This window comes from Vipera ursinii (assembly GCF_947247035.1).
Source record: "Vipera ursinii genome assembly, chromosome: 6".
In the NCBI taxonomy this organism is placed as follows: Eukaryota; Metazoa; Chordata; class Lepidosauria; order Squamata; family Viperidae; genus Vipera; species Vipera ursinii.
The window spans coordinates 77,013,692-77,157,870 of NC_139515.1; the positions used below are offsets into that span (position 1 = coordinate 77,013,692).

The 144,179-nt window shown below is 40.9% G+C and overlaps 5 protein-coding genes across 17 annotated transcripts; 4 read left to right on the plus strand and 1 right to left on the minus strand.

Moving 5' to 3' along the window:
- The first annotated feature begins 249 nt into the window (after nucleotides 1-249).
- PEX26 (peroxisomal biogenesis factor 26) lies at nucleotides 250-12,616 on the plus strand. 4 transcript variants are annotated; one of them, XM_083365806.1, is made up of 7 exons: nucleotides 481-612; nucleotides 695-723; nucleotides 1,050-1,306; nucleotides 2,296-2,442; nucleotides 7,671-7,984; nucleotides 9,448-9,594; nucleotides 12,165-12,616. In XM_083365806.1, exons 3-7 carry the CDS (start codon nucleotides 1,086-1,088, stop codon nucleotides 12,266-12,268), a joined length of 933 nt encoding a protein of 310 aa, XP_083221932.1. In that variant the 5' UTR covers nucleotides 481-612; nucleotides 695-723; nucleotides 1,050-1,085; the 3' UTR covers nucleotides 12,269-12,616. The 4 variants fall into 4 exon arrangements, with proteins under 4 accessions (XP_083221934.1, XP_083221931.1, XP_083221933.1 ...); XM_083365808.1 differs by lacking the exons at nucleotides 481-612; nucleotides 695-723 and adding an exon at nucleotides 250-361; XM_083365805.1 differs by having other exon boundaries at nucleotides 480-849.
- A 6,396-nt stretch (nucleotides 12,617-19,012) lies between these two features.
- TUBA8 (tubulin alpha 8) lies at nucleotides 19,013-45,257 on the plus strand (the record flags this gene model as incomplete). 2 transcript variants are annotated; one of them, XM_083365311.1, is made up of 5 exons in its annotated part: nucleotides 19,013-19,238; nucleotides 20,452-20,600; nucleotides 21,336-22,016; nucleotides 22,495-22,740; nucleotides 43,373-45,257. In XM_083365311.1, 5 exons carry the CDS (start codon nucleotides 19,013-19,015, stop codon nucleotides 43,421-43,423), a joined length of 1,353 nt encoding a protein of 450 aa, XP_083221437.1. In that variant the 3' UTR covers nucleotides 43,424-45,257. The 2 variants fall into 2 exon arrangements, with proteins under 2 accessions (XP_083221437.1, XP_083221436.1); XM_083365310.1 differs by lacking the exons at nucleotides 19,013-19,238; nucleotides 20,452-20,600; nucleotides 21,336-22,016; nucleotides 22,495-22,740 and adding exons at nucleotides 30,741-30,895; nucleotides 33,666-33,888; nucleotides 36,351-36,499; nucleotides 39,402-40,082 and having other exon boundaries at nucleotides 43,130-45,257.
- Nucleotides 45,258-49,525: 4,268 nt separating this feature from the next.
- Nucleotides 49,526-79,524, plus strand: USP18 (ubiquitin specific peptidase 18; the record flags this gene model as incomplete). Its single annotated transcript, XM_083365392.1, has 14 exons — nucleotides 49,526-49,530; nucleotides 54,098-54,381; nucleotides 61,638-61,826; nucleotides 63,998-64,094; nucleotides 65,968-66,113; nucleotides 66,738-66,817; nucleotides 68,152-68,298; nucleotides 69,337-69,432; nucleotides 69,930-70,100; nucleotides 71,922-72,053; nucleotides 73,295-73,344; nucleotides 74,061-75,923; nucleotides 78,771-78,877; nucleotides 79,338-79,524. 12 exons carry the CDS (start codon nucleotides 49,526-49,528, stop codon nucleotides 74,113-74,115), a joined length of 1,452 nt encoding a protein of 483 aa, XP_083221518.1. The 3' UTR covers nucleotides 74,116-75,923; nucleotides 78,771-78,877; nucleotides 79,338-79,524.
- Nucleotides 79,525-88,718: 9,194 nt separating this feature from the next.
- On the minus strand, nucleotides 88,719-109,910 carry AKR1B1 (aldo-keto reductase family 1 member B). Of its 3 annotated transcripts, none has more exons than XM_083365320.1 (10): nucleotides 109,691-109,910; nucleotides 103,935-104,102; nucleotides 102,943-103,059; nucleotides 100,152-100,229; nucleotides 98,433-98,555; nucleotides 96,384-96,490; nucleotides 94,367-94,448; nucleotides 92,868-92,951; nucleotides 90,127-90,209; nucleotides 88,719-89,210 (listed from the first exon to the last, which is right to left on the minus strand). In XM_083365320.1, exons 1-10 carry the CDS (start codon nucleotides 109,754-109,756, stop codon nucleotides 89,168-89,170), a joined length of 951 nt encoding a protein of 316 aa, XP_083221446.1. In that variant the 5' UTR covers nucleotides 109,757-109,910; the 3' UTR covers nucleotides 88,719-89,167. The 3 variants fall into 3 exon arrangements, with proteins under 3 accessions (XP_083221446.1, XP_083221448.1, XP_083221447.1); XM_083365322.1 differs by lacking the exon at nucleotides 109,691-109,910 and adding an exon at nucleotides 105,932-106,169; XM_083365321.1 differs by lacking the exon at nucleotides 109,691-109,910 and adding an exon at nucleotides 104,745-105,013.
- A 9,028-nt stretch (nucleotides 109,911-118,938) lies between these two features.
- Nucleotides 118,939-142,415, plus strand: BPGM (bisphosphoglycerate mutase). 7 transcript variants are annotated; one of them, XM_083365324.1, is made up of 4 exons: nucleotides 118,939-119,037; nucleotides 121,252-121,404; nucleotides 127,854-128,500; nucleotides 141,676-142,415. In XM_083365324.1, exons 3-4 carry the CDS (start codon nucleotides 127,900-127,902, stop codon nucleotides 141,855-141,857), a joined length of 783 nt encoding a protein of 260 aa, XP_083221450.1. In that variant the 5' UTR covers nucleotides 118,939-119,037; nucleotides 121,252-121,404; nucleotides 127,854-127,899; the 3' UTR covers nucleotides 141,858-142,415. The 7 variants fall into 7 exon arrangements, 5 of the variants coding, with proteins under 5 accessions (XP_083221450.1, XP_083221452.1, XP_083221451.1 ...); XM_083365326.1 differs by lacking the exon at nucleotides 121,252-121,404 and having other exon boundaries at nucleotides 118,945-119,037; XM_083365325.1 differs by lacking the exon at nucleotides 118,939-119,037 and having other exon boundaries at nucleotides 121,249-121,404.
- Nucleotides 142,416-144,179: the final 1,764 nt, after the last annotated feature.

Consider the following 144,179-nt stretch of genomic DNA (forward strand, 5'->3'; position numbering starts at 1 on the left):
TAAAGTAGTATTAATACTTCACGTGATCTTTATTCTCTTCCCTGTTAATGCAGCCTAGCACTGTTGTTGGCTTGTTTGGCAGCTGCAGCACACTGAATACCAATCAGCTTACCTCGCATTAGAAAAAAAAAAGGTAACCTAGCCCAGACTGACTTTGAGACAGTTGCTAATTAGAAATTTGGGCGGGAGGGGCTGGAATTGAAATATATCAATATTGGAGCATGCAGGAAAAACCCTTAAAAATCCAGGAAGGTCATTTGAGAAACCTTTAGAAGGCGGAGCTGCTGAATCCTCCGTCCCGTTGTATTTGCAAAACGCAACGAGAGCGCAAAACAAACACAAACTAAGGTTTGGCGTTACGGTAAGAAGCCCCGCCCCGCCTCCTGCTCCTCCTGTTTTAAACTACTTCCTGTAAAAGGAGGCTTCTGGTCGTTGTAGTCCGGAATTCCTCAACCAGCTTTTTCTCCTTCGGGGTCCTATAATTTTTGCAGTGAAAGCAAAAGGCATCTGGGCTTTGTTGCAGCAAATGCACTTCGTGCGTCCCAGGGAAACAGAGACGGGCGGGGGATCTCTTTTGCAGCCAGTGGTGAAGAAAGCGCGTTTTGGTTGTTTTTGCAAGGATTAGAGAGACGAAAAAAAAAAGGTTTGGAACAAGGATCTACGGAGCCAATAAACCATCCTAGCTTAGTTACACTTGCAAGGATTAGAGAGACGGAAAAAAAGGTTTGGAACAAGGATCTACGGAGCCAATAAACCATCCTAGCTTAGTTACCCTTGGAGCTGGTCTTTCGCTTTGCCCAGATCGTTATCGCTACTCGGACTTTTCTCTTGGGTACTGAGGAACGCAAGGTGAAATCTCTTAGTGGGATACAGTACTAGCTGTTGCAATCCCCTCGATCCTCTTCTGCTTCTTTTTGTTAGCAACTGATTGCATGGACTGGAGGAGGGGTGGTGGTGGTTAGGCGTGGAAGTGTATTAGAGAGAACCCAATAACCATCAGATCAAATTCCAAAACTCATCCACGCCCTTTTGTCTTAAATTTTCCTCAGGCTTCCACCAGAGCTGAGTTTGAGGATCATGCCATAATGAGGAACGATTCGTCGGTGACGATGTCTGCCATCGCTAGGGCCAGGGGCCTATTAAGAAGCAGCGAGCCCAGCCTTCTCTCTCCAGCGGCCCCCCAAGCAGCTTCCTTATTAGAAGAAGCGGCTGAATTCCTGGTTTTGGACAGGGACTTTGCTGCAGCTGTGGACAGATGTGAGAAAGGCTGCCAGAGCCTTTTGGAACAGGAGGGCGATTCTGATGGGTAGGTGCCAACTGGAAGAAAATTCAGAACCGGCTTGGAGAAGGCGTTCTTTAAACGTGGTTGGTTGGACTCCTTTACCCATCCGTTTTGTTAGCTGTGGTTGTTTGGGCTGATCAAAATTGGAGTTGCACAAAACCTACTTTCTTATCACTGCTTTAAAGGGAATGATTTATAGCTATTTATTTTTATTTCTCTGGTATTTATTAGCATGAGTAGCTAAGGAATGAAGGGGAGGTATATGGGGACACTAAAAGAATGAATGGTAGACACATTATTTAATTTTTGGGTGGTGTGTGTGTGTGTGTGTGTGTGTGTGTGTCCAAGTCTTTTGACCTGTATAAAATGTAACTGAAGGAAAACAGTGAAACAGCAATGATACAGGTAGTCCTCGACTTATGACTGTAATGGAGCCTGCCCATTATGGTCCTAAGTCATGACAGTCATAAAATGGGCCAGTCATGTGGAGTCGTAAAGTGAAGTTAGTTATGGAGCATTTTTGTCAAAACCAGAAATATATGCTGGTTTTTGGCAAAAAGTCACAAAACAGTCATGTGACTACAGGATCGTTGCAAACAGTTGTAAATGCAGGCTGGCTGCTGAGTCCCTGACAAGTAATCATATAATTGCAAGATATGAAGCTGTTTGAATTTCAGAACCAGGTGGTAAGTACCCTTTTGGGAGGTCACTGTTAATAGTGGTTGCTAAGCAACTGTTCATAAGTCAAGGACTACTTGTATAACCAAATCTAAACCAAGCACACTCACACTAAAGAAGTCAAGCTTTTTGTTAGCAGATTTGCAAACTGGAAAATGGATCTTAATGATTGATTTATGCCATAAGCCCTAATATGCTTAGGTACACAAACTGATGTGAATCTGGTCCATCCTTAGAATTGGAGCAGAGATTGCAATTGGATTGCTTATAGGACTGCAGTTTTTCTGCTTTTTTGCACACTAATGTACACATACACAATGTTATCTGACTTGTAGATCCAGCTCTGAAGATCTGAAATGCTCCTTGTGCATTGTTGGCATCCAAGCATTGGCAGAGATGGATCGATGGAGAGAGATCCTCCCATGGATTCTTCAGTATTACTCCAAACCTGAATGTTTGCCCCCCAAAATTCTGGAGCTCTGGTGAGTTCCCTTTTCCTGTGTCTGAATGGCAAACCAGCTACTGCTCCACCCCAAGGAGAAATAATAGAATGTGTAAAGAGCTCCCACCTAAAATAAGTTAAATATCAAGAACATTTGTAATTTAATCTTACTCTAGAGCAGGGGTAGGCAACCTTGGCTCTTTTATGACTCATGGACTCATGGACAGCTATGCTGGCTCAGGAATTCTGGGAGTTGAAGTCCATGAGTCATAAAAGAACCAAGGTTGCCTACCCCTGCTCTAGAATTATGGGTACTTCCAGGCATGTTGCTCCTGATGTTCTAATACCAGGCAACTATTCTGTCAAGTTTTTAGATGAATGTTGCTTAAATCAGTGTCAGTCAAAACTAGATATTTTTGTGCTCTACTGACACATTTCTATTCTTCAGTGGGGATGCAATTCCATTTTTAAAAAAAACTCAAATCATTGTGGTACTAGATGTTAACTCTCCAAAGTGAAAGCAAGTACTAAAATTGTTTTAGCAGGTGAAGTTAAATTGTACAGCCTTAAATTATCTTGTAGTTGCATTCTTTCCTAAATGCACTGGGGGTGGGGGGGCTTTTGATTATTATTTTTTAAAGAATAGATGCTTTTTGCAAGAATTTCAGTAGCTAGTAGGTGATATATAGTTTTCTAAAACTGATCAACAGATTAAAGATCAAACATCTTATATTTGATCCTTCTTTGGCTGAAGCCATCCAATTATGATAGCGGTGTTTATACTAACAAATTCAGGAAGATCCCTTAGACAGGATCATATTAATCCATTATTCTTTGTTCCAAATAACAATTGTTTTCCAGAGTTTCTGGCAGAGGATTTTGTTGTCTCCTGTCAACAGTTAAACATGGAAGTTACTGTAAAGCAGGTATTCTTCCAATGAGCTATTGATTGATTAGGCTCTATCAACTTGGAATCCCCCCCAGGACTAATGAACTATAGTTTCTCACCAAAAGGAAAGTGTCTGGCTTTGAAAAAATAGTTTGTGTGACCAGTTATTTTGACTGTTTGGATAAATTGTCTTTTATCCAACATCTGGGTGACAGGAGAGGAAGAAGACGGCAAACTTCCAGCTGAAAATTTAAAACGTCCTTGTCAAATGAGTCTTTAAATGGTGATAAGTGTTTGAATTAAATACTCTCTGCCATCCTTAGGCCCATTAAGATAATTAGTGTGTGTCTATTTTATCATCTCTTCCATCTCTAGTCATCTTTGTCTTTTCTCGAAGCAGCTCAGGATAGTTTATACCAGGCTAGCTCATTTCCATGGTCATAATGAGCCTGTGAGGTGGGTGAAGCTGAAAAGATAGGATTTGCTCATGCCTAGCCACTGCAGCCCATGATCCAGGCAAATTGTTGAAACCTAACCTCTCTCTTGAGCACTCAAGTCTATTATATTAGTGGGTACCCTCACTCTATGGCAGTGAAAGTTGGACCATAAGAAAGGCTGAGCGCCAAAGAATTGAGGCCTATGAACCATGGTGCTGGAGAAGACTCCTGCGAATCCCTTGGACTGCAAGGCGATCAAACCGGTCAGTCCTAGAGGAGATCAACCCTGACTGCTCTTTAGAAGGCCAGATCCTGAAGCTAAAACTCAAATACTTTGGCCACCTAATGATAAGGAAGGACTCACTGGAGAAGAGCCTCGTGCTGGGAAAGGTGGAGGGCAAGAGAAGAAGGGGACGACAGAGAATGAGGTGGCTGGATGGAGTCACTGAAGCAGTAGGCGTGAGCTTCAATGGACTCCAGAAGGTGGTGGAGGACAGGAAGGCCTGGAGGAACGTTGTCCATGGGGTCGCGATGGGTCGGACACGACTTCGCAGCTAACAACAACCACCCTCACTCCAATCAGGCAGGTTGAGGAAGAAAAGACAATAAGATGGAGCTTTGGCAATAAGAGGTGGGAAACTTCAGATCTCAGTTAAGAGCAGATCTCCAACATCCTGTGGGATAGGGAGAAAGAGAAAACTTAACTCGTTAGCTTGTGCCAAATTATCTTGGCTAGAACACAGCTCATGGCAGGAAAAGATTGCCAGCGGGTAACACCTAGGGGGAGGGCCTTCTCAGTGGGTGCGCCTGCCCTCTGGAACCAGCTGCCCGTGGAGCTTAGGACTGCCCCTGACCTCCATTCCGCCGGGACCTGAAGACCTGGCTCTTCGAGCTCTCTGGCCCAGGCTGAGAATTTTAATTTTAATTTTAATTGGGGTTTTTTACTTTTTCAGGGACTGTTGTAATTTTTTTTAAAATTGTTTTTAACTTTTGTATTTCTTGTTTTAAATACCCTGTAAACCGTCCTGAGTCCTTCGGGAAAGGGCGGTATATAAATCCAAATAAATAAATAAATCTTTATGTTGCTACATAGGATGAGTGGGATCCTTTAACTCTACTGTTGGTTTTACTTGTAAACTATGCCTTTTTTATTAAAGAGTTTTACAAAAACAAAATTTTACAATATATCCCCAAATCCCTCCCACCCCAAACCCCCCCACTTTCCCCCCCCCCACTTCCCCGAGCTAAATACAGGATTATAGTTACAATAATCATATTCTAAATAAAAATTATGCATAATATACAATTAACCAAATTCATAATTCGCTTTAACTCTCTTTTAACATAACTACAAACAACGTACCAATAATAATATCCCACTAAAATCTACTCATAAGCTAAATGATACTTTTTAGTCCCATATTTGTTTTGAATATACGGTAATTTATCCATCTCCTCCAAACTGAAATATATCTTTCCTGTGAATGATCCTTTAGATAAGCAGAAATCTTAGACATTTCTGCAAGATTCGAAACTTTAAACACCCATTCTTCTACAGTGGGCAAACTATCCTCCTTCCAATATTGTCCCACCAGTAACCTTGCTGCTGTTATCATGTTCAACATCAAGTTAGTTTCTTTAACATCACAATCTACAACAATGCCCAATAAAAACAATTGCGGGGAAAACTTTATCTTTCTCTTAAAAATCTTTTGAATGTTCCACCAAATTTTAATCCAAAAAGCTTTTATATTTCTACAAGTCCACCACATGTGAAAATAAGTAGCTTCTAAACTACCACACCTCCAACATTTAGACTGTAGATTAGGATACATGTTGGACAGCTTCTTGGGATCCAGATGCCATCTATAAAACATTTTATAAAAATTTTCTCTTAAATTTTGAGCCTGGGTGAATTTAACATTTCTGACCCAAATTATCTCCCAGGTGTCCAATGAAATTGGTTCCTGAATATTTTGTGCCCACTTTATCATGCAGTCTTTAACCAGTTCCGTTTCCGAATCCAATTCAATTAAAGCATTATATATCCTCTTTATATGTGCACAATTTGAATCTCTAATTTGCTTTACTAAATTTTGATCTGTAGTTGTGATGCCAACCTTTTGATCTGACTTCCACCTAGCTTTCAATTGGGTATATTGAAACCAAGAGTAACTTATGTTTTCTTTTCTTAACTCCTCTACTGGTTTAAGTTGCCAATCATTCCCTTGCAATCTACGTAGTTCCTTATAAGAAACCATATCCATACTCACTCCCATAGATACGCCCTCTATCACGTGTCCAGGAATTCCCCAAATCGGTATTTTATAATTTAACTTATAATAATACTTTTTCCAGACACGCAATAAAGCACTTCTAAGAATATGAGATTTAAAAGCCCTGTCTACCTTCTTATCATAAAGCAAGTATGCATGCCATCCATATACCAAATCTCATCCCTCAAGATGCAGTATTCTCTTGTTAGTTAGATTAAGCCAATCACTAACCCAGGTCAAGGCAACCGCATCATAGTACAATTTCAAGTTCGGCGCCTTGACTATGCCTTTTTAAAAATATAAAGTAGATAGATGTCAGGTCAAATGGGTTGGGTAAACAGAGTTGTAGAAGTTCGTAAGCTGGGTTTCACGAAGGGGGAAACTTATTATTCTTGAAATATATTGATCAGTGTTCAACTAGGGGGAACAATTTATGTGTATGTTTTTATGCATGTTTGTTTTCCTTTATTTCGGTCTTGTTTAGTTTTGCTTTGTTTTTGTATTTTGTTTTCTTCTTTGGAGTGTGTATTTTAACCTTCTGAATAAAAATGTATTGAAAAAGGAGGATTTGGGGGACCCAATGATCACATCTGGGATGTTGAGAAGAGCTTTGGATACTCAGAAAATAAGCCATCACACAATATATAAGTCAAAAATAATTTTTAGAATTTTTTTTTAAATCGCTTAACAGGTGAAGGTAACACAACAATAATAATCCCAACTGTCTAGCTAGAGGTGGGGAATGATGGCCCCTTTATGACTTGTTGACTTCAGTTCCCAGAATTCCTGAGCCAGCATGACTGGCTCAGGAATTCTGGGTGTTGAAGTCCACAAGTCATAAAAGGGCCATCATTCCCCATACCTGATCTAGATCATAATTATAATAATGAACTGAAAGCAGGCTTGCGCAGCTTGTAGAGGGGAAGAAGCCACACTGATAAATGAAAAATTGCAGCATGTGAAGGAACACCTGGCATGCTGGAGGTGGCAGGAATAGCGAGGCATTGGAGGCACTGCGCCTTTTGGGCAGTGGTGAATTGATTGACTTTTGGAAAAAAGAAAAAAAAATCTATATAATACTAAAATGCACCTGGTTCAGTTCTTTAATGGAAATATTAAGCATATGTCACAGAGACCTATTACTCTTTTCATTTCTACCATATTATTTTGTTTCCCCTAGACTTAAAGAATGTGTTGGGCCTCTTTGCCTAGGTAACGAGTCTTCCAAAATTTTGTCAAAGTTATCTCCCATTAGATACTACACCTATATAGAATAATTCTTTTTGCTGAACCCTATTCTCCTCTTGCTTCTTTGGATGAATACAACCATCTCGCTAGGTCTTTTTTTCTAATAGGTGCATGGCCAGACTAAGCCTTTTCATTAATTTCAATCTTCTGAGAATTCTCATAAAACCCTAAGAATTGCTGGAAATATAGATTCGGCTGGAGGCACACCCTTCACTTTGCTAACTTTCCCATTCTTTTTTTTTTTTAAAAAAAGCTAGGAGGTCTAATTACGGCTATCTGTTGCAATCCATTAGGCCCATGGATGTTACATCTTACTGGTACTTTGTATGTGGCACTTTTGAATGTCTTAAGACGGGTCCAACTGAAATATGAATGTGTTAAATATGACTTAGAGTGTTATTCATATGTTCTCTTTCAGCATCCTCCTCCATAGCAAAGTGGAAGAACCTCATGTGATATTAGAGGTTGGTGGGGACTGGTTATACTGCCCATCCAATCAGAACTTGTCAAGTTATGGCCTGTTGGCTCAGCTTTATCTCTCTCATGTGCTCTTGCCACTCGGACACTTTTCAGCGGCAGAGGGGCTGATCCAAGGTTGCAAAGCTTTGAGCCAGGAGCAGCAGGAAGATATGCACAAAATGCTTCAAGAGAAGAAGCATCAGTGGCTACAGAAAGAAGCAGCATCTCCAATCCCTGAGGAGCACCCAGAGATGTCATGGAAGCTGCAATTGGGTAGGATTCTTGTAGATGGAACTCTGGGTGTCTTGTGAAATCATTTGCAGCTCTGCCTGCAATGAACATTGGACTTCCGATAAAGCAATGGTACCAGCTTGGTCAAAGCATCACCACTCAGTGCTAAAATTTGGCTGCTCTGTTCTGGTAATCCTATACAGAGCACAGAATCATATTTCTGGAAGGGACTCCAGCAGTCTTCTAGTCCGACCCCTTGCTCAAGACAGGAGACTTCTACACCTGAATAATTGATTGCACGAGCAGAGTTCTCTTGATAGACATGTTGAACAGGTCCAAGGAGAGAAAAGATTCACAGCTTTCTTTGTCCCTTTGCATCACACAGATTGGCTCTTTGTATTTCACAACATCTAGGTGTGCTAATCATAATAGATTTAATTTATATGCCACTCCATTCCCTGCAACATTCCCCTTGAGGCAGATGGAAACTACAACAATTTCAGTCAGAAGCAAAAACAGGTCTAGATTCCATTTAGGGGAGAACCTTAGCTTAGAGGCACATAGTTGGCTCATGGAAAATTGTATGCTGAATCCTTTACAATTTTAGTTAAAGGGAAAAGAGTGGAATCATAGAGTATCACTGTCACTAAGACGAGCTGGTACTAAGCTAGGTGAACAGGTAATCTAACAGTTATTAATAATCTTGAAAAATACAGTGAGACATAAAGTGACCGATCATTTTAAAGTGTCGCATGTTATCCGAACTCCAAACAAATTTGCTGCAATTTATATTTTACAGGGTTAGTATAAATAAGGAGCAATAAAGTCCTATCACAGCAGATTAATTAATGGAATAGACAGCTTACGCCTTATTTCAGAATAAGAAAACCAGCTTCTTAATTTGATTAACTGATTATTTGTGTCTGACAAACTCGTCAAGAAATGTTTGAGACACCTGGAAGAAATTAACTTTGTGTGCCTGTTAAAGCAGGATTGTGCAGTTGTTTTAAAACAGCAAGATAAATGTAGATCCAATCTTATTTTATTTTTTATTTATTTTAGAAATAATTGATTAAAGCAAATGTAGGTTGTATAATTAACACACTAAACAGTCTATGGAGATTCTCAATCATCCAGGTCTTGGTTGTCCCCAAGTTGCTTTTCAAAAGACAACTGGACTTTCTTAGTTTCTTGAAAACATTTCGCTTCTCATCCAAGAAGCTTCTTCAGTTCTGAGCTGTTCAGAACTATTAAACCGTAGAAGCTTCTTGGATGAGAAGCAAAATGTTTTTAAGGAAAAAAAAACTTAAGAAAGTCCAGTTGCCTTTTGAAAAGCGCTTTGGGGACACCAAATCACAATTAATTATTTTTTAAATATCTGAATTAAATTTACAAAAGATATAAAGTCGTACATCTTTTAAAAAAATGAAATGAGAAAGCTCACTTTTTGGTGTTCTTGCTTCTGGTCATTCTCCCTTGTGAAGTTTCTTTCCCTTGTGCTGCAGGCGCAGCGTCTCGAAGGATGCTGAACATCTTGGTCCAGCTGAGAAGAGTGCTGGAGTCTTTGGCAAGCCAGTTCAGTTCCCTCCCCTTCAAAAAGACACTTCTGGCGGCCTTCCTGTTGTTTCTCATTGTAGTGAGACTTGACCCAGGTAGGGGATGGGGATGGGGCGGGGCGGGGAGTGCGAGGGAAACATCTGGAGAAATAGTTTCTTATCTGAAGACAACTAGGAACATGGGGCAGAAAGTGGAGAAAATGGGTAATGGGAATAATATGGGACATAGAATGCTTGGCATGATGTGTGGACCCAGAGGGTGTCTGGGAGAGGAAATTTTGATTTGGAAAGCTCCCACTCTGATGATGCCCAGGAAACTATTGAAAAAACCATCTGATCTCCCAGATGTTGGAGTTGATTGAGGATGGAACCCCAGTTGGATTTCTTTCTTTCTTTCTTTCTTTCTTTCTTTCTTTCTTTCTTTCTTTCTTTCTTTCTTTCTTTCTTTCTTTTCTTTTCTTTCTTTCTCTCTCTCTCTCTCTCTCTTTCTTTCTTTCTTTCTTTCCTTCCTTCCTTCCTTCCTTCCTTCCTTCCTTCCTTCCTTCCTTCTTTCCTTCTTTCCTTCCTTCCCTTGCATATACATCTGTCTCTAGGCTGCTTATGAATTCCTCTCTTTTTTATGGTATTTTACTTGCTTTTTTTAAACTCTAAGCCAGAGTTCCCCAACCTTTTGGGCACCAGGGATCGGTTCCGTGGGGAGAGGCTTTTCCGCGGACCAGAAGGTGTGTGGTTTTGTGTGCTGTCTGCATCTTGCAGATGGGGGTTTGCTTGTTTGTGTAGCCCAGTTGCTGGCATGCCCCGGCCTGGTATTGGTCCACAGACCCAGGGTTGGGGACCCCTGTTCTAAGTTGTCTAGAGTCATTAGGTAGACTCTAGCTAGTTTAAGTAAGGGACGTGGTGGCTCAGTGGGTTAGGACGCTGAGCTTGTCAATCAGAAGGTCGGCAGTTTGGCGGGTCAAATCCCGAGTGCCGCGTAACAGAGTGAGCGCCTGTTACTCGTCCCAGCTTCTGCCAACCTAGCAGTTCGAAAGCACGTAAAAATGCAAGTAGAAAAATAGGGACCACTACGGTGGGAAGGTAACAGCCTTCCGTGCGCCTTTGGCGTCTAGTCATGCCGGCCACATGACCACGGAGACGTCCTCGGACAAGCGCTGGCTCTTCGGCTTTGAAACGGAGATGAGCACCGGCCCCTAGAGTTGGAAACGACTAGCACGCATGTGCAGGGGAACCTTTACCTTTACCTTTACCTTAGCTAGTTTAAACAAAATAAATCATGGCTTTACCTTCTGGTCTTGGGGTACTTGTTTGGAAGATACTGCTGCCACCACCTGTCTTTAGACAGATGACTGTACAGGTAGTCCTAAACTTACAACAGTTCATTTAGTGACTGTTTGGTTACCAAAGTTACAAAGTCACTGAAAAAAGTGACTTATGATCACTTTTTGATCCTTGCAGCATCCCATGGTTACTTGATTAAAATTCAGATGCTTGACAACTGACTCATATTTATGATGGTTACAGTGCCCTGGGGTCATGCAACCACCTTTTGCCAATTTCTGAAGAGCAAACTCAATGGGGAAGCCAGATTCACTTAACAGCCACGTTACTAACTTAACAACTGCAGTGATTCACTTAATAACTGTGGCAAGAAAGGTCATAAAATGGGACAAAATTCCCTTTAAAAGTTCATTTTTACTAGGCAATAGAAATTTTGGGCTGAATTGTGGCCATAAGTCAAGGACTTACCTATACTTAGCATCCTTTATGAGATAGAGATGCTATATAACTCATGCACCTCACTGTGTGTAAAAGAAAAATGAGTTGATAAAAAGGAAAATCCTATAGTACTACTTCCTGAAACAGTCTTTCTAGGTATGTGGGTATCAGTTATAGCTCTTCGGAGATAGATCTATCTCACAAGAGATAAATCAAATTGAACATGATTGCTATCACAATTACTGAGCTGACCCAAATTACCAATACAGTAGAGTAGTTGGCAAATGGGTTACAGTGAAAAATCCATTGCTATCTTCCAAAGAGCTTTTAATGAGAAAACTAGCTTTTTGGAAAGTGCCTGCTGATTAAGAATTTCATAACAATACCTATAGATCTCTGTACAGAGATCATAAATGTCAGAGACAAAAAAGTAGACACACATAGTTAAAATAATTCATTTTATATTTCTAGTTAAATATGTCACCTCTTCCTTAGGATGATTTGATGTCGGATGCTGAAGTTTCCTCCTTGTTTTCTTACATTTTCCCCCCCTACTTATTTTGTTGATGTTTTTCTTATATCACAGGCTTTGGAAGGCAATGTTGCATCTTTCCTTTTTTCTGATCTCTTACGTTGTTCTCAAGTTATCCGCTTTCTGTTAGAGAAATGCAGCCAGTTTCAAAAGACTGAAGGTTTCTTCTAAATAGTAGGAAAGGGTGAGACGACAAAGTCCATGTCTCTCAGAGTGAGCATTGATTAATTGATTGATTGAAAACTGAAACGATGCCTATCTGTGACTGGCCAGCAGTCAAGTCAAGCTTGAAGGCTGCTTTGCAAAACATTAATATCACAAAGGGATGCTAATTTGGTTGGAGGTGTATTGTAGCCAGATGGAAATTAGCATATAGCATTAATTTTATTTTTGTTTTTCTATTCTCTTTCCTTCCTAGCATCTCCTGCTTCTCTACCCTTCCTCTACAGGCTGACCCAACTTTTCCATCAAGCCCATTTGGCTTTATTTCCTTCAAGCAGAAGACCTCCTGTTCAAGACTAAGCTAGCTGTGTTGTTATCTCTGGATACAGTGAAATGCTCCCAAGCCAGCACTGCAGGTTTGGGGACAATGCTGAGCATAAAGTTACAGGAATTTCCTCAGAGACCCAAGAATATCTTCTGAAGTGCATGTGGCTGGTTGAAATACAAGAGTCCATGTGAAGTGGTGTCTCTTGTATTGAAATGTGCCGTTGTGCTCATTCCTGTTTAGAAGCATGTTCTGTTTAAGTGAGTGACATTTGCTTCCAAGTAAACATTGAGATAAAGGTGTGACAGACTATTTCAGGTGTTTTTTAAATCTTTGCTTTGCCAAGGAGACATTAAACATTTTTCTATCTGGGACAGACTGTGCCTGCATCTCCTCGTATACATTTGTCATACAGAACGTCTTCCTCCATTAATCAACTTTCTGTACTTGACTGTGAGGCCCGCAAACCAAGAAAGACACATGGTGATCCTTCCAAGTAGATTTTTTTATTATTCCATACCTGTAGACAGAATCTTGCCAGACTAAAGCTGTCTACTATATACTCTAGCATTAGGGAGGTGGTTTCTTCGCTTTCTTTCTCTTACACAAACTATCTGAATTGAGCTGCCTCTTACTCCTCTGGAATACACCCCTCTTTCGTGGCAATCCAGTCCACAATGTTCCATCACACTGGTTGCTTCCAGATGGGATGGACAGGTCATATCTGGAGAGCAAATGGTTGGTGCAGACTCCATTTAAAAATCACGAGTGTTTTTGCTTAAAGAAGAGGAAGTGATTCCAGAGAAAGCAGAGAAGCCATATCAGGTTAAGCGGTTTTCTCTTTAACTTTTAGGTGCTGCAAGCAAGATATGAAATGATTAATCATCTTAATCCCAACCTTCCTTTCATCCCTTTACCCATCAGAGCCTCTAGGCCTTCTTGTGTGTGTGTGTGTGGGGGGGCGGTTTTGACACTGCTTTTCCTGACTAGGTAGTGAAGCCCAGAATCGCCTTATCAGGGAGATGGGTAGCATATAATTTTAGCATTTTTTTTAAAAAAAAAATCCTTGCTAATGAGCGATAGCAGATTCTTGGGATCTTCTTTGCAGGTCTTTAAGGAGGAGCTGTAATGCTTTTAGCAACTTTGCTCATTATTTTGTAAGGGTTTGGCTGGATAAACATGAATTATTTTCAGGGGTGGAAGAAATTTGCAAATGATATTACATGATGTTTAGACCAGTTATCCCCATTTAATGTCTCTTTAAGATTTTCAATTTTTTTTTGGTTTTATTTGTTTGGCATCTTTTGTCATCTCTGCCAAAGAAAAATTAGACAAAGAAGAATGGAGTGCTACCAAGGCAAGATACCCACTTATAATGGTGGTTTTTTTTGTTTTGTTTTTGCCTTAAATCAGTCTTGATTCTTGACAGCTACATGAACAAATGCCAGGGGTTTTCCAGGCAATATTTTCAGAAGGACTTTGACCTTGTCTCTCTGCTTCCTAGGGCTGCAAGGGTGTGACTGGCTGAAGGTCAACCAGCTGGCTTCCATGTGTAAGGCAGGATTAGAGCTCAAAATTCTCTGCTCTTAGTCCAGTGCCTTAACCACTAAACCAGGGGTAGGCAACCTTGGCTCTTTTATGACTCATGGACTTCAACTCCCAGAATTCCTGCGGTTGCCTACCCCTGCACCAAACCAAACTGGATTGTATCTGTATTGATTGCAAAAGTATTTCCATACGTTAGGAACCTACATTTTTATTTTACTCTGGATACAAAACATCTCTTCACAAAGAATGCTGATGTATACTTTTACACTTCAGCTGTTTTTATCTGTTTTGAATGTTGAATAATATTCTGCCCAGTCAGAGTGAGTGCGGCAGTTGGACAGCCTTAGAAATCTAATAACTGAAATAAAATATTTATTTCCTTCTTCTGCAATGCTGATCTGTGCGCCAGTTTTTGTTTTGACTTTGTGTAATTGCAATAGAGAAACTATTATATTTTGACCACCACGCTGTCTCCTGTAGGCAGCACATAGTCTATAGTTTACAAGCTAAAGATAATACTAGCTGGAACTCCAAGGATGAAATGCTGACCAAACAATGTTAGCTAAAGTGGAACTTACAAAACAGAACAAAAATAAAAGCTGAAAAACCTGCAAAATTGAAAAGGTCTGAAGTCTTCAGTGGGCAGTGGAATTCCAGAGAGACATATTCCAGCTAGCTGAAATGTTTGGAAATAAATTTTCATACTTATGTGTACATTTTATTCAAAAGGTTATGCACTACTAAAAAGAGATTAGCTAACACAGCTTGACACAGAACGATGAATAACTGTGTTTATGTGTGCTTGAAATTAGTCCTAATTTTTTTGCCATCACAACTCTTAATATACACACCTCCCTTAAAAAACAAATATCAAAATGAACACATGAACAATTAAAACACTACAATGAGATTTTGGGGAAGATGTATTTATCTACTACAAAAATTGTGTCTGTAATTTAATTGGACAAAATGGTGTAACATAGAGCATCAGTTTTTGAATCAACATATTTCAAATAGGCTAACACATCCAAAATCCAGGACCCAAGACTGCTGTGGGATTGAAATTTGGCAGACTTGTGACCATTTCAGTGCTTCTGCACTGTCTCGCCACCATGCAGCCATGCTCAGTTATGTGAATGTCATTTCCAATGCTCCCTGCCAGCTTCCTATAAGGAAAGTCAGTGGGGAAGCCAGCAGGAAGTCAGGAGTTACTCCCACTTTCATTGCTTTTTTGCCTGCCTGCCTGTGGTCATTCTGTTTCTCTGTTTAGAAAGGAAATATCTCTGAAATGACCAAATGGGTCACAGGTTGTCTAGTTATAACTAAAAGGTTCTTCACACTTCCTCCGCACACCTCACAATTTTGAAAATTGCTGTCAAGCTCCAGGGAAATCAGAAGATCCAGACAGCTCAAATGTATAAAGACTTATTGCGAGCTTAAGCTTTCTACAAGAATCTGAACTACTAACAGCCAAAGCAAATTGGCAGTAGATAAGAGTCAAAGGAATTCAAGGTGGGCAGGACTTAGAACTATTCTGAGTGCGAAGGGACTCATGACTGATGATGCTTTTGTCCCCTCCCTCGGGCTCAACCTGGTCACCTACAATTGTGCTTTAACTCATCTATGGAGACTTCTGTTTCATTAGAATTCTGTCACAGCAGACAAAGTTCTTCAAAAGAAGACTGCTTCAGTGCTGTCTGATCAGTGATTCTTAAAGGTTTACAAGCTTTAGTAATTGATTGAGCAATATCTCTCAGAAGTAGTTTGCCATTACTTTGTTCTTCTAGGGCTGAGAGAGTGTCTGGCCCAAGGTCCTCCAGCTGCCTTTGTGCCTCAGGTGGGACTACAACACCCAATTTCTTGGTGGCTAGCTTGGTGTTTTCATCACTATAACTCTTTTATACATTCTGCTTTAAAGCAACACAGGCAATAACATTTGAACAACGTGGTCTGTGTATTCTGGAAAGTGAGCCACAAGCATTCGCATTTTGTTTCTGAAGCATAGGCCTGAAAAACTGCCATGTAGTCCTGTCCTAAAAAAAATTACCATAATTCATATTGCTGAAAGCTGTACAGTTTTGTAAAATTGACACAGGTACAGTCTTCTACATCTAAATGATGAAAGGTGTTGGAGTCCAAATTGGGCCCAATAATGGATTGAAAAGAAAGCTTGGAGTTTGTCTTCCGCTATCTGCTTGACTACCCTACCTGCAAACTAATCAATTTTATTTGCCTCCCATCTCACTATCCAAAATTATGCATCTGAAACTGGTCTATTTAGAATAGATTTCAAAGAGGACTCAGTGAGTAGTTCAGATAGTCCTTCACCTTTATTTACACATCTACTAGTCAGATCAGTCCATGGTCTCCTAGCAACTGTAATCAGGAAGGTCAAATCTCAAGAGGCATTCAAACCTTCTAAGCCCGTGGTGGCGAACCTGTGGCATGCGTGCCACAGGCGGCACGCAGAGCCCTCTTTGTGGGCACGCATGTTGTCGCCCCAGTCCTAGGCCTTCAGCTGGGTTTTATAAAATCTTTTTGCTTTAGGCCTCCGCCATGTGCAAAAAAAAAAAAAGTTAAATCAACCATTCAATTTCAACTTCTCACGGAAAAAAAAGAACTTGCAAAGTTGGAATTGATTGATTGAACTTTTTAATCCCATCTAGTCTGCCATTACCACCACAGCCACACCCACCCAATGGGCCATCCTAACCAATTGGCCACACCCATCTAATGGGCCTCGCCCACCTGGCACCTGACAATACATAAGTGGGTTTTGGGTTGCAGTTTGGGCACTCGGTCTCTAAAAGGTTCGCCATCACTGTTCTAAACTTTCCCCCCACTTCTTCAGATTAAACATCTACAGTAGGATGAAACAACTATTAACATAAACAAGAACAAAATCCTGCTCTAATTCGCTTTGGGATCTAAAACTGGGTTTATTCATCATAATAAGTCATGGTTTATTTAACAGCACGCTGAGCTAAAATCAAACAAATCGTGGTACAGCATATATATAGATGTATTTTGTTGTGAGCAGGGATGTCCCCATTCCCACATGACATCCCAGCTCATTTTATGTCACAGACCAGAGAATGCTTTACCAAATAGTTCACCTCGGAGAATAATAAAGCTAGTTCAGATGGAATTATGACTGAATGTTCCGCAGTGACTTCTTAATTCAAATTGCCTGAGCAAAGCAATGGTCAAACTCATTAATTTTCCTATTTGGCTGATTCTCTGATTGATGTGCCTATCAAACAAGAGCTACCCCATCTTGGATACAGTCACTGGTGGATCCCAGAGCTCAGGGTCTTTGTCCTAGAATGCACTGTGGATGAAAATTAAACCAATGTTCAGTGATAGTGAGAAAAATCTTAATGTTCTGTTCAAATAAGCAAACCCACCAGAAATGGCCTTTTTTTTAACCGTGGGATTCTCAGTATGTTTTTATTGGGAATCCATGGTATGTGGAGAGAGGATGGAATTGCTTTTGCATTTTTGTCTAGGTGTATCAGTGCTTGGGTGGTTTCATAAAACAAGTAGAAAGGGAGAAGATACAATTACACTGCATACAGTACAGAAGGATCCTACGAAACCCATCTCCAAAGGTTGGGTGACTGTCCATTGATGTCAATGGGCAGGAAGACAGGAGAGCAGGGGAGGTTGCCTGAGGTGATTGTGACCTCCTCCTGCACTATGATGCTCAAGGACATTTCCTGGAGGTACCATGTATGGAGTTAGCTTCTTGTTGCCAAGCTGCTTAGAAGGAAGACAGCAGTGGGAGCATCAACATCTATAGCTGCTGTGCTGATCTGGAAGGGACGTGAGCACCACTGAATGCGCCATGGTAAGCATGAAAGTGCCCAAGTGCCCAGGAAGCTGGGTCAGGAAAAAAGCAGCTTTCTTCCATTTGCATTTTGCCCTTGTCTGTGCCTAAAGAGATGGAATAGATAGGCCAGCGATGGCGAACCTTTTAGAGACCGAGTGCCCAAACTGTAACCCAAAACCCACTTATGTATTGTCGGGTGCTGGCTGGGTGTGGCCCATTGAGTGAGTGTGGCCCATTGTGTGGGTGTGGTCAATTGGGTGGGCGTGGCCACGGTGGTAACGGCAGACTGGGTGGGACTAAAAAGTTCAATAAATCAATTCCAACTTTGTGAGATCTTTTTTTCCCACGAGAAGTTGAAATTGATTGATTCAACTTTTTTTTTTGCACACAGCGGCAGAGGCCTAAAGCGAAAAGGTTTTATGAAACCCAGCTGAAGGCCTAGGACTGGGGCGACGGTGCGCGTGCCCACAGAGAGGGCTCTGCGTGCCACCTGTGGCACCCGTGCCATAGGTTCGCCACCACGGAGATAGGCTGTTAGAGTATCTGTCCAGGTGAAGAATGGAATACAGAGAGGTTCCTAGAGAACTAGAATGCTCATTGGATAAACACTTCCACAACTGGTTTGCATTGCCCTTGTTCCCAGCTTCAGAGAAACTGATCCAGCATGTTAGGTAGGGATGATGGGAGACCAAGATATCAGGAAGGATACTATGTTGGACATGATGGGGGAATTCACTTACTTTGGTTGACATTTAGCCTCTGCTTGATATGGAGGTATACAAAAGAAAAGAAGGTGGTCAAACAGCAGGTTTACATAGCCAAAATAAGGATTTCAGTTCAACACAAGGAACAATTTCTGAACATTTTTAATCAGGGCTCAGACTTAGCTATGTCCAAACAGCAGATGTTCTACACTGACAACATAATTCTTGTTATTGTGTGGTGGCACAAGACTCATGACTTGGTGTTGATTTTTACTGGAAGCCTATCAGTGCATTAGTTGTCATAAACTCAGACATAAACCATGATTTCCAAATCCCAGGGACTGAATTTTACTGAAAATCCAAAAAGCAAAACACCTCCCCCGTTGCATGCATTATAATTCAATATGATGTTTGAATTCAGCCTATTATGACTTATTTAACTAAGAGAATGCAATTGAGCAAACCAAAGATAAATATGATGTGTAAATATACTTATTTATGTTTTCAGGTCCCAACACAATATGATCATTTCCAGCAGTCATATGCATTCACTTGTAAATTTGTTCAGATTCTGTGGCTGAATTTGGACATTAAATCTTCAACTAGCAATGTGTACAACTTAATTTAAGCTGTACGCATAGGAAGGGCACAAAAGAATGTCTTGTGTATCATCTAAATGCTATACTTTTTGTGTTATGCAGCGTGAATGCATCTCTGTTCACGTTGGCCAGGCTGGAGTTCAGATTGGCAATGCATGCTGGGAACTCTTCTGCCTGGAGCATGGGATCCAGCCAGATGGCACCTTTGCTGAGAATAACAGATTTAATAATGATGACTCCTTTGCTACGTTCTTCAGAGAGACAGGCACCGGAAAGCACGTGCCACGGGCTGTCATGGTGGACTTGGAGCAAACAGTAGTTGGTGAGTTAATCATTATGGAACATGCCTTGCATCAAATTCCATGACTTTCTGTGGACCAATATTATTGGGTTTCCCCCCCCTGTGCTTCAATGATGTGGCTTAGTTTGATTTAGGAAATGGGATTATGTGTAATGTTAAGACATAGCGTGGTTTGTTTGTATGAAGCTCATTGTACTATATAATCCCAGCCACTTTTGGTAAATTATGGTTTTAGGCAAAGTGATGTGGGAACCCAACCAATTGGGGCTTCTTCAGGTTAAATTATTGGGATATTGTTTTAGTGCAATGTCTGAACCCTGTCAAAGAATCAAGTACAACATATAGAGTTACTTCTGAGTAGTTTGTTATACACCTAGAATCTTGCCAGACTAAAGCAATTATCTGTAATAACTATAGATATACATGAATTGCTTTCTCTCTTGCATACGAGGCTTTCCAAACTCCACTCTCTCTTTGCCTTCTGAGAAAGAGCCCTTCCTTCCTGCTACCTCTGATTACATTCTACCACATCCCATTTCTTATCAATAGAAATACTAACTTACAGTCCAGCTTCAGACTATATGGTCATCATCTTTAAAACCCTAAATCCATAGGATGTAAAAGCACAGAACTACCACATCTGTCATGTTACAGAAAGTCAATTTATGACCACAATGAAGCCTGCAATTTTCATTGTAAGCCATGAAAATCAAAAGTCAAGGCACTCACAAATTGCCAAGATGGTGGGCAGCACCCTAACCTAAATGGGACAGGGCTTACATCTCACAGTTCTGCCTGCCATTTTGATAATGTTGACCCTACTTGTGGATGGTGCTGGCAGTATTTGTGTTCTCACAAGGTTTGCAGCAATTCTTCCAAATAATTTTTGAAACACACATAGTACTATTGTTCAGTTCTGGTAGTCAATGTATATTTAACCTTACAGTAGAGTACATTGTTAAAAATACGTTATATTTTTGTAGCTGGAAATGTATGTTGGACCTTGGGAATCCCATAGAAAATTCTCCTCTCGCTCTTATGCTCACAACCAAAAGACTGCTATATTGTATTCATTCATAGCTTATAGTCCTTGGGAAGTTAGTATTGCTGTTTATGTTGAAATACATTTCTGGCTCCTAGATATGAATTTTCCAAATGTATGCCTCTGATCTTCCAAGTAATTTTTTTTACGACACCAATTTTTTTAAAAAAATCTGTCTCTTAAAATTTACAGATGAAGTGCGAGCTGGCACCTACCGCCAGCTTTTCCATCCAGAACAGCTGATCACTGGCAAAGAAGATGCGGCTAATAACTATGCCCGTGGTCACTATACTATTGGTAAAGATAGGATTGAGTTGACACTGGATCGCATTCGAAAACTGGTAAGGGTGAAAGAACTGGAAAATGACCCAAGGAAAGTGTTTGATTTCCTTAGAAGACAGTCATCAGAAACCAATGGCATTTCTGTTAGGGCAGGGGTCTTCAAACCTGGCCCCTCTTGGGACTTGTGGACTTCAACTCCCAGAATTCCTCAGCCAGGCGTGCTGGCTGAGGAATTCTGGGAGTTGAAGTCCCCAAGTCATAAAAGGGCTAAGTTTGAAGATCTTTGTGTTAGGGTAACCAAATATGGCTGCAAAAATCCAGACAGCCATAATAGCAACAAAGAGGTCCCCTTTTTTGCCTTTTTTGTGCTCGTCAGAGACTGTCCAAAATTTCATAGCCCTGTCCAGATATGGTACCCTATACAAGATTTACTGACTTACAGATATTTGATTCCACTCTACCTCAGTGGATGGATGAAGCCTCTTTCCATCTAGCAACATTTGCTAGATTGCCTTGTTTTCATCTCAGTCCTAGTAAACAGAATGCAGCTGAATTAAAATGAGATTGTCAGACCTCTAGTTTGAAAAAGAGGAGAGCTTCTTATTGTCATATCTGGCAAGTGAATAGAAACATACCTCCAGGATTTCCACTGACGTAGGCTTATTACAATTAGTCAATATATAGTACACATCCAGTTCTTCCAGAGCACTGCTTTAGAATTCATTTGGGGAATCCAACAATATAAAAAAAATGGATGGAGAAAATAAGTATCTAAATTGTGATGTTCTTTTTAGGCTGACACCTGCTCAGGGCTGCAGGGATTCCTGATTTTCCACAGTTTTGGAGGAGGCACGGGCTCAGGTTTCACCTCTTTATTGATGGAACACTTGTCCATGGATTACGGCAAAAAGTCCAAACTGGAGTTTGCTATCTATCCAGCCCCTCAAGTGTCCACAGCGGTGGTGGAGCCCTACAATTCTATCCTGACCACCCACACCACCTTGGAACACTCCGACTGTGCCTTCATGGTGGACAATGAGGCCATCTATGACATCTGCCGTCGTAATCTGGACATTGAGCGGCCCACGTACACCAACCTGAACCGTCTCATCAGCCAGATTGTCTCCTCCATCACTGCCTCCCTGCGCTTCGATGGGGCCCTCAATGTGGACCTGACTGAATTCCAGACCAACCTGGTGCCCTACCCTCGCATCCACTTCCCCTTGGTGACCTACGCACCCATCATCTCCTCTGAGAAGGCCTACCACGAGCAGCTCTCCGTGGCCGAGATCACCAGCTCCTGTTTTGAGACCAACAATCAGATGGTCAAATGTGACCCCCGTCATGGCAAGTACATGGCTTGCTGCATGCTCTACCGTGGAGATGTGGTGCCCAAAGACGTCAATGTTGCAATTGCTGCTATCAAGACCAAAAGAACAATCCAGTTTGTGGACTGGTGTCCAACTGGCTTCAAGGTGAGGAGCAATAAATAAAAGCTGCCAGGATTTCTTAGTTCTACTGCTACTGTTATCTACTAGTAGTTCCTAGCTACTATGGATAGCAGTAGCAATAGAATGAAGAGTAGATAAGCGCTAAGAACTAATGGCTCTAATTGATGGGCCAGAGCATTTATTCATTTATTAAATTTATGTGCTGCCCATTTCACCATCAAGAGTGACTCTGGGCAGCTATCAGACTCCTTATGGATGCTTCTCATCTAAGATGAGACTGTTCTTCCATTCTTACCTCCCAGTGCAGCACACATATTTTTAACTCTAGAGATGTAGTGGATTCCAAAAGGAGACAGATAGGCATAGCTAATTTGGACCAATGACAGACTTCAATCTTAGTTGAAAAATCAGGCAATGCACCCCTTTTGCCTCCCCCCTCCCCCATGTTTCAAAGAGACTGTTTTGTTTTGTTTTGCTTTTTTCTTCTCTCCCTTCCTACCAGGTTGGCATCAATTACCAGCCCCCTACCGTGACTCCTGGAGGAGATCTTGCCCAGGTAGAACGTGCTGTTTGCATGCTGAGCAACACCACCGCTATTGCTGAAGCCTGGGCACGGCTGAACCACAAATTTGACCTCATGTTTGCAAAGAGAGCATTTGTACATTGGTATGTTGGCGAAGGCATGGAAGAAGGAGAGTTTGTAGAAGCGCGAGAGGATTTGTCCGCACTGGAGAAAGATTATGAGGAAGTGGCAACTGATTCCTTTGATTCGGTTCTTGGCAGCGAGGAAATTTAACACTTTGCTCCTCTCTTTGCACTAACGCGTCTCCGCCGTAATTTTCTTTAAAGAAGAAACACTTGTAGAGCCCTAAGAAGATGATTTGTTATGTGGGTGGCATGATTCATGCCTACAAAGATTTACTGGCTGGTTCATCTTATGTGATATCAACCAGATCTGGCCAAATAAGAACTAAGTGAAAATTAACTAAGAAGCCTTCCTGTTACAACAAGCTAGAGCAAGTCAGATTATTTTCAGAAGTGTTTCACCATGATTATTTGAGCTGTGTTTTGAGTTAGTTAATATACAAGTAGTCCTCAAGTAATGACCATAATGGAGCCTGACCATTAACTCATGACGGTTGTAAAGTGATTCAGTCACAACCTTTTTTGCTGAGGTTGTTAAGCAAACACTAAGATTAAGTGAACCCAGTGCTTTTTTTGTAAAAGAAAAAGGTGCCAGAACTCACACGTCATACAACCCGCCTTGCCTACCTTACCCTTCCACGTTCCATCCAAAAAAGGTGCTGGAACTCCATTCTGAGCGTTCTATGAGAAAAAAAGTCCTGAGTGAACCAATGTTTTTTAGGCATGGATTTGCTAAAAACACAAGGGAATACCAATTTTCAGCAAAACCTTCATTAAACATGGTCATCTGACCACAGGATGCTGCAAATGGCTGTAAATGAAGCCCAGTTGCCAAGCACTTGAAATGTGGTCCTATGAATATAGAGCAGGGGTGCCAAACTCAATTTCATTGAGGGCCGCAGCAACACTGCGGTTGCCCTCAAGGGGCCTGGTGGGTGTGGCGTGGGTGGGCGTGGCGTGGGTGGGCGTGGTGTGGGTGGGCGTGGCTAGAGTGTGTATGGCCTACTGGGTGGGCATGGCCAGCTCTACATCGTTCGCATCAAGGGGGCCTATGGGGGCCTGGGCAGGAGTGGGACAGATCTGAGGGTCTCTGGCAGGAAGAGGGTCTCTGGGCCAGGGCCAAGGCAGTGGGGGCCGTTCCCTCACTGTTTCCAGGATGGCTTCGCAGGCCACATGAAACCACTTCGCGGGCCGGATCTGGCCCCCGGGCCTTGTGTTTGACATGTCTGATGTACAGGGTCCCTGACCATTGGAACGTTGAATCTGGGTCATAAATACCCCTTAGGAAGGTCCATTGGAACTTCAAACAATTGCTAAGTGACTGGTCATAAATAAGAGGACTACCTGGGTAATGCTAAATCATGATGGATGGGGTCCCATATCATCTGAGGCCTCAAGCAAACATGATTTAGTTCAATGCCTGACTCCAACTTGGGGCTCTTGAGGAAGCTTTTCTAGTCAGTTTCTTCACTGCTTTGGGGAGCAAGGGCATCTGCTCTTGCTGACTACTAAGACCCAGCAACTGGATCTGACTGATGGGTCTTCCTGGGAAATAAAAAAGCTTCCACAATGAATGATAGCTATTCAGTCATCGAGCACATAACACAAAACCATTAACAATTTCATGAGGACTATTCAAAGGCAACTAAGACATCGAGCCTTAATTCCTGTGATTGATTAATATGGGGGTGGGGTGGGGCGAGCGATTCACAACACGCTAGGATCAACATGCTGGCTGAGGAATTCTGGGAGTTGAAGTTACACATATTAAAGTTGCTGAGGTTGAGAAATCCTGTACTAGATGTTGCTAAACTTCAACTGCCAGCAGCCCCAGTCCACAAGTCTAACAATAAGAGGAAATAATATACTGCTACTTCGCTAATAGCTATTGCAAAGCAATGGAATATTTCCTTCACATTGCATTTAGCATAGTACATATAGCAAGGTTTAGCCAAGAGAACATCTTTATACATTAGCCAAACATAAGCAAACTTAGTTATGTAAGACCTGTTCAGAGTAAAGGCTGTGAGTTAAGAGTTGGGGAAACCTGAGTTTCCTGGTGTTGCTTCATTACACTTTTCACTTCCCTCCACATGAGACATAGTAACTAATGTTGCTCGGAATTGTACAAGTAGTCCTCAGTTTCTGACAGTTCATTTAGAGACCATACAACGTTACAACGGGACTGAAAAAGTGACTTATGACTGTTTTTATGACCACTGAAGCTTCCCCATGGTCACCTGATCAAAATTCAGATGTTTGGCAACTGGTTCATATTTATGACAGTCAGGAGTGTCCCAGGATCATGTGATCACCTTTTGTGACCTTCTGACAAGCAAAGTCAATGGGGAAGCCAGATCCATTTAACAACCATGTTACTAACTTAACAATTGCAGTGATTCACTTAACAACTGTGACAAGAAAGGTTATAACATAGGGCAAAACTCACAACTGTCTCACTTAGCAACAGAAATTTTGGGCTCAGTTGTGGTCGTAAGTCAAGAACTACCTGTAGTTCAGAGGCACCATAAAGTCACAGATTTTCTCCACCTTGATGCACAGTCTTTAATGGGTCTTACATAAGAAAGCCTCGTGTTGGGCTGATCTTTATAGATCAATGTTTCTCAATCTTGGCCACTTTTAACATGTGTGGACTTCAACTTCTAGAATTCTATATACCTTAAAATCACCAAGGTTGAGAAACTCTGGTTCGTCTGCCTAAACTCTTTTACACATTACTTCTTGTGAAATAGAAACAAATACTAGAAATGTATGCCTGTGTTAGTCATGGAAGGAACAGAGCAGCCGACGTGCAATCTCAAAATTTGTAAATAAATTGTGTGATTGTGAAGAGATACCGCAGCTGTTAAAATGAGAGCAAATGGGTTGGCTGACTGGGGAATTCTTAAGTTTGCCAAGTTGGAAAAACTAAGTTACAGATACAATGCAAGAGACATACTGACTGGCTTTGTACATCAATTTCTACACCATGGGCTGTTTAAATATGATTCTTTGAATAAACTATAATTGAATAGGTTTATGAGGAGCATTAAACAATTTTCAAACCATGAAGTTTAGAGTCACATATATGCTCAGTTCTATCAAACATTTTTGTTTAGTGTGGGCATGTTTGCACAAACCTAAGCAGACTTTCCCGTTTAATAGAAGTCTGCCCCCCTCTTGATCGCCCTCATCGAAAATACTTCTGATTTGTTAGCATATGTGACCAGTTAATTAGGATAGCTTACTTTTCCAAAACATCCAAGAGTCTTATAAAAGATTAGTAGATCATACCAAACTCCTTATGACAACTCTGAATTCTACTCATGTTCTTCCAGATGATGGAGGATAATTTTAATTGTAAACTGCACTGTATACAAGTACAATTTCCAACAGCTTTCATAACTGGTCATGAACCTGATCTAAGCTCCAGATTGATGGTATTACTTGAATTTAACTAGTTATGCATTTCTTTTCAGAGGTGGTTGAATGTACGGATCTTACTTGTATGGCTTGTGTACTGAAACATCAATGGACCAACCCAAACACAGTATACAGAGAAGCATTAGGCTTAAAATCCTTAGATCAGGCTGTTATACTTCACATTCCAAAGATAAGCTCACTTAAATGTTTTTCACATAAAAAATATGCAAGTTCTTTGATTCAGAATAAAAGAAGGCTCTGTTTATAAAACCATCTGCTAGACTTCCGGTGGCTCCGCGGCGACGGAGGGAGCCTTCCCGGGCTGCCCGCGGCTCAGCTGGTGTTTTTTCGCCCGAAACAGCGCCGATCAGCTGTTCGGGCGAATCTGAAGCCCCCTCCTCGGGAGAAGAGGAGGAGGTGAGCCCCCAGGTGGGGGTTGAGTTCTCCGGGGCCGCCTGAGCTTGGAGCTTGGGCGGCTGAAGGATTGAACTCCCCCGTAGCCTGGGCTGCTCCCAGCTGGCTAGCGTCTCTGCTCCGGACTTCATGGAGCAGAGCCAGGCGTCTGCGACCATCCCTGCTTGAAGGAGAGACTATGAAAGGGAAAGAGCAGGCAGAGCAGTACAAGAGGGAAAGATGAAGAGATGAAGAAGATTTTATTTTACTCTCAAGCTTGATGGACTTTGCTTAAAACTTAAAGTGAAAGTGCGTCACAATTGTAAGTAAAAGATGGCGGCTAAACCTCCCCCTAGAACTTTTCGGAGTGCTGGAAATTCTCCGGTGCAACAACAATCATTGCTGCAGGCGTTGCATTCTCCTGATGTATTGACATCGAAGGATCTTGAAAAACATACCCAGTTAATTTTGGAGTCAATGGGTGTTAAATTTCTACAGATGGAGGAGAAATTGGAGAAATTGGAGCAGAGAATGGAAGAAAGGATGGAACAGAAACTTAGAGAAATGAAGGTAGACATTTTGTCCTCAGTGCAAAAAGTTGCTAAATGTGTGGAGGTGCTGGATGATCAAGTGCAAGATTTGATTCAAAAGAATGCTTTATTAGAAGCAAAAGTATTGGAAATTGAAGATTTAAAAGACAAAATCGACAGTGAACAGAGCTTGGCTCAATTTTACCAGATGCAGTTTGCTGTGAGAATTAGAGGCCTAAAAGAGAATATTAAGGAAGATTTAAAGCAGCTGGTTTCTGAGGCTTTTGAGGGAGTATTGAACCATCCAGCATCTGAATTAAAACAAGGTATGGACAAAGTGTTTCGTGTGAATTCGTGGATTGCTAAACAGAGAAAGTTGCCTAGAGATGTGGTGGTTTATTTTGTAAAAAGGGAAATTAGAGATGAAGTTATACAAGCTGCCTACGATACCAAAGTTGTGATTGCTGGTCAACAAGTTTTGGTTCTAAAAGAAATTCCTCCAAAGATTTTAAAGAGAAGGAAGGATTTTATATTTCTTGTGCAAGAGCTCAAGCAAAGAGATATAAGGTTCAGATGGGAGATCCCAGCTGGGTTGAGCTTCATGTATGATGGCAAAAGGTACTGTTTGAGTAATGTGAAGCAAGCGCATGATTTTTATAATAATGTCTTGAAAGTAACCCCATCAACACTTCTGGAAGCTGCAGAGGGATCTGGAGAAGGAGAACATCAAGAGGATGAAGATGCACAGATAGACGAGAAGGGTACAGGAGGAGTTCAAGCTGCAACTCTTTTGGATGATCTTAGAGAACAGAGGGTGACGCGTGCTGCCTTAAAACGCTCAAAAAAGGAAAAAAAATAAGATCAGTAGAAATCTATGGAACTTCCACAAAATATTTATAGTTAAGTGGTAGTTGTGTTTTTTTTTAAAAAAAAAAAAAGTTTTGGGATGCTATGTATGGTAATAGATTTTTTTTTTTAATTTGGAATTAATGGACAACTTACTACAGAGGAAGAGGAAGAAAGTTTTGTGGGTTAATGTGGGTTAATTTGTGTAAGAACTATTTATTAATGTGCAAATGAGAATATGTTAAGGTAATAGTGAATTGTGGAAGAATATAGATGGGAATGATGCTAGTTTTCTTTTATTTTAGTTTTTTATATATATTTAGTATTATTAAGGATTGGTTTACTATATACAAGCTAGAGAGTGATGGATTTTAGAGTTTATAATTGTTAGTATATGATTGTTTATGATTGCCTTTTAGATATATACCTTGTATTTTGCTCTGGGAAGTCGGGGGGGGGGGGAGGGGGGAGGAGGGGAAGTGGAGGGGGGGAGGTAGGGGAGGGAGGAGGGGGAGGGGGAGGGGGGGAGATAGGGGGGAGGTAGGGAGGGGAGGAGGGAGGGGGAAGGTGGGTTTTTTTAAAGGAAAATTGTATTTTATAAAACTTTTCAATAAAAAAAAAAAAAAAAAGAAATAAAAAAAGAAAAAAAGAAAAAAAAAAAAATAAATAATAAAAAAATAAAAAAAAAAAGAAAAGAAATAAATAAAAGAGAAAAAAAAAAAGAAACAAAAAAAAAAAAAAATAATAAGTAAAAAAAAAAAGGAAAAAAAAAATAAAAAAAAAAAAAATAAAAAAAAAAAAAACAAAATTAAATAAAAAAAAACCATCTGCTAAATCTAGGGGTCAATTGGAAGTAGTTTTCAAGCCAGCCCCATAATGCTGGAAAAAGCTGTAGTTGCTTTTAACCATTTGGCTACCTGACTCAAACCAAAAGTAATTTCCTCTTCCAAGTAAATCTCTCTCACAGGGTCTTGATCAAGATTTTATTAGGAAGAAAGAAACAGGTTACTAGACTTCCAGCAACTGAGCTATTTCCCATCAACAACCAATATACCGCCAACATGCATTTAAGTACATTGTTACTAGGTTTTTTTGTGTGCCTTTCTATAAACCAGGGAATTGATGGGTCTTTCCATCAATAACAGAGCTTGCCAATGTTTACTGACATCTGATCAATCCTTATTAGTCTAGGTGCCAGCCATCGTAGCAGCTCTAGCTTATTAAAAAGAGGAATGAAGAAAATGACCTTGTTTAATTTCTCAATACCATGGAAGATTTTATAATTCCTGATCATGCCTCTCCTTGGCTTCTCTACTAAACTAAAAAGTTCCCGGTCATTTCTTGAGTCCAGTAATCACTTTGGTTGTCTTCTTCTTCACTTTTTTCCAACTCCATTATTTTTCCACCTCTATTATTTTTCAGGTGCAGCAACCAGGACTATATCTATTACAGGTAGACTTTGACTTATCTAAGCAAGACTGTATCTTTTCCCCATTATTTTTCAAATGCAGCAGCCAGGACTATATCTATTACAAGTAATCTTTGACTTATAACCGTTCCAAGTTACAATGGCACTAAGAAAACTGACTTATGCCTAGTCTTCACACTTGTGACTCTTGCAGCATCCCCATAGTCACATGATCGAAATGTGGACGCTTGGCAACTGGCATGTATTTATCACAGTTGCACTGTCCCTGAGTCATGTGATCACAATCTGTAACCTTTCCAGCCGGCTTCTGACAAGCAAAGTCAACGGAGGAAGCCAGATTTGCTTAACAGCCACATGATCCACTTAATACCTGCAGTAATTTGCTTAACAACTGTAGCAAAAGGTCGTAGAGTGGGACAAAACTCACTTAACAACTACCTTGCTTAGCAATAATAATTTTGGGCTCAGTTGGGTTTGTTAAGTCGAAGACTACCTGTACTCCATATGTCAGTATACCAGATTCCCCTAAAAGCATTATAATGTTGATTCTTCTGTTTTCTGTCATTTCCCCATTGACCTGGTATGAAATTTGCCTTTTCATAACTGCTGCATTCAAGGTGAGAGATTACACTTTTTTTTTAAAAGAAATAAATAAAACCCTGGAGAAGGTGAAAACAATAGTAAAAGAGAAAATCAGGGAGATTAATTATCAAAGTGACACCACCAGGGCCTTTAATTGCCGTATGTTAGGTAGATGCAAATCCTCTATGGTGGGCTATCTATACAATCTAACCCAAGGGTAGGGAACCTTGGCTCTTTTATGATTTGTGGACTTCAACTCCCAGAATTCCTGAGCCAGCCATGCTGTCTCAGGAATTCTGGGAGTTGAAGTCCACGAGTCATAAAAGAGCCAAGGTTGCCTACCCCTGATCTAACCCTATGCAAATATAGCTGGGCCTTTCCTCAGCTCTACTGGTGGGAAAATTTCATGGGACTCCTTATTTGCAGACTTTGCCCCTATGGACCCAGGGTGGTAGAATTCATGTCCTCATAATGGTGTCCTTCTTATGTTGCCCCAAGACATGGTCCGATTACCCTAATCATTTCCATTTTAAGGACTGCTAACCCCACACTTACATATCATATAGTGAAATATCTTCACAGAGTTACAAATGTGCAAAACCTTTATTTAGGCATTTTGCTTTTATTGTTCTATTATTTTCCTTCAATTTGCTATGACAAATTGTTGTGTCAAGCTCTCTTTTTTACTTTAAAGGCTGGTCAAAGGCCATAATAAAGACATCAAATCTAAACTTAAATTTATCTAACTACTGTTTCTCACAGCTGGGCAGATTAGACCCATCATTGGATAATGTAGAACTTTTAGGATGTGTGCTGCAATGGTGAGTCTCAGAGGCTGGTGATGTAAGTGGTTCAGAGGGTGTATGTGTTGGGAATTATGACCTCTTCCCTCCCCTGCTCTATGACACTGAGAGGCAACAACAGGTGTTTGGTGGCAGTCTCCTCCTTCATTACAGCTCAACGGGTGGCAGAAGGAATTGGGGAAAGACAGGGAAAAGAGAAACAAAGCCTTCTAGCTCCTGACCAAGAAAAGAAGCCAGAATCAGAGCATTATGGTAAGCCAAAAGAAACAGAGGGGAAACAAGGATGAAGAAATTCACAGCCACTTGCTCTAAAAACTTGTAAGGTTTATTCAAAAATAAAGTTAGGCATTACTTCTTAGCCAGATTGTAGTGTTTTCTAGCATAGACCCCCATAGTAAGCTGGAGTGGTTAACAGTGCAGTCCTAAGCATGCTTACCTGGGAATAAACAGGAGATAGCAGAAGTCAGCAGGAAACATGGTGGCTCAGTGGGTTAGGACGCTGAGCTTGTCGATCAGAAAGTCAGCAGTTTGGCGGGTCGAATCCTGAGTGCCGCGTAACAGAGTGAGCGCCTGTTACTCGTCCCAGCTTCTGCCAACCTAGCAGTTCGAAAGCACGTAAAAATGCAAGTAGAAAAATAGGGACCGCTACGGTGGGAAGGGAACAGCGTTCTGTGCGCCTTTGGCGTCTAGTCATGCCAGCCACATGACCACGGAGACGTCCTTGGACAAGTGCTGGCTCTTCGGCTTTGAAATGTAGATGAGCACCGGCCCCTAGAGTTGGAAACGACTAGCACGCATGTGTGTGGGGAACCTTTACCTTTACCTTTGGCAGAAGTCAGCAGGAAACCTGAGTTAAAAAATACCTCTAGGATGAATCGCAACAAAAGAAATGGCATGCTACCCTGAGAATAAGTGGGAAACTCAAAATTCATAACCTGCCCAGATGAAGTTAGCTGGGATCACCCATTCCATTAAGCCCAAGGTAGGACAACATCTAAATAATTACAGGTTTCAAGTCCGTCTTTTTAGCTTCTGGAAAGCTGTCAGAAGTTGTCCAGTTTTGTGCTGCCACAACTGGAAGATACTCGCCCATGTTTCTTGTATATTCTTTTAGCTTTTATGGTGGTATTATGTTTGGGGATGACAGCAAGCCACTACATTTCCACCCTTTCAACCCTTCAAATATCTAAAATTGGCACCAAAATTCAGCAGCAGAACCTCAAGTATCGTAAGGTGTCAGAAAGAAGTTCGATAATATGAGAACACGATTTTAGCATGTGTGATTTGGACCACTGTGGCTTAGCAAGCAACCTATACTTAAAAATGACAGCTTTAAAGCAATACATTCCCTTTTGCTAAAAAAGATTTAGTACTCACTAACCATCAGACAGACTGTATGTGACTGTATATCCCAGAACTTGAACTAAAATCATTAACTAATTTGTCCTTTGTTAGGTAACTTTGACAGTTCAATCTATTTTCAGGCTTTCTGTCCCTTTCTCCCCTCCAAATTTGATGACTCCAAATTGCTAAACTGGAGGTTTTGCAAGAAACAAAAGAGAAAGTTAATTTTTTTAACAGTAACCAACTTCATTTCTCATTGTTTAACCTTATCTTTATAGCCAGTAAAACTGTGATGACTATCAACAGTATTAATGTCTTAAATTAAACATGTGAGATAGAAACAACCACAGAAATTATGGGGGGGGCAAGGGGGGGGAAGGAAAACATTGCCACCACTCCTACCAATCACATGGGTTAAGGAATCAAAAGGCAACAGAGCTTTCTTAAGTTACAGCCTATGCACAAATATCATTTAGCTGAGTTAAAGCCCAGGCAGAAATAAAAATAAACCCATTACGCATATGGGATTGAGATTATCACAGTCTGTACGATATTAAGGCTGCTCTTTGCATACAGTTTCAACTTGAGAATGCTTAACAAATCCTGAAAAATGCTCATTTTTTCATTAACTTGGCTGCAAACTTGTATGCTGGTTGTGGTCAGATTTTGAAAGTGGTTTGCCATTGCTTACTTCCTAGGGTTGAGATATTGTGACTGGCCAGGGTTTCCCAGCTGTCCTTATGCCTAAGGTGGGACAAGAACTCAGTTTCTGGCCCAGTGCCTTAACCACTGGCTCTATTACTGAAATAGCATCTGTAATATACCTATTTACAGACTCATCGCTGTAATAAAAACATTGGGCCAGTGTAGCAATATTCCTGCAAGGCGATCAAACTGGTCAGTCCTACAGGAGATCAACCCTGACTGCTCTTTAAAAGGCCAGATCCTGAAGTTGAAACTCAAATACTTTGGCCACCTAATGAGAAGGAAGGACTCACTGGAGAAGAGCCTAATGCTGGGGAAGATTGAAGGCAATAGAAGAACAGGACGACAGAGAATGAGGTGGCTGGATGGAGTCACTGAAGCAGTAGGCGTGAGCTTAAATGGACTCCAGAAGATGGTAGAGGACAGGAAGGCCTGGAGGAACATTGTCCATGGGGTTGTGATGGGTCAGACACGACTTTGCAGCTAACAACAACCACAGCAATATTCCATTTTCCTCTTCACTGCTGTTATCCTCCAATAGACTAACAGCATTTTCTGGCCCAGAATTAATCTTGGCCCTCATTGGATTTTGCAAGTGATGGTTATTCTTGTCAATATTGTTTCTACGTCTTCAGAACAGGGGTTTTCCCAGGATTGCTAGCATTGGCCAAGTATATAAGGGGGTACAGGTAACCCCTTTGTTCGTTCGGTACTGCTTCCAATAAAGATCTGCCATGCTGAATCCTTTGTCTGTTGTCTGACCATGCGGCCAAGAACCCACTACACAATAATGGGACATTCATCCAAATTCTCTGAAGTGTTCCAAGTTGGACCAAACAACTGAAAATAAGAAGTCCTCTATCCCTGAAGGTCCAACGATCATTTTCTCTGGAAGAGTGGGAGGGGAGATAAATAGGCATTGCGTGTCTCCTGTTCTTCTGATCTTTTCTTTCTTTCTTTTTTCCCCTCACAGCGTGAATGCATCTCTGTTCATGTTGGACAAGCCGGAGTTCAAATTGGTAATGCATGCTGGGAGCTGTTCTGTCTGGAACACAGCATCCAGCCAGATGGCACCTTCCAGGCTGAACCCAACAAGTTTAATGATGATGACTCCTTTACCACATTCTTCAGTGAAACTCGCACAGGGAAGCACGTGCCACGAGCTGTTATGGTGGACTTAGAACCCACAGTAGTAGGTCAGTGAAATCATGAGTGATGCCAAATAGAATGGGAATTATTGAGCATTTGCAATGCTGGGGATGGAGTGGAGAAATCAAGTATTCTAGTATTTTACCATTATGGAAGGGGGACTGCAATTTGCTGTTTAAGGATGAAAAAAAAACATTTGACAGGATGTCTTCAGCCATCCATAAGATCTCTCCCTAGTCTGCATCAGGTAACCCTTATGCAAAATTCTATACCAGAAACATCTGAGGGAGTCAAGGTGCTAAGAACATAATCTACAATCAAAGCACTTCTGAGCGTATGCTTAGGGAACGAATTTATGATTAATAATAAAACCAATCCTACAAGTTTATTTATGCTGAAATCTGTTCTTATGTTCTTTTAAAGCAGACATGTCAAACACAAGGCCCAGGGTGGTTTCATGTGGCCCGCGAAGCCATCCTGGAAATAGTGAGGGAACGGCCCCTGCTGCCTTGGCCCTGGCCCAGAGACCCTCCTCCTGCCAGAGACCCCCAGATCTATCCCACTCCTGCCCAGGCCCCCATAGGCACCCTTGAGGCGAACAATGTAGAGCTGGCCACACCCACCCAGGCCATACGCACTCTAGCCACACCCACCCAGCAGGCCACGCCCACCCTGGCCATACCCACCCGGCCCCCTGAGGGCAACCACAATGCTGATGCGGCCCTCAATGAAATTGAGTTTGACACCCCTGTTTTAAAGCAATTTAATTTGTTCAGGGGGAACTTCTCACTTGCTGGTATTCTTACAGAGCTAACCTAAGATATATATTTTTTCTTAACTGGTGAGGAGAGGATAAATATCATGGTTTTAACTACCAAAGTCTTGACTGAATTATGTTTGAATGATTAACTGAAGGAACAAATGAATCACATCAAGCAATAAATTAAACAATAATATCCAATCAATAATTTGGATAACTGACGCAAAAAAACCATACGTGTATGCATCCCCTCCCCCTTCTTGGCAGAAAAAAATAGACCAATGACTTTGCTGTCCTTTCTTGTTACTAAAATTAGTTGACTGACTTAACTCTGACTAATTATACTGTAGAGTTAAAGATTAGAAGAACACAATCTGTAGTCCCAGTCCCACATATACAAACTAGTATGTGTAAATGCAAATTAGTGCCTCTAATTTTTAATCCCATACAGTTGAAATTGTTTAGATAAATGTGCTCTGGTTCACTTTAATTACATATTCTTCATTACATGAATATATTGAAATAAATTCAGTTATGTAACTTTTTTTGTTAATGTGCTTCTTTGTATGTTCCTAATTTAACAAATTAGGGTTCCATTTTAGCTCTTCAGTCATAACTTCATTATTCTATATATTATACGATACCCTAACACCAATATTATTAGCAGAGGTTTGATACAGGCTTTGGAACACCAGTTTATACAACAAGGTCCTAAACAGGTTATATTTTTTTATTATTATTGTAGGGTGCTTCTAGCTCTGCTCTGGCTGTTATATATTTCTTAGCTTTTAAAACATGAGAAAATTTATTTCTCCTGAATTTTGAAAGAGTAAGCAAAAAAAAAATGGTTATCCTGCTGGCTACCTTGTGTGAATATTTCATTATATCCATTTGGGACAGGATTTACTTGGTGGAGCTCTTTAATATGTTGGATTTCTAAATATCTGGTTTAAATAATTTGTGTGGGTTTGTTTATGTGTATTGCGGGGGGGGGGGGACAGAAAGAGATGTTGTAAGGGGAAAAAAGTTTTAAAAAATCAAGACTTTATTCTGAGGTAACAATATATCACTGTGTCACCAGTACAAGTAGCCCTTGATTTACAACAGTTCATTTAGTGACCATTCAGTTACAATGACACTGAAAAAAGTGACTTATTGTCATTTTTCACACTTATAAGCGTCGCAGGATCCCCACGGTCACATGATCAAAATTCAGCTGCTTGGCAACTGGTTCATATTTATGACGGTTGCAGTGTTCTGAGGTCACGTGATCCCCTTTTGCGACCGTCTGACAAGCAAAGTCAATGGGGAAGCCAGATTCACTTAACCGCTGTTACTAACTTAAAAATTGCAACGATTCACTTAAAAACAAGTTGTAAAATGGGGCAAACCTCACTTCACAAATGTTTCACTTAGCAACGTATGTTTTGGGCTCCATTGGGGCCACAAGTTGAGGACTACCTGTATTAATAATTCTATCCTCTGTTGTGCAAAGTAGAAAGAGCATCGAGGATCAGACCCAGCAATGCCATAGTTCCTACTTGGTTTCTAAGTATCCAGGCAAGACCGTATTTGATGTTAATAATCTGTGCCTTGAATCCTTTCAAAAGAAGCTAAAGCCAAAATAACATGCAAACCTTCTGTCATTTAGCAAACAAAGATGGTGTCAGAAGCCAATTAGGAAGGAACACATCTATATTATTGAAAATAGTCTAATATTTATTACAATATATGGACCTTTCTTAACAGATGAAGTACGGGCTGGTACCTACCGCCAGCTTTTCCACCCAGAGCAGCTGATTGCTGGCAAGGAAGATGCGGCTAATAACTATGCCCGGGGTCACTACACCATTGGAAAGGAGAGCATCGATATGGTGCTGGATCGTATTCGCAAGCTGGTAAGCACATGCGTGATAATTAAATGTGAAGTGACTTTGAGGCAGAAATCCAGTGCAAATCTTGTGCTAGAAGTAGAAATCTAATGCCAGAAAGTTCAATTACAGTCATGCCAGTTGGATGTGCCAAGAGCCGTGTTAATACAGGTAGTCCTCAACTTACAACAGTTCGTTTAGTCACCGTCTAAAGTTACAACAGCATCGAAAAAAGTGATTTATGACCATTTTCCACACTTACAACTATTGCAGCATCCTCGTGGTCATGTGATCAAAATTCAGATGCTTGGCAACTGACTCATACTTATGAGGGTTGCAGTGTCCCGGGGTCATGTGATCCCCTTGTGTGACTTTCTGACAAGCGAAATCAATGGGGAAGCCGGTTTCACTTAACAACTGTGTTACTAACTTAAGAACTGCAGTGATTCACTTAACAATTGTGGCAAGAAAGGGTTGTAAAAGGGGGGGGCAAACTCACGTAACAAATATCTCACTTAGCAACAAACGTTTTGGGCTCAATTGTGGTCATAAATCGAGGACTACCTGTATATGGTTTGAGATAGGTAAATAACAATGTAAAAACTCATGAATTTCATACTTTCAATGCTAGGAAAACTTCTCTGGGCCATCTTGTTTGCCAAGTAATTTTTATGCCCACTAAATAATAAATAAATAAACCTTTATTGTCAAAGTACAACATGTGTACATTGAGATTAGCTGAGCCTCCCCCTGTGCTCTCTCCCCCCAATACACAGTGACAACAAACCCTCCATCCTACCACACCATGTGAACCAACTACACCACACACCGGCCTCCCAAGTCAATTCTGCATAAATTCACAGAGATTATATCCCATTTAAAAGCCTAACAGCCCACGGATAAAAGCTATTTTTCAGCCTGTTGGTACGGCTGGCTATACTCGTATATCTCCTACCGGATGGTAGGAGAATAAAGAGATACCGTCCAGGGTGTGAGTCATCCCTGAGAATCTTCCTCACTCTTCCAAGGCAATGAGCCCTGGCGATGTCATCCAGTGGTGTCAGGGGACAGCCCACAATGTCTTGTGCTGTGCTCACTACCCTCTGTAATACTTTTCTGTCCGTGGCTGTCAGACCAGCATACCAAACCACAATACCATACGAGAGGACGCTCTCTATAGTAGACCGGTAAAAGAGGGTCATTAGCCATTGTTCTACCCTGTTCTTCCGCAAGACCCTAAGAAAGTGAAGCCTCTGTTGGGCCTTTCTAGCCACCTGGGTTGTGTTAACTTTCCAGGTCAGATCTTCACAGAGGTAGACTCCCAGAAATTTAAAGGAGGAAACTCTCTCCACACAGTCCTCCCCGATGTAAAGTGGGGCAGGTTCCTCCTTTTTTCTCCGGAACTCTAACACCATCTCTTTCATCTTGCCAATGTTTAGGTGCAAGTTGTTGTTACCACACCATATGGATAGTTTTTGTACCTCCGCCCTATATGCTGTCTCATCCCCACCTGTAATAAGACCCACCACAGTTGTATCATCTGCGAACTTGATTATCGCAGTGGATGGGTCAGATGATACACAATCGTAAGTGTATAAAGAGTACAGGTAGGGGCTAAGCACACAGCCCTGTGGCGTGCTGTGCAAAGCTTCAGGGGGATGGACAAAGCAGACCCGACCCTCACTGTTTGTAACTGATCCCTAAGAAAGTCTTGAATCCAATAACAGATGGCGGGGGAGAATTTCAAGTCAGTCAGCTTCTCGATGAGAATGCTCAGCAAAATGGTGTTGAAAGCCGAGCTGTAGTCAACAAAAAGCATCCTGACATAACTTCCAGGTCTCTCGAGATGACTTGCTACAGAGTGTAAAGCAGTAGCTATGGCATCGTCTGTCGACCTATTTCCCCTGTAGGCAAATTGATGTTTATCAAAGTCCACTGGGAGGCATGTCCTAAGATGTTAGAGAACCAATCTTTCGAAGCATTTCATGACTACAGACGTTAATGCAATAGGTCTGTAGTCATTTAGGCACTCAACTGCAGTTTTCTTGGGGACTGGGACAATGGTAGCTGCTTTCAAGCACGATGGTACACATGCCGTTTGCAAGGAGATGTTAAAAATCCTTGTCAGGACCCCTGCTAATTGATCGGCACAATTCGTGACCACTATCCCCAGCACCCCATCTGGGCCTGCGGCTTTACTGGGATTCACAGCCTTCAATACAGCTCTCACTTGGTGTTCACACAGGGTGAGTGGCTGAGAGTCAGAAGTCCGGCCAGCAATTAATCATGCTATAGTCAAAGATTAATTGTTATACTGTTATTTTATACTCCTTGTATTATGTGGCAGTTACAATATCACATAGCTAGGAGTAAAGGAGTAGTGGTTAAGGACAGCTGTAATCTATTCTAGAAAGATGCGATGCACAAAAAAATGCTACTAATAAATAAGTTTTCATTCAAAAAGGTTTGCTCGCCACAGTGTAGGTTCTTAATGAAAACTCATAGTACCACTGGATTTCAGGTTTCCATAATATCTCATTGAAACTACTACTTTTTGTAAAGAACTAAGTGGGTTGCATTAAATGAGGAAATCAGTAGGGTCCCATGGAGACATCCTTACTAACTTGTAAATTCATAAAATATTTGTGTTATGTGTTTTAATTAAGTATTAAAAATAGAAGAGAATTTACTTTTAAGATTCCCCAATTGGTCCAAGAACATCCGCAGCATATAGTAAGGTAATTATGTAGATCAGATCTGTTTTGATACATGTGCCTAGATCTGTTTTGGTACAAAGCCATAGCAACAAACAAGATTTCGAATTAGATTTTGAATTGTAGAAATGGTCTTTGGATGGAACAAATACTGAGTGGGCTAAAAGGAATTGCTGAGATACACATAGCTCACCTTGGATTGTACTTCTTTGTAGACAGATTCCTGCTCAGGGCTGCAGGGATTCCTGATTTTCCACAGTTTTGGAGGAGGCACGGGCTCAGGTTTCACCTCTTTATTGATGGAACGCTTGTCCGTAGATTATGGCAAAAAGTCCAAACTGGAGTTTGCTATCTATCCAGCTCCTCAAGTGTCCACAGCGGTGGTGGAGCCCTACAATTCTATCCTGACCACCCACACCACCTTGGAACACTCCGACTGTGCCTTCATGGTGGACAATGAGGCCATCTATGACATCTGCCGTCGTAATCTGGACATTGAGCGGCCCACGTACACCAACCTGAACCGTCTCATCAGCCAGATTGTCTCCTCCATCACTGCCTCCCTGCGCTTCGATGGGGCCCTCAATGTGGACCTGACTGAATTCCAGACCAACCTGGTTCCCTACCCTCGCATCCACTTCCCCTTGGTGACCTACGCACCCATCATCTCCTCTGAGAAGGCCTACCACGAGCAGCTCTCCGTGGCTGAGATTACCAGCTCCTGTTTTGAAGCCAACAATCAGATGGTCAAATGTGACCCCCGTCATGGCAAGTACATGGCTTGCTGCATGCTCTACCGTGGAGATGTGGTGCCCAAAGACGTCAATGTCGCAATCGCTGCTATCAAGACCAAGAGAACAATTCAGTTTGTGGACTGGTGTCCAACTGGCTTCAAGGTGAGGAGCAATCATTAAATATCTTTCTTCTGTCTTAAAAAGATGCACATTGACATACCGGGTGTAATCCATGTCCCAATGTAAGTATTAAATTTAAGTAACATCAATGTATTTATCATGCTAGTTTAACACATTTCATGATAATTGGGGGAAGCCTCCAGAAGACCTTCAAAGTGAAGAGTATACATTTACCTGCTTGAACTATAACAGAAATTACTTTTTAAATGAAACTATGCAAGTCAGTTAAGAAGCCTTTTTCATTCTGGACATCGAGATGGGTTCACCATAAATAAATAAGCAAACTTTTTTTATATATTCAGAAAATAATTTAGCCTTCAAATAGCTTTTTTATTTGCTGATCTATCTTTATGAAAATGCCCTATAGTTCATCATGTCCTTTGAGTGGACATGTTTAGCTTTTTTTGTTTTACAATGAGCATCATTCATTTTATGCCCTAAGCTTCTCTAACTCCTGAAGCAGCAAAATTCAAAACAAAACATCTCCATTCCAAACAAAAGGGATGAATGTTCCTACACAAACATTTCCAATTCTAGATATGCAATCTGGTTGTTTGCATAATCTGAACAGGAAACCTAAAAGCAACTTTTAATATAAACACATTGAACAGATTATTTGTCTTCATTTATGCTCATTTATTTTGCCTGTTTCTCATTCATCCCTGTGCTTTCTGAAAAATGCTTATACTGTATATCTGAATAACAATAGCAAGTAGAATAATGTATTTTATAGAAAAATGTACAATTGTTTTGTGAGTAGTGGTGGAAAGTAGAATAAATCAAACTCAGAGCTACACAAATACTGATTAATATTGTGTAGATTATCTCTCATTTTGAGCAATACAGAAAGTCCTCGACTTACGATCACAACTGAGCCCAAACTTTCCATTGCTAAGAAAGACAGGTTAAGTGAGTTTTGCCCCATTTTACGACCTTTTTGGCCACAGTTGTTAAGTGAATCACTGCAGGTGTTAATGTAGGAGATGACCAGACTGAGGGCGGGGTCAAAGGCATCATCAATCTGGAGTCCTCAAAAGAGACCTAAGTAGACTCTTGACTCCTATTTGGCATCAAATTGCATTGACCGATCGTAGATTCTTCTGTATAAATAGCATGGAGTAAATTGACTTTGCTTGTCAGAAGGTTGCAAAAGAGATCACATGACCCCAGGACATTGTAACCAGTGGTGGGATTCAAATATGTGAACAACCGGTTCTCTGTGTGGATGCCGCTTCTGGAAATCCATTTTGGGCCTGGGCAATAAAAAATTAGCTACCGGTTCTGCCAAAGTGGTGCGAACTGGCTGAATCCCACCACTGACTGCAACCGTCATACACTTAAATACATGCCAGTTGCCAAGTGTCTGAATTTTGATCATGTGACTATGGGGGATGCTGCAATGGTTGCACATTTGTAAAATGATCATGCCACTTTTTTTGGTACCACTGTAACTTCAAATGGTCGCTACATGAATGGCTGTAAGTCGAGGACTATCCGTACCATACTGAGTCCATATAAGACCATCTTTTCTGGGACATCTTGTGACTTCTTGGATTCGTAGAAGTTTGGGGCTGATTTTGAACTGTTGTATGTGAGAAGTTCCTTCACTCAGGCTCAATAGGAGAGCTGATTATATCAGAGATTTATTAGTCAAAGTTTTATGCATCTCCCAGAAAGCTCCATTCCTGGGGAAAAGAGGAAGAGGGAAGGATGGCTGTCAAGCACAGGAAATTAGGAGTCCAGGCAATTCAAATAAATATATATGTTTTTTGTATGCTAAAGCTCTCTACAAGAATGTGAACTACTAATGATCAAAGCAAATTTGCAGTAGATAAGAGTCAACAGAATTCATGGTGGGCTGGACTTAGTTCTCTTGTGAGTGTGAAGGAACTCAAGACTGATGATGAGTTTGACTCCTTCTTCAGGCTTAGCCTGGTCACCTCCTACAATGTGTAGATGAATTCCCAATGTACTTGATGAAAGATGGAGTGCTTTGAGAGGAAACAAACTTGGTGAAGACAGTAGTCATCTTCTATTCCAGTAGTTCTCAACCGTGGCAACTTTAAGCTGTGTGGGTATCAGCTCCCAGAATTTCTCAGCCATTTGAAATCCACCCAGCTGAAAGTTGTCAAGGTTGAGAAATACTGTTGTGTCTTAAAGCCAACGGAAATCAAGTGGTGATGAAAGACTTAATATCACTGTAGTTTAAAAGAATATTATCAGAATGCTTTAGCTTTTTATCACATGAATATACTTATACAATCCAATACTTTCTCCCCAAACTTAGCAAGTGTAAAGTGTTGTAAAAACATGTGTTTTAAAGAAGCATTATTATGATCTCTATGTTGACCTTCTTGGGGATTGTCAAAAACAGCATTTTGTTGAAGAGTTCATATTCTTAACCCTTAGCAATCAATTTAGGAGAGATGCAAATATTCTCTTTTAACTTTTAACATCACAGGCTTTTGCACACCAAAAATACCCTGAAGTTATTTTTTTCTATAAAAAAGGGAGTGCCTGTGGATTTTATTCCGCTAGTTGTTGCCGGCTATGGGAGGGGGGGTGTTGCTCATCTCTGTTTCAAGGCCATTGAGTCAGGGCTGTTCCAAGACATTTCTGTGGTCATGTGGCCAGCATGACGTTGTGGAGCGCTGTTACCTTCTCACCTAAGTGGTACCTATTTATCTACTCACATTTGCATGCTTTTGAAACGCTAGGTTGGCAGGAGCTAGGGTGAAGACAGGAGCTCATCCTGTCATGTGGCATTCAAACCTGGGCTACCAGCTTTCCAGGCGACAAGCCCAGCATCTTAACTGCTGAGCCACCGTGCCATTATTTTTTACTATAAATAATTTGAAATATGGCATCACTTAGCTTAACTTTTAGAGGAAACCATGGGAATAAATTCATTACGGTGTCAATCAAAATCTCCCGCCATAAAATTAACTAAAATTTCTCATAGGTTTTTTTCCTCTCTACACTCCTTATCAAGGCTATTTTGAGTTATCTTATCTCCTTCTGTTTTCCAGGTTGGCATCAATTATCAGCCCCCAACCACTGTGCCGGGAGGTGACCTTGCTCAAGTGCAACGAGCCGTCTGCATGCTGAGCAACACCACAGCCATTGCTGAAGCCTGGGCAAGGTTGGACCATAAGTTTGATCTGATGTATGCCAAGCGAGCCTTTGTGCACTGGTATGTTGGCGAAGGCATGGAGGAAGGAGAGTTTTCCGAGGCTCGGGAAGATTTAGCTGCATTGGAGAAAGACTATGAGGAAGTTGGAACAGATTCTTTTGAAGAAGAAAATGATGGGGAAGAATTTTGAAAATGTAAACAGTCCTTAGCTGTGCATTTCTGGGCCACAAATGAAGTTCTCACAAGTCTTTGCTGGACAAAAGAAGCATAGTAATTGAATATCAGTTGCATTCTTGTCTACTCCAGCAGTATATATAAATATATCATCAGTCTGTGAAGAGCTTTCCTATATTTTTTCTTAGGCCATGTAGGTAGTCCTCAGTGGGGAAGCCAGATTAACTATTAGCTTAGTAACACAGTTGTTAAGTGAATCTGGCTTCCCCATTGACTTTGCTTGTCAGAAGGTCGCAAAAGGGGATCATATGATCCCGGAACTCTACAATGCCATAAATAGTTGGACTATTGCAATGTGCTCTACATTAGCAGTCCCAAACCTTTCTGGCTTGGCAGCCCTGGGGGGGGGGAAAGAGGGGATAGTTCCCTGTGAGTGGCAGGTGGGTGCGCAAGGGCAAGCAGCCGCTACTCACGCAAGGCGAGCTTCACACACATGCACGCACTTGCTCACCACTTGAATGGCCAAGTTCCAAACAGGCTGCAGCTTGGTAGTGGGCCATGGCCTGGATGCTGGGCCATGTTCTCAGCAGTTCAAGGTGCTGGTGTTGACCTTTAAAGCCCTACATGGCTTGGGACTGGGTTATTTGAGGGACTGTGTGTTTGAGGATTCCCTTGCCTAGGGATCTACATTTGGGTGGCTCTAGATGGCAGGCCTTTTCAGCTATGGCACACCTGTATTCTGGAACCTTCTTCCTCCAGAGATGAGATCAGGATCATCACTCTTTCAAAGGTCCCTCAAGACCTGGTTATGCCAACAGGCCAGGGGACGGGTGAAATTTGTGAGGTGGCTCCATTATTACTAACACCCTCCATCTATTATTGTCTTTTTCTGATTGCCATTATAGTTTTTAATGCTTTTCATAATTATATATAGGCAGTCCTCTAACTCTAAGGGACCCTGTCCATTGCAAACTGAGCATATACTAGATGATGTACATCTCTCTTCCTATTCTATGTTGCCATTTAATCCAGCCACTGTGATTTATTCCACAAACCATAATTAAGCAAACCATGATTTGGAACAGTATGTCAGCTCAGCCACTTTTACCTTTGGTCTGCCATACATATAGGGACTAGACTAGTTTTTGCCAAACAGGTGGCCTTCAATTGTATTGGACTTCAACTTCTATAATCCTCAGGTCCTGGAATTATGTTTGTACATGTGTGTTTTTTCAAATTGTGGGAAAAATACAGGAGAAAGTAAAGATCATGCATGGTAGTTCAGCTCCCTAGTCAAAAGATACTTGGAAGAAAAAAAATGGCGAACATTCTAAAGAACAGTTAAAAAATCAACATCAAAATCAACATGTACAATGCTACATCCTTATGTTTTTTAGCTCTCCTTATGAAACACGTCTTCTACTTTACCTTGGTAGAGTTGTTAAGAGAATGCAATCCAATGTGACTCATACATCTTTCCATTTTTCCTTTCCTTGGCTGTCTAGAAATAAACTCTTTGTGGACTGCACCTGAATCCAAAGATTGGAGAAAAACTGCCAGTATAATTCCTTATCTCATTTTCGTTCTTATCCCAACAGCCTTCCTGAGAGTCGGTCTTTATTTTTAGATTGCTTTCTCTGTTTTTTATTCAGATGTTGAAGATTTTATTCACGTGACAAGCCTGTGAGGTAGGTTGGGCTCAAAGGAAGAGATAGTCCGATATTTCCCCCACTCTGCAGCTGAGAAAAAGCCAGATTAAGTGCCAGATTCGATTTCTTGATTAGAAAAAAGGAAGAATCTGGTTATTAACATGCAGTTTCAGAAACGGCCATGAGTCACGCAAAATAGATGATGTCCCTTTTAGAAGCTGCCACCTTTACCGCACAGAAAGAAAATATTTGCACTGTGGTCTGTGTGTATTCAAGTATGCACAATAAAAGGGGAAAGAGAGAAAATTTGGTTAAAGAAGGATGGTGGTATGCCCACGTGGGCTTTTCTTGGTTGATTCTGTGAAGTGAAAGTTAACAGCAAATCAGTAACTCATACAGTAAAAAATAAGGGCTCCCCCAAATGGGATGTTTTGCATAGTTGGCTTCTTGCCCAGTAATGAAAGGAGGGGATTTTTCTTCTGCTTCTGCTCCTTTCCCAAAGCAAGAAAAGCAGAGGAAAGAGGAGGGAGGGACAACTTTTCCAGGCACCACAATCTGATTTCTCCACATTTTTTATCTCATGGGCGTGGCAGCTAAAAGCTTCCTCTGCTTCTCCTCCATGGGAGAAGAGAAGTGGGATAGGAATAGTTCTTCAGCTGCCACCCTTGAATGATAAGCCCCGGAGGGAATTCGTCTCTTTTAAATTGGGGGACCTGGTGCCCCATTTCTCCCTCCATCACTTTCCTTCTGCTTTTCTTGCCATGGGAAAGAGTCTACGATACAGTCCTTTTCAACAGTTCCATTCAGGCCCCACACACATTTGCACCACTCAGGACACAGAGAAGCCTTCAGGTAGAGTTAACAACTTGCTAAAAGAATGCAGATTTATTTATTTATTTATGGGATTTGTATGCCGCCCTATCTCCCAAAGGACTCAGGGCGGCTAACAACGATAAAAACACAAAATACAAACATTAAAAGGTATTAAATCAAATTATCCCATAAATAGTCCAATTAAAAACACAATAAAACAAAATTAAGAAAACCTCCCTTCCATCAGTCCAGGTCGGCCTGTTGAAAAAGCCATGTTTTAAGGTTGCAACGAAAGAAACGGAGATCCAGGGCCATCCGGAGCTCCAAGGGGAGTTGATTCCAAAGGGCAGTTGATTCCAAAGGGCAGGTGCCCCCACAGAGAAGGCCCTCCCCCTGGGGGTCGCCAGTCGACATTGTCTGGCCGATGGCACCCTGAGGAGGCCCTCCCTGTGTGAGCGCACAGGGCAATGGGCAGTCGTTCCTGGCAGCAGACGGTTCTGCAAATATCCCGGACCTAAGCCATGTAGGGCTTTATAGGTAAGAACCAGCACCTTAAATCTCACCCGGAGGACAACCGGTAACCGGTAGATGAGCAGCTGTCTGCAAGGAGTTTAAATCTTTCCATTCCCCACCATCCAGTCAGAGCTGAAGAAGCTTCTTGGATGAGAAGCAAAATGTCTTCGAAGAGAAAACAAGAAAGGCCAGTTGCCTCCTGAAAAAAAGCATCTTTGGGATAACTATGACCTGGATGACTGAGAATCTCCATAGACATGGGAAAGAGGGTGTTGATAGTGCAGGAGAAGCAGCTGAGGGAAAGGGAGAAAAAAGGGGTATGCGGAAACCTCTCCTTTGCTTCAAGTTGTCTGATCCCACAGTAAAAGCTTTGCTCCCCAATGCTGTTCCATCCAGAGAAACTATTCCAAGTGGATCAGGTGGGATGTTTTTCTGGCATTGACTTAAAGGCCTCCTGCATGACCGCTGCACATATATTAAAGGCTGCAGTTGCTCAGCCTTGTGGATCAGCTGCTGCTGTGTCTGTTCTGCCATTTCCTTCACTTTCTTTTTCCCTGTTGTTCCCCAGAATATCTCTATGGCAGGGCTTTTCAACCTTTTCACCCATTGTACCACTTTTAGGATATGGCAACATCCGAATACCACCAGTCGCCTAGCAAGGTGTCAAAAATTTGATGACCAAAAAAAAAAAAAGGAAAAAAGTGATGAAGTACAGGTAGTCCTCGACTTACGACAGTTTGCTTAGTGACTGAAGTTACAATGGCACTGAAAAAAGTGCCCCCCCAAGCCACAGCCAAGCAAGACACCTGCCTGCCCGCCCGGCGGTGCTCTTCCTCCTGTCTGAGGTTTTCATTGTTGTGAGCATTTCTTTTGAGGATTAGCAGTGGGGGTGTGGTGAGGGGGTGTTTGTTTTTTATTTCCCCCGTCTGCTGGGTGGTTGCAGCAGGTTTTGGTCACTTCACATGACCCTGGGACACTGTGACCGTCATAAATATGAATCAGTTGCCAAGCATCTGAATGTAAATCACAAGACCCTGGAGATGCTGCAACATTCCAGCTGATCAGTCTTCTTCTGGGCTCAGAAGTGCCAGGATCAGTGCCGAGCTCCAGCTGGAGCCTGGCACTGATCCTGGTGCTTCCATGGAGCCCTGACAGCCCCGAAGAAGCGCCGATCAGCTGGAAAGCTGCACTGAACCTGGCGCTTCCGCTGAGCCCTGACAGCCCTGCAGCTCCAGCCATCTCTCGCTCAGGCTTGTGCAGTGCTGCAAACCAGTTCAGCTCATTCCCCGCCCCCGCTACCACTTTTTTCAGATGGTCACATACCACCTGCCAGGTGCCAATGTACCACAGGTGGTACCCATACCACTGGTTGAAAAGCCCTGCTCTATGGGGTTAGAAAACTGATGGCTCAAACAACCTGTTTATTTCCCTGCTGCCACAGTTCTCTTGTCACCCTCCCCCCAAAAGCTGGCACTGATATCTGTGAGATGATCCTATAAACACTATAGGATGTTAAAATTTGCAGATGTATCAGGACATAAGCCCAATCTCTACAAATTCTGTGTGTGCAGACTTTTTTTATGTGTGTCTTAATGCATCTACAAAAGCAGATTTGTATTGCAATGGTCTACCTTGCCTAGGTTTTCCATCCACTATTCCTATTGTGGGAAGTCAGCCCCCACAGAGAAGGAAATATTAAAAGGGTAGAATATATTTCCCTAAAGGATTTTAAAAGCAGAAACCAACCCTGCCCCCAAGTCCCTCTGTCCCAAGCAGAAACCAAGTCTGCAGAATTGCAGATGTGATAATCTTGTCAGAAAGACTGGAAGCAGGAAGGTGGGATTAGGAAGAAAAATCCTTAGAATCAACACCAAAAATCTAAGAGCCATCAGCCACAGGCAGAGACATAATAGGATTAACCCACCACCATCAGAATACCAGAAAGGCACACTCAGACTCAGTTCAAAGTTCATGCCACATGAACAACTCCAAACAAATGGCTCCAGAGGGTATAAAAACCCACTCCCTACATGTGCTCCCTCTCTTTAATTCCAGAGCCATCTTCCTGTCTGGCTCTCCTTTTCAATAAACTGCAACCTTCTTTCTAAAGCAGTCACCATGTTGTTTATTCCCGGCTTGGACTGAACCACGATGAAGACTTTTCCTTCAACAATTTGGCACCCAGGATGGGACTCCAAGCTAACCTCTCCAATGGACTGAGACTGGTAAGCCCCATCTTGCCGGCAGCAGACCCCTTGTGTCTGTGGATGGGTTTCCCAGGCCCTACCCATGTGGAGCCAGGGTAGTAAAGGGAGTTTGGGGTTTGAGCTCAAGGGCTGCTTTGGAAAGAAGGTGGTGAGTACCTCTAAATTTTAACTTTAAAGCCCAGGTGAGCAAAGGAAATGGGTGTATGTCTCTGTGTGAGAGTGAGAAGACCCTTTTCCAATTACAGTTGGATTTTGCTCCCTCTGGTCTTTCCTAAATGCAGAAAGGATCTGTTCAAGTAGCAGACCCTGGAAAGCATGGGGGTTTAGCCAGAGTATGGGACCTTTTTTTAGGGAAAAAGGAGAGGTGGTGTGCAAATGGAATGAGTGAATGAAAGAATTGGATTTGGGGAACCAGCTGGTAAGGTCCTGTAAGCAAAGCTCATCTAATAGGAGGAGCTCATACTAGTGCACAAAGCACAGGTCCTCCCAGACAGCTCCTGAGTCTGAAAACTGAAGGCAGTAAGGTAGAAGGAGGCTGTGTACCTGTTGGAGCTGAAAGCGGCAGGTCCTCCCCAGACCCCCTTTTGGTCTGAAAAGTGATGGCGGAGCGGCAGGGATAGTGTCACTAAGGGTGACTGGGAAGTGCCGCTAGGGACCCAACTAAGCTGATTGAACCCCACATTGGAAGGGGAACACGGTTAGCTGTAGTTCGAGGGTCGGAATTAGGTCACCTATTGGAGATTTGCTCAAAGCGTGGGATGAGAGGCGAGTGCCCGTCCTGGATGGCATGAAAAAGGAAGCGAGCAAGACAAATTTGTGAAGAATGGGCTTTGCTCAGGCTTTTGCCGGGAAACCAATTTGGCTAAATAAAGGTACTTCAAGGGAAAATAAGAAATAGTGATTCTCTCTCTCTCCTACTTCTTCTTCTGTGCAACCATGTGGTATGTTTAAGATTTGTGCCTTCCCTAATTTGAATTAATTGAGATTTATGGTGGGAATGACTAGGATGTGTAAAACTAAGACTTCTGTTTTCTTTTCTGTTCTTTTGTCTTTGTGTGTATATGTGTGTCAAAGTCTTTGTGTGTGAGGTAAATGTGACTGTTAACTGTCTCTAATCCAAAGAGAAGAATTTTAAAATTCTGCCAGAAATTTTGCTTAAATTAAGCCACCAACAGTAAAATATCTTTACTCTTGTTTGTCTGGCCAACAAACAGAGTAAAGAAAAACAATTTTTTCCCCTTCCTCTCTCTGTACTCATAATAACAGCCGAAAGTTAGCAAGAGGGAATCTTTTAAGTTCATCTGCTGGAAAAGTTTCACTCTTGCATTTACTGTATGTGTTGTAAATAGGTTTTAGCTGCCTATCCTTTTCCTGAAACATGACCAGCATTTTTCAAGTTGCAAGTCCTTCAGTCCTGATGTTGCAAATGTTCATTTCAGAAGTAAGACCTTTCATTTTGTTCTCTTACCAGAATCCAGCCTTTCTTTTGTCCTCATCTGGGATGTCCTCATTTTGTCTGCCTACCTGTTTCTTTAACCACTGCAGTATTAATGCCTTTTCAAACTCTGTCTGCAAGCTACACCCCGCCAATTCTACTTCTCCTTTTCTTATCCTCTGTTCTCCATGCCTTTATCTGCCTCTCCTAGGAAAGTCCACCCAGAAAGGGGGGAGGAGATCTTGTTCTCATGTCTTTCAGCCCTACACAGATGACCCTCCCCAATCTTTGGAAGCAGAGCCCACTGACTCAGATGCTGTCTCCATCCATTTGAGCCATGGAATTGGGTTTTGAATCCAGCCATCCACTAAAAAGCCACCTTGCAACCAAGAGTGGGACAGATCTTCCCAAGTCCTACCATTCCCCCAGATGCCTGTGAAAGCTGCAGAGGAAGGAAGGAATTCTGGAGCCATTGGTCCTCACATGAAGCCTCAGAAGAAAACTAGGAAGACTATGGGGGGGGGAGGGTGGAAACTCATTATAACATTTTCTTTCTTGCCCCATTTGTATTGCAATAAGCCAGTTGAGTGTATTTATGGAGAGATGGCATTTCGGAATAGTTGGCACAGCAAGTCCTGATCACCTTGGATTTCTGTCGGGTGGGAGGAAAGTTTATCCAGGATGGTTGTAATGCCTGTTTTGTAGAAGCAGCTGCACACAAACGCACACACAAACACACACCATTCAGAATCATATTGAGTCTATCTTTTTCACCTACCTTCAGTAAAGCTCCAAACTGATTCTTGCCTTGTGTCATTAAAACTTTGTAGGAACAACTTCCTGCGAATTCCAAGGGGGAGCGAACCAGGGCCCCTCAGGTGATTTGCAATTCATATGCCCTGACTAGGGAAGTAGCAGGAAAGAGATCTCCAAACCTAGGCCCTGAATATCTTGCACTGGTGGACTCAAATTGGGAGTCCTAGGGCTTACTATGTGAAATTTAAGAACATTTAATAGCCTGGCTTGCATACTGGCTAAACTCAATTGGATATTACAAACTGGATGCACTGAACTAAGAACTAAGGCAGGAAACAAACCTTGAAAATGGGCAGCCAGTGGTTATGTACTGATGAAGACAATGACTGTGAAGAATTTTGAGAGGCATGTGCTTCAAACCCTAACTGGAAGCTCAAAGTGACACCCAACATTTGAAAAAGAATTGGCACAGAATATTGGACATTATAAATTTCTTTTCCATGTAACAGAACTTTTGCCCTGGCTTCAGACCTTCATGGTTGAACTCTATTAGTGCCTCCCTTTTTTTTGGGGGGGGGGGCTTAACAGTTTAAGGCTTGTTTACCAAGTCTCCCTGACTAGATCAATTTTAATGTTGTGCCAGTAAGTGTGTCATTCACACACTTATGGCACAAAGGGGGGGATTTGTGGAAAGTAAGCCCTCCCCAGAGAAGGAAATATTAAAAGGGCAGAATATATTTCCCTAAAGGATTTTAAAAGCAGGAACCAACCTTGTCCCCAAGTTTCTCTTTCCCAAGCAGAAACCAAGTTTACAGAATTGCAGATGAGATAATCTTGTCAGAAAGACTGGAATCAGGAAACAGATTAGGAAGAAAGATCCTTAGAATCAACACCAAAAATCTAAGTCATCAGCCACAGCCCCAGGGAAGCAGGATATGACCTTTGGGACATAATAGGATTAACCCACCACCATCAGAATACCAGAAAGGCACACTCAGACTCAGTTCAAAGTTCATGCCATATGAACAACTCCAAACAAAAGGCTCCAGAGGGTATAAAAACCCACTCCCTACATGTGCTCACTCTTTTCTTCCAGAGCCAACTTCCTGTCTGGCTCTCCTTTTCAATAAACTGCAACCTTCTTACTAAAGCAGTCGCCATGTTGTTTATTCCCGGCTTGGACTGAACCACGATGGAAGACTTTTCTTTCAAGTTTTAAAAGTCAATGTCCATAATCAAGGATGAGACACATTACAATGTAGGTAGAAGAAAACTGTGCACAATGCTGTGTACAACAATCACAGCACATACCTTCCCCACATCAATATAGTCTAGTGCAAACATGTCAAACACAAGGCCCGGGGGGTGGTGGATCCGGCCCGTGAAGTGGTTTCATGTGGCCCGCGAAGCCATCCTGGAAACAGTGAGGGAACGGCCCCCACTGCCTTGGCCCTGGCCCAGAGACCCTCCTTCTGCCAGAGACCCCCAGATCTGTCCCACTCCTGCCCAGGCCCCCATAGGCACCCTTGATGCAAACGATGTAGAGCTGGCCACGCCCACCCAGTAGGCCATACGCACTCTAGTCACGCCCACCCAGGCCATACCCACCCGGCCCCCTGAGGGCAACCGCAATGCTGACGCAGCCCTCAGTGAAATTGAGTTTGACACCCCTGGTCTAGTGGTTAAGGCATCAGGCTAGAAACAGGGAGACCTTGAGTTGTAGTCCCTCCCTAGCAAAGAAAGCCAACTGGGCAACTCAGCCCAAGCCATCTCATCAGTTGTCGTTATGGGGAAAATAAGCATGTCAAGAGATATTCACCTCCTTGAGTTATTTGTAAAAATAATGAAGGTGGGATACAAATTATAAACATTTTTTAAAAATAAGTCTGTTGCATTGGGTTAACTCTACAATCCTAGACTTTACAAATTGATGTAGCCGCAGAAATAATTCTTACAACAGATAAAGATCCTAAAGACTGTCAAGTGGCATTCAGCCTTTGCCTCCCCCAAAACATCTGGCATTCATTAAGATTAGGGGCTGCTTACTCCCTGCCCCCCCCCCCCCACAGGCTGCAGAGCTCCAGACCAAGCTCCGTTCACCAGGAGGGCTGCAATTCAGCACTCTGGGGAAGGGGGTAGGAAGTGGGGAGTGGAAAAGGAATGGAATGGAATGATTCCATGCACCCATCTTAGTTTCACTCCTCTCTTACCTTCCAATTTGATTCTTTTAAGTCGATGTTTCTGCAACTATCTTCTTTCAGGACCCCTTCCCACTTTTAAAGATTATGGAAGCCCCCAGAAGAGCTGTTGTTTATTTAGGTTATATTGATCCAAATAATAATAATAATAATAATAATAATAATAATAATAATAATAATAATAATAAATAATAATAATAATAATAATAATAATAATAATAATAATAATAATAATAATAATAATAATAATAATAATTTTATTTATATACCGCCCTTCTCCCGAAGGACTCAGGGCGGTAAACAGGGCAGATATATAAAAAATACAAAAATACAAAAGTTAAAAGAAAATTAAACATATGCCCAACTAAAAACAGTAAATACATATATTAAAATGACAATAAAAACCCAACCCATCCCCCATCAGGCCATGCCGGCTTGTTCAAATAAGAGTGTCTTCAGATTGCGACGGAATATTTACCACGTTAAAAGTCACATGGATGTGTCTCGCGCGATTTTAAGATTCTCTTCTTTCTTTTTTTTAAAAAATTCCCGGACCCCTCAAGAGAATTTGGGGAGACCTCCATTGTCCTCGGACCACACTTTGAGAAACACTGGACGGCAAGGGGGAAGAGAGGGGAAGGCAGGCTTCCCTTCCTTGCCATCTAGGCTGGTGTTAAGTCAATTTAAATATTATTATTAACAAGTATGAAAATAATTGTAATACTTTTAACGTTTTATCTCCTTGCTTTGACTTGGTTGCCAACCGATGGGCGGCATTTAATATAATATCTATATGGAGATTGTCAATCGTCCAGGACGGGTCATGGTTGTCCCAAAAGTACTTTTCCAAAAGGCAACTGGGCTTTTTTTTTTTTCCTTGTAAACGTTTCGCACCTCATCCCAGAAGCTCAGAACTTAAAAGAAGCTTCTTGGATGAGAAGCGAAACGTTTTCAAGGTGGGAGGGAAAAAAAAAACCCACAACCACCCCATGAACGTCCAGTTGCCTTTTGGAAAAGCAAAAAAGGCTTTTCCAGGTTTGGGGACATTTAATGTAATAAATGAAATAATTTTTTTTTTAAAAAAAATCTCCCTTCTCCACCTCCCAAACGCCGCTTTAGCCACGTCAAACGCAGCCCAGAAAGCCTCCAAAAGATCACCTGGCATCAAGCCGGCGAGCGGAATCGGCGTTTCTCCGGGACGCGAGAAAAGAGAAGGAGGAAATCGCGCTTTCCAACCGCTGTTAAGTTTCGCTTTCGACTTCGGCTGCTTCAGCCTCGGGAAAGCAAAACTCAGGCCGCGGGGCGGGGACAGCGAGTGGTTGAAAAGGACGCGGGGAAGAGGCCAGCTGACTGCTGCTCGCCAAGGAAAGAGCCGAGGCTACCTGGAGACCCGATGCCCAAGGGTAAGGCTCACCCCAATCTCTCCTCTTCCCCCCCCCACCACCCCCTTTTGGTTTTCTACGCTTATCACCCCCAGCCCTATGGGGGTCATCCTGCTTTATGGAATAAAAGCCCTCTTGCTGAATTTTCCCAGGGTTTGTTTGTTTTTTTTGCAAGCCTTTCCCCAACGTTTTGCAAGTCGAGGGAGATTGGGGGGTGCGTGACGTTTGGCTTAAACCGCCCTGTGGCTTACTCGCGGGGGAGCCCCTCAGCTAACCAAGCGGACGAAGTCTGCTCAGGAGGCTGAACTTGAACTGTGACGGCCCCCCCCCCCGAATGGTTTCTTGCCATGTAAGCAAGGAAGTTTGTTGTTAAGCCACAGGTAGTGACATCTAGCATCGCCTAAAATCCAGTAAAGTAACAGCAGAACAGTATTTATTTATTTATTTATTTATTTATTTAATTTCTATACCGCCCTTCTCCCGAAGGACTCAGGGCGGTGAACAGGGCAATACATAAAAACAAGATACAAAAATTAAAAATTATTAAAAAGTAATTAAACAATGCCCATAATAAATTAATACAGATTAAAAATTGAAGTCCATTTATAAAATCCCACCCCGTCCCATCAGTAAGGTGGAGTAAGGAACATAAGGCAAACATAAAATGAAGTAGGAAAAAGAATATTCGAAGGAATAAGGTTAAAAGAACGTAATGCCAGAGCGGAGACTGAAAAGTTAAGATTTTTTTCCCCCCCCTTAAAGCTACGACTAAAAAAAAAAGTAAGATTTTTTTCCCTAAGTTTAAATGACAGCAGAAGGAAAGTAGCCTCAGGGCTAATAGCTGGAGACACATCTGCAAGAAGATCATTCAATTATTTGAGGTCTGAGCCCTTGAATTCACACCCGCCCCCACCCCCGTGAATAAGTTGGGTCTGATCTCATAAACGGAGTAGTGGAGAATATAAAGAATATTGTCCACTGCTTGGCACAAGCACCCACAAGGAGTAAGACCTTGTTGGGCAGGATGGTTAGGAAGGCTCTCTTGGAGATACCTTCAGAGCGTGATCTGCAAACAAAGGATATAAAAGTCCTTTTCAGTAACTGACTGGTAATAACTAGGGGCCGGGAGAGTGGCCCCAGAGTGTTTGTAGTGATGGTACCAACATGATCATCTGGATGATTGCAACATCTTTATTGGCATCCCTTTCAGCTTGCCTCTAATGTTGTGATGTCCAAACCTGTTTGGAATAGCTCTTGACACTCTCTACAGGGGGGGGGGGGCTAAGGCGAGAAAGAGTATATAGGCAGTTCTTCTAATCTAATCCAACTCCCTGCTCAAGCAAGAAACCCTATTTCAGATAAATGCTTGTCCAATCTCTTCTTAAAATCCTCCTGTGTTTGAGCACCCAGAAGGTTATAAAATCAGGCACAGTTCACTTAACAATTGCCCTGATTAGGAATTGAAATTCTAGTCCCAATTGTGATTATTTAGTCGAGGACTATATATATTTTGTGTACAGATTGAATCACCCCAATACACCCAGACTGGTGAACATTTTAATAAACATTGCTTGCAAAGCAGGATAGGTCTCCATCTCTGTTTTATTCGGAACTATTAGCGTTCATATTTGTTCTCAAGTTAAATCAGAAAATAGTTAGTAAGAGGCATATTCCCCCCTTCCTGCCCTTTGTCTTGGGAAAAAGATCTTCCAGTGTCTTTGTTTTGTGGAATTCTAAAGAAAGCAGATTGCTTAAGTGACAGTAATCCAAATTTTGTGAGGTTGCATACTTGACCTGGATCTAATTAGGCAGGCTCTGATCAGCAGATCTGGTGGGATAAAATGTGGTGGGTCATTTATGGCTTTGTATATTCAAAAAGCCCACAGAATACGTATGAATTTTATCTGAATTTTTAAATGTATGCCTCTTACTTATTATGATAGGCCTGGGACAAATAGAATGTGTATTAGATAACTCCTGGAACATTCAAGTTAGCCAAGGCTTAGGAATAGGGAAAACTGGAGACCAATAGAACAAATTTTTAGATCATTACCAAAATGTTTATTAGATGGTATTTCTTGTATATCTCACCTTGTCCCGCCTTCTGCTTTAGTGAAATTGTATAAAGCTTTCTTAATCCTTTGTTCTGGGTCCTGGCATTTTGCTGGCTGGGACTCCTTTTTGCTGAAGTGCTTCAATAAAAGGAAACGAAACTCGAAAACCCTGCATTTCATGTCTGGTGTTCTTCATTGACTTCAGCACCAAGCTCAAACCTGAATTGAGGATAACAATTGTTTTATTATTATTTTTTCATTAAAGTTTTTATTATTTTTTTCCATACATACAATAGTAATTTTTCAACCAATGTGCTGTCTGAATTTACATGCTAATACATGTTTAATTCCTAATCCTTTCTTCTTTCCTCCAGCCAATGGTAAAATAAATCCCAAGTTTGATAATCGTCCGTTTCTTCTTTTTCTTTCAGTCTCATAGTCAATCTGTCCATCTGCATATTCTAGTATTTTTTTAATTATTTCTTCATCTGATGGTATTCCTTCATTTTTCCAGTGTTGCCTAAATACAGTATATAATTTTTGACGCTGTTGGGACATGCAAAGTCAAGTATAAGCTTTGTTGATTAATCTTTTCTGGCATTATACCTAATTAAAAAAGTTCAGGTTTAAAATCAACATGTTTTCCTAACATCTTTTCTAGCCAAGTATGTATCTTTTTCCCAATAATTCTTTACTTTATCACATGTCCACCAAACATGATAATACGTGCCTGACTTATGTTTACATTTCCAACATCTATCTGACATATTTTTAAACATCTTTGCTAATCTTGCTGGTGGCAAGTGCCATCTATAAAACATTTTATAGTAGTTTTCTTTATAGGAAGTTGACATTGTCAGTTTATAGTTTCTTTCCCATGAATTTTGCCATTTTTCTAATTCTATATTATAACCAAAAATTTTTGCCCATCTTATCATTTATTTGACGTGTTCACTTTCCATTTTTAAAGTTCATAAAAATTATACATTTTCTCAATTAATTTTTCATCCGAAGTCAACAATGTCTTATCAAACACACTTTGTTCCTTATAAATTCCATACATTTTAACATATCTGTTGTTATGTATTGGGCTCAATTGTAATACCAGTGGGTAGCTGGAGCAGCTAATGGCTCTCCAGCAACCCAGACTACAAGTCTCCAGTGCTGCTATTGGTTGTCCCTAGTTGGCAATGGTTGCTTCAAACCTATTGGCTACCATCTAGGGCAGGGGTAGGCAACCTCGGCTCTTTTATGACTCATGGACTTCAACTCCCAGAATTCCTGACTCAGGAATTCTGGGAGTTGAAGTCCATGAGTCATAAAAGAGCCGAGGTTGCCTACCCCTGGTCTAGGGGCTAAACTGTACTTTGCAGCTAGTTACAGCCCAAATCTCAGTTCAGATTCTGCAAGCAATAAACCATGAGCTTTCCTGAATTCACCTGCCTCGTCTTCTTTCCTGCGCCAAAGAACCCGCTACATAACATCTATCATATCTAGTTTGCATTTGTAAATGTGTCCATCATGTTAGGTTGATACCCTGATTTTCCATTTCTTGTTTAGATTTTACATTTCCTTCAGACTTTAGAATATCTCTATATGTCCAGATTTTTTCATCCAGTAAATTTGGGTGTACAAATGTTTCCATTGTTGACAATCACCCTGGAATTTCTAAATATATTTTACCATTTATTTTTTCCCATGTTGTTAACAATGCATTTCTTATATAATGATTTTGGAAATATTTATGAACTCTTATTTTTCCCATACCATAAGAAAGCATGCTACCCCAATTGTAAATTATGCCCCTCCAGATATAACAACCTTTTGTTTTTAAGAATTACCCATTCTTTTACCCATGTTAATACAGATGCTTGATAATATAGAACCCACTCCGGTAGGCCAAATCCTCCATTTCCCTTGGCATCTTGTAATAATTTCTGCTTAATTCTAGCTTTCTTTCCTTGCCAAATAAATTTCAAAATTTAAATTTAAATTTAAATTTCAAAAATTCAAATCTTCAAAAAGAATTTCCCCAATTTTATAGGTATTGTTTGAAATAGAAATAAAATTTTCGGTAGTAAATTCATTTTCACTGTGGCAATTTTTCCTAATATTGACAATTGCAAATTTTTCCATTTTTCCAAATCCAGTTTTATTTGAGTCAATAATTTTGTGTAGTTATCTTCTTTTATCGTTGAACATCTTGACATTAATTAAATTCCCAGATATTTAACCTTTTTAATTATCTGCATTTCTGTCTTTTCCGATATTTGGGGGTTTTTTTTGCTTATCTGTAAGGTTTTCAACTATTACTTTAGTTTTTTCTCTATTTTCAGTCCTACCATTTCTCCATACTGTTCCATCTTTCCCCATAGTTTAGGAATCATCTCCAAAGATTTTTCTAAAATAAACACCAAATCATCAGCAAATGCTTGTAATTTATGTTTTACCTTTTATTTCTAATCCTTTAATTTCTATGTTTTGTCTAATATTTCTATTTAAAATTTCCAAAGTGAAAATAAATAACAGTGGAGATAAGTGGCCATCCTTGCCTTGTGCCTTTCCTTATCTCAAAGTTCTCTGTATAGTCTCCATTCCCAATCACTTTTGCTGTTTGTTTATTGTGTATCAATTTTATCATATTTATAAAATTCTGTCCAAAGTCCATTATTTGTAATTGTTGAATCATAAATTGCCATGAAACATTATATAATGCCTTTGGGGCATCCAGAAATACTAGCGCCATTTGTTTTCCTAGATGCAATTCATAGTATTCTAATACATCCATTATCACTCTTAAATTGTTTTTAATTTGTCTATTTGGTAAAAAACCAATCTGATCTGAATGTATAAATTCAGTTAAGTATCAGTCTCTCTGCCTTTACTGAAGTAAAGATTTTATAATCCACATTCAGTAACAATATCGGTCTGTAATTCTTTATCTGTGTCAAATCTGCATCTTCTTTTGGTATTAAAGTGATATTTGCTTCTATCCACATGTTTGGAAGTTTAGCCTCCAGCAAAAGTTCATTACAAACGTCTTTCAACAGTTCACTTACTGTATCTTGCAGGGTTTTATATAACTCCGCTGGTAGTCCATCTGGCCCTGGTGTTTTTTCATTTTTTGTTTTCTTATGGCTCTGTTATTTCCATCATTATTATTTTTTCCTCTAACATAGTCTTATAAGTTTCTGGAATTTTTAGAAGGTTATTTCCTTCCAAATATTGAATCATTCTCTCTCTTGGGATTTCTTCTATATCATAAAGTACAAATATGAAAAAATGTCTATAGTTAATCATTTATACATTGAAAATATTAAGAATTATATTTGTTTAAGGTTGAAAAAGGAGAATACAATTGGGAGAAGAGAAGATCAAAGAAATATAATATTAATTAATATACTAATTATGGAATTATCAAGATCAATCATTATTGACTGTTAATTATTTTTTTAAACATATAAACCAAGACAATATGCTGTACATAAGGCACTGGAGATTGTTGTAAAAAGACCAATAAAATATTTTTTTTTAAAAAAAACAACCCTTGGAGGTAGGCTGGTCTGAGGTAAAATTCCCCAAATAATTTCTATGGGTGAGAGTAGACTAGGACCTTTGTGTCCTTAGGACCAGTCTGATACCTTTTAATAACCACACCACACAATTCCGGTAATTTCTCCATAATTTGACCATTAATAAATTGATGTATATTAATTTATTATATTTAATTTATATTAATTTAATTTGTGTTGTAAAGTTGACTTGGGTGCTGCCTGTGAATTGGAATATCAAGTTGTTGGAATCTCTTCTTTTCAGAAAAGAAAGCATTCAGTCATCTGAGGAAAGTTGTAGAACAGAGATGGAGAAGGATTGCCTCCTTCATGACTTGTGGACTTCAGTTCCCAGAATTCCTGAGCCAATATGGCTGGCTCAGGAATTCTGGGAGTTGAAGTACACAAGTCATAAAAGGGCCATTGTTCCCCACCCCTGTTGTAGAAGACTGGTAGGTATTATTATTATTTTATTTTTTATTTTATGTTATTTATACCCTACCTTTACAATTTTTTATAAAGTCAAGGTGTCAGGACCCACCCCAAACCACGTCTTAGGAAGACAAAACTCTTGGAGCCAAATCTAGTCCAAAAGGAATCTTTACTATGACATGCTTGGTTGTAGGAATACAAGACAGGACTTAATATTGTTCTGCAAACTAAAACCTTATAAAGAGTTCCTGGTTCAACCCCCCCTTAACCCCATTTGGTCAGTCCCCCATCATTTACCTCGTATCATCCCTCGTGGGAAAAAGGAACTTAGGACCTTTTATGTTTATTGCTCTCTTCCTTGACACAAGCCAGATGCTAACTACCCTAACCCTCCCTTTTGTTCCCCCAGTTCAAAAGGCTTCTCTTTTCCTTTGAAATGCCTAATATAGGCTCAATATGCATTCGTTCCCTCCTCCTCGGGAGATGGCAGAATCCAGGAACAACGTTTTAAACATACATTTATGAATATGATATAAATGGATTCTGACACAAGGCAACAAACGTATACAATACTCTTTCTTCCTTCTATTTTCCCCATAAAAACAACCCTGTGAGGTGGGTTGGGCTGAGAGAGAGAGAGATTGCCCAAGGTCACCCAGCTGCTTTCATTGCGTAAGGTGGGATTAGAACTCACAGTTTCCCAGTTTCTAGCCTGGTGCCTTAACTACTAGACCACAGGCCTGCAACCCGCGGCTCCGGAGCCGCATGCGGCTCTTTCAGCCGTCTCCTGCGGCTCCCAGTCCTCTGCCATGTGCAGTCCAAAAAAAAAAAAAAAGTGGGACTAAAAAAGTTCAACCAATCAATTCAAATATGCAGGGTAGGTGCATATCTCGCCTTGGCTCCACTCTTCAGTCAAACCCTGTTCTGCACATGTGCGCATGTACGTGCATGCGCACACATTTTTTGCGGCTCCCAGTTTATCCTTTTGTGAGGGAACCGGTTCCGAGTGGCTCTTTCACTGTTTCAGGTTGCTGACCCCTGTACTAGACCAAGACTGGCTCTCCTTTTCCCATTTAAATTGTTCAGTAGTTTTGTAACTGAAAATCCATCAAATATCTGGTGCTGGGTACTACTAAGTGGGTCAGGCTTTGCTGCTAAGCCCTCATTTGCATTACACCTGCTCTATTGAAGAAGTCAGAGTTGCAGGTACTATAACTATTTTATTGTGTTTTGTACACAGCAACCTTAATGGGTCAGAAATCTGGACATTCCAAGGGAAAAAGATCTCCCAAATTGAATGGTTATCAGATTTTGGCATCAGAAGAAGGAGAAGAAGAAAAAGAAAGCCGTGAGAAAGAAAACAACAAGAACTTGGAAAAGATTAACAAGCTGTTTGAAGAAATCATTGGAATGGCAGACTCAAGAAACGGTACTTTGGTTGTCTTTGATTTGTGCTTTATTTATTTATCTGACTTTTATTTGTATTTGCTGCTTCTTTCAAAAAGAACCCTTCTGGCATGTTGCACAGCAAAATACAATGTAAAACAAGCTCCATAGGAAAAGAAATAAAACAACAATGCTACTAGAAAAGGGAGAAAATAAAAGATGGCAAGGAGAGTCAAATCAGAGAACGGCTGTCTGGAAAAATCCGGTCTTCAGGAGCTCGTAAAAAAAGCAATGAAGAGGCAGCCAGCTTGATAAGACTCCATAACTAGGTCCAATTGGTTGAACTGCAGCTGGCTGCAAAAGACAATCCAGACTATCTGGATGCTAAACCACGAAGGGCTTTATTTACAGCTCAAACCAGCACCTTTAATTGGACCTGGAATCCAACTGAAAACCAATTTGGACTGCACAAAGCTGGTGTAACCTGCTCCCAGTATTGAACCTTGTTAGCCGCCCTGAGTCCTTCGGGAGATAGGGTGGCATATAAGTCCCAAAAATAAATAAACAAACAAACAAATAAATAAATAAATAAATAAATAGTGTGCAGCTGCTGTTAACCAGTTGCAATTTTGGAATAGTCTTTAAGGACAGCCCCAAGTATAGTGTGTTACAGTGGTCTGGATGCAGGGAATAACGAGGGCATAAGTTTTCATGGCCAATTTCTATTGCCTGTCATCATTTTCCTCTATGGTTGGCTATTATTACTTCAACTCCTTAGATAGGGAGGACCATACATAATTTTTCATTCAGTCCTTCGTAACAAAACTCTTATTATAATAGAGTTTTAGTAGGATACCAGATTTTATAGCCTTATAATTTTATACGCAGGAACTCCTACTCTGGGGACAGAGAGTCTTGATTTCATATTTCTCTTTCTGGCGCTTGGAAAAAGTTGTATTCCCAAGGTTGAAACTCCAGTGGCAGAAGACTTGAAAACAGTATAGGTCGTGGAAGGGATTACATTTGCCAGAAAATAAATGAAAAGAATTTTGTTTTTGTTTTTTTATTAGAGTTTTACAAAAACAAAATTTTACAATATATCCCCAAATCCCTCCCACCCCAAACCCACCCACTTCCCCCCCCACTTCCCAGAGCTAAATACAGGATTATAGTTACAATAATCATATTCTAAATAAAAATTATGCATGATATACAATTAACCAAATTCATAATGCACTTTAACTCTCTTTTAACATAACTACAAACAACATACCAATAACAATATCCCACTAAAATCTACTCATAAGCTAAATGGTACTTTTTAGTCCCATATTTGTTTTGAATATAATTTACCCTTCTCCTCCAAACTGAAATATATCTTTCCTGTGAATGATCCTTCAGATAAGCAGAAATCTTAGACATTTCTGCAAGATTCGAAACTTTAAACACCCATTCTTCTACAGTGGGCAAACTATCCTTCTTCCAATATTGTCCCACCAGTAACCGTGCTGCCGTTATCATGTTCAACATCAAGTTAGTTTCTTTAACATCACAATCTACAACAATGCCCAATAAAAACAATTGCGGGGAAAACTTTATCTTTCTCTTAAAAATCTTTTGAATGTTCCACCAAATTTTAATCCAAAAAGCTTTTATATTTCTACAAGTCCACCACATGTGAATATAGGTAGCTTCTAAACTACCACACCTCCAACATTTAGACTGTAAATTAGGATACATGTTGGACAGCTTCTTGGGATCCAGATGCCATCTATAAAACATTTTATAAAAATTTTCTCTTAAATTTTGAGCCTGGGTAAGTTTAACATTTCTGACCCAAATTATCTCCCAGGTGTCCAACGAAATTGGTTCCTGAATATTTTGTGCCCACTTTATCATGCAGTCTTTAACCAGTTCCGTTTCCGAATCCAATTCAATTAAAGCATTATATATCCTTTTTATATGTGCACAATTTGAATCTCTAATTTGCTTTACCAGAAAATAAATGAAAAGAATTTTGAATTCAGTGCTCCTTCCTCTAAATGGGAAAGTCCTGCACACTTTCCTCCTTCCAGCATAAGCCTTATATTGCTATAGATGTCCTGTAGTCTCCAAATTTGGAGCTCTTTGAAAAAGCTGGTAGCATTAGATATCTGCAATATCTTTCTCTTTCCTTTTTGTCCCAGCTGCTCATTCTAGTTTTGGGTCTTTCAGGTGCTGTTGGCTTATACAACATTGGATTCAGCTGCTGCATCAACTCATTGCTTCAAATCTTCTTAATGAACAGATACTTCACTGTGATACTTCGGAGGTGAGTCATGCTCAGAGAGAGTAGTTAATTTGTCCTCAATCTAAGGAGTGTTCCTTTTCCAACATCAGTACCTAGAAAACCATGGGTAATTTTGGAGACGCTAAGCAAGATTGGGCTGGTTAGTGTTTGTATGGGAAACTCCCCCTCGCTTAGATTGCATTGGTTTGTGGGAATGACCTTGGGAGACAGGAAGGAGAGCTACAGACTGGACAACCAGTCATTTAGTGATGGTTCAGAGTTACAACAACATTGAAAAAAAAATGACTTATGACAGCTTTTCATACTTATTTATTATTTATTTTAATTCCATTTATATCCCGCCCTTCTCCGAAGACTCAGGGCGGCTTACAAGCTTAGCAGTAGCCTTCATTCTATGTATATGCCTGCTTATTAGGGCTTTCACACACCCCACCCCAAGCGGCATTATTACAAAGTCAGCTTAATTGCCCCCAACAATCTGGGTCCTCATTTTACCTACCTCGTAAGGATGGAAGGCTGAGTCAACCTTGAGCCTGGTGGGATGCGAACCTGCACTAATTGCAGGCAGCTGGTGTTACTTAAGGAGGCATTAGCCCACTGCTCCACCAAGGCTCTTATGACTTATGACTGTTGTAACATCCCTGAGTCATGTGATCAAAATTCAGACATTTGGCAACTGGTTCATATTTATGATGATTTCAGTGTCCTGGTATCATGTGATTGATTAGCTTTTGCAACCTTCATCAGGGAAGCCAGATTGATTTAACAATTGTGTCATAAACTTAGCAACTGCAGTGATTCACTTAACTACTTGAGCAAGAAAGGTCATAAAATGGGGCAAATTTCACTTAACAGATGTCTCATTTATCAACTGAAATTTTGGGCTCAATTGTGGTTTTAAGTCAAGGACTACTTGTAGTTAACTTATCATTAGTTGCCTAGCAACCTGTTGAAGTTACAACCATCCCTCCAACTACTTATGATTTGCTTTCAAAGTTCTAATGTTACCTCTCCCCACGGTCACGTGACTGCATTCTAAGCGCACAGTGACCGAACCACATTTCAAGCATCCCACAGTGACATGATTGCAATTTTCAACATTTTTTGCCAGTTTCTTGCATTTACTTCTAATTTCCGACAAAAAACACTCTTTGGTATAATGGAATCTCTTAACAACCATGGTATTTGCTTAACGACTGCTGTGAAAAAAATTGTAAAAGTGGGTTCAGTTATGTGCTGACCTGCTTTATGACCTGTCATAAATAGGACTGTAATTGCCATGCTCAATTATGGTCATAATTATGGTCAAGGACTAGTGGTAGTAAGTTGCTTCTATATTTTTGCCCAGAAAATAATGTAGGCACGTGTAGTACATGGCTACGAGGAACCATGGAGGCAATAATGTGTGCAGACAGTTGAGAACTGAAAATAGGAAATACCTATTCTTATCTCTTCTTCTACCAATTTCTCTGGGTAAATGTTTAGGCAAGCCACCTCTTTTAACCCAGCCTCTCCATTTGCAGAATGAAAAAAAATGAACATTCCTTTACAGGATTGTTTGCAAAACCATAGAATAATTTCAACGTTTCCTATTTCACTTGTGGCTACTGTTATGATTAACTGGAACCATGAAGCTGGTGTGACTCCTTTAAACCAGGTGTGCAACACAATGCATTATTATTTAATAAAACATGTATTATTTACACAAATAATATTCTATTTTTATAAAAATAGTAAAGTTTTAAATTTCTACATTGAAGTTTTAAAGCCACATTTAAATCCTTGGCCTCCTCCCTCTTCTTTTTTATTTCTTTTTAAGGACCTGGCCTTCAAGAATGAGCTCAGTTTTTCCTAACTGTGACAGACAATCATATTTTAATTCTTTTCACTGCAGGATTAAAGTACCATTTGGAGCAGCAGAACAGAAGGCCAGTGTCCCTTACCAAATGCTTCTGCTGTTAGAAAGTATGCAGCGGGCCAAGGGGAAGGCTGTGCGCCCTTTCGATCTTATCTGCTGCCTTTCTCGTCACGGCGTGAGATGTAAGCAAGATCTGGAGCCTCTTGGGTACCATTTGGATGGCATAACCTTTAGGGCAGTCATGGCAAACCTTTTAGAGACTTGAGTGCCCAGACTGCAAACCAAAACCCACTTATGTATCGTCAGGTGCCAGGTGGATGTGGCCAATTGGGTGGGTGTGGCCAATTGGGTGGGCGTGGCTGCGGTGGTCACGGCAGACTGGGTCGGACTAAAAAGTTCAACCAATCAATTCCAACTTTGCGAGATCTTTTTTTTCCCCACGAGAAGTTGAAATTGATTGATTGATTGATTGAACCTTTTTATTTTTTTTTGCACATGGTGGCGGAGGCCTAAGCGAAAAGGTTTTATAAAACCCAGCTGATGGCACGCATGTCCACAGAGAGGGCTCTGCGTGCCACCGGTTCGCCACCACGGCTTTAGGGTTTGGAAAGCAAATAGTGTTAGCTGGGAAAGGCAAAACTCTGTAAATGGACTTATTGAGCTTATTAGGAGTCCAGAATGGGTTAAAAATATCTAGGGATTTGGAAAATGGAAGAATATAGTCAGGGAAGTAGATGAGAGTATCAGAATTTGGAAAACTAATGTAAAATCCCCTATGCTAAATTGTGGCTTATTGTCTCTTCTAGTGTTTGATCTCCACGATGCTTCAGAAGTCTATTACAAAATTTGGAGCCTGCTTAAAGGCCAAATCACAAACACAGACCTGGTAAAATCCTACTTTTATAAAGAAGAAAAAATACTTTTATCACTGTGGTTTTATAGAAGCATGACGAGTTAATTGATTGTAATCCCCTTTAAGAAAAGCCCAATTGCTGGACTTCACACTTTGACTACTCTCCATTCCTATTTGCTGTGGTGGCTGTCTGAGCATCCAGTGTTATTATTAGTGTAACGTAGTTTGGCTCTGAGTTTTAAATGGAAGCTTGAATGGAAAACAGTATTATGGGAAATGTGGGGCTGCCCTTGAGGACCACTCGGAGGCTTCAGCTGGTGCAGAATGCGGCCGCGCGAGTTGTGATGGGGGTCTCCCGATACTCCCATGTAACGCCTCTTCTCCGTGAGCTGCATTGGCTTCCAGTTGTCTTCCAGGTGCGATTCAAGGTGCTGGTGATGACCTATAAAGCCGTAAATGGCATGGGTCCGGATTATTTACAGGCGCACCTGCTGCCAGCGTCAATTTCCCATCGTCCTGTGTGCTCCCACAGGGAGGGCCTCCTCAGGGTGCCATCGGTTAGGGAGTGCCGGCCGGTGGCCCCCAGGGGGAGAGCATTCTCTGTGGGCGTGCCTGCCCTCTGGAATCAGCTGCCTATGGAGCTCCGGATGGCTCCTGACCTTCGCTCTTTTTGCCGTGACCTGAAAACCTGGTTATTTGAGCTTGCCGGCCTGGACTGAGGGATTGGGGTCTAAAATTTTAATTTAATTTATTAGTTTGGGGCTAATTTAATCTATTTTAACTTTTGTATGCTGTATTTTAATTGCCCTGTACACCGCCCTGAGTCCTTCAGGAGAAGGGCGGTATATAAATCTAATAAATAAATATGTAGCCTGCTCTAAGCTCTTGCCCTCTAAATAGACCTGAGCCTTCCACATGCATGACAGAAAGAGGTTCTTGGATTTGCAGTTCCAGCATGTGATTGTTATCAAATTAGGAAAGACTGGTACAAAATCACATTTCTGGGAAAGCAATATAATGATAATACAGTAATACCCATTGTCATCAGGGCACTGGGAACTATGTCCAAAAACTTTACAAAATACATCAAGAAATTGCAGCTTCCTGCAATAACTCCAGCAAAGCTACAAAAAACTGCGCTACTCGGAACATCTTACATTTTAAGGAGATACCTGGTTGATACCCAGGATGCTGGCAGCAACCCTTGTCAACCATTAGTGCCGGTCAGTTTGAGTGTTCATTTGACTGAGTTTCATGTTTTATGAATAAAAGTTTAATAATAATAATAATAATAATAATAATAATAATAATAATAATAATAATAATATTGTTTCCTTTTTTTTCTTCTCACTTTCCATCTGTTGAAGGTTGAAAGATTGACTCACCTGTATACCATCCGTTTACAAGAGCTCTTGGTGTGCCAGAAATGTTTCCATGAAATAAAGATAGACAGTAATCAGCTAATGCTTCATCTTCCAATGTTTGATTTTGATTCTCATCTGATTACTACTTTGGTAAGTTCCTTTGGGCATTTTTGAAAGACGGGAAGATGCAACCAAGATACTCTAAGGCAGGCATGTCAAACTTGCGATGTCGCGTGATGTGCGACGTATCACGACTTTTCCCCCATTGCCGGCAATGGGGTGGGCGCAGTTTCAGTATGATGCATTTGGCCCGCGGGTCGGCAGTTTGACATGCCTGCTGTAAGGTGAAAGCAGGAACTTCTTGAACTGAAGACAGGAACCTCTTGAGCTAATGGGCACATCTCTTTTAAAAATCTATGATCAAATAGGGCTGCATTCATGTAAATTCTAGAGAACGAGCATCTTGTGATTATTTGCTTGGTTAGTTTTACAGGTCATGATTTTAGTTATAATCTGCCCAGAGTCTCTTTGCAGAGTGAGATGGGTGGCATATAAACGTAATAAATAAATAAACATCAGATGAAAGGGAGAGTTGATACAGTTGATTTATTTATCAAATTTCTCTGCTGCCTAGTTCACTATTCAAGGTGACTGGGCAGCTTACAATACAATAAAAAGCATAAAAACAAAAACATTAAAGTTAACAGAAATTAGATACAACTAAAAATCAGTTACACGAGTGATAAGGAGGTGAGATCTTTTTTGTAACTCCACCAACCACCTCCAGTGTAAAGCATCTCCATCAGGGGCCCAAGCCAACTAGCAGAGCCAGGTTTTGAGGTTCTTCCAAAAGACCAAGAGTATGGAGATGGATATCGCCTCTGACAACAAGATATTCCAAAGGGCAGGGGCCACAGCAGAAAAGACCCTTTCTCTTAAACTTTACCTGCATGCTCTTTGATTATTTTAAATAGGTGGTAAAAGTGCATTTTCAGAGGTATTACTCTTAACATTACAACTGGTAGTTGGAATGATGCAACCTATAGCCGAATATATTTGGAGAATTGCAGGTTGGGAATTGGTAGCTTTATGGCCTCAATTTAAGTGGAAAGAATTAAATTTGGGATATATTGGAGGGAAGTGATATCTGTTCTTGCTTTCTACAATGTATTATTTCTCTTTTCCTAGGAAAATTCACTACACAGTTTTTTCAGACCAGAGCAATTAACTAAAGAAAATATGTGCTACTGTGCGAAGTGTGACAAGAAAACATCACATCTGCGGGTAATGCTGTTTTAGGTGGCATGATAGGAGAGATTATTCTTTTGGGAATTTCATTGCCTTTATATTTTAGGATTAAATTATTTGTTTGCCTAAGATAACTAGTATTGTATCTCTTTATGGCTGGAAAAAAATCACAAAGCAGTTCCATGGCTTTTGTCAAACACACCTTGGAAGAAGCTTCCAGTATATTTTACTTAATGTTAGACCCAGATTTTAGGCCGTCCTGGTTGATAATTTTGGAAATTGAAGTTTAATTGTATCACAATTGCATACAATTAAATTGTATTTAATTGTAGAGAAGTCCCATCTTTGCAGTTATTTTATTAATGGATTATTTTTTTACTGGTCCTTGAACCCCAGTTATGGTCCTTAAAGACTTTTTCAAGTACAGTTGGCCAGAATTGGTGTGTTTCAAACTAGGAAGAGGATACAGCCCTATCTCCCAGTGCCTATCAAGACTGTCTATTCAGACAGAATATTTTTTGCTGATTTTGCAGAGGATGAAAATAATGCATTTGCCATGTATGTTGACGCTGCATCTCGCTCGCTTCCGTTCCAAAGATGGCAACAGAACTAGGAAAGTCACACATAGCTTGGCTTTCCCACCAGAACTACATTTCAGCCGGATCTTGACACTGGAACAGTTTCATCCAGATGCTAAAACGAAGGTAGGATATTTACATGCATTCCCTCTGGCATTAAGGCTACTATAATTTAGGGTGAGCAATTGCGACCTGAGGGGTAAAGCCAATCCTTGAACTCCAGTCATGGTCTTTAAAGCTTTGGATAATATAATAACCCCAAAGTGGTATTTCAGAGCAGGAGGAAGACACAGCCATTTCTCCATGGATTTTCCATTGTTTATCAAGGTGTCCATTCAGACAGAGCTTTCTGATATTCTCTAATCTGTTCAGCTGGAGACATCTTAGTCCTTATATCCTGGATGTTTTCCTTCAGCCCGGTTCTAGAAAAATATATATGAAGGTACTTTGGATCCCCTCCCCAAAAAAACCCTGAAATGCAGATCTTAACAAGTCCAGTGTCAGTGTAAAGCAGTGTGTAACTGTGCAGTCTTGTGTTTACAGGGAATTAGATCTTTCTCTCTTTGTCTGAAAGAGATATATTGGGAAAAGATAAAATGAGAATCACATTATAAATAAAATCACATTTCAAATAAAATAACACAATCAGCCTAGTTGTTTTCTCTGGAAACTAGACTGGCCTGATCTATGATAGCCTGAAAATTTTTCAAGACCGCTGTTCCAGAGGATCTTGAGGAATGACTATTCCCCATTTTTACTTACATATTTCTTATTTATTACCAAATACTGTATTACTTACTGGTTGTTCATTATTTTTATTTACTGTGGAAATTTTATATTAGTATGTAAACTGCATTGATTTACCAGAATAGATATAGATAGATATAGATAGATAGATATAGATAGATAGATAGATAGATAGATAGATAGATAGATAGATAGATAGACAGATAAAAACATTGTATCTTTTCTTATTTTTTAATCTAATAGTTTTGTAGAATATAAAGGGTAAATGAAGGTGAGTTTTAGGTGAAACGGAGAAGCTGACTGGCTTTACCCAATCATGAAGAGGTTCTTGGTTGATGTCTACATCTAGTCAGCAAATCAGAAATGATTGAGAGACTAAACCCACTTCCTTAAGACATTTGTAGAATTATAAAAGTAGTTTGATTTTCACCTTTCACGTTTTGCCTTTGTATAAATCATTATACGAGTCTGAGGATGAAAGCTGTTTTCCATTTATTCAGGATACTTAATATGAGGTGGCTTTATAAAATGTTTTAGGGTGCCTTATTATGCCAGTTCTTTCCCCTTGGAGAAGGAAATGGTATCCAAGAAGCCAGCCCAAGACTGAAGGAGAGGGGCATGCCAGCACCATCAGCAAATGGCTAATAGACATGAGGCTCTATAATCATGTGTGAATCATTTTGACTGTGCCAATAATAGAAGAGTTTACCAAGTGCATTAGATGTTATTAACCTTGAAACAGCCATGGTTTATTTGAGAAACTCTACTTTAAAGCCAGAAAAGATCAGGATGAGGTGAAGGAAACATCACAGAGACACTATAGGGCATATTCGTAGCATAGTTAGATGCAGGTGGAGGAAATGCCTTTTTTCCCCATCCAACTTGCTCTGCCAAGCAGCTACTTGAAAACTCTCAATCATCTTATCTACTTCCTGCATCAGGATTCTTCCCTGCTCTCTCCCCCAAAATAAGCAATTGCTTTGTTGGTAAAATGCCCTAACTACTCTATAGAAAGCAAGCCTACAAAAATGGTACTTGTTAGGGGAAAGAGTTGAAACAAAAGAGCTCATGTTGTGGACAATTGTCCTTTGACAGTAGAAGGTCCAGGAATGATGTGACAATAATAGTCATTCCCTATTAAAAGAAGAAAGTGTTGCATCTGCTTTGTTCCTCAAAATATTGTTCTGTACTTCTTTCCAGTGTGATGGGATGTATGATCTCTTCGCGGTGATAGCCCACTCGGGACCAGCTGACTTTGGGCATTATTGTGCCTATATCTGGAGTCTCACTGAATATAAGTGGTATTGTTTCAACGATTCCAGTGTTTGTCAGGTGAGAAAGCCAGACACTCCTGGAGATAGTCTTTCAGAATCAACGATCACTTCCAATGTTGCTAGATACATTTTGACTTGAATCTGGGGCTCCTGCAGGCAGAATGGGATAACTCACCATAGACTCTCCTCAGGGTTGTGTCCTAAGTCCGCTGTTGTTCACCTTGTTGACTGATGACTCTGGTGCCAGGTTTGCCACCAACCACATTGTGAAGTATGCGAATGATACAACAGTAGTGGGCCTTATTTAAGATGACAGTGAGGCTGCTTACCACAAGGAAGTAGAGGGTTTGATGAGCTGGTGTAACAAAAACAGCCTCGTTTTAAACATAGGAAAAACCGAAGAGATCGTTGTTAATTTTAGAAAAGGCAGGCACAGCCACACTCCTCTGTGCATTAATGATTCATCTGGTAGCAGCATCACGTTTCTGGGTATGCAGCTGATGAACAGACTACCTTGGTCGCTCAGCAACGAGTCACTGCACAGCAGCGCCTGCATGTTCTGCGTCACATGAGAAAAACACAACTTCCTTCCCCTGTCCTTACCACTTTCTACAGAGGGACGATCAAGAGCGTCCTGTCATATGGCATTAACAGTCTGGTTTGGAAGCATCACTGCTTCAGATAGGAAGGCAGTGCAGAGAGTGGTAAGGATGGCAGAAAAGATCATTGGTAGTTCACTTTCTTCTATAAGCGATCTTGAGCAAAGTCTGCAGGATTGTCTGGGATGCTAACATCTTCTTCACAACCTATTTTCTTTGTTACCTTCTGGGAGGAGGCTCTGTGGTATCCGACGCAGAACATCCAGATTCAGTCACAGTTTTGTTCCATATAGCATCAAACTTGTGAACTCTCAAATTTCTTCTTTCTACTATGTATTCAAAATGGACAGTGGTGTGTGTGTGTGTTTGTAGATATATACGTAACACACTGTACATATACATACATGCATATACATATATATACGTGTGTGTGTGTGTTATAGGTATGGGCAGATATATACTTTATTTTGAGAGCAGGCAATAATTTCATTTTTAATGTGGGCCAGGGTGCTCATAGTAAAAAGGGCTGGATGTGGTCCTGGGGTTGTAAAATACCAGGTCTGATCTATGCTATGGACTAATTTGCTTTATGTTGTTTGACAAACAATAATTAACATAAACCATGACTTTCCATTCAATAGGTGAAACGTGTTTTGAAAAATATCCTTGACTGTGGATGCTTGTGCTTTATATTCTGCAGGTATCCTGGGATGATATCAAATCTACTTATGGAAGACAATATCTCTGTTGGTAAGAAAGAAAGCCAGGTTTTATTCTAATCCATCTGAAATAGTAGTTCAGAGGCAGAAGAAGGTGGAAACCACCGAATACAGCTGGCTGTATGGAGAACAAAATTAGATCGGTACAGTATACAGGTAGTCCTTGACTTATGACCACAGTTGAGCACAAAATGTCCATTGCTAAGACAGGTGTTCAGTGAGTTTTGCTCCATTTTACGACCTTTCTTGCCACAGTTGTTAAGTGAATCACTGCAATTGTTAAGTTAGGAACACAGTTGTTAAGTGAATTCGGTTTCCCCACTGACTCTGCTTGTCAGAAGGTCTGAAAAGGCAGTCACATGACCCGGGACATTGCAAGCAGGATAAATATGAGCCAATTGCCAAACTCTGAATTTTGCTCATGTGACCATGGGGAAACTGCAATGGTTGTAGGTATAAAAACCGGTCATAAGTCACTTTTTTCAGTATTATTTTAACTTTGGCCACTAAATGGATGGTTGTAAGTTGAGGACTATCTGTATTGTTTTTTCCTCCCTATTGATTATGACACATTCGGAGGACACCAAGTTGCTTGTGCCAGCTAGAAACAAGTTAAATTGACTGAATTCCGGGCAAAAAACTTCATATGATTCTGTGTACTTCCCTGAAAGATGTTTGAAGGAATAATTCTTGTGTTATCAGTTGATCTGCTTTCCCATTATTCATAATTTCTTTCATGTTTCGCAGGGGTGAAACTGCCTACCTTCTGATTTACATGAGAAGGAATAGCAGATCCCTCTGAATGGAAATGAAGATTCACAGTAACTGGGAAAGCCCATTCACGCTTCCTGAATTAACAGAACCCAGCAAGTTGAACCCATTTTCCATCAACATCCGTGAATGAGAATGCACATGAAAAATGTACATCTCAAAGAGAGAGTTGGGAATGTAGTTGTTGTTGTTAGTTGCGAAGTCGTGTCCGACCCATCGCGACCCTATGGACAACGTTCCTCCAGGCCTTCCTGTCCTCTACCAGGGAATGTAGTTAGCCCTCCAGAAAATGAGTACATAAACAAAAGAATGAATTTCTTTCTAAATAGCTCTGGAAAGCTGTCCATAATTCCTTCTTGGGGGGGGGTCCAATTTCTAGAATGATCACAATTTATCAATTAGCATAGAAGCAAATTTTAGTATTTCTGCATGAGAGTAATATATACTAGTGTGGCTGTTTAAAATGAACTTACGTACTTGAAATTGCATTTTCAGTGACCTGAGTAACTTGCTTTCTCTTTAGGGGGACATAGTTTTATACAATGGTTAACTACCAGCTACTCTGTCCTACAGACAGTCATAGGAATTGTAAGATGCTGCAATCAAAAAAGAGACTTTACATCTGCTTAAATTCTGGCACATTGTATAATAGAAGAACATTTGGAGCATATATATTCTTAGATCAACAAGTTTGTAATTTGCTATACATATCAACATCAGTCATATAGAATGAGCTCTACTCTCTTATGATTACTCCAGTGCTTTAATTTGATGTATTTTATGATGATGTAATTCCTTGGAATGGGGAAGTGAATGAAATGACACTATTTTTCCCGAAAATGAATGGTTACTTGATCTATCTCAGGTTTCCTTGGACATGTTCATAAGACTGACAAATGAGTGATGCAGTATAAAAAATAGCCAACTGGCTAGAAAATTAGCTACTTGGCTTGGTGATGGAATAATAATTAGTTGCGCTGGATTAGCAAGCATATAAATTTAATAAATAAATATCAAATTCTGACTAAGATAGCAAAAGGGTTTGTAGCTACAACAGATTTGCTTTATTTCAGTTTTGCTTTATAGTATATTATTTATAATAATATAGTGTTTTATATATTTATAAACTAATTGTTTATAAATAATCAGCATCATCAACTTATTGCAATATTTATGAATAATGTTATATTTTAATTACGTTTTTTTTGCTTGGAAAATATTCTGTGTCATGAAGCAGTTAAGTAGTTCTCTGAAGATGCAGAAAGAGAGTTAATCATAGCCTTCTATTAAGTTGATGTGAAACCTCTGATGGGAGCAGATCTAATAAAAATGCAATTAAGGATTGTAGCAGATCATACATGAGTTTTAATTCAATTATGGAATATTAAGGTGTGTTTGGGCTTTGGAAAATCCAATGTGAAGATATACTGAATACAATTTGTACAACCCATGTTTATATTAAGGTTGAGGAATTCTAGAGGGCAATGTTAATCAGATCTGGATACAGGTTTCCTCTCCATGTTTTTTGTTCATGTAATGACCCTCTGGCAAAGTAGACAGGCCAAATCTAACCTTACAAGTTTTGGTTTCTCCAGCCCTACTAGTTTTTAGAAGAGAAAGTGCTTGGGTTGAGTCTAATTTCTACCTTTCCCTTTTAAAAGACGATTTGAAACAAAACATTAGTAGTGGAGAAAGCATTCAAGGTTGGGAAGAAAGTTGATCCCAAGAAAATGGTTTGCTGAAGAAAGAAGAGAACATCCTCATATGCTGAGTGTGCTTCATCTTGGTTACAAAATGCCAACAAACTCATTGGAGAAGTTTGACTGAAAGGATGTCCAGGTATACTAGATATCTTGCCTCTTCTTTCTGCTGCTGCAAAGGAGACATTCCTTAAGGAAGCTGGGCTAAGAAATCAAGAACCACATTGTTTCCAACCGATTGACAGCAGAGGGCAGCCTAAGTATGAGGCAGAGAAATTCCATTTCCGCCCCCCCCCCCAGTGGTGCAAAAGAATTAGCTTTAGAAATGTATTCCAAGGGAGAATAGAATTTTGGCTAAATTTTCTTGGATGGAGTGGTGTGTTCTTGGACGCATCCAATATTAGAGGACGAAGAAATGCTTTGTGGATTTTAACATTGCCAGTTGCTTTTTATGTGTTAATTTTATTTATTTATATCCCACCTTTATTATTATTTTTTATAAACCAACTCAAGGTATTGAACATAGTTAATACTCCTCCTTCCTCCTCCTCTTTTCCCCACAATAACTCTTGAGATGAATTGGGCTAAGAAAAGAGTACCAGAGTTACCCATATGGTTTTTATTTCCAACTTTTTCTTCGATTGTACAACTTTCAGGAATCTCTCTATTTTATCTCTACAATAAACTTAGAGGTAGGTTGCTTTGAGAGTGATTGGTTCAAAGTCGCACGATCAATTTTTACCGCAGTGGAAGGGGCTTGAACCTGGATTTCCCCATTTCTCATCCAACACTCCTAATTCACATTACACTATACTGGATTTTTTTACCTGCAAAAAATTTGCTTGTAAGGATCCTACTTCCAGGGATGCATGGCTGTAAATCTGCCCTCCCATCTCTTTATGGTGGAGGAGACATGATAACCCACCTTCCACGGAAAGATTGGGATCAGTTATGCAGGAGAGTTTAAACATATAAATTACACTGCCATTATAGCAGACATGTCAAACACAAGGCCCGGGGGCCGGATGCAGCCCGCGAAGTGGTTTTATGTGGCCCGCGAAGCCATCCTGGAAACAGTGAGGGAACGGCCCCCACTGCCTTGGCCCTGGCCCAGAGACTCTCCTTCTGCCAGAGACCCTCAGATCTGTCCCACTCCTGCCCAGGCCCCCATAGGCACCCTTGATGCGAATGATGTAGAGCTGGCCATGCCCGCCCAGTAGGCCATACACACTCTAGCCATGCCCACCCAGTAGGCCATGCCCACCCAGGCCACACCCACCCGGCCCCTTGAGGGCAACCGCAATGCTGATGCAGCCCTCAGTGAAATTGAGTTTGACACCCCTGCATTATAGGTTCAATCAGGGCTGAGAAACCTTAGATCAATCCTTTTGATCTAAGCAGGGTTACAAACAAGAAAGAGATGCTGGGTGTTCTCATATTGAATAGCCTTTCCCAACCTAGAAGCTTCCATGTTGGGTGCTTTGTTAACTCCCAGAATTCTCAGAAATGGAAATGTTTGTTGGGAATTATGGGAACTGAAGTCCATGATACCTTGAGGCCTCCAATTTTCTTGCCTTGTTCCTTGGTTTACATACAGTTGTCCTAAAATTTGTAAAAGATAAACGTAAAGGTTCCCCTGCACATGCGTGCTAGTCGTTTCCAACTCTAGGGGCCGGTGCTCATCTCCGTTTCAAAGCCGAAGAGCCAGCGCTTGTCCGAGGACGTCTCCGTGGTTATGTGGCTGGCATGACTAGATGCCAAAGGTGCACGGAATGCTGTTACCTTCCCACCGTAGTGGTCCCTATTTTTCTACTTGCATTTTGACGTGCTTTCGAACTGCTAGGTTGGCAGAAGCTGGGACGAGTAACAGGCGCTCACTCTGCTGCGCGGCACTCGGGATTCGACCCGCCAAACTGCCGACCTTCTGATCGACAAGCTCAGCGTCCTAACCCACTGAGCTGTACTTAAAAAAAAATGTAGAATTTTTAACCTAGTACTTCTCAACATTGGCAACTGCACGCTGTCCTTCTGTGATTAGGTCACAGTTCAGTAGATTGTATGAAGCCAGGCAACAGGGTTAGTTGACTTTAACTGGCAAGAATACAAATTCTGATGTATATGAAGAAATCGTTCCCTATGATATGAACCCTTCAAAATTGGGACAACTTACCCGATGATGAGATAGGCTCATCATCAGATAAGAAAAAGTTGGGAGAGTTACTGATAAAAGACTATGATTGTATTTCACACCAAATTCCCATCTATAGTATATTCAATCCTGGCTTTGTTTGAAACGTTGAGCATAACCATATCTGCTGGCTTGGTGCCACATGCAGAGTTATGAAGGAGTCGACCACAATTTAATGAATGAAAACCCAGCTCCTGAGGTCTCTGTTCTTGATCCAGTCCATTGAAAAAGGCAGGACAATTGTACAGGAAAAACTTTTAGAAAAGCATGTGTCTTGCAGAGTTTTGCTTTGCAATAATATAGATTTTTCTACTGTCATCGATCAGAATTGCACTTCTTAGGTTAGAATAGCCTTCACAATTCATTTAAGGTCCTAAAACAATGGTCAAGTATGCACAAATTTCTTTTGTATCTCTTTAGCCATTGAATAATTCCTCTTTATAAATCAATGTGCCACTGCTTCAACATGGAAAATTTCAATTATAGAGGAAAAATTTGCAGAAAGCTGAGGGCAAAGGATGACAGCACTGCTTACTGAACTCAAGTGGCCTTGGAGAGAGAGGACCTGCTGTCTTGTCCAGTAAACAAAGAGGGACTTCTAAAAGGCTTTTCCAAAATCTTTTGAGTTCTGTCTTGCAGCTCAAATTGAATCTTTAGGCAGAGAAGTTTTGTTTATTTAGCACAGACAATGAGGCATTGATTCGGTCAATCCCTTCCAGCCCAGCTTGCTTAAGGATCTTGTTTTCAGATGAACAAGGAACCCAAAAATGACCTGTCTCTCTTCTTCACCTTCCTCAGGGAGAAGATCAACCTAGCAAGTTTGTTTCATGGCTTATCAAGAAAAACAACAACAATCTCTTTCCTCTTTCAGTGAATGGACGTGATTGAAGCACAAATTACTTCAGGTAGCCCTTGACTTACCACCATAATTGAGCCTGCAATTTCAGTCATAAGTTGTGATGTTTGTAAAGCAGGTCATTGTGTGACAATAACCGATTTTACAACCTTTCTTATGGTGGTTGTTAAGCAAATGCCATGGCCATTAAGTGAATGGTCATTGTTTGCTATGGGTTTTTTTTTCTCCTGAAACCAAAAATGTTGGCAATCGCAGTCCCCTGACCAAGGAATGCTGCAAACAGCCAAAAATACAGACCTCTTTGTCCAAAATTTGATCATGTGAGCAAATCATGTGAGGGGGGGATGTTGGTGTAGCAGAGGTGGACATTGGAACTTTGAATCCAGGTCTTATGTGCTTTTTGGGGGGAGTCCATTGTAGCTTCAAACAGTCACTAAGCGACCGTAAGTCAAGGGCTACCCGTTATAAATAAATCATTGTTATCAATGACTTCTCTATGTTTCTATCAGAATGAGGCGATATGAAGGAAATCTGGAGTCCCCAAGTCTGTGCTTCCTTTCCAAGAGGGGACATTTTTCTTTGGAGAACTAACTGCCAGGAAGACAGTTGCAAGCTTTTATGAGAAATGAGCTTTCAACAAAACAGAGCACCAACTTCAAGTGTTCTTTGTACTTTCAATAAATCCTCTTCACTCCACCCAGAGGCATTGTTACAAAAGAAAATGGTGGGCGATTGCAGCAAGGGCAGTGTTTGGTTTCTGACACCTGGGTATTTTGAAATTGGCCCACACTGGTTACTATATGACAAATGCCTGTGAGATGCTTTCAATATTCCGGGTGGGGACATTGGTTTGTGAAAATTTGGGGACTCTGAGGTGATCCCATATTTGTGTGTTATTAACTAGTTATCTAGCTAGAGGTATAAGATGGAACAGAAGATGCATTCATCAATCTTAATTATTCTTGGACTTTCTGAGGGAAGGGCAATTGTTAAACAGCACTTATAGAACATTTCTATCTAGACTGACAGAGGACTTACTGTATAAAGAAATCTTTTAAACATCAGTATGAATGGTCCTCAATTTACAGGTTTAGTGATTGTGGCAGCAGGCTAGAAAGGGGAAGACCATGAGTTCAAATCCTGCCTCAGCCATGAAAGTCAGCTGGGTGACTTTGGGTCAGTCACTGTCTCTCAGTTCAACCTGCCTCACAGGGTTATTGTAGGGAAAATAAGAGGAGGAAGGTGTATTGGATAAATTTGCTCCCTAAAAATAATCAGGCAGGATACAAACAAACAAACAAACAAACAAACCACAATTGGGACCAGAATTTCCAAATGATAAATGGGACTCCACGTGAGAGGCTTTTGAGGGGAAAAAACCCAAATGTATGAAGTTGATTTATCAGATTCTTAAGGGGGCTTTGTGATTCCACAGCTATTGAAGTGTTTTTGTCACAGCATGACACCTGGGAAGTAGGCCCTATCAAGTTTTGATAAAGAAGACTAAGAGAACATGGAAACTTCTGTGGGTTTCAGAAGAAAAACAGAGTGTCCACAATGGCTTTCTCAGATACCAAATGTGCCCACAGATGCCAAAAGGTGAGGTCACCCACCTGCACCCATGTTCTGCAACCAGAGGTTAGCTAAGGATAATAAGCATATCTGAAAGAGACTATGCTGCCCATATTTTAGTATTTTACAAATAAGATCCTTCTGAATCCATGGAAATATACCTTTACAACAGTGCACCACAGACATGGACAGTGTTCTTTTATACACTTCAGCTTTACTGTCCCAACTGTTTGCTTTTATTTTGGCTCAGAAAGTCTGTAGCAGGAAAGCTTCTGGCATTTTGCAGTTAACGTTAAAGAAAAGGCAACCAAAGAATGCCTTTTTGTACAAATAAGGCATAATTCAAAGCAAGATAACCTGATTCTATCCAGGTATGTACAATTATAGTGCACATCAGTCTTAGTTGCTGGCTGGGGGAATGGGATGAGTTGTGTGGTCTGATGATTGGCAGCATGGGGTGCCAAGGAAGGCAGGGTTCACCAGGACAATGTGACACACTGAGATGGTGCATACTGGCATTACATAATGGTGTAATGATACTACCAATTTTGGACCGAGATGCCCTATGCACGGTTACCCATGCCCTCGTCACTTCTCGCCTGGATTACTGCAATGCTCTTTACATGGGGCTGCCCTTGAAGAGCACCTGGAGGCTTCAACTGGTGCAAAATGCGGCCGCGCGGGTGCTTATGGGAGTATCTCGGTACTCCCATGTTACACCACTCCTGCGTGAGCTGCATTGGCTTCTGGTTACCCTCCGAGTGTGATTCAAGGTGCTGGTAATAACCTTTAAAGCTCTACATGGCTTAGGCCCCGGGTACTTGTGAGACTACCTGCTGCCATTGTCAACCTCCCATCGCCCGGTTCGCTCCCACAGAGTTGGCCTCCTCAGGGTGCTGTTGGCCAGGCAATGCCGGCTGGTGACCCCCAGGGGGAGAGCCTTCTTTGTGGGTGCGCCGACCCTTTGGAATGAACTACCCCCGGAGCTGTGGATGGCCCCTGACCTTCGGTCCTTCCGCCGTGACCTGAAGACCTGATTGTTCCAACAAGCGGGCCTGGACTGACTATGTTTTTTAATTAGGCTTTTTACTGGGTTAAATTGTCTTGTATTTATTGCATCTATTGTTTAATTCTTTTTTAAATTTTTTACTTTATGTTTTTTAATTTTTATGGTTGTGAGCCACCCTGAGTCCTCAAGGAGAAGGGCGGCATATAAATTTAATCAAATCAAATCGAATCGAATCAAATCAAATGGTCACCACAATGTAAGCAATTGCTGAAACTACCACCAGGTCCTTTCCAGCTTTGCCCACAGATTCTAAGCTATTTAAGACTATAGAATTGTATTAGTACCTGGAAATCTGGAATCTGGGCTGTATGTTTTGGGGTATCTTTAGAAAGCTCTGGCTAAAACCCTGTACATTTGCAACCTGATACATTCGTATATAGAAAACTTGGACCAGACAGAGATAACCTTACTTAGATAAAAGATTAAAAATCCAGAAGGTTCCCTCTCTCCTTTTCTTAACTAGGCCACGTCAGCAGATTGGTGGCTGTTCAACGGGAAGATTGTTATCACAAGTTAATATTGTGATGAATGGCCACTGTGGGACATTTATGCCTTGGCATTTTGCAGGGTCACCAACTGTGCCTCCTGCATTCCATGATCATTTGCCCTTACTGTTTACAGCATTGTTTTTCTGTATCCAGGTATGTATCAATGTTTCCCAAAGGACAGGCAGTTGAACGTTTCAGCTAAAGGTTCTCACTCAAGAATGCATATGCCAAAAATATGTTAGTATTTATGGTGTAAACTGCTGGGACTGATTTTTATTGAATCTGGTGGTATGCAAGCCAGAAAATAGATCTACCTACCTACCTACATACCTACATACCTACCTACCTACTTATCCATCCATCCATCCATCCATCCACCCACCCACCCACCCACCCACCCACCCATCCATCCACCCATCCACCCACCCACCCACCCATCCATCCATCCATCCATCCATCCATCCATCCATCCATCCATCCATCCATCCATCCATCCATCCATCCATCTATCTATCTATCTATCTATCTATCTATCTATCTATCTATCTATCTATCTATCTATCTATCTATCTATCTATCTATCTATCTATCTATCTTGGAAACTACAGAGATAGATAGATAGATAGATAGATAGATGAGTGGCGTGGTGGTCTATAGGAGAAGATGCTCATCTTCCACTTGGAAGATTGAGAGTTCAATCCTAGGCAGTAGCAAATGTTTCTCTCTCAGAGCATCCAGCCAGTAAACACTCAGTTATGTTCAGGAATTACAGGGTTGTAAAAAAAAAAAGCCAGCCAGACAGATGATAGACAGACAGACAAAGTCAGTCAGTCAGTCAGACAAATAGACAGTCAACAAGATGCCAAAAGACTGTGTTTGCCAAAGTGAGAAAATGTGTTTGGACAGGGATGCCAGAAGTGGTGAAGGATTTGGGAGGAGGGAGGAGAGTGATGGCATTCAATTCAGTCCAATATTCAGTGAAAAGTTAAATTCAAGAATTCAAACTGCAGCAGAAATATAGCAGGTAGGAACAAGTTCCAACTCAAAACAGGTAGGGGCCTGCAGTGATACTGAATTTTTGCTTAACGCCTGATGGAATGCTGAACAGCAGCCAGGAATGAACTGTAGTGTTACAGTTTCCACCAAGAAACGCCTTTCATATTTAACAATAAGGCTGTTTAAGATTTGATCAGTCAGTTAAGCATTATAATCTTTAGCTTAGGGAACAGAAATTTCTGGAAAGTTAATACATGTGGCAATGTTCATTTATATATGCAGATAATGTTTGTCTTGCTGATTGGAAAAGGGTTATTTCCAGTTTCTTGCAGTTAGCTTTGCAGATTTTTTTCCTAATAATTGTATAGCTTCATTTTTTATTTTTCACTTTGATGGCATTATTGTGGTTTTGGCTTAATACTGTTTATTGTTATTTTTCTTACTTTGCTTGTACTGTGGATGTTTTAACTGTGTTATATATTTTACATAAGTGGCTGAGAATCTCTTTTGGATTGCGGTGAGATAAAAATACCTTGAATAAAAAAGTAAGCTGATAACACTTTTACAGGTTTATTCTACTTCTGGTTTGAACATTTTTTGCACATGTCCATGCGCACATGCGACACACACACACACACGCTAGTTTGTACCCAGTCGCCTGTTAAATAATGTTCTATGTCCAGATTAATGCAAGCACATACACCATTCAGTTTAACATACAAAAATATGTGTATTTATTAAATATTAGAAGACATTAAAAACAATTTGACAAAATAACCCATCCAGGGTGGCAAAAGCAGGGAGAAAGTAGGATTACCAGCCATTTAGGCAAAGGGAGAACATGTGTTTTTTATCCTCATGTTCTCTGTCCAGTAGCCTTAAAATCAAGTATTGTCTGGCTTTTTAAATTTCGTTTTTGGGGGCGGGTGGGAAGGGACTACAAGTAGTCCTTGACTTACAAAAGTTCATTTAGTGACCATTCAAAGTTACAACAGCACTGAAAAAAGTGACTTATCAACAATGTTCACACTTACGACCATTGCAGCATCCCCATGGTCATGTGGTCGGAATTCAGATGCTGGGCAACTGACTCATATTTATGATGGTCACAGTATCCTGGAGTCATGTGATGGCCCTTTGCCACCTTCTGGCAAGCAAAGTCAATGGGGAAGCCAAATTCACTTAACCGTGGTACTAACTTAACAACTGCAGTGATTCACTTAACAACTGTGGCAAGAAAGGTTCGTAAAATGGGCCAAAACTCATTCAACAAATGTCTTGCTTAACAACAGAAATTTTGAGCTCAGTGGTGGTTGTAAGTCGAGGACTACCTGTATTTTCACATTCAAACTTTTGGGTATGACCTTATAAATTAGCTGCTGCTTCTTTTCCCTCATCCATCCACAAACCACAGCAGAGATTTACATTATTTAATTTATGACCTGTTTCCAGCAATCAGTTTAAGTCCAGTCCCTTCATGTTTACGATCACTGTAATATCTAAGATCCCGTGATTGGTTATATGTTTCTATGCTGAAATTTGAAAACTGTGCCATCATTGGTTATATATCATGACTATAATATAATATGACTAGCATCATCATCATTGGCATCCTTCAGTCTCGAGAGACTATGGTATCGTGCTCTGGAAAGGGGTCCTAAAGCAGCGTCTAGTGTGGCTATAAAGGCCAATTCGAGAGTGGCAGTCCCTTCCACACTGAGGGCAGATACAGTCTGTCCCCTGTCCAGCCCCCAGATCTCGCTGGTTCTGGGACTGCCTCTTTGCCTCAGCCTGATGCACAAGTGTCTCTTCGAATTGGAGAAGGCCATGCTGCGTCTTTAGCCTCCAAGCTGAGCGATCAGGGGTCAAGTTTTCCCAGCTGTTAATGTCCATTCCCAAGGCCTTTAGATCCCTCTTGCAGATATCCTTATATCGCAACTCTGGTCTCCCTCTGGGGCGCTTTCCCTGCACTAGTTCTCCATACAGGAGATCTTTCGGAATCCGACCATCAGCCATTCTCACGACACGCCCAAGCCAGCGTAGACGTCGGTGTTTCAATAGTGTACACATGCTAGAAATTCCAGCACGTTCAATAAAAGTTTGTTGGAGAAATATTGCGAGTGAAAAACCAGTCTTTCTGATGCTAGAAAAAGCAATTTCATATACAGATAGGCCTAAGCACCATTTTTGTTTGCCAGTGTTCCATTGTAAGTGTGTCCTCCTTTTCCCCACATTTGTTCTCCTTTCCAATTGTCTCTGTCATCCTCTGCCTGTTAAAGTACTTGGAGAAAAAGACACACACAAGAGGAAAACTATTTACCTTATCCATTTTCAATCATCAGTCTGGATATTTAATGGTAGACTCATTGAACATTGTAAATAATTTAAATATCTAGCTTTTCACTTTCAATCTTTTCAATCACTTTCAATCTTTTTCAATCTGGAGATCGCGTTTGGGAATCAGAGCTGGCTGCTCCACCCCTCGGCTTCCCTACACATGACATTAACAGCAAATGGTGTCCACTTGGGGGAAGGCACTTGCTGTTTGAAGGCTATGCATCAGAGTGGCTGCTTTCCAAAGAGATCTGCCAAAAAAAAATGATCGAGCCATGACAATGGGGTGGAGAGAAGGGTGTGGGACCCAATGGGGTGGGAAAGGAACCCCATTCCTATGGGGATGCAGTGGGGTGGGAAGCAAAGCACGGGCCATCTCAACGGTGAGGGAGGCCTTGGGAGTCCTGGGGCAGGCCACATGTGAGCTGGGGAGATGCTGCAATGCGGATCTGAGTCTGCTCTAGGCCTCCCCCACTCCTGAAAAACCTCTTGCTCCACTTGACAACCCAAACAGTTGCTTAACAACTGGAGTGGGAAGAGCAGGGATTGAGGTTATTAAGTGAGGTGATCGTATGGGCACCATGCTTAATGTTTGTCACCACGCAACCATAAGGGACAGATTCCACTGCATTTGTAAGTCAAGGGCTGCTTTTATTGACTACAAGTGAGAGTGGTTCAGTTCCGCTTTTAAAATATATTCCACTGTAATAACAAAGCTCATAACTGGTACTAAGGAAGAATAGTGTGGAAGAAAAATTTGCTCTCCAATCATACTATAAAGAACCTTTTTCTCAACTTGGTTTGAGTTCTTTCAAGGTATCAAAAAGTTACCACAATACGTAGAATATCAAAACAGGGAAAGGATTATGGGTACAATTCATGAAGCCCTGCTATGTTGCAGGCAGACTCAAAGCCAATGCTCTCCTTACTTTCTCTGTGCTTTAATATCCCTGGAAGCTTAATCAGGTAATATTCCTTCTCCATGCTTCTCCTCTGGCCTGGCCACATGGCCTTCTCAGATGTCCTCCTCAATTTCCATAGAGTTTGACACCACTCTTTAATTCTGCCATTTCTTCTTTGATGAAATTCGTTTATTTTGTTTTCCAATCTAAGTGTCCCCTTTGACATGTAATTATTGGTTTGACGGCTTGTTTTTAATTAATGATCCGGTTCTATTCTTATTATTTTTGTGAGGCTGTACTTCAGTTGATGTGTCTGTTTGATCAATTTTGATCTAATTGATTGGTCAACCATATATGAATGCGCCAAATTTTTATCTATTTCAAAAGTTGCAGTTTTTGCCCTACATGTCTTCCATACATTTCCTCTAAGTGGTTGTTTATACCTGGAGAATTGTGGTTCAATTTCCTTATTTTAAACTGGCTATTCAAAATTTTAGTTGGTTGCAATCAGTTAATGTTTATGTTGGCCTGTTCTTCCACTTTTTCAGTTTCTAATCTTGTTTTCAGTGTTTTTTAAATTGCTGCTCTAATTCATAAAGTTCAGTATCTATAAAAACTTTAAGAGTATGAAAAAAAAAGCTCTGACCCCATAAGTCATTACTCGGTGAAATTAGATTCCAGAAATTTTGTTTTCTCAATTTCATGCAATTACTTTTTGAAACCATAGAGCAGGGGTCTTCAAACTTGGCCCTTTTATGACTTGTGGACTTCAACTCCCAGAATTCCTCAGCCAGCAGGGGTCTTCAAACTTGGCCAGTTTATGACTTGTGGACTTCAACTCCCAGAATTCCTCAGCCAGCGTGCCTGGCTGAGGAATTCTGGGAATTGAAGTCCACAAGTCATAAAAGGGCCATGTTTGAAGACCCCTGCCATAGAGCCTCAGTAGGCCTCAGATAGGTGGGCTGTGTGGTCTGGTGTAGAGAGCCGTCTGTCATGGGAGCAGACTGTGGCTGGGAGGGTAGGAAAAGATATTCCTATGGAATATCTTGCCCCCAGAGGTGAAGTTGGTCCCTACTCTTGGGCTTTCTGGAAGAATGTGAAGACTGGGCTCTGCTAACTGTGGTGGGATCAAAGAGTGGCACACAACTCTGGGTTTGGCTGGTGGCTTGAGGTCACACTCTCTGCCTTTTAACTTTTCTTTTAAATCTGTCCTTACTTTATTCTTGTTTTTAACTGTATGTCTTTCATATGATTTTATCATTTGTATCTGTAAATTGCCCAGAGACAATGGAATAGTAATGGGCAGTCTCTAAATTAAAAAACAAAACAAGGCAGAAGTTGATGGATTTGACATATAACAGTATTTCATAATTTCCAGCAGCTTTCCAGTTGCTTGCCCTGGTTGCCTAGCAAATGGAGCTGAGCTTTGTTAGTTCCTTGTCACCTGGTGTCCAGGAACTGTACCATTAAATGAAGCCCATGTTGACCTGGATGTTGACTGACCCAGTAATGAGGTTTGTTTCCTAGTTTTCTTGGATACGGCCTGCCTGATTTGGGAGATCTTGCCTATGAAGTAAAGGGACTCTAGAAAGAGTGCAAAGAACAGAGGTTGCTTTTCTCTGCCCTCTTTCCAGTCAGATTGGACATTTAGCTTTGAGAAAAGATAGAGGTACAATGTCTCTTCAGATACCTGAAAGGATGATAGGTAGATGGTTGAAACATTGCCTCTCACTCCATAAGAGTAATCTATTTGAGGGACGTAAGGTACATTCTGTTAGAAAAATCCTTGCAACAATGAAAGTAGTGACTATTGAACTAAGTATCCAGACAGGCGGTGGGGTGCTCGTTATCAGAGGTATATTAGCAAAGACTAGATAGCCATCCATTTGGGATGTTTTAATTTGGACACCTGCATTGAGGAAGAGGTTAGAATCAAGGACCCTTCCTCTATTCTGCTCCTTGCAACATCCCATAAGGCCCAAGTGGTCTTCCTAGAATGTTCTTCCTTGATCAGTTGTGTGTCTTCCCAAAAAAGCAATTTGAATATTGAGTCTCAGAGGTTCCAACAAAAAACCCGTCTATGAAGGCCTGCCAACCCTTTATCCATACAGTGTGCTGCTGATCTAACCTTCATCCCTTTTGGAGTGAGGTCTATTGGTAACCATTCTAAACTGGAAATGACAAGGTATTTCTTATGAAAATTATAGCAGTAACAACAGCACTTATAACTTATATACCTTTTCATAGTGTTTTTATAGCACTTCCTGAGAGATTTAAAATCTCAGCATATTACCGCAACAATCTGGGTCCTCATTTTACTGACCTCAGAAGGATGGATGGCTGAGTCAACTTTGGTCAGAATCGAACCCCAAACTGTGGGCAAAGTTAGTCTGCAATATTGCTTTCTAATCAATGAACCACCAGGGTCCTATTATAGGCTTTTAATACATCTATTTTAAATATGTGGGTTTTGAAATGATCCATAGCTAATATCGTTTCTATCATCAGAAAACAGGAAAGCCATTAGAGTAACCAAACAATTTTATTGAACACAAAACACACTCCAAATTCTTGAATGAGAATTCCACATAGAGTAACTACAAAAACATACAACTCCACCAAAGCTTTAATGCCCCAAGTCTGGAGACAAAGAAAGAGTTAAGTGTAATGCAAGCATACACACAAATCATTAAACTCCCCCCCCCAAATGTTAAAAAGATATTCTGCTTTTTCAAATAGGAGACATTAATCTGAAATGATTTCAGAAGAAATATAAGACAAATTAAACTACGGCTCATTTTTCTAAAGCTCCAGCCACTTACGATCTTGCCAGAGAAATATATGTTCATAAAAATAACCACATCATATTCAATTTAGGCAGAAAAAAGTTTATTGCATGGAGAGGCTGATCCAAAAAAGAAATGCCAACATAATCAATGCCAACAGTCCACTGTGTACTCCCGTGTTTTGCGGGATTTTTAGTATTCAATGCTGAAAGGATAGTCCTTGTGATTGATACACCTGAAGAGAGAAAGAATCAACCATTGGGATTAAATGGCACTTAAGTCTGTCTTGCCAAAGCAAGAATTGCATGCTAATGTCCTAAACTTGCTATTTCAAAAGTCCTTGATAGTATCTAGCACAAACCTGCACAAATTGTGATCCTCAGACAAATGTAGCTCTAGCACACATAAGAGTCTCTTTATTTGGTGTGTTTTTTATCTTTTTCCCTCATCGTTAAAACTGGCTGGATTAATATCAAACATGATAAATCCATATTTTAACTGTGGCAAAACGATCTCTGTTGCAAATGCATGCTGTATGCCAAGTGCCCAAATTTTGATCAAGCGACTGTGGGGATACTGAGATGGTTGTTAAGTGTGATGACCAGTTTTTAAGTCATTTTTTTTCAGTGCTGTTTAACTCTACATGGCCACTAAACAAGTGGCTGTAGGTCTAGGACTACCTGTAAACATATCCATTCCACCTGATTTTTTTATTTTTATTTTATTTTAATTCCATTTATATCCCGCCCTTCTCCGAAGACTCAGGGCGGCTTACAAGCTTAGCAGTAGCCTTCATTCTATGTATATGCCTGCTTATTAGGGCTTTCACACACACCCCAAGCGGCATTATTACAAAGTCAGCTTAATTGCCCCCAACAATCTGGGTCCTCATTTTACCTACCTCGGAAGGATGGAAGGCTGAGTCAACCTTGAGCCTGGTGGGATGCGAACCTGCACTAATTGCAGGCAGCTGGTGTTACTTAAGGAGGCATTAGCCCACTGCTCCACCAAGGCTCTTGCTGAATAAGTAAGAAATCAGTTGGTTTATGCACAATAAAATCATTTTACAGGCTGTTGCCCAAGAAAGCATCATAGCTCTAGTTAGAACTGAATTGGACAACACTCCAAAAATTTCTCCAAATCATACTTACGAGGTCATTGCACAAACTCTCCAGTTCCTGTTGAAACTGAGGATGGTTTCCATCTCCTGTTTAGACAACTCAAAGTCAAATACCTGGCAGACAGGAAAAAAAAATAACTATAAGAAATTCTAAGAACTCCAAAAATCACTCTGTTGAATGACAAGCTTGAGTAACCTTTAACCATGGATGCCATATACCAATAATGGAGAACCTTTTAGAGACCGAGTGCCCAAACTGCAACCCAAAACCCACTTATGTATCGTTGGGTGCCGGGTGGGCATGGCCCATTGGGTAGGCATGGCTGCGGTGGTAACAGCAGACTGGGTGGGACTAAAAAGCTCAATCAATCAATTCCAACTTTGCAAGATCTTTTTTCCCCCCACGATAAGTTGAAATTGATTGAACCTTTTTTTTTTTGCACACAGCGGCGGAGACCTAAAGCGAAAAGGTTTTATAAAACCCAGCTGAAGGCCTAGGACTGCGGCGATGGCATGCATGCCCACAGAGGGCTCTGCGTGCCATAGGTTCACCACCACGGCCATATACTATATATCTTCAGCTCCAGCTTTTACGATTCCCAGTTAGTACAAAGAATTATTGTCCAAAACGTCTGCAAGTCTAAGGAAGTACTCCTGTTTTTTCATTATATTGATTTTCCTCCATTGCTAAATACATTACTGTTCAACGCCATACAGTGCCTGGTTCTGCTGCCTGCAGAAATATTTCAGCGGCACACATTTGTATCGGTCTACGTCAGTCGTCCTCTGCTTGAAGCAGTTAGATTAATTAATTTAATTAATTGAGAATGCTTCTCAATTTTCTAACAAAAACAAACAGGCTAAGAAAAATAAGGATGACATTAAACACACTCCCAGCACTTGCAAAGTTAAGTTTATATAGTTGGTCTGGGTAAAAATTTGGCAACTCTGTTAAAAATTCATAGTAGATTCCATTTATATTATTTGACCTGAGCAAGCAGAATATATTGTTTTTTGATACTGATCTGAAAGCCACAGCATAATTAGAAAAAAATTATACATTTGCCAGTTACTGCTCAAGTTGGTGTTTTTTCTTCCTCCAAAATGGTAATTTATAATATAACCCTACTTTTTTCTCTGTGTTCATGTATAACTGTCATCAGCCAGGGTAAACGTTTTACAAAACAGATCTTTTTTTAGTGGAAATTGAGGTCCCAAGATTGATGATGCCCTGAGGGCTACAAAAATGTGGCTGGAATGGCCGTAAGTGGCCCACAGTTCGGCTACTTGGCTCACATTAGATCACATAGACCAGTGTTGGCAACTTTTAAGACCTGTGAACCTCAACTCCCAGAATTCCCCACTGGCTGTTGAAGTCCATAGATCTTAAATTGATAGGTGAGACAAACAGTCCAGAAGAAAGGTAAAGGAGAAATGAGTGCAATTAATCTCTGTATTAGCTGGTTTCAATCAAGCCATACAATGCCAATAATTGAGTGCACATGCAATTGTGTTGTTTTTTTTTGCTGATCACTAGGTACCTCCATGCAGATAAGTCTTTGCTTAACAGCCTACCTTATCTTCAGTAAGAAATGCAATAGTTGGCAGATATACAAAGAGGGCCAATGCAATTATAAGAAGCTATAGCTGGGTTGGGAAACGTCTGCCTGTTCAGACATGTTGTCTGTAACTCCAATCCGCCCCAGCCAACATAGCTAACGATCAAGAAAAATAGGAACTGTATAAAATAACATTAGGAGGGTTCAAGAATCTTATAATTCATCCAAAGCCACCTTTCAGCAATATCCATCATCCCACAATTGGGGCAAGCTGTTTCAATCTTGGGAATGAAAGGAGTGTCTTCAAATTAAATCTTATTAATATTTCCTCACTCTTGGTCAACTCATGAAGACAAGCCAACTTCAGAAGAGGAAAGCAAAGAGTAATTATATTCATATGATGCACTAAATCATTAATCTAATAATAATACACATTATGGCTTAGGGTGAAACCAGCCAGCCTTTATAAAATTGTTCATCTCAGTTTTCTGAGTCTTGGTCTCTCCAGTTTCTGCTATCTAAATCCTATTAAATTGAAGAAGTCAGAAGAGAAAATAAAACAACACAAAGTATGTGCTCTTCCATCTGTTTGAAGAATCTAAAACAATTATATAAAATTTGGAATTCTTTCAATGAACAGAGAACTCTTCATTTTATGGATAACACAGAGCCAGGATGCTGTAGTGGTTAAGGTATTATTTATCAAATTTACGCTGCAATTCATCTCACTGTTTTGAGTGACTCATAAAACAGTGAAATAAAACAATTAGAAGGTTAAAAAAAGGAAGCCCAAGTTCTAATAATCTCTTAGGTAAGGAAGCAAGTCAGGTGCTTGCTGCATATTGTTTTAATTAAACCACAAAAGACACCCACAACCATCCTTACTTAGTAGGAAGTATAATGGCAAATAATCATTTTTTTTGTCTAAAGCAGCATCATATTTATATCATACCATATCACCATTGTGATTTGGAGTCAGTCACTGAGAAGTCAAAAAATATCCAACTACCAACCCAAACAACACCAACTGATCTGGGTTGCTGCTAATAATAATAGTAATAATAATAATAAACAACTGCCTACCCCAAATCTTTGGGAAGCACTTGATAGGTTGATAAAAATGCCAAATCCAGTCTAAACATCTTGCTGACTGTGACCAACCACAATGTGCTATGTAGGAATCAATTAATACAGAAGTGGGTATTATTTTTACCTTGAAGTTTTCTTCAATCCGTGATGGAGTGATGGACTTGGGGATCACAATTGTATTTCTTTGGATATGAAACCGGATCAGAACCTGAGAGCCAAGATTAGGCCAAACCAAGGATTACTGATCAGAAAAATATATCTTATTCCCACTCAACTCATATATGTATATTAACATGCTGACATATAAACCCTTCCAAGAACTTACACATACCCCCCCAAGCAAAATGGACCATTCTTTTCTGCATTATTTATTTTATTTATTTATTTAATTAGATTTCTATACCGCCCTATTCCCGAAGGACTCAGGGCGGTTTACAGGGCAGCATAAAATACAATATAAAAGATAATATAAAATTAAAATAAATTAAATTAAGCCCAACAATTAAAACAATATTTAAAAAGCTAAAACCCCTTCAGTCCAGGCCTGATGAATCGAAAAGCCAGGTTTTCAGGTCCCGGCGAAATGAACGCAGATCGGGGGCGGTCTGGAGTTCCACAGGTAAATCATTCCAAAGGGCAGGCGTGCCCACAGAGAATGCCCTCCCTCTGGGTATCACCTGCCGGCACTCCCTAACTGGCGGCACCCTAAGGAGGGCCTCTCTATGGGAGCGCACAGGACGATGGGAAGTTGATGCTGGCAGTAGGTGCTCCCTAAGATAATCCGGACCCATGCCATGTAGCGCTTTATAGGTCATCACCAGCACCTTGAATCTCACCCGGAGGGCAACTGGAAGCCAATGCAGCTCGCGGAGAAGAGGCGTTACACAGGAGTATCGGGAGACTCCCATCACAACTCGCGCGGCTGCATTCTGCACCAGCTGAAGCCTCCGAGTGGTCCTCAAGGGCAGCCCCATGTAGAGCGCGTTGCAGTAGTCTAACCGAGAGGTCACGAGCGCATGAGTGACTGTGCGTAGGGCATCTCGGTCCAGATAGGGCCGCAACTGGCGCACCAGGCGAACTGGGCAAAAGCCCCCCTGGTCACGGCACCTATGTGGTCTTCTAAACTGAGCTGTGAATCCAGGAGGACGCCCAAGTTGCGAGCCCTATCAACGGGGGGGTAACACCTCACCCCCCATAGTTAACGATGGACAAAACTGGTTCTCCCGAGATGCCGGTATGCACGGCCACTCAGTCTTGGCGGGATTGAGTCGAAGCCTGTTCCTCTCCATCCAAACCCGGACCGCCTCCAGATTTGGTATCTTGGTTAGTACAGTCTACCTAGGAGTTATATGTTGCTCCTTAGAGCAGTGGCCCCCAACCTTTTGAGCACCAGGGACCGGTTCTATGAAGTGAGGTTTTTCCACTGATCGGAGGGGGTGTGGGTTTGCATGCTGCCTGCATCCCATGGGTGGGGCTTCGCTTGTTTGCATGGCCCAGTTTTTGGCATGCTGTGGCCAAGTGCCAGTTCATGAACCGGGGTTGGGGACCTCTGTGTTAGAGAATCTGCCTCTCCAATAGCCATCTGATGTATGAGATTTCCTGCTTAACTGCACACATACACACCTGAGCTGCTGTTTTATTGTGTTTAGCTGCAATCTCTTTAATTTTTGGATCATCCAGGAGTGAAGGGTCTTCAGGCTTGGCCCTAGTATTAAAAGAAATCAAGGGTAGCAAATAATTAACAACACTGAGAAACTCTCAGGGGTTGACACAAAGAAGGGGGAGTCAAGCTATTCTCCAAAGTGCCTGAAGGCAGGACAAGAAGCAACAGATAGAAACTAATCAAGGAGAGAAACAACCTGGAACTAAGGAGAAACTTCTTGACTGTTAGAACAATTAACCAGTAGAACAACCTGCCTCCAGAAGCAGTGAATGCTCCAAGACTGGAAGTTTTTAAGAAGAGACTGAACAGCCATTTGTCTGAAATGGTATAGGGTTTCCTGTCTGAGCAGGGGGTTGGACTAGATCACCTCCAAGGTCCTTTCCAACTTTTATTATTATTATTATTATTATTATTATTATTATTATTATTATTATTATTATTATTATTATTATTATATAGGCAAATTTAATAAAAGTATGGCTATCTAGCTGCAAAGTTAACTAGCTAGAAAGGAAAATGACACATCAGTACAATATCTTGTAGCTTTTTCCCAAATCAGCTTTTCTTCCTAATGTATGATTTTATCCTCTACAAATGGCAAAAAAAGAAGAGAAATTCTTCTCTTTAGTGCAGGGATTTGATAATGAAATGATAATCATATGGCTTAACATCTCATTAGCCCTGAATGCATCTGGTGATCTTTGGAGGGCTTTCTCACTCACACACATAATATTTAAGTGAATAATTTATAAAACACATTGGGTAAATTCCTATAACAGGCTAAGTAAACTAAATAAGCTGCCTAGAGTAGCCCACTGGAAAAACAGGCAGCAAATAAATGTAACAAAACAAATCAAGAAATTCTTATGGCCCCATGTGTTCTGTATAAATCCAGTCTACGGGGGATTCACCCAGCCCATTAAATTATAGTTTCCTCAGGTTTAAACTAGGTTTACACAATAAACACACTCTTAAAGTGATCTTAGGCATCACATATTGTATGAATCCCAATTTCCTAATCTTTTCTCTCTGCATCAAATCTGTCACTCCCTTACATGTTTCTGTAATTTAACTACTGCTGCTTCTGTTATTCACTGTTATATTACATTATGAATGGTCACCCTTAATAATCACCGTAATTATTTTTGTAATGTATCCGTGTTCCTCTTACTAATCACAATTTTTGTTGAGAAAGTAACAAATGATTAAACTCAATCTGTGGATAGCTAGTTGCACTATAACTGGCAAAAATATGTCTCCTAACACTCAGGTTTTCAGAAGTAGACGAACTGGGGAGAATCCATTGTCTTCCATCTGTTAAACTGTGTGCCCATCATCTCTTTTTGCAATTGTGATGGGTGGGAATGTTTGGCCTCAATCCAGAAATATCCTAAGAACCATTTCTCTGTCTTGCTTTATCATTTGGGATTAGCCAAGTCACTTTGGGCCAGAAAATGTATGCTGCGGACCCCGATAACCAAGAAATTTCGGCTAGTAGAGAGCTTTTTCTACCGTGGCTCCCACCCTTTGGAATATCATGCCCTTCGAGGTGAGATCTGCCCCCGCCCTTTTGGCCTTCCGAAAGGGCCTGAAAAATTGGTTTGGTGCCCTGATGTAGGCATCTCAGTCTGGAGGTGGTTTACTAGATTAGAAGATGCCACTTCCACCCTGTTCACCTATTTGTCCCTTTAATCTCTTGTTAATCTTTAATGTTTTAATTTAAATGCTGGATGTTTTTAGTGCACCTGTCGTTTTACATTGTAAGCTGCCGAGAATGGCTGGATAGGGAGGTGGGTGGCAAATAAACGGAATACATAAAATAAAATAAATTTCAAGGCATGCATTCGCTCTTGAGTCATTTCCATTTCTCATTTATGCATTCCAACATGCGTTTAATGATTAGCAGATCAGATTTCAAGGACTCTCAGCTCCAGCAGCTTTTGCTCAGTGCCGGAATAAAAGACCAAACGTTCTCACCAGGGCCTATCAGGAGAGCCAAGGGGACTATAGGCTGTGACGGAGATCCCTTTGGACTGACAGTACTCAATCAGCTTTTCCTGAGTTAGGTATGGGTGGCATTCAACCTATAATATATACAAAAATGGATGTCAGTCTATGTTTATTATTACCCCAAAACAGGCTGAAATTCAAAATGTTTCCCATCAAAAAAAAAATTACCATCTGCATTTGGGTCAAGTTCAACTGTGGACACAACCAGCTTCTTTTTCCAGTTTCAAACACTTGGTTTCTTCAGAAAACATGATAGATTTCCTTTTTAAAGCTACATTGCCCTACATGTTAGATTTCCCTAAATAATTGCATTCACAATGCAACCCTTACTTAACGGTTAGCAGGATTTTCATTATTGCATTATTTAATTATTGCTGCTTAAGAAAAATTAACAGGTAGCCCAATGCTTTCCCTTAAAAAAACCCCCAACTTTATTTGTTGGGCTGGCAATTCTACCATGTTATACCATGATTTATTTAATTTACAGCTCAGCAGGCTGTGTGACATCAACCATGACTTGTTTATTCAATAAATAATGATTAAATGTTAGGTTAATGTGATGCTGTATGAAATTATCCTCTAGCCAAGAGAAATTCCACAATCATATTAACAGCAACTATGGGACAGATTTTTGTGTCACAAGAGAAAAAATAAATTTGGAAATTCTAACACAAAAGTCAAAAGAATATGTAACTTGACTGATAAAAATGTTATTCGTGCACTTTCACTGAGGCTCTGAAAAAAGCAATTGTTCTTTCAGTCTTCATGTGTTGAGTTCTCCACTTGCTTGCAAGTGTATAAAAAGGATACTGTACGGTATAGGGTTACAGAGTTGAAGGTTTAATTCTATTTCTGGCTGAAATGCTTATTAAAGAGACACTGTTGAAACTTCTCAAAAAAATCTTTGTTCTGAATTCTGATTACTAATCAGGAGCTGCTGACTGAATGGATTTGCAAAATATTTTGTTTTAGAAACATCTAGAAATTCAAAATGTATTTGCAAAAAAGACATAGAAGTTGTTGCACAAATAGAATCCAACAGAACAGACAAACTATATTTAGAATGTAATTTTACTCTAAAGCATCCTTCTCTGTCATCCAATACTTTTCGGAATATAGACTGTAGAAATGCAAAAAGGCAACTGTTACAGTTTCTAATCAATTTGAATTTATTTATTTATTTATTTTATTACATTTATATACCGCCCTTTCCCTGAGGACTCAGGGCGGTTTACAGGGAATTAAAAATCAAACATTGTTATTGCATATTTATAATTCAGTTTGATTTTCAATAGATTATGATGTTGTGCCTTCAAACTGGTTTCGATTCCTAATGTTCACAAAGATATTTTTAATGCAGACTACCATAAGCATCTTGCACTTCTCCAGAGATTCTCTTCTTCCAGTGATTGACTTATTGAGCTGTAAACAGAACTTCTAGTAAAATATCTAATTCCAGTGTTTGTAAGATGGTGTGTTTTTCTAATTCTGTACAAACTAGTAGCTTTAATTTTTTACAAGTTTAATTGTAATGAACAAATAAACCTTGCAATTAGTATGTATCATGTTAATTTCAATTTACAATTTCAATCAACAAGCCTGCTGTGAGATTCAAATTAGAATCACAAATATTTTTAAAATGTTGAGATCAGCTGTCAGAATGATGGAACAAAGGGGGGGGGAGGTGTAGCAAAACTGTACATTTAGACATTTCCTTTAATCCCTGATATCTGTGCAATGAACATTGTTTTGTGGGGCCTTTGGTGCTCTCTGAGCTTGGTTTCCTTGCAGACGTTTCATTACCAAACTAGGTAACATCACCTGATGACGATGATCTGATGATGTTACCTAGTTTGGTGATGAAATGTCTGCAAGAAAACCATCAAGCTCAGAGAGCCCCAAGGACCCCTCAGTTCAACCCTGAGCTACAAATAGTCTATCGGTACATTGAGTTTATCCTTCTCTCTCTTTATAAATAATTCTTTATAATCCCCAAACCACTTCCTATGAATTTACCTGGTTATTTGCAGGTTTGTATTTCAATTTGGGCTTCTTCAAGATTCTCTCAATCTGTTCATGGTTGAAGTTGGAAACACCAATTGCCTTCACCAGTCCAATATCTACTAGTTCCTCCATTGCCTAATGACATAACAAAAGGCCAAATATGAGATAAAGCAGTTGCGTATATGAACACAAAAATCTGCCTGGCATTAGTCTTTTTTTAGGAGTTTCCAAGACCAATAAGAGAAGAACCATTATTTAAAAAGGTTTGTGTTGAGAAACATCACTTGGTGCGACCTTTCTGAAATTCTACCGCTTCACAACATACAAACTTCTGAACACATCAGGCTGACAGAGGGAGCCGATGATTATTTTCAGTCTTTTTGTATAATAATAATAAATGGAATATTGTAGCATGTGAGAGAGAGGTGATATTTTCCAAGGCCCTCTCTTAGAGACCCTGGGTCACACATTGTTATAAGGGTATTTATTTATTTATTTATTTTAATTCCATTTATATCCCGCCCTTCTCCGAAGACTCAGGGCGGCTTACAAGCTTAGCAGTAGCCTTCATTCTATGTATATGCCTGCTTATTAGGGCTTTCATACACCCCCCCCCCCAAGCGGCATTAGGCAACCTTGGCTCTTTTATGATTCATGGACTTCAACTCCCAGAATTCCTGAGCCAACATGGTTGCCTACCTATAGGCCATGATTTGTTCTGTAAGTCAAATCTGGTTTTCATACAACTTAAGTTGAAACTAAACCACATTTTGTCTTAGTACAATGTATGCCCCAATCATAGAGATTGGCCACAAGAGAGTTTCAGAGGGGGAAGATAAGCAATTCAATTTCTGAAGTTAGAAGATTGGGCTACAACTCTGCCAGCAGTTAAGAGTATAAATACTGTATAAATACCCACTAGGTCAGGGATAGACAACCTTGGCTCTTTTATGACTTGTGGACTTCAACTCCCAGAATTCCTGAGCCAGCATGGCTCAGTAAGAAAAACTCATTTCTCCTCAGCATGGCTGGCTCAGGAATTCTGGGAGTTGAAGTCCACGAGTGATAAAAGAGCCAAGGTTGCCTACCCGTGCACTACGTGAATAGGTCAGCCAATTCCAGTAATGATATCCTATTTGTTATTTGGATATGCTTCAAACAGTCCTAGAAAGGAAAGTGTGCAGCTAACAGAAATTCAATTGTACATATGTGACTTTTCAGGATGCTTTTTTTCTCTCAAAAATCAGTTGTAAGACATACCTTTATTGATTTATACTTTGCATATTCATGTGCTTGGTGCATTTCACATTGAAATAAATTGAAAATTAGTTTATAGTAACATCAAACATTCCTGAATAAAGAACTATTATGCAAACCATGTTTAATTTATAAATGCAATTCCAGCAATTTTGTTTTCTCTGAGTTCTTTTGCTTACCCTAAATAGGAGAAAGAACAGTGAGATTCATCTCCTTTTGAAAGTTTGCTACAGGCAAGATAAAGGAAAAGACCTCAGTCTGTATTTCTAACCAAAAATACTTTGCATTTTTGGTAAATATCCTCAAAAAACCAGGAGGGACCCATAACTAAGCAAGTGTCTTATTAAAATAAATCACAAATAAAAAAAATCTCCAGGACATAAAATTTAGAGTGTAAAAGTGCAATGTATATAATATCTATTTACAAACCACTGCATACAGGGAAGAAACTTCCTTAGTTAAAATTGAACATACCTCCCATGTGTCTAAAATATTTGTGTTACTGGGTATCATCATGCCTTTATCATCCACAGGAAACAGATCATCTCCTGCCTGTCAATACATAGCAAGATCCCAAGTCAGTTTTCTTCTAAATAGGTGACACTGCCTTAGTCAGAACCAAGCTTTAAAAGCATGCATTTTACAAACAAATACAAAAAAAATATTTTTGGAGGTTTGTATTTTAGCTTTTTGAATAAAAAAATAAAAAGTATTTTAAAAAAACCAAGCAGTGGAACTTTCCTAATGGTGCTATTCAGTATGCAGAACTAGGCAATGCTGAAAGATTTGTGTGTCAGGCGTAAAGGATCACTTGCAATTCAAAAGGATTTATTGCTCAGCCTATGCACAAGAATCTAATCAACTAATGGTCAATACTAAATTGGTGCTATGTAAGAATTTACAGAATTCTGGGGGACTGGAGTTGGATCATGTGTGACAATGTAACGACTCCAGACTAATTACTCATTTAACTCTGCCCCTTCACTCTGCTTCTTCTCCTACATCATGTCCCTGATCAGCTGAAGGACTAAACACATCATCAGCCAAGAGTGGTGACATCAAAGTAAACATCATTTCTTTTTCTTTTTTTTTGAAGATCATGGGAAACTGCTTCCATTTGCCTGATCAAAAATCCTTCACCCTTCCAAAAAAATGGCCTGAAACTACACCACTGGATCTCAGCAATTAAATATCTGAATTTAAGGTCCTTTGAGAGGTCTAGGTGAGTATTGTTCCCCAGAAGTTTCCTGCTCCTATTTTAGGAAAAGTCAGAAAGAGGCCATTGTTAAGGGCCTCAGTATCAAGGAACTATATAGGTGGTCCACAAACTGCTCAACTTGTCCTCGTTTAATAACTTCAATTGGAACTGGCAAGTCATGTGACTATGATAGGCTTATAACATTATTTCCCATTTGGTTGTTAAGCAAGACATCATATGACTGTGACTTGCAATTTTACCTCCCTTTCTCCATTAACTCTTCTTGTGCTAGCTGGGAAGCACAAATAGTGATTGTGTAACTCTGTGTTGGTCATAATTGTGTGCCTGTTGGAACTGTCCAAACAGTGATCACGTTATGTGGGACACTGCAATGGCTGTAAATGTAAGGATTATGGCAACCTAGAATGAGAAGGAAAATGGCTGTAGCCATACCACTATTTTATTTTTTCTGTGTTGTAACTTTGAGTGATTGCTAAATGAAGTAGTTGGTAAGCAAGGACCAGCTGTAATAGGATGTGCTTGGTTCTGAATTTGGGAAGATGCCTTAAAAAAAATCAAAGCAATATCCGGTTAATTAAAATAATGATTTGCTAAATTGATGGCAGTAATTTTTCATAGTTTTACCTTGAGATAGTGGAGGCTAAACACGGAGCGTACTGATTGTAAAACAGATATTATAATTATGCTCCCCAAGTAAGAGCACATTCCTTTCCCAACCTAAAAACTGGACTTTCTTACATTAGTACGAAACTACTCAGCCAATTACTTAAATAAATTAAAAATGGACTTGAAAATATAAAAAGTCTAGAGAGAACATCAGCAAAAGGTTTTAGAAGGCAGATTCCATACACAGTACAGATTCCATAGTGCTACTGGCACCCCAAAATAAAAATATATAATAGTTAACACCATCACTCCTTACTAGCTTTTGAATATTTCACCCTGAAGTTCTCAAAACAGATGTTAATCATTTTAATTTTTCTAATAATTAAAAAATTGGTTTGTGGCCGTGTAGATGCTACCTAGGTGTTTTATTTTGCTAGCCCCAGGTTTATACCACCATCCTTCAACTGTAATCACTCAAAGACTGCAGGGTTAACTGTGTTCTAGTCTCCATTAAAATCAGGATCCTTAAAAGCTTGGTTTTCTAAATAGTGAGTGCCAAATTTATGGCCAGAATTAAATCACAGGAACAAGAAACCTGTTCAAGCACAGATTCACTCAAACAATAGAAAAATCCACCCCACAAAAAGTCTTTGATCAGAGCTGATATTGAAAATCTAGGGAGAGGAGTTGCTCGGACATTACCCCTGAATTGTATCTGAAGAGGGATGAGAGAGAAGAAAGGAGAGGAGAGGGTAGAGGAGGGGGTAAGGAAGTAGGAAGGTTGGAGGGAAAGAGGAGGAGAAGTGGGGAGAAATGGGAGGGGAGCGGTGAAGGAAAGAGGAGAGGAGAGGAGAGGAAGAAGAGGGAAGTAGGAAAGAAAGAGAAGAAAGGGAGAAAGAAGGTAGAGAACAGGGAAGAGAGAGAAGGAGTGTAGATACAGTGAAAGGGGAAATGGACGAGCAACACCAAAATTTACGTGTATGTATTTATGCATTACAGTATATTTGTTGATATCTATGGGGGAGAGTTGGGAAAAAATAAATTAAAATTTTTTTTTTTAAAAAAAGAGCTGCTTGTGGGAGCTGGGCTCCTCTACCCCCCCCCCCCAAATGCCGTACTTGCCTTCTCTAATTACACTTTTACATACTCAGCCTTCTTCACATCCACTCATCTGAATGCGTGGGAATGGAAATACTTAAGGTTGGATTCTCATTGCATGTTCCCCCTTCAGCTTTCTGATGCCAATCAGATAGCAATGGGGAAAGCGTGGGATGGAACATCAATGATCTTCTTGTGGACCTCCTGTTCCCAGCTGACTGACCACGAGAAAAGCTGAACAGCTACAGAATTCTAGGAACTGTAATCTAAACGTACTGAAAGGATGGGGAAGCCCACAGTACTTGTGTATCAGTTTTTCTCCTAGGATCCTTACATCCGTACCTTACATCCTAGAGGCCAGTGGATAAGGTAGAGGTCAAGGTAGTTCAACTTCAAAGCCTTCAGAGTTGCCTGACAAGCATTCTTGACCAAAGCCTTCTCATGGAAGGTGCACCAAAGCTGAAAGAAAAACGCCATGTGGAAAGGTTAGTTCCTGTGTTCCCTGAACTACATATATGGCTGTCAATGTGTCCATAACAACTCCCTTGGATTATAAGGAATTATTTAAAAAATCAAGACTAGATCTTGTATAAGAAACATGAAACATCTGGAGGGTGGAAAGTAACTTTCAAGAAGAAGACCAACTTCCTAAATTACCAGTCCGTTCTTCAAATCAAGAACAGACTGGATAGGGGCACTAAATTTAAAGTCAATTCCAAAAGGATGCTGCAATTGCTGCCACAATCCACATTACAAAAAACTGGCCTTGAAAGTAGCTCAACAATTGTGACCAGTACAAAAGAAGACAAACAAGGTTATCACCTTGATGAATGGAAAATTTCTTAAGTGTGATTTATACAACTATTTGTAATTTTTATTTTATTTATCTATTTGCATCCGAAATTTATTATTTTTACAAATAGCTCAAGATGGCGAATGTATCCGACCCACCTTCCTCCTCCTATTTTCCCCACAACAACCCTGCGAGGTGAGTTGGGCTGAGAGAAAATGACTGTCCCAAAGTCACCCAGCTAGCTTTCATGGCTAAGTCAAAACTAGAACTCCTGGTCTCCCACTTTCTAGAGGACATTCTATTGTGGATATACTAGTTCTAATTTTGCACTCTTTTATGTACGGTAATCTCATCTCTGGAACTAATCAGCATGATTGACATAAATGATTTTTTCTATCTATCTAACAGTTATTTATTTAATTTGTGTGCTGCTGAATCTTCCTAAACTCCAGGGAGATTACAAATATTGTTGCAGGCTATTTAAAAACATTCAGAATTAAGGGTTTTTTTTTCTTCTTCCTTAAGATGTAAATATACATACCTTGCTGACAATAAAAAGATCCTCACGCTTTACAGTCCCAGCCTGGAATGCATCCTGAATACCATTGCCAACTTCTTCTTCATTCTGGTACACGTAGGCACAGTCTATATGGCGATAGCCTACATCAATGGCCTTCTTCACAGCATCTTTTACTTTTCCTGGTGGAGACTGGACAACAGAAGAATCCTAGTCAAGAATCCTATTTAGCTAATTTGTCACACAGCAAGCATCTTACCTATAAAAAGTAAGATGATCTTAGTTTAATATTTAACCACAGTTGGTTTGTTTTGGGCAAGGTCCAAAAATGGTATAATATACAAGACTTAGGATGGCAATCTTTAGTCTGCATGGCTAAGCCATAAACAAAATCATTTTACATTTTGCTGCTGGGAAAAGCTACAAAACTGCAAGTTAAGGAGAAGTGGGTGGAGGGGCACAGTAGCAGCCCGCGGGCCTAATGGCGCGCGAATCATATAACGAAATAAAAAAATAGTGGTGGTATATTCAGGGCAAGTGCGCCTGAGATTCCTTTCATCTCAGCAGGTCTGGCTTAGTTCAGTGCAACACTTGTTTTGCAGCTGTCTTTCGCAGCACTCTTTTCAAACTGGGAAACTGTCCTATATGTACACATATGTGATTCTAGATAATGCATTCAGCTTGTCAGGGTCTATCAGGCTGACAAAGATATGCAAAAACAGACATCAACCATGCCTGCTGTCAATTTGGAAAAGAAAGTTTATTAAGAATAGAAAGTACTTTATACTTAACCATGGCTAATAAAGACCATGGTAAAAAATAGGGTTTCCTAACCTTTCTAACCATGGTTTCCCATCTTGATTTGCAGCCAATATTTAATCACAGTTTGTACAATGTGGTGTCTAGGCATATCTCTAGGCAAGGAAAAAGAAAACTGTCACGTCTACATAGGCCAGCTTTGCAAGCTTCATTAGTAAGAATGTATATTATAAACATGAGTGCCAACGAACATGTTCACTGCAGTTATCTTGAGGGGTGCTTTCAAAGAAATACAGAGTGAAAAGGAGTGCTGTATTTTAGTTCTTGATGCTTATACTATCTTGGATGGGAGAGCTGTAAACACTTAACCGCTCCACAAGGAATGACTGTCATTTCCAAGTCCCACTTGTGATATAATTTATTTGCAATTTTTGACAGAAATACTGATGCAATTTAATACTCTGCCACAGCAAACTTAGGAAGAGAGCAGAAAAAAAAGGTAAGCATCAAGGATCCTGGAACTCCTTACGTGTTAGTCTTGTTTTTTGGGGATAATGGGAAATGTAATCCAATAAATTTATTAGTTTTTAATTTTTTTTAATCCCACTTTATTTTTATAAATAACTCAAGGTGGTGAACATACCTAACACTTCTTCCTCCTCCTATTTTACCCACAACCACCACCCTGTGAGATGAACTGGGCTAAGAGTGACTGGCGCAATGAAATAACAAATACCAATACTAAAATGATTCAGAATATTGGAAGTTCAATATGTATATGCCAACTTAACATCGAAGGCAGTAGTAGATCAAAATGTGAACACCTCTCCAAACTACTACTTGAAAACTATGTCGATTTGGCTGTGATCCAGGAAACACGCACTGAGAATGAACAGCAGCTTAAAAGCAGAGGAAGAGTACCCGGATATGATGTCTTAGGCGCTATTTTTCATCAAACGTATGGTCTGATAACATACGTGCGTAAAGTGGGATTTTCATGCCTAAAGTGGGATTAGAACTCAGTTTCCTGATTTCTAGACTGGTGCCTTCACCACTAGACCAAACTGGCTCTTTTATTTGTACATATATTTATTAGTTATTAGCTAACACAGTATTTCTCAACCCTGGCAACTTCCACATGTGTAGACTCAAGGCTATTTCTTGACAGGATGAAGGATTTGATTGTGCAGATGGGAACAATTTGTCTCCCAACCCCTATTCTGACCTTCAAAGAAGAAAAAACAACCTCAAATAATGCTTACTTTGATGTCACCACCCTTTTGCTGATGATGTGCATGATCCTTCAGCTGATCAGTTCTTTGCGAATGTACTGTTCTGGTTGGGCTGCTGTGATATCAGTTTAATGCCCCTGGATTGATTCTGCGTTGCTCATTTAGACATTGGTGATAGTGGGAGGTACAAAAGGGCTAGGTTCAATAGCACGCAGCTTGTTCCCAATTAATTAGGATGACAGGATTTGATTCACCTCTCTGTGCAAATTAAGCCACTGAGGAAACATAGTGCGCTAATACCTTCAGGGCTTCTCAACTGTGGCAACTTTTCGATGTGTTCAGTATGCTGGGGAATTGTACAATATAGAAGTTGTACCCCAAAATACTCACGAGGATACTATAATGCTTATCCTTAAAGCAGAATTTGTTTGTTTTTAGGATATTATTTACACTAAGAATTTATTTCATCACGTAGGAAGATGCTGACATACTTGCCCAAGCCTGGGAATACTGGTGATCCCTTGTGGTGCTATCATCCATCTATCTATCTATCTATCTATCTATCTATCTATCTATCTATCTATCTATCTATCTATCTATCTATCTCAAAAGCAGCCAATCAGAATTTTAATAGCCTGGGCAAACCAGTGTGCAGCTGATATTCCAGAATCCTGATTGCCACTCTGTATACGTATAGCTGGCACTTCCAATGAAAACTGAAAGCAAAATATATAGTTATCTTAATTAGGTCTTCATGTACCCTAACAGTTTTTCAAGTGATGCACTGGTAGTTCTCTTGTAAAGACAACAAAATGTCAAGGACAATAAAGTAAATTATCTGAGGCATCCAAGGATTTCTGGAACAAATTCTTCTGCTCCTAAGGGCAAATAGTGCATATTTGATTTAGGTAGCAAGGTTCTTGCAAAGATAAGTTACAGGCTGCTGTTTTATTACAAAATAGAATTAACAGAAGAAAACTTTGTTTGAGAATGGACTCTAAAGGTTTCTGACCTGGCGGAAATGGCAAAGATTTCGGCTTACTTGAAAGATCATTCGCAAGAACATTATATTATGGAGTGGAAAAAGTGGATTGATTATATTCAGAACAAATATGGGACTAAAAAGTTTCATTTAGCATTTGAATAAGTTTCCTTTTCTTTTTTTTCCTTTTTATATGTAACATTAGTATTGCTTGTAGTCATTTTATATGAGCTAGAGGGCGATAGAGTTAATAGTTTATTGTTTTTAGCATATGGATGTTTATGATTGTTCTTTGTTTTTGTACCTTGTACTTAGCTCTGGGAAGTGGGGGGGAGGGGGAATGGGGGGGAGGGATAGGGAGCGTTAGGTAGGGGTGGGGGGAGGGGGGATTGTTAAAGATAAAATGTACTGTAAAACTTTTCAGTTAAAAAAAAAAAGAAAACTTTGTTTGGAACAGACGATTTCTATACCAAAAACTATTCTATTTTAATTGCTATTAATTTTTGTATTGTAATGTTGTTTTAATTGCCTTGTGAACCGCCCTGGGTCCTACGGGAGAAGGGCGGTATATAAGTTTAATAAATATAAATATATAAATATAAAAACTCCTGCTGAAATGACTCTGTCACTGCTAATTATTGAAAGTAATTTGACCAATGCTATTAACGCTCTCTTTGCATGATGGTTTGAGATTACAGATAGTCCTTGACTCATGACCACAATTGGGACCAGAACTTCCATTGCTAAGCCATGTGGTCAGTGAGTTGTACCTAATTTTACTACTTTTGCCACAGTCGTTAAGTGAATCCTGCTCCTCCACTGACGTTGTAAGAAGCTCTCTGGGGAAGTCACAAATGGCAATTACATGATCCCGGGACACTGCAAGTGTGGGAAATACATGCCAGTTGCCAAGCATTCAAATTTTGATCACATGACAGTGGGCTGTTGCAACGGTCATAAGTGCAAGGACCAGTCACCTTTTTCAGCAGTATTGTAACTTCAAACAGTTCTTAAATGAATGGTCATAAATTGTATATAGAAGGGCCATCCAAGAAAAATGAAAGGCCCACTGTCTTCAAAGCATTCACCTGAAGGAACATCTGTAACTGCCTAGATGAGGTCAGAAACCTGCTGCATGGGCAAGCAAGGAATAAACAGCACAAATGATTTAGAGCACTTTTATTCAACCTTGGTAACTTTTCAGATGCATGGACTTCAATTCCCAGAATTCCCTAGCCAGGTACCATCGTTTTGGGTACATAAATAGAGGAAGGGCACTCCAATGGAAGCTTCTAATGCAAAAATGCATTTAAAAAATGGGGATATTACATTAAATACTTTCTTAATTATAGTAAAAAGAGCCTTTAAATCCTGCAATAGTTGTAATTAGCCATAGAAGCAGATCTCAGTTGTATTGTCTTTTTTAAATCCCATAAGTCAATTAAGGAACTGGATTGACAAGTATTTATTTTCAGAAAAGCACTAAATGATGTTAACCAGATTAATTTATGAATAAATTATGCATCAGTTAAATATGAAGGGCCTCCTATTGGGACAAAAAAAATAGATATACATCAGTAAAGCAATTTACTAGCACTGCTTCTCTTCATACCAGTTTAAGGGTGCAAAGATGGAAGCAGGGAGAAAAATATTCTTACTATTTTGATTTTAGGCCAGGGGTCGGCAACCTCGGCTCTTTTATGACTCGTGGACTTCAACTCCCAGAATTCCTGAGCCAGCATAGCTGGCTCAGGAATTCTGGGAGTTGAAGTCCACGAGTCATAAAAGAGCCGAGGTTGCCGACCCCTGTTTTAGGCACTTGACCTTATCCTGCTCAAAATAACTTACTACCAACAAAGTAAGAATATCTCCCAACAGAAGAAGCCTCTCACATTCTGGACTTTAATTCTGTGAAAAAATGTAAGTGGTAAGAGAAAAATGCTGGCTCCCAAAGGATACCAAAGGAAGCAACTATATATATTGCAGGAATGAGCAATCAAGCCCTCACATAGTACCAAACTACAATTCCCAGCATCCTTAGTCATTAGCCACGTTAGCTCAGACTCCTGAGAGACTTCAGCATCGAAAGGGGAAGCCGGTACCCCAAATAGTGCGAGCAAAGCAGTTTCTCTAGACCCGGGGTAGGCAACCTCGGCTCTTTTATGACTCGTGGACTTCAACTCCCAGAATTCCTGAGTCAGCTATGCTGACTCAGGAATTCTGGGAGTTGAAGTCCACGAGTCATAAAAGAGCCGAGGTTGCCTACCCCTGCTCTAGACAACCGTTAGGAAATCCGAAGCCTAACGACCTTTAATCCATTTTATTTAATTTCCGTCTTAGTGTCAAGTGTCTCCGTCCCTCTTCCGAGAAAATGGAAGAGGGAGTCTGAAATTTTTATTTCGACATCGGGGATTAAAGAGAGAGGCCTCCTCCAGATGCAGAACGGATATTAGCTAACCGCCGCTTGCATCTGGGACAGCGAGGAACCTGCAAAACGTAGGGGGGGGAAAAACAAACCCGCCCCACGGTTTTACGAGAAAGAAATGGCAAGGCGGCAGGGCCAACAATTTAATCGCAAGCCTACAAGACACGTGGCTTGTTTGCAAGCTTGCAATTTGGTTTTCGGCATGTGCAAAAAGCAAAAGGAAAGCCCACCCGCCCACCCACCTACCTACTCCCCCAAATCCTCCGCTTTGTTCACCCTCGGAGCAAAAGCCCGCCAACGAAAACGGGAAGGAAATGAATGGAAAGACCTCAACCGATGGCCATCCAGATGGGCAAAAGGCCTCCGGGTTGCGAATGCTTACCTTCCACGTGCCCAGTCCCAAAATGGGCATCTTTGCTTTCGTGTACAGCTCCACGTACTTGGCCATGGCAGCCTCCCCGCTAAGCCCAAACCCGATGAGTGCGGAGAAAGACCCAGGCAAGGCACGACAGGGACTAGTCGCTTTTATACACGCCGGACCCGCCTCGCGAGGCGGGCGCGCCGGGGCGTGAAAAAAGGAGGCGGTTTTTCCAAAGCTGGCTCTTTAATGCCTCCTAGGGCGGTTACCCGCTGCCAGATTTTATCTAGCGGAAGGGTGAGCGCAGGCAGATAGGCAAGCAGCCAGGGAATGATGGGCAGAGATTTATGCGAGGCGGCATAAATGGCATTTATGGCCATTCATAGTGTGCCTCCCAGCTTTTGAAAGACTTCGGTCCTGATGCACTGATGATACCTGGTTTGAAAATGAAACGTCTGCAAGAAAACAACCTTCCTGGGCACCAAGGACCCCCCCCCCCGCTTTACTACAGAGCTAGGGGACTACGATGCTCTGAACCACAAAGTCCCTTTACTTTTTTTTTTTTTTTTTGCTTCGCACCGGGGATTATGCAACATGGTGCGACCGTTGAGGAAAATGGATGAATTTCCAGAAAACCTAGTTTTGTTGTTGTTGTTGTTAGTTGCGAAGTCGTGTCCGACCCATCACGACCCTATGGACAATGTTCCTCCAGGCCTTCCTGTCCTCTACCATCTTCTGGAGTCCATCTAAGCTCACGCCTACTGCTTCAGTGACTCCATCCAGCCACCTCATTCTCTGTCGTCCCCTTCTTCTATTGCCCTCGATCTTTCCCAGCATTAGGCTCTTCTCCAGTGAGTCCTTCCTTCTCATTAGGTGGCCATCTGGCCCTCTCAATTCCTGGCAAATAGATGGGGAAGAAATGGAGGTAGTGACAGATTTTATTTTCCTGGGCTCCAAAATCACTGCAGATGGGGACTGTAGCCAAGAAATTAAAAGACGCTTGCTCCTGGGGAGGAAAGCCATGGCAAATCTAGACAGCACACTAAAAAGCAGAGACATCACCCTGCCAACAAAAGTGCGTATAGTCAAGGCTATGGTCTTCCCAGTTGCAATGTATGGCAGTGAAAGCTGGACCATAAGAAAGGCTGAGCGCCAAAGAGTTGAAGCCTTTGAACTGTGGTGCTGGAGAAGACTCCTGTGAGTCCCTTGGACTGCAAGGCGATCAAACTGGTCAGTCCTAGAGGAGATCAACCCTGACTGCTCTTTAGAAGGCCAGATCCTGAAGCTAAAACTCAAAACCTAGTTTACGCATGGCATATCCACTGCAGCCTCCGCTTCACAGGTTTTCTAGTCAGAAGTGGAGCGCTGTTGGAGCAAAGGAAGTTTTTTCTTTCTTTTAAATTTTGTTTTATTTATTCAATTTATTTAATCACCCATCTCAAAGGATTTGGGGCAGTTCACAAAATCAACCCGTTTCAGATTAGAAACTGATATTTTAGGGGCGGACAGGCTTTCTTACACAATGTGGCTGTGACCCAGATTTGAACAGCCCTCGACTTATGAGCATAACTGAGCTCAAAATTTCTGTTGCTAAACAAGGCATTTGTTCCCGGCTGCATCCCCTTTTGTGACTGAATCTTGATCGCATGACCATAGGGATGCTGCAGTGGTCATTGTAAGTAATGAAAACTGGTCATGTCATTTCTTTCAGTGTTGTAACTTTGAATAGTCACTAAATGAATGGTTGCAAGTCCGAGGAGTGCCTGTAGTGTAGCTAAAATTGTGGTTGGATACTGGGGTCATCTGAACTCTGGCTACAAGGGTGTTGATCCATGGTTTTACATATATGGGATATAAAAGCATAGCCAGGAAGTAATTGTCCATAGTATAGGCCAGCGATGGCAAACCTTTTAGAGACCGAGTGCCCAAATATGCAACTCAAAACCCACTTATGTATCATCATGTGCTGGTGGGTGTGGCCCATTGGGGGTGTGGTCAATTGGGTGGGCGTGGCTCATTGGGTGGGCGGAGCTGCAGTGGTAACGGCAGACTGGGTGGGACTAAAAAGTTCAATCAATTCCAACTTTGCGAGATCCTTTTTTTGCCCACGAGAATTTCAGATTGATTAATTGATTGAACCATTTTTTTTTATTTTGCACATGGCAGCGGAGGCCTAAAGCGAAAAGGTTTTATAAAACCCAGCCCGAAGGCCTAGGACTGGGGCGACAGTGCGCATGCCCACAGAGAGGGCTCTGCGTGCCACCTGTAACACGTGTGCCATAGGTTCGCCACCACGAGTATATGTAGTCCCCTCTTTACCACCTTTCATTTATTAAATTTATAACAATAACCTTGTTGGGCTGACAGACAGTGACAGGCCCAAAATCTCTGAGGAAGCATTCATACAGAAGGCAAGATTAGAGCTCACAGTCTCCTGGTTTCTAGGCCAGCACCTTAACTGCTATACCAAGTTCACAAGTGCATCTTTGTATTTGAATAGCATCATGGGTAATCTCAAAACCTTTCCCAGTTACACTCCCATAATATGATACTGATGTAATATATATCAGTATTATGTATAAAATCTCCCAGAATTCCCTGGCCCACATTTTAAAGCTTTCTCTCCCCCCCCCTCTCTCTCTCTCTCTGTGTGTGTGTATTCACATCCTTTTTAATTCAGAGGATCTCCATAGTACATCACTATCATATCATATAATCTCCCAGAATTCCCCACTCCACATCTTAAAGCTGTTGAGAAACACTGATTTAAAAGACGGAGACTGAAGCAGACTTTCCTCTGAGACTAATTTCCTCCCTCCTTTTTTTTCAAGAATGAAATATAGCTCTCATTTATTCACAAATAATCCCTAGGTTGATCTGCCATTTAGCCAAGGCATTTAATAGAGCAGCAATCCCAGAGCAGCTAACCTCAGTTCTGTCTCATGGGAAAAATCTCATTTTGCCTCGTGTTCCATGGAGGATATTCTCTTTTATTTTCTCTTAGAAATTCAAAGCTAAATCAACTGGAGGCTATCAGAGGTGTGATTTGAACAGATATAACAGGTAGTCCTCAACAACCATTTGTTTAGCAACTGTTTTAAGTTACAACAGTACTGAAAAAGTGACCAGTATTCACACTTAACAACTATCACAGCGTTTTAGATGCTTGGCAATTGACATGTGTTATGATGGTTGCAGCATCCCAGGATCACATGATCATCATTTGCAACCTTCCCAGGCAGCTTCTGACAAGCAAAATCAAGAGGGGAAGCTACATTTGCTTAATGACTGCATGATTCACTTAACAACTGCAGTGATTCACTAAACAAAAGATGGTAAAATTGGGCAGGAATCACTTAACAACTACTTTCCTTACCAATGGAAACTCTGATCCCAATTGTGGTCATGAATGGAGGATTACCTGTATGACATATTGACTACATTTCTTTTCAGTCTGCATTCCCATTTTCAAACTATTAAGTGCAACCTGAAAAAGCTAAAAATGGAGAGCACTGCTTTGTTGCTCTAGTGCAGGGGTAGGCAACCTTGACTCTTTTATGACTCGTGGACTTCAACTCCCAGAATTCCTGAGCCAGCCAAGCTGGCTCAGGAATTCTGGGAGTTGAAGTCCACGAGTCATAAAAGCCAAGGTTGCCTACCCCTGCCCTAGTGGCTGAAAATGTAACTGTTGAATTAGCAAGAGTGGTGTTATTCTGCGCTCACCCTCAACCCTCTTCAGTACTATCTGTAGGAAATGGAATACTACAGCCATAGAGTTGGAAAGGATCTTAGAGATCATCTACCTTAACCCCATACTTGGTATAAGATCCATTGCAATATCTTTTTAATAATAATTTTATTAAACGTTACAATTAAAAGGAGAAAAACTAATGCAAACTAAGAAAAAAACTGCAGAAAAAAAACAAGTACTAGCCTTTGCAAGCCTAGTCTGTGTTTTAGGTTCCCAGCTGGCACAATGGCACAAGATAATTTGGAGCTGGAATCTAAAATCCATGAAAAGCATCTGCCTAAAAAAAAAAATGCGTGTGGTTACTAAGAGTCAGTACTGACTTGATGGCACATAATCCATCTGAATTAAATATTTCTATATAGCATCTTTTTTTCAGGCAGATGCCTTTCATGGATTTTGGATTCCAGCTCCAAATTATCTTGTGCCATTGTGCCAGCTGGGGGGGTTTCTTCTATCCAAAGTGCTCTTAGGAATCTCCTCCAGTACCAAAGTTCAAAAGCATCAGTACTCTTTTTATTTGCTTCTTCAAAGTTCATAATTCAGATTAAACCTGAGATAATTGTCACAGAATGATCAGAACCTGACCTCTAGTGGCTGAAGAGGCAGTACAGTTTTACATATATTGAATAAATTAGACTTGTCAAAAATTAATATACACAAAAATACCAATAAAGGTGAATATTTGCACTGAGGGTTGAAATGAGGGTTTCTTGGTGCTCTCCAAGGTTGGTTGTTTTCTTGCTGACATTTCCTTACCCAAACTAGGTAATATCATAAGTGCAATGATGATGTTACCTGGATAATGAAATGTCTACAATAAAAACCATGCTTGGAGAGCACTAAAGACTTGTCATAAATAAAAGTTTTTAAAAAAATATCCATTTTTTAAAATACGTGACTTCGAACAAGTTTTTATTTGGCTTGATGTGGTTTGGAAAATATATTCCTTTTTTAAATGGATATTTTAAAAACTGTACAAAACAGTACAAAAGGACCAAAAATGACTATTAATGTACATATTTTTTAAAAAATTACATGGGAATTATTTTGTGCATTCAAAATAATTCAGTAAAGAATTAAAACAAAATAGCCAGAACAATCTAAAACAGAACTGAGCTGTTGATACAAACAGTCCAGTAAATTATCTGTATTTATGTCTGTTTATATAGAACCTAGATACCAGACATGAGAATGCAATGAGCAGAAAAAGGATTATTTACAAAGAATGAATGTATACTTTTTTCTATTGTAAATGGAAATAAAAACAAAAAAACTCTCACAGGACAAAATAATACACTGAATCATTTAACTTTCTGGCATGTCCGTGAACTAATCAAATGGCCGGCTCTACCATGCCAAGTGAGATTAGGGCAGCTAAAACATTAGCAATGGGTTGCAAGGGCAAAATTCATAAAATGATATAAAATGTTTAAATCAAAGGTAGATTCTGATTAATTTAGTCTCTTTTAGGTAAGATTATTGAGTGGTAGAATCCATTTGATTTCTTTTTAATAACTTGTCTCATCATTATCACTTCCTTTTTCTAGAGTTTTTTTTTCTTCTGGAGAATTGTTTACTTGGGTAGCCTTCTGGCTTGGATTTTCTGGTACTAAAGCTCTGAAGGGCTATAAATTGGGGGTATTCCACCATTCCCTTTTCAGTTTATTATTTGGAAGTTAAGACTCTTTATCAATACTAAGTCTGTCAACCAGTGTTCACATTAAGGAGTTCCATCAGTCTCCAAAGAAGGTCTCAATACTATAAGCCACCTGTCCTCTTAAGTCAATTCTAGTTGACATGTCATTTAGTTCTCTAGACCAATGTCTACCACGAGAAGAAATTTCTTTAGATATTACCAATCCAATGTTCCTCCTATTTCTTTATGGACTTGTATGTAGGTGTGTTTGCATCTAGATATTATAGAAAAACTGCTTGTTATTCAAGCTGAGTGAGATTATTTGATTTAGAAGATGATCTTTGAATATGTAGTCTTATGACTAACTAAACTCTTTGTGTACTTAAAAACATGGCCATTGGCAATTTTACAATTCTGTGTAAAAGCTGTTATTTCTATTTCTATTTCTAAGTAAAATAAGTACCTTGGTACTGTTTGTTTTTTTTGTGTGTGTGCGTGTGTGTGTGTGTAGACACACACACATACAGTATATAAAATCTGATCAGTGTATTGGTTTAAAGGTCAAACCAGCAGATGATTTGGAGGAATATTTCTATCATATGTACATTTACAATGTTTTTTATAATGCCTGGTTTCATCTTAATCTCAAAACCATTGCTGAGAGGTGAGGAATCTTTCATCTCTGCTATAAATGATTTTATTCTACTCATGCAAACATATTTAGCCTTTGATTTGATTTGTTTAGTGAGTGATCAAAATTATTGCACAGAAAAAAAGTGATTTTGACTGTCACCGAATCCCCACCGTTTTCTGATACAAACCTAACCGCTTGGATTTCCGTGTCTCTGGGTCATATGATTGCCATTTGCAATCTTCCCACAGGTTCATGCTGGCTCAGGAATTCTGGGAGTTGAAGTCCACGAGTCATAAAAGAGCCAAGGTTGCCTAACCCTGCCCAAGGACAAGCTTTTGACAAGCAAAGGCAATGGAAGCCGGAATCACTTGAACCATGTGATTTGCTGAAGAACTTCAGCAATTCACTTAACAACCGTAACAAAAAAAAAATGTCATAACATTGGGTGTGACTCATTTAACAATCTCTTTGGTTAGCAACAGGAATTCTGGTCCTGATTATGGTCATACATTGAGGACTACCTTTACATTCAAAGAGGTAAACAGATTGATTTGATTTTACAAAATCATCGATTGCTGATTGCATAACTCCCCAGGCAAAAAAGAACATCTATGATAAAACACTGAGGAACTCCAAATAATAATAATAATAATAATAATAATAATAATAATAATAATAATAATAATAATAATAATAAGTAGTAGTAGTAGTAGTAGTTGGAAGGGACCTTGGAGGTCATCTAGTCCAACCCCCTGCTAAGGCAGGAAACCCTATACCATTTCAGACAAATGGCTGTCCAGTCTCTTCTTAAAACTTCCAGTGTTGGAGCATTCACCACTTCTGGAGGCAGGTTGTTCCACTGGTTAATTGTTCTAATTGTCAGGAAATTTCTCCTTAGTTCTAGGTTGCTTCTCTCCTTGACTAGTTTCCATCCATTGCTTCTTGTCCTGCCCTCATGTGCTCTGGAGAACAGCCTGGCTCCCTCTTCTTTGTGGCAGCCCCTGAGATATTGGAACACTGCTATCATGTCCCCCCTCACCCTTCTCTTCATCCAGTAAATAGCCTGATTACACTGCTAAATATGTTAAACTGCTTCTGTGAAAAGGTTCATATCTGAAGTGATAGATAAACCGAGTCTAATATTACAATGGACTGGATACCATTTCAGTGGGTTTTTGTTTCTCTTCACTTTCCTCCTTCTTTCTTTCACATCCGATTATAGAGGGACTGGAATTTTTACTAGGTGGTATGTTTCTCTATTAATGTTGAAAGACCTGAAAGACCAGGTTAGGAACAGAACAGAATACCAAGAGTCAACATCGATTTGGTGGCACGTAAGAATAATTTTCAATGTTTCTTTCTATGGTACTTAGTGTGTTTTAATTGGCTTTCCCTATGAAGTCTGGATTGCTGTATAATTCAAAACATAGTTTTAAGTCTCACTTTCCAATCCATGCAAATTCTAACTATACTTTTTTATAATTTAATAAACAACAGCCTAGAGATTTACTTTTTTAATCAGTTCACCTGATAGTAATGCCACTGAATGTGGAGATGATTATTTTTACTGGCCATCAAAAACTGTAAGGGTATGAAGTAAGAAGATGAAATCCCATGTAGAAATCCCAAGAAGCAGATCCTAATGAATTATGGGATGGAAATAAGGTTGCAATGCTATTTCTTCTTTTTGTGCCTTAAAGTCAGTTTTTGGCTCCTGGGGGTTGCCTAGACAAATCCCTGCACTTTTCTGGGCAAGGTGTTTTGTTAGTAGTTTCCCCTTGCCTTTTTTCTAGGGCTGACAGGAAGTGACTGGCTCAGGGTCAACCAGCTGGCATCATTCCTAAGGCAGGACTAGAACGCATGATCTCCTAGTTTCTAACCTGATTCCTTTAACCACTACACTGCACTGACTTAATGGGGACAAAATTTTTCTTTTTCAAATTCTTTGTACAGGTAGTCCTCAACTTACAATAGTTCATTTAGCGACCGTTCAAAGTTACAACAGCACTGGAAAAATTGACTTATGACCATTTTTTCACACTTATGACCATTGCAGGATCACCATGGTCATGTGACTTACCCTCAGATGCTTGAAAACTGACTCACATTTATGACGGTTGCAGTGTCCCAGGGTCATGTGATCCTCTTTTGCAAACTTCTGCCAAGCAAAAATTTGAAACCTTATTAAACTCTTTTGAGGCTTCTATCCTTGCAAGCATGCATAACACTAGGCTTCCAGTTATCCACTACAGTCTTTTACAATCCCATCCTATTGCTAATTTTGTAACAGATACCAAATGAGAAAGTTTACTTTTCCAATATTGTCAGATTTAGCCACTATACAACTACCAAAAATTTGACTTTGCAAGGACACTGACCCATGTAATGCCTCTTCTGTTTAACTCAGACCTATAACACGAGTCCCTCTAGTGCAGGGGTCGGCAACCTCGGCTCTTTTATGACTTATGGACTTCAACTCCCAGAATTCCTGAGCCACGAGTCATAAAAGAGCCGAGGTTGCCGACCCCTGCTCTAGTGTCAACTTTGATTCTTGATATCATGGATTTGTTTATGTAGTTTTCTTGCCACATTAAGGAAATTGCTTGCATTGCTTTCTATGGGCATCTTTTTGTTTGTTTTTTTTTTGAGCTCTTAGTCCAGGGGGTCTTCAAACTTGGCCCTTTTATAACTTGTGGGCTTCAACTCTCAGAATTCCTCAGCCAGCCTGCCTGGCTGAGGAATTTTGGGAGTTGAAGCCCACAAGTCATAAAAGGGCCAAGTTTGAAGACCCCTGCCTTAAGACTATAATTTTGTGATTTCGATGTGGTCTCCCATCCAAGGACCAATCGCACCTGATCTTGCCTGGCTGAGTCTGTTAAGTTGTTTTAACCTTATTTCCAGCTTCTCAAATGTTGAAACGTTGGAGAAACATGCAATAAATAAGCCTTTTGGATCCCTTTAGCCACAAAGCTTAAAACTCTTTGTCCCGGCATGATCCATTTACTGGCTTTACCGCACCACGCTGCCGCAGTTTTCACATCCGCCAATCAGCACCGTCCTTCCAACAGAGCTTGCCGGAGAGCGTTTGAGTTATGAGGTCATCTATTCCCGCCCCTTCATCCTTGTTATGCGCTTCCCCATTAGAGGCAGGGCCGCGGTGTTCCCATGAGTGATGGCTCGCTCCTTCAATCAGAGGGCGAATCCGGGAGGCGTTACTAACTCTTCCCCTTCTTTAGCACTCTGCTTGAAGCTGCTAGGAAAGATTAGCCGCAGCCTTTGCAGCTGTGTGTGTTATGTTTGTGGTGGTTGCTGGATTTTTTTTTTTGCAGACCGAGCTGTGCTGTGTAAAGGTGAATAATGCTTTTTTCCCCCTCTCCCCTTAAAAAAAATGTTTCTTTTTTGCATGCATGTTTTATTTAAGCCGCAGCAGGGAGAGAGAATTGCATCCATAGCTTTGCTTTGAAGCGCATCTTTATTTTTAGTCCAATGGGTTCTGCTGTTCGGCTGTTCGTTTTGCTGGGTTTTTTTTAGGGCTCCGGGGAAAAAAAGGGCTCCCCGGAATTAGACCTCTGAGAATTGCGTGCAGAATAGTCGGATAGGAGGAATCCCTTTACCCAGCTAGCAGTGGGTGTCCCTAGAGCTAGGCAAGAGGAAGGCTCAACCTGGGTGCCCTGGGGAGGATTTGGTGTGTGTATGTCATTCTAATTTTGGTTCGGCTATTTTAAAAAGTCACAAACGCAGGGGTTTCCCCATACACACACACACACTGCATTGGAATTAGGAGAAGCCTTAAAAAAGCAACTTAGAGCGGTTAGATCTTACTGTGGTCATGGCTGAGAATTCTTGGACATAATCTACCTACCGCATTAGAGATACCTGTGCCATTTCTGTAGCCATCTACTGGGACCTTAAAGCTACCAACTACCCCTCCTTTCCTGCTTTTAAATCGGTCATTTTTTGCCTTCATCCCAAGCTTGATATTAAATTTGTTTTATATATTGTGGGGCAGTATATATAAGCTCGAGGCAAGTGGTTTTTCCGGTGGTCCTCATCCAGTGACTAGCCATATCTTACCCTGTTTAGCTTTTGAGTTGGCTAGATGTTTGCACCTGTTCAGTGTGGAATGAATAATTATATTAAAATAACAAAGGGTTTGCTAGTCTTGATTGCGCTGGTCAAACAGCCACGTAGCATACCAATTAAAAATACTTTTCTGTAGCATGTGAATGTGTCCTAAGTTTGCTTCTCAGATGTAGGAGTTTTATGTTTAAATGAAGGAAGGCATACTGGTTAGATTATATGAAAACTCCTGGTTTATATGCCATGCTGTGCCAGGTTTTCCCAACTTGCTCTCCACTGATGCGTTCTTTAATTCTGGGGGATGTTAAAAATACAATCTATTTGGAGAATGCCAGATTGGGAATGCCTTTGAAACCATAATATATATTTAGTTTTGACTTAATATTGTGCAAAGTCAATCAATTTAGTTTGTGATTTAGTGGTCTGTATAAATCAAGAATTCCTTGCTGGCCCATGGGTAAGTATACTAGCAGTTACAGTAGCATAATGCATGAATATTACTGAGTTCAATTGGATGTTCTACACATAAGTATATTTATGCAAAATTCAAAGCACAGCATTAATACATATCTGCAAGGAAGAGTGTTGAAATAATAATTGCTTTTTGAATACATTTTGTTTGGGCAATACAGGTAGTCAACTTAAAACCATTTGTTTAGTGATTGTACAAAATTATAGTGGCACTGAAAAATGTGACTTACAACAAATCCCCCCACTTACGACCATCACAGTAACCCCGTAGTCACATAATCAAAATTTGGGCACTTGGCCATCAGCATATATTTACATTAGTTGCAGTGTCCTAGGGCAGAGGTCCCCAAGAAAGGTTTTTCTGCGGACTGGAGAGTGCATGGTTTTGTGTGCTGCCTGCATGCCATGGATGGGGCTTTGCTTGTTTGTGCAGACCGGTTGCTGGCATGCCGTTGCCCGGTACTGGTCCATGGACCGGGGGTTGGGGACCCCTGTCCTAGGGCCATATGATCACCCTTTGTGACTTTCCCAACTGGCTTCCACCAAGCAGAGTCCAAGGGGGATGCCGGATTCACTTAATGATGGCATGATTCATTTAACAACTGCAGGGATTTGCTTAAGAACCAAGAGAAAAAGGGTTATAAAATCGGGCACAACACACCTGTCTATGAATGGAAATTCTGGCCCCAATTGTGGTTGTAAGTCAAAGACTACTTGTATGCAGTGGGAAGGCAGATACTCTGTATTTTTCAGTAGTGTAGTTTGGACAAGTTTTAAATCATGTCTGGCTTCAAGTGTCTGGCTAGAACAAAGATGAAAGTACTGTATACATCTCAAAAGTAAGATGATAAGTCAGGAATGTCTCTTAGTCCCACCCCAAATATGCATGTAGTTAGGGGGAAAACCTAACCATGTTCTCCACAGGAAACTTAAAATTGCTTTGTTAGCAATGTCAGTATGGATAAAAACTCTTTGAATTGTCTTTTCTGTACTTTCCATAAATGTTTCAGTAGGAGTAGCAGCTCTACTTGCCTTTGTCGCAAAAGGAACATAGATTCATAGGGCTGGAAGGGACCTTGAAGGTCTTCTACTCCAACCCCCGCTACTCAAAGCAAGAAAGCTTATACCATCCTGGTCAAATGGTTGGAAACGATCTTTTTAAAAATGTAAGTATGAGAGTTTGGAAGCTATAGTGCCGTGTGGGCTTCAAATTTCATTACTGTGTCCCAAAATTTTTGGCTACTCTGACTGGCAAATGGGAATTGTAGTTTAAAACATTTTGAAAAGCCTTGATTGTCAAAGCCTTTAGAGTTCAGTGATTAGGATGGAGGGAGAGGCACATCCTATTTAAGCCACGGAGTTTGACTTTGCACTAGGCGCCATTTTACTACACTTGGGAGTTTCCTTAATTGTGATTTATTGCATGTCAACAAACCATGGTTGACAAACTCAAAACTGCTGATTAGGTCAAATAATAAGATATATAGCTATGTTTTTCACCATTGTATCTTGTGGAGGTTGGAGTGTTTTTTCCAGTTCAAAGCAAGTGGTTTTGTGAAATGAAATAAAGCTGTCAATAGCATTGTACTGAAAATAACATTAAGAGAAGAAAGGTGTCTATATTTGATCAAAGGAAGGTCAGATAACTCTTAAAGAGATTTTTCAGTGCAAAATATCTTTCCAGTGGGTATCACTGATAGCATAACAACTTAGGTCTTTATTGATAGGAGTTATGAGTCACTGTCACCAGATCTTTCTGGTCTTACACTAAGTGTCCTCTGTATCAGCCTTTTGAGACAAAGCCATTTCTTCTAATCAGCTTATACTTTTCCAGTGCATATTCCATCTGTAGAATCATCATTGAAAGAATACTGAAGGTTTTTATTACCTTCTAAAACTAAAATGACATTTATTCTTTATTAAACATTTCAGACAGACAAAATGCTCCCACCCCTTAAATTCACAAGATGATCACATATTCACAAATGCTTTAGCTTATATACATACAAACACACAAACGTCGTTCAGACCACACAGTATTTTTTTGACTGAGGTTTTTATAAATGCTGAATCTTGAACTATTTATGTCTGGTTATGCTATATGCATATGTTTGCAAAGCACTGTTTTTCCCTATGATTGTTTCATAGCTGTGATCTGCACAAATCCTGGGATAGTATGGCTACATGAAAGATTTGTAGAGAGGGGCTAAATTTATACCCCCATACTTTCCAAAACATCATTTGGCCTTTAAATACAAAGCAGTACACAACTGTAATAATTACTGAGCAATTGTGCTAATCCATTGGTTTGGTGGCATTCACATTCATACATTTTTCATTTGCTTTAGATTCTCCTCTGTATTCACTTATGATTTCCTTTAAATTTCGGATCTCTTTTAATAATGGATTTTGCTCTTCGTCCCTCAATTACAGGTAGTCCTTGACTTACAACAGTTCATTTAGTGACCCTTCGAAATTACAACGGGATTGAAAAAGTGACCTATGACTGTTTTTCACACTTATGATTGTTGTGACATCCCCATGGTCATGTGATTAAAATTCGGACATTTGACAATGGATTCTCGTATTTATGATGATGGCAGGATCCTGGGGTCATGTGATCATCTTTTACAACCTTCTGATGAACAAAGTCAATGAGGAAGCCAGGTTCACTTAACAATCGTGTTACTAAGTTAACAACTGCAGTGATTTACTTAACTATGGCAAGAAGTAAAATGGGGCAAACCTCCCTTAACAAATGTCTCACTTAGGAACAGAAATTTTGGGCCCAGTTGTAGTTATAAGTCAAGGACTACCTGTACATAATTTCTTTCTATTCATTGTTTTCAGCAACTTTTGGTTCTTGGTTTCTTTAACCTTTCAGCATTATTTAAACACCTTGATACAGATATTATGGTAGCCAGTGACAGTCGTAGGTTTAAGTCTAGTGATTAACAACTGTACTTCTTATAATACTTATTGCAAAGATTAATGTGTCTGCTTCAAAACAAGCCACCCATAGTTGAGAGTGGAAAAACCATTCTGCCTTCTTTTCTGTGTGATTGCTGTGTTTTTTTTGAGAAGATAGACATGAAGAAGTCCAGGCTGGGTTGTTCAGATAATCAGTTCTCATCACAAATCTATTTGTAACCAGATAAGCCTTTGGCACTGGTTGAAGATCTCTGTTTGGTGTGATTTTTGGCTCTATCAAGAGATTGGTTTTCAAAACATACATTTTGAGGGTAGTTAACAGGAACACACTCCTCCTTGTATAATTACTTAATCTTTCAAGTACCAGAATTTTTTCCTGCCAAATTGCCATAGCTCCTCTGCTTTATTCTGAAAATGGTATTTATGGTCTCCCTAATGGATTATTTTGGAATTTGGAACCTTTATGTTCAAAGGGTTGTTTGTTTACCATGCAATTTTATTTTAGTTTGTTCCCTTTATTATGTTGTAATGTATTTTAGAATACATTATATTGTTTCAATACAATTATATTTCTATAGTACAAGGTTATTGAGGTTCTATTAGTTGGATAACTGAAGAGTATTGAATATAAAGAAAAAGATTCTATCAGTGTTACAGTTTAGGATGCCACTATTATAAGCATAAAATGTATTTAACTTTAGACTATATTAAGAAAAAACTTTAGCTTATATTAAAGTAATTGTACAATAGATACTCCAGTCATGAGGCCTGTAATTCAATTACATAATGTATGTATTTCTCTCTCTTTCTCTTTCTCTCTTTCTCTAGAATCTAGATAAATATAGATATACTCTGTGTGTGTGTGTATACATACATACATACACATAAGATAATCAAAACATATTTATTGAGAGTTAAATAGTAAAAAATAATTAAAGTTTTAAAGCCGATACCCAGTTTTCCTGAAAAGATTTCACACAAATGCAGTTGCTTCATGTCAGCTGTATGTCGGAGCTGAATCTTCTTATGTGACTCAGGTGTTCTGGAGGCGTGTTAAAATCTTGTACCACTGGAAGAAATATTTGTAGCTGAGGGTTGACTTGTGGGGCCCTTGGTGTTCTCTGAGCTTGGTTATTTGTTTGCAGATATTTCATTACCCAATTTGGTAACAGCATCATTGTGTCAGCTATTTCCTACTTGCTTTAATGTCTGACATGGCAAATGCGCCTCTCCTGCTTTAGAAAGTGAATGCAGGTAATCCTGAACTTACTACCCCAAGTTTAGCAACTGTTTGCAGTTACAGTGGATCATCCCCAGAGATACTTATGATCTGGTTCCGATGGCCTTGCACTCCTCTGCAGTTGGGTGACAACATTTTGGGTGTTCAATATCCGGCCTGCATTTATGATTGTTTGCAGTGACCTGCAATCATGTGGCTGTGGTTTATGACAAAACCTGGTGTTTATTTCCAGTTTTTGGTAAAAATGTCCCATAGCGAACAATGGGTTTGCTTAATGACTATTGCAAAATGGCCATAAAATTGAGTCTGTCGTGTGGATGGCCTGATTTACAACTGGCCTGATTTCTGTCAATAACAGGGAGGTTCCATTACGTTCATAAGGACTACTTGTTGGAACTTGCCAACCATCTTGCGCCTCTCTAAGTATGTTTCTGCAAAAACAGAGAGAGGGTGCTTTGATAAGTGACTTGTTTAGCCACTTATCTTGATTTTCTGTCTTATCCATTGGGTTCACCTTAAGTTGGCGAGAGGCACTGGCGCTGATAATATGAGAGAACCAGTTTGGTCTAGTGCTAAGGCACCAGGCACAACAGATTGTGAGTTCAAATCCCGCCTCAGTCATGAAAATCAACTGAGTGACCTTGTTAGTCATTCTCAGTCCAACTCACCTCACAGGTTGTTGGGAAAATAGAAGGAAGAAGGTGTTTTGGATATTTTCGCCATCTTGAGTTATTTGCAAAAATAATAAGGGCAGGCTATAAATAAAAGGTCACCCAGCTGAATTTTGACCATATGATCCAACAGTCTTAAGTACAAAGACTGATTGTAAACATTTTTTCCCTGTGCTGTTGCAACTTTGAACGTTTGCTAAATGAATTGAGGACTACCTCAAGTACAGTGTTACTTTAAGTAGTACTTAGAATTCTAGTACCTCGATGTAGCATGAGTACAATAAATTGCATGCAATAGTCAAACAGCTTAAAATGTCAATGTCGTTGAAACAGAAAGTTTCAAAATAATGCAAGATGTCTTATTTTCCAAAGCCTTGTGAAAAAGGTGTGAAAATTATTTGAATTATTTAAATCAGGATCAACAGCATTTTGTGGAAGAGTTGAGTAAGTTTGATCAATACATTCCCTCAATGTATTCTTGTTAATTGACGGGTCATCAAGATAAAATCACAGGGTGTGGTTAATGGGTATTAAAAGATCAAATGGTTTGATTTTCATCAATACTTGGGAAGAAATTGGATAGTAGTACATGGGATAGAAAATACCTCGTTCAGTTCTATTGTGTCATCTTTTAAAAATATTTTTCATTGATTTATTAAACTTATATGCTGCCCATCTCGCCAAATAGGCTTTTATTAAGTATTTTAAGAAAAAAAGTAACCCAAAGAAAAGGGTTAAAAAGCAGAGTACAATGTGAATAAATAGGGACTTTACAACTATCTTCAAAATTAAAGTTATTGACTATAACATAATTATAAATGATTGAGTGACTTACTTTGTTTTATAAAGAGAGCAAACTGTATTAAGCTCCGTAATATCCTAGTTAACTGTAAGTAAAATGTATTTGGTAGCCTCTGCCACTTGTTTTCACTTGCGTCCTCCATCTAGTATGAATGGCCAACTAACCCCAAAGTGAATGTTGATGTGTCCTGAATTGATCTGGCTCTTATCTCTCAGGGATAATTCTTGGTTGATCCATCCTAGCTTATTTGGGAGCATCCAGTCTTGAAAATCAATTAGAATGATATTCTAAGCCATGAGCGTCCAACCTTGGCTATTTTGTGGAGTTCAACTCCCAGAATTCATAGCTGGCTGGAGAATTCTGGGAGTTGACGTCCATAGGTCTTGACGTTGCCGAGGTTGGACACTCCTGTTCTAGGCTTTCAGGTTTTGTTTTTTTTTGATGACCTTTGCCAGTAGGAATGGTTAGGTAGAACCAGCTGAGTTCTCTTGTTCCGGTAAATGTGATTTCTCCAAAATTTTGGTTGTTTTTGTCTGCCAGCGCAGCCATTCTTTAAATACAAAGAACATTATTGGAACCATCAAATGCCCCAAAGCAAATAACTTAAGTCTGGAGGTGCTTGTTCTTATCTCTGCTACTTCCACTCCTCCTTCACCATCCTATTGCCACATACTGAGAGCGACCGAGTATCGATTAGTGAATTGCAAACACTAACCCTTCCATACATACATAGTGTTTGCAATTCACTAATCGATACTCCAGTGTACACCATCCGTGCAGTGTTAAGATGTTAACAAACAAAATATCCATCAAAAACCGATTACTCTGTTAAGATACTTACAGCTGGCAGAAGCGGTAGAGTGTGGTTTGAGCATAATTAAACATCAGTGAAAAGAGAAACTTATTCTCTAAACCAGGGGTGGGGAAATATGGCTCTTTTATGACTTGTGGACTTCAACTCCCAGAATTCCTGAACCAGCATGGGGCCGTAGTTCCCCACCCCTGCTCTAAATGGAAGAGGACCCCATTATCGCCTAGGTTGGGAAAAATAAGCTGATAGAAAAAGCACACACTGAACTTTTCCGGAGAAGAAACTCAGAACTCTTGGTGCTCTTGTGGAGGAGATCCTATTCAATTAACTTTTCCCATTTGTTTCACGTAATGGAAAACCACGGTTTACAAAAATAAGACAGTATCAGTCCCTTCTCCCCTTTCCTTGTCTTTCCCTGTGAAACTGCAAAAAAGAAATTGAAAATTTTATCTTCAGATTTCTGTAGATCACCATTAAAATTATGGTTAGATCCCAGGCAGACTGTAGTTGTTCTTAACTATGGTTTTCTGAATTGAGCCAAATTCAAGCCACTATTATTGAGATGGCTGGTCCACAAAGAATGCTAAAGATTGGCCATAGATTGGGTGCTTGGAACTGGAAGCAAAATTGTCCTCTAAACCACACGTGCTGTCGTAAGGAGAGTAAAGGCTGCTGTCATTTCATTCAGGCTTAGTCCTGGTTTTCCTTCCAGGAGCAGAATCTTGGAGCAAGGTATTAAAAGGCACCTTTTTAGGGCAGCATTTTCTGCCTAGTGATTTTTTCCATGACTCCAATTAATACTTTTCAAGACTTCTGTTGTCCAAGAATACTTATTCAACTTGTCGGTGAGTACTTGCTGCACATCTGCCCTAGGAACTGGCCCAAGATTCTGGATGGTAGGCAAGTTCCCATCCAGTTCACATGTGTCATGGGCTAACCTCCTTAGGTCTTGCGGTTACCTTGGTTGGACTATAAAATGAGCTCCAGAGCCCAAGGAATCCTCTCCTCAAAGAACCTTTTGTTTGCAGTGGGAAGATCAATCACAGTAACAATTTACCTTGGGCTACTCATGGTGGCCTCCAGAAATTCTAGACAAGAATTTATGATATCGATTGCTAGAGATTGAAAGCATTTGATTTATTTCTTTTATTTCCATATAGATGACTTCTCAGTAGAACCAGCAGATTCAAGAGAGCTCCACTTACGATGGCCAAGTACAGACTAATCTTGTTGAGACACGGTGAAGGAGCTTGGAACAAGGAGAATCGATTCTGTAGCTGGGTGGACCAGAAACTGAGTGCCGATGGGGTGAAGGAAGCTCAGACCTGTGGGCGGCACCTCAAAATGCTTGGTTTTGAGTTTGACCTTGTGTTTACCTCCATCCTTAGCCGTTCTATTCAGACTGCGTGGCTTGTGCTTGAGGAGATGGGGCAGGAGTGGGTCCCCACTGAATCTTCCTGGAGGCTGAACGAACGACATTATGGGGCGCTGATTGGCCTCAACAGGACAGAGATGGCTTTGAATCATGGCGAGGAGCAAGTGAAAAGATGGAGAAGGAGCTACGACGTCACCCCACCTCCCATCGCTGAGGTCCACCCTTACTATCATGAAATATATAACGATCGCAGGTATCAGTACTGTGATGTCCCAATGGAGAAGCTTCCTAAGGCTGAGAGTTTAAAAGAAGTATTGGATAGACTCCTTCCATACTGGAACGAAAGGATAGCACCAGAGGTCAAGAGAGGGAAGACTGTGTTAATTTCTGCCCATGGGAACAGCACGAGGGCTCTTCTGAAGCATCTGGAAGGTACATTTTGAGGGTGCTGATACTGCTAAGGTGTTTTCCCCCCCAGAACTGTTAAACATGATTGTTTTAAAAATGTATATTTAAGATTTTCTTGGGATATTTGTAGCCAAGGTGGGTTGTATATACTTTCAGTTGGAGTTTTCTGGGCTTAGGGAGATTCATAGTAGAGTAGAGATCGCATTATTTGTAGACTTTGTGTCTCGGGCTTTAGTGAGGCCTCTTCAATACAGTAGGATTTTTTTTTTGATATGGATCTCTGTAATGCCAGAAGACCTTGCTTATATTGATGTTATATTGGCCTAATGCAGGGGTAGGCAACCTTGGATCTTTTATGACTCATGGATTTCAACTCCCAGAATTACTGAGCCAGCCAGGATTTGTGGAGATGAGAGTCAGGAATCAACTTTCAATTTATCTGTAGCACTTTCAAAAGTGTTGTCTATGGAACAGTTACACCTTCAGATACCAATATAAATATTTAGCAATATAGTTTGTAGTTTTTGCCTTGGTGACAATTGTTCCAATTAGGCTTTAAGAGAAGGACTGGGTCTGTATGGTTCAAGCCATGGTTTATTTCACTCATCAAGTCATGGTGTCTTGGTTTATATATAAGTTAAAGAGTTGAACCATGATTTACAAAGTGCAGTGGGTTGCATTCAGATATGCTAATCCAAAATCAAACAACACATCTGAATCTAATCGATGTTCACACCTCACCTTCAGATAATCTAATCCTTGTTTTTTCTCTCTCCACCAGGATACTCTAATCTTGGGCAGGATTTATTTTTTTTGTAAAGAGTATTTTATAATGGTCAAATGTCAGCTCTAAGCAACTTGCCCAACCAACCTGTTGCCAAAGTTGGTGAAATTGTAGTTAAAAATACATGGAAGAGACCAGCTGGTCTATTCCTCTTGTATGCCATTTGAGATGGGGATAGCAAAGAATCATGCCATGGGTAGCATTGGTAATACATACTTATGGCATGCTTAGAAAGATACAAAAGTTCCGATGGGCAAGACCTGCTAAAAAATGTGCATATCTGTTATCACCAACCTAGTTTTCACTTTTACTGCTTTTCGTCTTAGTAGCTTTGGGCCAATTCCTTAAGCAGTGGTTCTTTAAATTGATTGGCCCAATTCCTCCTTTTCGTGGCCTTGAATAATGTCATTACCTCAACAAAAGAAGAAAAGTCTGAACCTCTGTTATTTTACAGAAGCATCTCTGCAGTGGAAGTCCCAAACTGGATTCTTAACTCACAAACAAGCAATTACAAATAGCTCCATTGCCTACCAGGGATATGCCCAAATCACTCCCAGATTAAGAACCACTGCTGTAAAGTATAAAGGATTTCATTCTTGTTGCCTATTTAAAGCCTGACTTTAGAGGTGTGTAGCATTCAGATCCAAAGCATCTGGATGGGTGCCCCACTGCACCTGTTGGCTGCTTTGGACTTGTGTGGAAGGAATACATATTTAGGAAAGTTTATCACCATCCTTTCATTGCTTCTCTAAATTTAATCTCTTGGCCTTCACTAAGAATAAAACTCACAAAGAAGGAGTCACAAGGAGTCATTAATTAGGTTGATCATCAAGCAGGTACAGGTAATCCTTGACTTATGACGATAATTGAGTCCAAAATTATAGAGGTAAATCATGCTGGTCATTAAGCATGTCATTGGCTGATTGACCTGATTTTACCACATTTTGTGCAGCAGTCATTAAGCGAATGCCACAGGTATTAAGTGAACCAATTGCTCACAATGGGTGTTTTTGCTGGAACCTGGAAGTAAATGCCGGATTCTGGCAAAAGAAATGGAGAAAGAGAGAGAGGGAGAGAGAGTGTCATATGAGCATGGGATGCTGCAAACAGCTATAAATGCACCCAAAGTGCAGTCATGTGACTGTTGAGATGGGCAGCTGTTGGAACTTTGGTTTTGTGTTGTGTTACCGTATATACTTGAGTATAAGCCAACTCGAGTATAAGCCGAGACCCCCAATTTCACCCCCAAAAACTGGAAAAAGTTATTGACTCGAGTATAAGCCGATCCGCCATTCTGCAAGCCTCTGCCGCCAGCAGAGGCTCGATCCGCCATTTTGCAAGCCTGAATACACAGGAATACCCTGTGTGGCCGCGGCTCTCGGGGAAGCCCTGGCTGTCCGCTTCCTCGCTCCACGCTGCCATTCGGGGCCCGCGCGTTCCCCGGGCAAATCGCGGCGCCCAGCAGGCGAGGAAACACGCCCGCTCCAGTCGCCCCCCCTTCCCTCAGGAGACGCGAAGCAAGTGACCGCCCGGAGCTTACCGAGGACTTGCGCGCGGCCGAGGCTTCGGTGCTTCCAGGATCGCGCGCACCTCTCCCAAGCCGCCGCCGTCCGGAGACCTGCCGAAGTTTGGGGAGGTTTGGGGAGGTGCGCGCGCACCTCCCCAAACCTCCCCAAACCTCGGCAGGTCTCCGTTCCTCCTGCCGACCTTTGGGGAGGTTTGGGCGCCTCCCCAAACCTCCCCAAACCTCGGCAGGTCTCCGTTCCTCATGCCGACCTTTGGGGAGGTTTGGGCGCCTCCCCAAACCTCCCCAAACCTCGGCAGGTCTCCGTTCCTCCTGCCGACCTTTGGGGAGGTTTGGGCGCCTCCCCAAACCTCCCCAAACCTCGGCAGGTCTCCGTTCCTCCGCGCAGACCTGCCGATGTTTGGGGAGGTTTGGGCGCCTCCCCAAACCTCCCCAAACCTCGGCAGGTCTCCGTTCCTCCTGCCGACCTTTGGGGAGGTTTGGGCGCCTCCCCAAACCTCCCCAAACCTCGGCAGGTCTCCGTTCCTCATGCCGACCTTTGGGGAGGTTTGGGCGCCTCCCCAAACCTCCCCAAACCTCGGCAGGTCTCCGTTCCTCCTGCCGACCTTTGGGGAGGTTTGGGCGCCTCCCCAAACCTCCCCAAACCTCGGCAGGTCTCCGTTCCTCCGCGCAGACCTGCCGACCTTTGGGGAGGTTTGGGCGCCTCCCCAAACCTCGGCAGGTCTCCGTTCCTCCTGCCGACCTTTGGGGAGGTTTGGGCGCCTCCCCAAACCTCGGCAGGTCTCCGTTCCTCCGCGCAGACCTGCCGACCTTTGGGGAGGTTTGGGCGCCTCCCCAAACCTCCCCAAACCTCGGCAGGTCTCCGTTCCTCCTGCCGACCTTTGGGGAGGTTTGGGCGCCTCCCCAAACCTCGGCAGGTCTCCGTTCCTCCGCGCAGACCTGCCGACCTTTGGGGAGGTTTGGGCGCCTCCCCAAACCTCCCCAAACCTCGGCAGGTCTCCGTTCCTCCTGCCGACCTTTGGGGAGGTTTGGGCGCCTCCCCAAACCTCCCCAAACCTCGGCAGGTCTCCGTTCCTCCTGCCGACCTTTGGGGAGGTTTGGGGAGGCGCCCAAACCTCCCCAAAAGTCGGCAGGAGGAACGGAGACCTGCCGAGGTTTGGGGAGGTTTGGGGAGACGCCCAAACCTCCCCAAAGTTCGGCAGGAGGAACGGAGACCTACCGAGGTTTGGGGAGGCGCCCAAACCTCCCCAAAGGTCGGCAGGTCTGCGCGGAGGAACGGAGACCTGCCGAGGTTTGGGGAGGCGCCCAAACCTCCCCAAAGGTCGGCAGGAGGAACGGATACCTGCCGAGGTTTGGGGAGGTTTGGGGAGGCGCCCAAACCTCCCCAAAGGTCGGCAGGAGGAACGGAGACCTGCCGACATTTGGGGAGGCGCCCAAACCTCCCCAAACGTCGGCAGGTCTGCGCGGAGGAACGGAGACCTGCCGAGGTTTGGGGAGGTTTGGGGAGGCGCCCAAACCTCCCCAAACGTCGGCAGGTCTCCGTTCCTCCGCGGCCTGCCTGCCTGCTTCTTTCCGCTGCGGAAAGAAGCAGGCAGGCAAGGCGCGGAGGTCCGGAGACCTGCCGACGTTTGGTGAGGTTTGGGGAGGTGCGCGCGCACCTCCCCAAACCTCCCCAAACTTCGGCAGGTCTCCGGATGGCGGTGGCTTGGGAGAGGTGCGCGCGATCCCGGAAGCACCAAAGCCTCGGCCGCGCACAAGTCCTCGGTAAGTTTTTTTGTTGACTGGAGTATAAGCCGAAGTGGAATTTTTCAGCCCAAAAAGTGGGCTGAAAAATTCAGCTTATACTCAAGTATATACGGTAAGTATCTTTTTATATTCCATTGTAACGTTGAATGGTTGCTATGCATCTTGGAAATGGAGTAAGCCAGATTCTAGCATTCATTTACCAGCAAATAAATGCTAGTTTTGTCACATGCTTTTATTTGATTCAGGTCATCCCTGGAGACAACTTTTATTCATCATTCCTACCTCTAGCTAGTAGCATTTTTTAGTTTAGATGAGATTTTTTTTCTCCCTTTCTGAAAAGTAGAACAATAACTGTCGTGTTGTAATTGTAAAATGATTTCTTCAGTGAAGCTTACTTAAATGTGCTGTTTCCCAATATTGGACCAACCTGTCAAATTCTAATTATACAAGCATGTCTTAATCCTCCATGCAGGTCTTTGGAATGCTGTAAAGGTGAAGTTTGATTAAGAATTACATGAGGCCCTTTGCCACATTTAGGTCAGGTCTTTTATGCTCAAAGCCCTCCATAAATTCATAATCCTTACCTTCATAAGGTGTCTCAATCCTGGATTATGGTGCTCTTGTGGCTGTTGCGTTGCTTAGATAGAAGCGAAGGAACCTGTTGCTTAGAAACAGGTTGCCTGCATATTGTCTATGTGCCAGTTCTTGTTCTGCTTCTTCAAATTAAATGTGGGTTTAATGAACTAAAAGGGAAGTGTGAATAAACTCCTTAATAAGCTCCTTAAAACATTGAATTGAAGAACTGCTGAGAATCTCAATCTAGATCTGGTTGTCTTCTATCCATTACTATTATAAGGTAATAGTATACCTTATAGTATATACCTTTGAGCAGTTTGTTTAATGACTTCAAAGTTACCATGGTATTGAAAAAAACTGGTGGCCATTTTTTGCACTTAATGACGGTTGCGGCATCCCCGTGGTCATGTGATCAAAATTCAGATGCTTGGCAACTGACTCATATTTATGACGGTTGCAGTATTCTGGGGACATGTGATCCCCTTTTGGGACCTGCTGTTGTGATTAAGCGTCAGCCTGTGATACCGGCAGCTGAGTCTGATGATTCTGAAGAGGAGGAGGAGGAGGGGTTTGGAGAGCCTTTGGTGTCAGAGGGAGGCTCTGATGCACTGCAGGACTGTTATTGGACGTAGATGATTCACAGCTGGATCTATTCAGGGACGCTAGGAGCAGGAGGCAATCCAGCAGAGTAGAACAGAGAAAGGCAATGAGACAACTCGGTGAGAGGAGGAGAAGGCAATGAGAAGCCACGCCTTGGGACTGCTGATAAAAGGGGAAGGTGTGGGAGGTGCTGGTTGCTGAAGGCAACCATTTGAAGATCTTCTGCTAGAGTCCTGGTCTGTTATTCCTGTTTAATTCTTGTTTGAACCTTTGGTTTAACTCTTCGTTTAACTCTTGTTTGAACTTTTGATTTCTTTGTCAATAAATTTGGTTGGGTTTTTCCAGCCTGTTGAGTATAAAAAGGGGTTGTCCCTGACATTCAAACAGGGCCGGTCGTAGGCTGGAACAGAACACCTGCTGACAAACAAAGTCAATGGGGAAGCCACCAGATTCACTTAACCGTGTTACTAATTTAACAGCTGTAGTGATTCACTTAACAACAGTGGCAAAACTCACTTAACAAATGTCTCACTTGGCAACATAAATTTTGGGCTCAGTTGTGGTCGTAAGTTGAGGGCTACCTGTATTTGGTCAAGACTGCCAGGATAGGAAGAGCACATAGGCCCACACAGGACATAATTACTGCTTGATAACTTGCCTCTTTGTTCTGGCCTGGAATTCTATTTTCAATCCCTTTTCCTGCCACTCCAGTTGCTCTGTGTCCAAAGGCAGACCCTTTTCTCCCTTTTTAATTAATGTCTCCTGCCTTGGGTGACAGTGTTTTGAAAAGAGAAATAAAATCCCATCTGGTAATGCTGCCAGCCAAATTCTGCTGGAAGCAGATGAATTCCCACGGAAAACGGAGGCATTCTAGAAAAAAAAAAAGGTTTTTTTTGTTGCTTTAAAATAAATACCGCTTCTTGCTGATCTAAACTATTAATACTTACTATTTGCCCTTGATTTCCTGTGCCAATAAGGTTGACCCACTATTTTGAAACAGGGATGGTTCCGGAGTGCAATTTCAAATGAAAAATATAAAATTATAGTCTCTTCCAAACACCTTCTAAATGTGCCTTATGGCTTTTGATACAGGAAATATACTGTAGCTGTGTCTAAAATATCGTATTATATTTAATTATTATTTATACATTGTCCTAATCAAAAGACTGCTTTCTAGCCCTACCCTATATCCCTGCTATGATCTCAAAGGGTTTTGCATAACTTTCTGCTTGGGTCCATTCATGACTTTTCTTTGGCTTGATTGCTTGCGTTCCATAGAGCAGGGATCTCCAACCTTGGCGACTTTAAGTCCTTTGGACTTCCAACTCCCAGCATAGCTGTTCCACTGGTTAATTGTCCTCACTGTTAGGAAGTTTCCCCTTAATTCTTGGTTGCTTCTCTCCTTGATTAGTTTCTTGTCCTGCCCTCTGGTGCTTTGGAAAATAAGTTGACTCCCTCATCTTTGTGGCAGCCTCTCAAATACTAGAATAGTGCTATCATGTCATGGCTAGTCCTTCTTTTCTCTAGACTAGCCAAACCCAAATTCTGCAACCTGTTCTTCATACGTTTTAATCTCCAGGCCTTTAATCATCTTAGTTGCTGTTCTCTGCACTTTTCCAAGGTCTCAATGTCTTTTTTTGTAATGTAGATGGATGTAGAAAGGTCAACTAGTTAATGTTACAAGTATTTGAAGTAATTGGACACTGACTTTAGTTGACATTTATGGTTTGCACCAACAGTTCACCAGATCCCTGGTGATCACTCATGGAGATAAGAACAGTTCTAAATCACCCATCTTCCAATCCCTTTCATATCTTGAAAACTCCCACTATTTCTTAAACAAATCTGAAAAAAACACTTGTGTAAATGAATGTTTCCCAGATATGTTAGCCTATAACAGAAGTAATATCTCTTTTTGTATTGAAAAGTTTTAAAATACATTTTAAAAACATAAACTCCCTCCCTCCCCCTCCCCCCCACTTCCCCCCCCCCCCGACTTCCCAAAGCTGAATACAGGGTATTAACCTTTACAAACTTAAGCTAAAATATGCTAACTAAAAAAAACCACTTTAAATTCTATCGCACTTTAACTCCCCTTAAACATAACTAAATAAATAATAATAACTAAATAATAATACATCTTATAATACTAATACTTATTCATATGCTAAATGAAACTTTTTAGTCCCATATTTATTCTGAATATAATCGATCCATCTTCTCCATTCCAAAATTTATCTCTGTTGCGATTGTTCTTTCAAACATGCTGAGATTTTTGCCATTTCTGCCAGGTTTGAAACTTTTAAAGTCCACTCTTCTATCGTAGGCAGGTCCTCCTCCTTCCAATATTGAGATACCAAAAGTCTTGCTGCCGTTATTAAATTCAACATCAATTTAGTTTCTATAACAGTACAATCTGTAATAATACCCAACAGAAACAACTGTGGAGAAAACCTTCTTTTTCTTAAATATTTTCTGCATATTCCACCAAATTTTAATCCAAAAAGCTTTAACTTTTTTGCAAGTCCACCATATATGATAATACGTTGCATCATCACAACCACACCTCCAACATTTAGGCTGATATCTCTAATATCTCTTGAATATGCTGGATGGACTTGATGTGGCTGTAATTGGGACACGTCTGGATCCATATCAAGTTGAAGAACATTTCCTATGTAAAACTCCTGTGATTTTTTTTAAAGATTGTGTTACTTTGGGAAAATAAAGATATAGCTGTAACTCCCTCTTCTAAGTGAAAGTACAAATATGACTCACTAAGGAAGTGTTCCTGCATCCTATTGCAACAGGAATAATTTGTAATGCCCTTTTAGTTTGCTTTGCACAATGGTGGCTGTCCTACTTTTCCTGATTGACCAGTGGCCACTTATCATTATGTACTTTTCTATATTCAGGGGTCTATAATGCAGTTTTTCCCATGCTGAGTGTCCTCTAAATGTGCAGACTACATTTCCCAGAATTCCTAGCAGTAGCTACTCTAGGAATCCTGGTTGGGGGAAAGCTGCTCTGTTGATGATGATGATGATGATTATTATGATTATTTGGCTACCTAGTAAAGTCACTTTTACCAAGATCATGGCATCCAGCCCTCTCAATTTATTTATTTATTTATTTATTTATTTATTTATTAGTTTTTATAAACCGCCCTTCTCCCGAGGGACTCGGGGCGGTGTACAGAGGAAGGAAGGTATACAGATGAACAATAAAAAGTAATAAAAACAATAGTGAAAACAAACTGGGACCCCAATTAACGCTATCATGCCAGGCCGGACTGCTGGAACAGGAAAGTTTTTAAGTCGCGACGGAAGGTACGGAGGTCGGGGGCCATCCGGATTTCGGTTGGTAAACTGTTCCAGAGGGCCGGCGCACCCACTGAGAATGCCCTCCCCCTGGGGGCCACCAGCCGACATTCCTTGAGCGGTGGCACCCTGAGGAGGCCCTCTCTGTGGGAGCGCACAGGACGGTGGGGTGCTGACATCGGCAGAAGGTGCTCCCGTAGGTAGTCCGGACCCATGCCATGTAGGGCTTTGTATGTCATTGTTAGCACCTTGAACTTCACTCGGAAGGCAACCGGAAGCCAGTGCAGCGCACGGAGGAGAGGTGTGATATGGGAGTATCGGGAGGCTCCCAAGAGTGTCCGTGCCGCCGCACTTTGCACCAGCTGAAGCTTCCGAGTGGATCTCAAGGGCAGCCCCATGTAGAGAGCGTTACAATAGTCTAGGCGAGAGGTCACAAGGGCATGGGTGACTGTACGTAAGGAATCCAGGTCTAGATAAGGCCGTAGTTGGCGAACTAGTCGAACCCGGGAGAAGGCCCCCTTGGTCACAGCTCCTATGTGGTCTTCTAGGGAGAGCTGCGAGTCTAGGAGGACACCCAGGTTGCGGGCCCTATCAACAGGGGGTAGTAACATGTCCCCGATGTTAAGCAATGGGACATTCTGAATATCCTGGTTTGCCGGAACGTACAGCCATTCAGTCTTGTCCGGGTTCAGTTGAAGCCTGTTCCTCCCCATCCATTCCCGGACCGCTTTCAGGCAGCGGGACATCACGTCTAGGGCATCACTGATATTGTTTGGAGTTGAGATAAAAAGCTGGGTGTCATCAGCATACTGATGGAACCCTACTCCAAAACTGCGAATGATCTCACCCAGCGGTTTCATGTAGATGTTGAACAGGAGAGGCGAGAGGACCGACCCCTGAGGGACTCCGCAAGCGAGAGGCCTCGGGGTCGACCTCTGTCCCCCTGTCAGCACCGACTGCGAGCGACCCTGGAGAACGGAGGAGAACCAACGCAGAACCGTGCCTCCCACTCCCAGTCCCCTGAGGCGTCGCAGCAAGATACCATGGTCGATGGTATCAAAAGCCGCCGAGAGGTCTAATAAGACTAGGACAGAGGAATAGCCCCTGTCCCGGGCTCTCCAGAGATCATTCATCAGAGCGACCAATGCCGTCTCCGTGCTGTAGCCCGGCCTGAAACCCGATTGGTACGGGTCTAGATAAACCGCTTCATCCAGGATCTGAGGAAGTTGGTGCGCCACCACGCTCTCAACAACCTTCGCAAGGAAGCGAAGATTGGAGACTGGACGAAAGTTATTTAAAGAGGATGGGTCCAAGGTGGGCTTCTTGAGGAGAGGTCTCACCACCGCCTCCTTCAAGGCGGTGGGGAAGTGACCCTCACTCAGAGAAGCAGAGATGACCGCTAGGAACCATCCACGTGTCCCCTCTCGAGCTGCATAGGCCAGCCAGGAAGGGCACGGGTCCAGTAAGCATGTGGAGGAGCTCAACCTTCTCATAATCCTGTCCACTTCCTTAGGAGTTACAGGATCAAATTCATCCCAGATGACGTCGACAAGACTGTCCATGTCTTGTTCTTCCATCTCAGCCCAGTTGGAGTCCAGGCCAGTTCGAATCCTAGCAATTTTATCCAGCAGATATTGACCGAATTCCTCGGCTCGACCCTGCAAGGGTTCCTCCCTCACCTCTTGGTTTAATAGGGAGCGAGTCACCCTGAACAAGGCAGCCGGGCGATTATCTGCGGACGCGATGAGGGTGGAAAAATAGTTGGATTTTGCCACCCTTATCGCAGCGAGATAAGACCTGGTGAGGATTCTTAGTCGCAATCGGTCGGATTCGGATCGGCTGGATCTCCAACGACTCTCTAGGCCCCGTCTCCGACGCTTCATCTCCCGGAGCTCCTCGGTGAACCATGGGGCTCGCTGGGATCTGCGCCGGGTCAGAGGCCGCAAGGGTACAACTCGGTCCAGAGCCTCCGTGGCTGCCTTTTCCCAGGCTTCCACTAAGGCATCCGCCGAGCTGTGAGCAGGGAGTGCATGCGTGTCCCTAAGCGCTGCCTGGAACTTATCAGGGTCCATTAGGCGCCTAGGGCGGTACCATCTGACTGGCACCGTGCACCCACGGTGGGGGGTGGCAAGGGGGAAGTCTAGCCGCAGGAGGTGGTGATCGGTCCATAACAGGGGCGTAACAGTTGTGCCCCCACCGATATCATCACGCCACCGTCCAGACAAGAACACCAAGTCTGGGGTGTGGCCTCTCTCATGAGTCGGTCCAGAAATTATTTGCGACAGGTCCATGGCCGCCATGGAAGCCATGAACTCCCGAGCCAGTTCTGACGATCCTTCCTGGCAAATAGATGGGGAAGAAATGGAGGTAGTGACAGATTTTATTTTCCTGGGCTCCAAGATCACCGCAGATGGGGAATGTAGCCAAGAAATTAAAAGACGCTTGCTCCTTGGGAGGAAAGCCATGGCAAATCTAAAGCAGAGACATCACCCTGTCAACAAAAGTGTGTATAGTCAAGGCTATGGTCTTCCCAGTTGCAATGTATGGCAGTGAAAGCTGGACCATAAAAAAGGCTGAGCGCCAAAGAATTGAGGCCTTTGAACTATGGTGCTGGAGAAGACTCCTGCGAGTCTCTTGGACTGCAAGGTGATCAAACCGGTCAGTCCTTGAGGAGATCAACCCTGACTGCTCTTTAGAAGGCCAGATCCTGAAGCTAAAACTCAAATACTTTGGCCACCTAATGAGAAGGAAGGACTCACTGGAGAAGAGCCTCATGCTGGGAAAGATTGAGGGCAATAGAAGAAGGGGATGACAGAGAATGAGGTGGCTGGATGGAGTCACAGAAGCAGTAGGCGTGAGCTTAAATGGACTCCAGAAGATGGTAGAGGACAGGAAGGCCTGGAGGAACGTTGTCCATAGGGTTGCGATGGGTCGGACACAACTTCGCAGCTAACAAGAACAACAAAAGTCACTTTTATAAACAGGAAAGAAATATGTTTCTTGTCGTGAAAGTGATAAACATTCATTTGGCATATGCAGAGTTTGGTGTGTGATATGATGCAAGTTGGCTAAACTACGATCATAAAATCAATAAAAAATAAAAAGGCTCCTGATGACTTTATAGATGCTAGTATGTTGTTTTCTTTGCAGCAGTTCAGAAGATGATTGTCATAGGCCCTTTCCAAATTGTTGAGATCAGGGAGCCCTTAACAATCTTAATTAAGATTGTTGCATATCTACAGAGAGGAGCAATTTCACATTCATTTAGTTATCCCCCCCCCAGCTTTTGGATGCTTAGTGAGAGCAGTTAAGTCTCTTTAAAAAAATAACTCCATCAAAAGTGTCAATTTTACAGGGTAAGCTGGCTGCCTAAGCAAGTTTTTAGTCTTGGATTTAAAAAGGTTGATCTATTTTGTTATTATTCAATTCCTACGTACTTTGCTCAACCTCCATGCAGTCATCCCTCTAGTTTCCCTGGATCTTGCTCTCAAGTTGGACTAGCTTGAACAAATTAATGAATTTTACCAGCCTTCCACGCTCTGATAATACAAACTCATTCTCCAGGCATACATCTCTGAGAAATTTTCCCCATCTACTCAGCTGCCAGCTGTTTTTCCTGCTGTTTGTCCTGTTTGGCGTGTCAAATAAAGAGGGATGTTTCTCAGCTGTTCTGGGTCTCCTAAACAACGGTTAGCATTTGGGGCAAAGTTTGTAACTTTCAGCTGTAACGTGTATGTAGCTTTTGTTGGTACAGGAAGATTAACATAGTTTCCCCCTCCCTCTTTTCTTTTCCCTCTTTTCACAACGTTTTGACTCTTATAGTAGAACCATTGTTGAAAGTCATACTATTTCATTGATTCTGTCCTGAAATGTTTGGGCAGAGAAACCTTCTTTAAAGAGAAAAAGGCAAGCATTAAGGACAAGAAGAACCCCAGAGATGCCAGACCAGATGCATTTGTCTAGGATTGGAGAAGGGCCATGCAGAGTGTTACGCATCCATAATTCAGGGAACTCAACAACATAAAGTATGATTTATTTTCTTTTAAGGGAAGGTGGTTTAATTTAGGTAGAGTATTCGTTACAGCAGCTAGTTGCTTTGTTGTGTTTATGGATATATGCATGTATACATGTATCTGGGAAGTTGGTGAATACCAAGGCAACATGGTCCCTTGCTTTCTGGACTTAGAAATATCTGGTTGGGTCTCTTGAAAACTGGAAGCTTGGGTGGGTCCAGCATGAATCTTAGGTCCAGGAAGGAAACACATTGGTTAGGTGAGAGATTATCCATGGTGGCTTTGTTTATTTTTTTACTTTCTTTATATGTCCAAATGTTTGCTATACGGATTTGGAGATCAGGCATTATATAGTTCTGAAGAACAAAGAAGCTTCTTGGATGAGAAGTGAAACATCTTCAAGGAAAAACAAAGTCCAGTTGCCTTTTGAAGAAGCACTTTTGGGACAACCATGATCCGGATGACTGAGGGTCTCCATAGACATTCATGTGGTTTAATTTAAAACATTTTAAAATGAAAAGTGCAATTTTTTTTTACCAAATCGAAGACCTTCCTGGCATTATATTTCATGAGCTAAAGCTTACCTACAACCAGTGTAAGATAGTGACAGTAAATTTGTTCCTTCTTCTCTGCAGGGATCTCTGATGAGGCTATAGTCAACGTGACTCTTCCCACCGGCGTGCCAGTCCTCCTTGAACTTGATGAAAATCTGCAACCGCTTGGCCAGCACCAATTTCTGGGTGACCAAGAAGCCATACAAGCTGCCATCAAGAAAGTGGAAGATCAAGGGAAGGCCAAACCAATGGCTGAGAAATAAAGACCTTACCACCACCTTACAAATGCTTTAGCCTTAGCTCTAATGATGTGCAGCAAAATGTGGCACTGATTGTGAATTGTTTTATGCCTACTTGCTTAGCTTTTGGTTCTCACCAAGTGTTAGACAAGGGCTGTTAGATTTTAGCAGTTTATCTCTTGAGATTGGGTATCAGATCTTGGTATGAGTCATGATGGAAAGTGATTTGATTACGCTTGAGTTAGAACAGTAAAATGTTTCTGTGTATCTTTACCTCAACTTTTCATAGGAGAAAAACCCCGTGTAAGAACCAGATTTCTGCAAATCGGTGACAAGGTACCATTGTGACAAATGAAGATAAAATGGAGAATGTTAAATCTAATTTAATATGGGAGGATTATTAAGGACTAAAGATCAAAAACAGTAAACCTTCCCAAAGATGGTCACTCACAGTCTTAACGTGGACTTTTATTTTTTTTAATCGTTGGACAGCCTCTCTTCCATTGGATGACTTATTTGTCAGGGCTCACTTTTATTGTATAGCTGATATTCAACTAATTTTGAATAAAACCCTTATTTTTATTCGTTTTGCCTGAATCTAGTTATTTTTTTTTCATGTTGGAGAGGACCATGTAAAAAGAAGGCCGTGGTGTTCTAGAAAGCTTGGGAAATGTTGAAGTTATACTCTCAGATTCTCTTTCATGACTGATCTTCACACTTAATAACTTGCAGCATCTCCCCATAGTTGTGTGATCAAAATCTGAGTGCTTGGCAACTGGCATGTATTTACTATGGTTGCAGTGTCCCAGGGTTATAAGGTCACCTTCTGAGACCTTCCCAGCTGGCTTCCTACAAGCAAGTTCAAATGGGAAGTTGGATTTGCCTAACGGCCATTTGATTCACTAAACAATTGCAGTGATCCAGTGAACAACTGTGGCTAAAAAGCACCTAAAATCAAGCGCAACTCACTTAACTACCACCTTGCTTAGCGAAGGAAAATTCAGGTCTCAATTCTGTTCGTAAGTCGAGGACTACTGGCATCAATGGAAATCTCAGGCATTCACTCACAATTTGGAGGCCCTGCCTCTCTTCTTCTGAGAAAATGGCCTGGAAATTCTCAACGTTACCACCTATCTTCCAGGGCATATCACTTGGTGCCCCACTCTAAGCCCAGGGTGTGAGAGAAATAAACTCACAACTTATGGTGCCTTTTCTAGTGATTCAAGTGACAATTTTAAAATGGCAATGATATAAGTACTGCTATCTATTATAGAGACCTGTACTTTCCACTTTGGGAGATAGGCCAATTATTTAAAATTAAATAAATAAAATGTAAACCCTTTTCTTGTAAACTTTAGAATACATAAGAGAGAGAATTACCATTACTTTGACCAAGATCAGAAATTCAAAACAAAACAAACAAAACAAAAAAACAATATTCAGGCAGACCACAAGATGGTGCTGGTCTGCTGCAAATGAATGCTTGTACAGCACAGTATCTTATGAGATAAGAAATGGTACACTTCATTATTCTGACTACCACAGAATTACAAACAAAATTAACATGCAATTTTAATTGCTCTGACAGAGCAATACAGTAGTATGAAATTTGACCTAGCCCAATGCACAAGCACACTCTAAAATAACTAATGTAAGTTCCTGTTACATGTTTTAACCTGTTTTTTTCGTGTCTTCATTTATTTTGGATTTCCTGCTTCCTTGGGATTCTAACAAATTTATTTCAAGCGTGCTAAGATGATACACACCACCCCTATTCCAGCCTTGGTCCAGCCATATCTCCTTTTATTCCTTCCTTCTATTCTGCCCCCCAAAAAGTGCAATCATATATTATCTTTATAGTGAAGAGAGGGAAAGACTGAAGCAATCCTACTTTTGAGTTCATGCTGTGTATTGAATAGTCTTTAATTTTTTTGCAGAAATGTGAATTCAATATCTCGCTGGCTGTGAATGCCTGAGTTTATTTTACATACAAGAAGGCTGATTTCACAACAATCTTGCAGTCAGCAAGGTAAATATTTAACTGAATGAAATATGTAGATGTCAATTCTAAAGATTAAGGCCCCAGGTTACAAAGCCAGAGACCATGAGTTCAAGTCCTGCCTTAGCCATGAAAGCCAGCTGGGTCACTTTGGGCCAGTCATTCTCCATCTAACCCACCTCACAGGGTTGTGGTGGGGAAAATAGGATGAAGGTATGTTGGATATTTCACTTTTGTGAAGTTATTTGTAAAAATAAAGGTAGGATAGAATAAATAAAAAGCAAAGCAAAAATAAAAAGGGAAGCAGGAGGAGAGTGACTGGCAGGCTTCGCACATTACACTAAGCC

Excerpts from the sequence above, each read along its gene's own strand:
- PEX26 (XM_083365808.1), top strand. The coding sequence starts at position 1,086 with ATGAGGAACGATTCGTCGGTGACGATGTCTGCCATCGCTAGGGCCAGG. Across the intron at positions 2,443-7,670 it reads CCCAAAATTCTGGAGCTCTG|CATCCTCCTCCATAGCAAAG; the intron begins GTGAGTTCCCTT and ends GTTCTCTTTCAG. Across the intron at positions 9,595-12,164 it reads TGTAGTGAGACTTGACCCAG|CATCTCCTGCTTCTCTACCC; the intron begins GTAGGGGATGGG and ends TTTCCTTCCTAG.
- AKR1B1 (XM_083365320.1), bottom strand. The coding sequence starts at position 109,756 with ATGGCCAAGTACGTGGAGCTGTACACGAAAGCAAAGATGCCCATTTTG. Across the intron at positions 104,103-109,690 it reads TGGGACTGGGCACGTGGAAG|TCTCCACCAGGAAAAGTAAA; the intron begins GTAAGCATTCGC and ends TCTGTTGTCCAG. Across the intron at positions 100,230-102,942 it reads ACTGGCCTCTAGGATGTAAG|GCAGGAGATGATCTGTTTCC; the intron begins GTACGGATGTAA and ends ATGTATTGACAG.
- BPGM (XM_083365324.1), top strand. The coding sequence starts at position 127,900 with ATGGCCAAGTACAGACTAATCTTGTTGAGACACGGTGAAGGAGCTTGG. Across the intron at positions 128,501-141,675 it reads TCTTCTGAAGCATCTGGAAG|GGATCTCTGATGAGGCTATA; the intron begins GTACATTTTGAG and ends TCTTCTCTGCAG.